The sequence below is a fragment of the Aethalodelphis obliquidens genome, unplaced genomic scaffold (genome assembly GCF_003676395.1).
Source record: "Aethalodelphis obliquidens isolate GAN/ISIS:26980383/991018 unplaced genomic scaffold, ASM367639v1 scaffold11, whole genome shotgun sequence".
NCBI classification, from domain to species: Eukaryota; Metazoa; Chordata; class Mammalia; order Artiodactyla; family Delphinidae; genus Aethalodelphis; species Aethalodelphis obliquidens.
This window is the reverse complement of record NW_020837955.1, coordinates 16318324-16461470: the sequence shown is the minus strand read 5'-3', so window position 1 is coordinate 16461470 and position 143147 is coordinate 16318324. Positions and strand designations below refer to the sequence as shown.

Sequence of the window (143147 nt, the reverse complement as noted above, 5' to 3'; positions counted from 1 at the left end):
TTAGCCTCGGTTTAGCAAACCTGACTTGGCCTCTTATCCTACTGACCTCACTTCTTGATGTTTTACCACCAACCCTGACCTTTCCCTTTCTTCCCCCTCTCTGATAACCAGGTCCATCTCTGCTTAATTCTGCCTTAATAGTTCAGTAGGAAGGACATTAATATTCGCTGTTCACATCAGAAGCACTCTCTCTTTCTAGGATCACCTCAAAGTTTCCTACCAGAACTGCTTCTTTAGCAGTTTTGTTTGGGTTCTCTACTAACCCAAAATAAAGCAATAAAGAAATAGTTATGTCTGAAATGATTTTCCTTTTCATAAACTGAAAATATCCTTTCATTCTGCCTTGGCTCTGATTCTCATTGTGCCTCTTCTTGTGTAACAAATGGGACTTTTCTGTTGTCCATTTCAGCTGAGACCCCAAAGCTGAGGTCAGTGGGTATAACGTGCCACACATCTTAAAGAGAGATTAGAGTTATTTAGACCATCCATGTAGGACCTCCTACAGGATAGCCCCAAATGAGTTCTGGACCCAAACCAAGAGGGATCCATTGTCCATATCCTGTCTACATGTAAGAAGAGGCTAGGAGATTGATGAGAGAGAAGATTATTTCTGTGTATGAAGAGAGTTTTATCAGCTCAGAAGTAGGGACAGGAAGAAGGTTCTTCCTCTCTACCCCAAGCCAAGTGAGAGGGCTCTTCGGCCCCAGATGTGTCCTAGAAGAACTGAAAGGAGAATTCTTAGGAGGACTTGACATGTGTTCTCTGAAGTTTGGCAGGCACAGAGTCCAGAGCCTCGTCCTCCCCTGGAAAGGTCTAATGAAGAGGCTGGCTGGAGATGTCCTTGACAATTGAATGAGGTGAGAGAGCTTGGACTACAGTGGACACCACAGAAAGCAACCAAGCTTCAGCTGTCTTTAAAGAATCACACCCCAGCAGAAAGCGGTTGTGAGAGATATATCATCAGGGTAGAAGCTTAGAGGAGTTTTAAGGAGTTAGTCGTAAAGCCTATTGCCTGTATAAGAAAACAGTATAATGTGGAGGGTCCCAGCAGGAAAGCATTGGAAGAACCCACAAAAATGTCCCAAAAGAGAAGGATCTTGGGCATCTCCCTCCAAGAGAGCACCAAAGCCAGATTACTATAACACTAGTCAATAAAGCATTTTGGCTCCCATTTTACCTTTCTTCTTTACCTCTGCTCCTTCAGGAATTACTGGAGAAGAGGATTAAATAAACAAACAAACAGACAAACAAAAACATGTATCCCCTTCCTCCACTACAGTTTCTGATTTATGTTAAGCCTACACTGGTCAAGATATGAATCAAATTAGATGAAAAACTAAAGTTTTGATATAAGATTAGGCTGGTATTTTTAATACCTGAAAAATGAAATTATTTATTAATATCCAAAAGCTAAGAAATAAGCTTTGAGATGAGATTCAGGATTAGGAAACTGGCTTTGAAAGGCAGTGGTTAAAAAAAAGCATAGGGGCTTCCCTGGTGGCACAGTGGTTCAGAATCTGCCTGCCAATGCAGGGGACACGGGTTCGAGCCCTGGTCTGGGAAGATCCCACATGCCGCGGAGCAACTGGGCCCGTGCGCCACAACTACTGAGCCTGTGCATCTGGAGTCTGTGCTCCGCAACAAGAGAGGCCGTGATAGTGAGAGGTCCGCGCACCGCAATGAAGAGTGGCCTCAGCTCGCCGCAACTAGAGAAGGCCCTCGCACAGAAACGAAGACCCAACACAGCCAAAAATTAATTAATTAATTATTTTTTTTAAAAAAAGCATGAAGGTCTTTGCTGTGGGTATTCCACCAAGTTGAGCCCTTTCAATAAACCATTACGCTTGTACTCTTAACGTCTCATAGGGCGGGAAAAGGGGCATATGAGGTAAGCTTAGTAGATAGTATGCTAACTTTTTACCAAACATGCCAGAACTAATATACCCAAATGGAGTTCTCTTAAAAAGGAATCACTTCAGAAGGCTCTGCAGTTCTTTTACTGATATTGCCGTTGCTCAAAGTATCTCTGAAACATCTCTTTACGAATTGCTTCCTGGGTTTATAGCACATTCTTTTGTATCTATCCATGGATAATCTTTACCCTGTAGTGGTGGGCTGGATTTTTTGAAATAGCTAAATGTTATCTGGAGCCAAGACTAATGACTAGAGTGGATAATTTAGCTGAGAAATTCCACTTGTGGTGAAAAACTTCGCAGGTTATGATTATGAAGTGGATTTCTTCCATGACTTTTACTGGCTGAAAAGAATTTAAGTATCCAAATGGTTGTGAGTCATGGCAGTGTTATTTGAAGCACCAAGTGACCAAGTTGGTGTCCAACTTTAAGAATCAGGTTGTTCCCAATCTCTTGGTAGGACAAAACAGGTGGTAGTTTTCAGATCTTCAGAGCAGATGCCACCAATCCCTCAGTATGATGGTTTTTGTCAGTTCTTCTCATTGTGATGTCCTGGAATTTAAAGCTTTATGTCTGACCCTTATTTCTGTTACTTTTTAAACTATAAATTTCTTCTTGTCCTGAAAAGCTAAGTCATCTCACAGCCTCCTTTTCTTTAGACAAAACAACAAGCACAGTTGTTGGACACCAACGAAAAGTCTGGTTAATTGCTCTCTGAGGACTGAGTAAAACTGTTTCACATCATTAGAAAAAAATGAAAATGGTCATTTTGAAATTCAGAATGACTATTAATGACCAACAAAATCAGTATGTTCTCCAGCTGCAGTTAAAGTCCCCATGAAAGGGTTCACACATTGGCTTTCATTGTTCTGTCCAATTTTGAAATTTCCAGAACCTACCAAGTCTGCTGGACAGCTTTGTAACTCCCTCCATTCCTCAGAGTGAGCAATAGTCACTGAGCTATCCCAGACCTTCATGCTTTGCTTCAGGAGGTACCTTTGCAATTCCTTCGCTGACCCTGTTGCTGGAGTGATCTGAGGAGTTCTCCCTATCTTGAATACCAATCAGAACCACCACTGAAAAATCAGACCCTAACTTCATCAAAGAGTTAACTGGTGCTTGGAACCATTCAGGTCTATTCAATTTTAAAAACATATGTTTAAAATTGACATCTGGACCAATTTTTGCATTCATTAGATCCCAGATTTAGAAGAATTGCATGTGATTAACATTACAAAACATAAACACTGTGTTCCAGTGATTCAAAAGAAAGCCAGGATATTTTGTATTACGGTGTTTTTATATCTTCAGAATGTCCCATTGTGACTCCCATAAATATCTCCCCAAATCTACCTTATTCTATAAAATTCTACTTTACACTGTTTGAGCTGCAAGTTATAGTGATGCTTCTTGACATCACAGCAGCTCCATTTGCAGTCTAGCCCATTGGCTGAAATCTTTGTTGCCCACTCTGCCTTTGAACTCATCCAGCTTTGTGGCAGCCACAGCCAAATACCCACTGGAAAAGGGTACCAGCTGAGATGTGCAGACTCATAAAACACTGAAATTAGAAGTGTTTAGAGATCATCCAGTCCCTACTGCTGAGAATACTGAGGCTCCAAGAAGGGGCATATCTGGCCCTATGTCTTCAGTGAACATCAAGATACCAAGGGATCAGAGTAAGTTCAGAGCGTCTGAAAAAATGGAAACAGACTCAGACCCATGAAGAGAAAGAACCAGATTAGCCCTTGTCCCAGAGAATCAATAAGGTCAGAAGCAATAAGTGTCAAAATAGACAAACAAAGGGAAACTTTTCCAGGGTCTGCAGTCTGTTCTCTAAATACCAGAGAGAGAGAAGGCTATATTGTTCCACTCTCTGAAAGGTAAGATGATAGGCTAAAATCAGCTGATTAGACTTGGGAAGAATCTTTTGAAATCATCCTTTCCTGATCCTTTATTTTATCTTTATTTTATTTTTTTAAAAAATGAAACTAAGGCCCCAGGAGGTTGCCTAATATCATAAAGATTATTAGTGGCACACCTGGACTAAAAATCTGTTACTTCAACTTCCAGTATAATCTTTCCATTATGCTACAAGACCTAATACTATTGAGTGCTTGTTATGTGCCAAGCTTTACCTAAAATATGTTATTTTGGTAATATAAAATCTTCCTGACAACCTCTTGAGGGTAGGTACATGTATCAACTCTATCTTTTCAGCTAAGTAAAGTTGGGCAAGGAGAGGTTAAGGTACATGTCCAGGATCACAAAGCAGAGGCAGGATCCAGACACACGCTGACTCAAGACTCAGTAAACTTGCCATTCCATACTCCCTTTGGAGAAAGAGGCAACTCAAGACTTCTGTGCTCATCATTGTGTTGTAAATTGTCCCTTAGGACCTGATGTACCTTCTCTGTTTTTCTAACTTTGTACCTCATAAAAAGTTTAGGAGAAGTATTAAAGATATACTAGAGGGCTTCCCTGGTGGCGCAGTGGTTGAGAGTCCGCCTGCCGATGCAGGGGATGCGGGTTCGTGCACCGGTCCGGGAAGATCCCACATGCCGCGGAGCGGCTGGGCCCGTGAGCCATGGCCACTGAGCCTGCGCGTCCGGAGCCTGTGCTCCGCAGCGGGAGAGGCCGCAGCAGTGAGAGGCCCACGTACCGCAAAAAAAAAAAAAAGAATACTAGAGACTATACATATCAGAAAGAGGAGAGTTTTCTTCCCCCAAGCTCTAAATATCTGAAGAACGGTTCAGCCACAGAACTTAATTAGGTGCCTTCCATGTTGAAAAGGCAAACATTGCACATAGCATGTCAAGGAAGGGCCCTTATGAAATCCAGATAGCGTTCTGAATTAAAGATATGGAAAACAAAAAAGTGGAAATTGGCCCTAGAAGGGCCAATTCACCTAAAAATACATTTGCTTGGCTCAAGTGTAAATAGAAAAAGAAAAGAAAAACAACTAATAGTTATTGAGTGCTTACACTTACTAATTCATTTAATTCTTACAACATCCCTATGAGTGTAGGTATTATTATGATATCCATTTATGGATGAGGAAACTTGAGGCACAGAGAGATAAGGCAACTTACTAAGGATTACGTAATTGGGAATTAGATAATAGAGTGGAAGTTCAAAGTCACTAGAAGGCTTTCTGTGTTGCATTTTCAATTAAATATTCAGAAAAATAACTACTCCACTTCCTATGTCACTGGGTCTAAAGAAAGCCCACATGTCTAGTAAGGCCATGTCTGAAATGTAGGTACATATTTGCAAATGAGATGTATAAGACTGATCTTGCTGTTCTACATTTGGAAAACTGGGCATCTTTCCCTAGGAAGACCCCCTTTGAGGTTTTAAACTATGAATATTAATCACGGGCTCCCCACCCATTTTTAGCCTACATATGCTCTAAAGTTGCTAGGTCCAGAGTAAAACAGATCTCGGGGCAGCTACAAACTTAGGAAGCTTACAAATACCCCTGGAGGGCAGAGCTACAGTTGGAAAGATCTGATGCTTTTGTTGGCACCAAGTAAAAGCTTGGAACTACACTGTTTCCCATCTCCTGTTCCCCAAAGCAGACTCCTTGCTCTTCCCATACTCCTCCTGTGGCCAGCTGAAATGGCAACCTCTTTCTGAAGTCTTACTTATTTCTCCAATTAGAAGCAATTGTTCCTACTTCCTCCTCCTTGTTCTGCCACAGATTTGCATTTTAGCACTTGCTGCTTTTGATCTTCCGTGGTAACGACTTAGATGTCTGTTCCCTCCACTGGGGTATAAACTGTTTGAGGGTGGGGACCAGAACAGCAGCACCACCTGGGAGCTTATTGGAAATGCAATTTCTTGGGCCCACCCCAGTCCAGTGAATCAGAATCTCTGGGGATGGGGCTCAGGAATCTGGGTTTTAGCAAGCCCTCCAGGTGATTCTTTATGCACCCTAAAATTTGAGAACCACTAGAGGATTTAAAGCCCTCCAAGTGGGGGATGGAACACACAAGTGAACCGAAGTAAGCTGGCTGGGCTTCGTACCTTTGAGTGGAAGAGACCACATACCTCACCCTGCCCCATCCCCACCTACATACACCCCTCCATTATGTCTGTCTATAAATACAAATGAAGCAGCCAGAAGGAAACCGATAGAAGCCAGTGTGCAGTAATGTGGCCTGCAAGTTTTCAAATCAGACAAAGCCCTGGCAATTGGGGAGGATCGTGAAAATCTGTGCCAGAGACATCAGGGATGATTCTAATCATCTAAGCAATTTACAACTAAAGGCAACTCCGTGTTATTACTGTTAGCAGAGGAGCAACGGGAGTGTTACCTGGTTTGTGGTTTTTAAATCATAAAATGTTATAAAGAGGTTAAATTTGCTCTGGTATAGTAGCCTTCCTGGCTGCCCAGATTGAACTTTTTAAAGCTCAAAGTCTTCTGTGATCCCCTAGTTCCCATCCAGTTAAGTGCAGACCACTTGCTCTGCATACAGGGTCCTCCCTGATCTGGTTACAAATCCACCTTTTCTAACTGTTACATAGAACACAGTTATTTGTAGCCACCTCAAGTTAATTTTTTGGAATAAGGCAGAGCAGGTCTCCATGAATGAAAATGATTTCTTACACCTGTGTCCTTTACCCCAGTAGCTTCTAGCAAATGGGGACTAGTACCCCTTGGAGCAGGAACACAATACATGGCTAAGTTTTTGTTAATTAATATATGTTTATATTTTAATTTTAAGAAATTTTTCAAAATATAAAAGTAACACATAATTATGGTAGGAGATTCAAGTTGTATGTGAGGACATAAATGATTCCTTAAACAAACAGAAGTATCAACTGTTAACAGTTTCTCATGGAGCACAGGCTCCGGACGCGCAGGCTCAGTGGCCATGGCTCACGGGCCCAGCCGCTCCGCGGCATGTGGGATCTTCCCAGACCGGGGCACGAACCCATGTCCCCTGCATCGGCAGGCAGACTCTCAACCACTGTGCCACCAGGCAAGCCCTTTGCGCCACCAGGGAAGCCCTGCTTTTTTCACTTACTTTATCTTGGACAGCTTTCTACCTCTGCAAATAGTTCCACCTCTTAGTATTATAAAGATATGCCATCATTTATATAACTTTTCACTTTTTAAGAGACACTTAAGTTGTTTACATTTTTGCTGTTATCACAATGCTATAACTAACATTCTTGTATTCATTAATTCATTTACTCAAATATTCATCAATAGTTATTGGTCTCTTTATGTGTAACATACTGTGGGAAGGACTAGGTATACATATCTGAATAATATTCCTTGCCTTATGGAGCTTACAATCTAGCAGCAGAAATATATAGACTAAGTGAAGATATAAATATATAATTACAAATGATGAGAAGTGCTATGAGAGAAATGAAGTGTGCTAATGTAGAGTGAGCTAGGAACACTTACCTGAACACAGAACCAGGGAAGGACTTTTTGAGAACTTGACATTTAAATTGAGACCCAAAGATGGTAGAGCATTCCAGGCATAATGAACACCATTTGCAAAGCCCTAGACGGAAAGAAACTTAGCATTTTCAAGGAATTGAAAACAGGCCAATGTGGCTAAAAGATGATGGATGAGAGAGAGTGGCATGAAATAACATTGGAAAGGTAGGGAGAGACCAATCGTAAAATACCTTGTAAGCCATGGTAAGAAGTTTGTGTTCTATCTGAAGAGTTAAGGGAAGCCAATGGAGAATTTTATTCAGGGGAGTAGTGTGATCAGATGTAGATACAGATATAAGTATAGATATAGGTGTATAAAAAACTACTCAGATACTCTGTGGAGAACAGATTGTAATGGGACAAGGGTGAAGCCAGGAAGGAACCTGTGTTAGCAGTATAGGCAAGATGGTGATGGATGGTTTGGGCCAGGCTAGTGGCAATAGAGATAGACATATTCAAAATATTTTTAAAAGGCAGAATTGACATGAATAACAGGAATGGATGTGGGGATTGAAGAAGAGAAACCTGGACAATTCACTGCATGGGGAAGATAAGGGGAGAATTAGTTTGGGGGGAAGGCTGAATTGAGGGTCTATTTTGAGCATGTTAAGTCTGAGATGCTTGGGAGACATCCAAATGTAGCATTGAGTATGCAGATTAATCACAAGTCTGGAGCTCGAAGGAGATGTTTGGACTGAAGATATAAATTTGTCAGTGTATTTATAAAGCCATGTGGAAGTATGAGGATTGACGACACACAAGAGAAAGAACAAGAGAGATAGAGACTAACCTTCTTTAGGAAAAGCAGCACTTCTGACTTGTACAGGAAGAGTAGGGTACAGAGACAACCGTGCATAAATTGGGTGATGGGAAGAAAGGAACTCCCAAATCATGATTTCTTATATTGCTTAAAGCGTAACGCAAGGTCATGGACTGAGAGGAAGGGAAGTGAGTAGAGAAGAGGATTTGAACAGAGAGGAAATGTACAAAATAGTCATCTCAGAGATTAGAAAAGCAAGCTTGATAAAGAAACTAGAGAAACCTCATAGGATTACTGGTAGCACAAAACACATCTGAGGCATGGAATCATATTTAAAGTGAAACCTGTCTGCCTGATTGTATGCTTTTCTCCAGCTACATTCAGCTGCTTGGGTACAAAAATGAAGAAGACAGGTGGGTAAGGATGTCTCTTTGTATTGCTGTAGGTCTGTAGTAAAAATACCTGGAAATAAAGTTACTTAATAAGGGTAGGTGTATTTTGAATGTTGATAGATATCACTATCAATCGATATATTTTCAGATTTAACTGGAATTTTTAAATTTTTATTTATTTTTGGCTGCATTGGGTCTTCATTGCTGTGCACAGGTTTTCTCTAGTTGTGGCGAGCGGGGGCTACGCTTAGTTGTGGTGCGCAGGCCTCTCATTGTGGTGGCTTCTCTTGTTGCAGAGCATGGGCTCTAGGTGCACAGGTTTCAGCAGTTGTGGCTAGTGGGCTCTAGAGCACAGGTTCAGTAGTTGTAGCGCATGGGCTTAGTTGCTCCACGGCATGTGGGATCTTCCGGGACCAGGGCTCGAACCTGTGTCCCCTGAATTGGCAGGCGGATTCTTAACCACTGTGCCACCAGGGAAGCCTGGAATTTTAAAAAACAAAACAAAAACACTGTTTTCATCTCTGTCTCTTTCAACACAACAAAAACAAAAACACTAACTGGATAATAGTGTTATGAAGACCAATAACTCAGAAGTTTCAAAACAGAAAAGTTTAATATAATTTCAGGAGAAAAACAATTTACTTGCATAATTTATCTTGTGTGTATGAGTTTTTTGCTGCATGTTTGTTGGTTGAGTAAGGGTTTGGGGTATGTGTGTGTGTGTGTGTGTGTGTTTGAAAATTGAAGGTGACCTACCTTGCCCTGAACAGACCCAAAGACATCATGATTGAGCCCAGAGTGCACTGTAAGTGGTTTGTGGTTACTACCACTGATTTTTCACAGTGCCTTCCCACTGTGCATGTCTATGTCAGGAAAATAGAGTGGTTTGGCTAGATATCATTGGGATTTGCTGTGAGTGGGGTGGAGCTGTCAGATTTATATGGCTTTTTCTCTTAAAAATATATGGCCTTCCTTTTTCATTCCCAGTAACTGTAAAGCTCATTTGGAACTGTTGCTTCCCAATCACGTGGCTCCCCATGTTCTAATGAATGCACAGCACAGTTCTCAGAGGGACTGCACTTCCGGCTGACACATCAGACCGGAAACTCAGAGTGGTTTGATCCCAAAATTCTTTCTGGGTATCCACAATTTCATAGGTCTCTCCTTTCACCTACCAGTCAGAGGTTATTGTAACTAATTGGGTGTCTGTCCTCCACTGGCTCTCAGGGTTTGATTTGCACACACTTAGCTCCACTGATGGAATCACCACGTGGCCTAGGGAGTGAGCATTGATCAAAGTACCATCCATCCTCTTGCTCTCCAACTTTTTTTTTTTTAATTCCAGCTCTGCCTCTGGAAATGCCCTCTAAAACTCTCATCACGTGCTTTTTTGATAAAATGACATGACTCAGAGAATGTAAGCGTCTAGAATTATACCTCATAAAGCTCAGCTTTCAAAACTTAAGTATGGGGCTTCCCTGGTGGCGCAGTGGTTGAGAATCTGCCTGCTAATGCAGGGGACACGGGTTCAAGCCCTGGTCTGGGAAGATCCCACATGCCGCGGAGCAACTAGGCCTGTGAGCCACAACTACTGAGCCTGCGCGTCTGGAGCCTGTGCTCCGCAACAAGAGAGACTGCGATAGTGAGAGGCGTGCACTGCGATGAAGAGTGGCCCCCACTTGCCAGAACTAGAGAAAGCCCTCGCACAGAAATGAAGACCCAACACAGCCAAAAATAAATACATAAATATTTTTTTAAAACTTAAGTGTGTTGAATTGAAGCCAGTCAAGTGAACTAAAAGCTGGCTGGGGGAAGACAAACACAGGAGAGTGAGGAGTGACTCTGGGCTGAACAGAGGGATGCCTGCTGTGAGGCTGTCAGGGATGAGCAACCATTTAATTGTTCTCTCTCTCATCATCATTCACAATCTAGAAGGCAGATATTAAAGTCACCTTAATGAGAATGTAGGTGACACTAAATTTAGAGGCATTCTCCAAGGCATAGAAAATGTTGGTGGAAAGTACACAAAAGAAAAAAATGTTTTCTCCAAAGCTGCCAGTACTGTAATAGAAGGTTCAGAGGTTCAGAGATCATCCAACCATGCGTGATACCTACCTGTCCCACACATGAAGGGCCTCAGATACGCAACTTGGGAGCTTGAAAATATGGTTAATTTTACTGTCCAAGTACGTTCATCCACTCTGTGGCTGTAGACCGTAGGATTCAGAGGTCCATTTTTACAATATGCTGGGCACTGCACTGGCCATGTGATAGGAGATGAGTTTAGTTATTCAACACATACTTATTGAGTACCAACCAGCCTTGTGCTAACACTGTGCTAGTTTCTAGGAGTATAGCTCTGAAGGAAACAGACAGGATCTCTTGCTCTCAAGAAGCTCAGAGTCTATCTAGGGAAGAGACATAATAAATAAGTAACCAGATAAAGAAAATAATTACTACAGATTGTGAGAAATGCAATAAAGGTTTGGAGAAATCTGGTGAAGGGGCTATTCTGGATAAAGTGATAAAGATAGGTCCCTTAAGAGGGACACTTAAGCAGAGACCTAAAGGATGGGCATGAGGTGATTTCAAGAAGAGCTAGAGGGATCGCTTTTCCACTGGGGCCATAGAAGGGAGCGGGGTCCAGAGGATTCACAGAGCAGAAAAGGAAGCTACATGTAGTGAGGCAGGAGAAGAGTGACAGGACGAGGGGCTGGAGAGCTAAGCAGGAGCCAGCTGGTAGAGAGCATGAAGATCACCACGAAGAGCTTGGATTTTAGTTTAAGAGCAATGAGCGGCCACTGACAGGGTTTAACAAGGAGCTGATATGATCTGATTTAAGTTTGAGGAGGACGACTTTAGCTGATCTGTGGAGAATGGATTGTCTAGAGCGGAAGCAGAGAAGTCTAGATAGAAGGCGTTTGCAGACCAGATGGAAACTGAGATGACTCAGACTAGGGTAATAGCAATGAAGAGGGCAGAAGGGGACAGATGAGAGATGGAGTAGGAGGTAGAAATGAAAGGACATGTGGATGGACTGGCTGGGAAGTAGTAAGGATAAGAAAAAAACCATTTTTACATTCTACCTCCTTTTATGCAAACCCCCGGATAGTATTATCCTAAATCACAACAATGCTGTACAAACCCCAACATGGGTTTGAACTCTCCTGAAAACATGTTTCCACCCCTCCCCAAGCAAGGGTGGACTGGCTGAAAATCTTTGCAAGGGACTTGAATTGATATTAGCACAGTTGGACACTGGTCCCTGTTCCAGAGTAGTAGGCCCCAGAAATTGATACCAGCTTCATCTCCCCCAACCCCAGTGAGCCCTGATCCTAATCTAGTCATGATCACACAAAGGCAGTCCTCCACCATCATTCACTTTTATGGTTGAGGTTTTCTCTCCAGACCTCTACCCTGCATTTATTAGTACTTGAATTCCTAACCCACCCTTCTTCCCATTAGTGTCATCTGTAAACTTAATGATGACCATGTTCTGTATTTTCGCCTCCAGGTCCTTTAGAAACAATGTTCTCTGTATTTATTTTTGAAGTCATGAGCAGATGCCCATGCTGGGTGAACACAGACACTGAAATCTGAACCAAGGAAATGTGATTTTGGAATGAGACTGGTTCCCCATGACTCGTGCTAAACTTTATACTATGGAGTTTAATTTAATATCGGAGTTAGTGTTGTAACCAAAATAAAACTTACATCAGAGTTGATCTGATACATCTAATAATGTGATTGTTGTTATGCTACGAGAAATGATGTTTGTGTAAATGACTTACATACGTTTCTATTTCACGGTCACACCAAAGCTATAAAGCTGTAGTTTTCTTGTAAGAATTGTCAGTTACTACCTCTATCACCCATGTGAACACAAACTCATAGTAAAAGACAATTTCCTTACTTCTAATCATTGTACTCACAGGACTGAGGTTTCCCTTGCTGCACCCAGTCCTATCCTATACCTTCCCCCTACACTCCGGTCCTTAAGTAGCACACATAACTCATTCTACTCTAACCATACTACAAGGATAGACATAGCAGAAACTCTAGCTTCTGCGGCTGTGGACTTTTTGCCTGAGGCAATTATAATATCCCAGTTCTGTGGCATGACTAAGGGGTATGTAATGTTGGAAAATTACATTTTAGACAATGCATTTTTAGACAACTCTTCATGTAATTTTGCCTTACCATCATGGGAGCATCTAACCTACAGGATAGTTATTCTTACAGGAGAGTTACATCAAAAATTTTAAGTTGAAACATTCATAATGGATGTCAAAAGCTGCTGCCAAATTCCCAAACCCTTTTATGGAAGTAAAATATTGAAGGATTTTTCTACCAGTCTTGCCCTTCTGAGCTCACATGCTACCCAGCCCACCCTACTCCTAATGTTTCATTTCCTGTTCTTCTGAGATCTGGAGGCCACAGAGGTAGGTATAGGTCACTACAGCAGCCCAAAGGCCTGCTTTGCTTTCTCTGAAACTTGTGGGCTTCACCCGTCAAACCCAGTTTTCACCAGAGGAAGATCCTTCTATCTCCCTTAATTAGCAGCTGCTATCTTTTCTTTTCCTTCTATGGCTTTTCCTTTTAGAGTCAAAAAGCCACTTTGGATCTCTCTTAGGCCTGTCTTCCCAGAAAGTAGTCCGTCATTCTCTCTTGTGTTTTTGGACTCCCACCCTATTTTATAGTATCTGCCTGTGAAATATACAAGAAGAAGGAGATCTTACAATGCTGTAGCGTTGTTAAGAAAAGTGAGGGCTTGCGGCGAGCCGCCTCCGACCAGCAGAATAACGAGTCGCCACACGCAAGATTCTTCTCGTATCACACTTTATTGGAGCACAGCTTGGTTAAAGAAAAGATGGAAGGAAGACACCGCAATCCTATAGCAGTCTGCTTATATAGGGATTAAGAACATGTGTCGCTCTGTGATTGGCTTTCGCCGATGGTGCGACTTGTGAGCCAGCATCGGATAGGTCGCTACTTTAAAACCTCATTAGTATACTTAGCGCAAGCGCAGTGGCCACAGGAAGGATGATTCAGCTTACTTCAGCTTCCTGCCGCGTAGCAGTTAGCTGACCGCGCCCTACAAGGGCTGATCATTCCTCCTACGTAATACGCGGGACCCCATGCAAAATGAAAATGTGGGACCTCAAATTTTAAAAAGTGCTATTAAAGGTACTAGAATGCAAAGCTTTTTTCCTTTCTGCCAGTCTCTCTCTTGACTATGGTATTTTTTATTTGCCATTTAATGTTGTTCTAAGTAAAGAAATAAAGTTTTAAATAATTAGCATGAATTTTGCCTTTCATCTTTGTATTGTGCACATGAGACTTAAAAGCTAATATAAGAGCATTTAGGTTGTGTGTGAATTATCAAAATTATACAATTTGTACTTCATAGGTTGTACATACATATGTATTTTGTTCTTACCAGAACAATGGAAACACTGCACAAAATTAACTCAACTGTTTTTTATTTCACTTCTTGATGTGTGGATATTCTACCAATATTCCCTACCTCTTATTGATAAATAAGAAAGGACTGAAAGAAAAAGAACTGTGAGTTGCCCTATCTTTCCCTTTACTTCTGCTTTCATTTTCAGCAAAAGTGATTGGCTGATACAGAGAAGTAATATGAGTAAGAAAGGATATGATAGGATTCTTTTCTGTTTCATAGAACGCTATTGCCTTCTCCCTGTGTTTCAAATGAGTTCTGGTGTGAACAGAAAGTGTGGCTTCTTGAGGCTGTCAGCCCCTCTGCTCCCCACTTACACACGCTCACTTTGCACTCCCACGTGTCATGGATACACCAGAATTCTGTGCTGTGGTACATCACAAACACTGTGTATTAACTGGATAGCAAAGAACTATAGACACACGTATTGGGTATATCTCCTCTGCTCACATGCATGCTCCCTTGTCTCATTAGACTTCATTTACCAAACAGGAGTTGAAAGACAAAATTATTAAGAATTTCAAGACAGCCACAGTAGAGCATTAAGCCAAATGCAGGGCTTTTTTGAGCACAGGGCCCTTCTGAGAATGGGGACAGACAGAGGGTTATAGGATTGGGTAGTTGGGAGAGCAGGTGGAACAGAACCTTGACTTTGCCAAAGGAAATGTCTTATTATGAAAATCCCCTAACCTATTGGACTTTATGCTCCAGTTTCTGTCAGGAACATCTGAAAATTTTGTTTATATCTTTGGCTGAGAAAGTAGAGAAGATAGGAGGGAACTCTGCCAATTTTTTCATTCCAGTTGACAAGGAAACTTCACTGAGGTAAAAGTGAGAGACCAGGTATTGAACCTATATGACACAGACTTTAATTCCTAATTATAAGGGAAATTTTAAATGCATTTTCAGTGTCCCACTTATACTTTTAAAACACCTGTTGTCACTTAAAACTAAGAAATGGTGATCAGAGCAAAATTAGAATAAAATTTTCCACCCGGCTTCTTTTGTGTGGAGAATTTGCTTTTGTGCAATTCAAGACTATGTCAGTGTGCTTTTGCAAATGTCAGAATTATCAGATTATGTAGTGAGATTTATAATAATGTCTTCATTCAGGGTTCAATAAGCTGTTTTCCAGCTGGCAGTTTCCTGGAATTGGACTTTCTTTTGAACTTTGAAATTTTTGCACATTTCTAAGGGTCCATATTCTATTTCATACTGGGTTTCTGCGCCAAGGTACTGTTGTTTCCAGCTTCTCCATCAACTAATATTTCTTTGTGCAAAGTCTGTAAAACCCTGTAAATGAAGCTCTTTGGGTTTGTAATGATTGCTTTCCAACATGTGAGGAAATATCAAAAGTAATTACTGAGTTGGTACTGTGGCTTCCCATTTGCACTTACTAAGAATGATAATATATATTGGCAAAGTACCTACTCCAAAGTGTTCCTGTCACTAACCCTCAATCACTCCCTGAATAGTAAGGATGAGGTAATGGCTGGAAATAAAAACCTCTTCCAATGGTTCTGTGCTGTGTCCAACCAGGAGGACGGCTTGTTGTCCCTGGTCAGAGGGCAGCACCCATGAAAAAAAAAAAGTTAAGCCCCAATCCAGAAAAATTTTGCCATACGAATGACTACTTTGGTTAATTTTGTTTCTAGTGTATTTTCTGTTGGGAATGATCCAGGTTGGCAATATGGGTTTGCTAGTTAATTACCAGATCTTCTCTTCACTTGATGTTGACAAGAATGGTCACCATAATGAGAGCTAGACTCAAGGCACGGGATAGATGCAGGTGTTCTGCCTTTTCTCTCTATTGCCTCTGTCTCCTCCTCTCGAGATTCCCTGATGGAGGTGGGCTCTTTTCCACAAGACCTACTTACTCCCATCCCAGAACTGCCTCAAAACCTCACACACTTCTTTGCTTTTCATAAAAAGGGAGCAAAGTACCTACCAGCTTCTGTTACAGGAAATGAAGGGGAACCAAGATTCTCTGTCCCTCCCCAGCTTGATTCTTTATCTTTTTCACATGCCCTGGCTTTGGGGTAGTAAATATACTTTGGTGATTGCAAAGTTAACTATTCTTTTAAAATCACATAAAGTTTGATATCAATGAAAATATCCTAAAAGCCATTAGATATATAGTTTCACCTTAAAGGATGGATCTTACCTTGCACCTTGAAGTCCACTTTACTGGGAGGCCTGGATCCACTTGAGATGGGCCTTGTAGAGCAGGATCTGGACTCTAGATAACCTTAATGGACCCCATACAAACACAGACAGCATATTCTACACTTAAAACAGTAAAATGTGAGGTTATTTGGGACAATTTCCTGAAAATCAGTTTTTAAGTCTCTCTGTAGGTGATCCTAGGGTCTATAAGTTGTGGTGTTCATAGTAATTTAACTTCTGCCCAAGAGCAAGGGGAGAGGTAGAGAGACTAATCTAGTTATCTGCAACCAGCATTTCTTTTCCTCAGGAAAGATCTTGACCTTAGAAATTCCTGAAGCGTAGAAAACCCTTCTCCAGTGTTCAGAAAAAGTAAAGGGAACTAGTCCCTTCTGCTAACCCAGGCTGAGTGTGGGGTGTATTTGTCCTGCAGAGGGTGGATTGATAGACAGAACTGCGTTGGTCATGCTTTCCCACCAGTTCCACATTGTAGCCATTTCAGGTTCAGCCATGTGTGCCAGATTGAATTAAAGGCTTTTTTAAAAGTCTCCAAAGCAGGAAAACATCTTTCTCCGACTGGTATTTTTTTACATATTTGCTAATGAGTGTCTGCACAATAAAGACATGGTCTGTAGCTTGTTTTGCCAAAAGGAGAAATCCAATTTGGCTCTGGTGGATGTTGCTGCTAGTCAGATATAGTTTAATTCTTTAATTGAAGCGGCTTCAAAATAGCTTGTGGACAATGCAGTGTTCCACAGGCTTTCCTAGACCTGTCTGGGTGGAGACCACCTTCACTTTGTGGTTCTGAATCCCCTGAGCTTGTCAGAGTGTCTGTCAAGAAAATGTCTCCTCTGCAGTTGGTTGACCCTGCCGTTGGCCTATTGGAGCTGTGGTTAAGTCTGTGGCTGACTTCACGGACTTTAATTCCCTCCTTGTTAGCCAGAAAGGTGCTAGCATTCTGCCACCCTGGACAAAAGAGTGAGCCAGCTCCTTTCCAAAGGCTTCCAGGAATCTCTCCACTGGCTCAGCTTCAGTAGCCTGCCTAGAAGGCAGCCTGTTATTATGAAGCCTCTATGCTCTAAGTACCTTACATGCACTTAACTTTCCTGGTTTGTACAAATACTTCGGGGACAGAAAAGTTTGGTGTAAAAGGGGACAAGTTTGGGGAAAGAAAAGATCTGCTCCAGGTCACAGGTGCTTGTGCCCCTCTGACCACCAACACCCAAAGGATGAGTCAGTTAAGGAGAGAGAGATGGGACCTCAGAGTTTGCTCAAAATCTACTTAGAGACCTTACTGGCTTTGGCCAAGTAAGCGCTAAGCTCTTCAAGGTGTGAAACTGTGTCTTAGTTATTTCTACTTGTCCAGTATATCACAGGTGCTCAGCAAATGTAGACTGATGATAATAATGATGATGATGATATCTAGACAAAAAACACATATCTACTACCTATTCATTCATTTCTAGTGAAGGCAGGACCTTGTCCCTGGCCTGATTCTCTAAGACTTTGGTGCACGCAAGTAATTGTCCCCAGCTTTTTCATAAAAGTGCCACTGTTCACTTGTAACCTTTATCTTTTTTGCCCACTTTTTCTTTCTATCTTGTTCCTGAGTTTTTCTCCGTATATACTTTATCCTCTGCTTGTTCTCTTTTGATTGGCTAGTTGTTCGAGTTATGTCTCATCTACCTTGGGCCATGCTTTCCCCATCATTCATCCTTTCTAGAATATATTCAGATACCATACATACAAGCACAGGCATTTATATAGAAGATGATTATTAATAGTAATATCAGCTGATATTTCTCTGTGTCTGTTACTCACCAGGCACTGGGCCTTTGCATTCATTATGTTAATCCTCACAACATCCTCAGAGGTAGGCACAAGTGTTATCCTGTTTTACAGGTGACAATCCTGAGGCTTAGAGGGAGAGTAACTTGCCCCAGGTGGTAGTCATACCCAGGAAGTGCTGAAGTTGAACTAGAGCCCAAGTCTGACTTCAGTTACTGCCACCCACGTTATAGGTCACAAAAATGATATCAATGAGGTCTCCTGAGTGAAACAAAACCTCTGTACCAGTAGCCCCCTCACTCTGTGAGGACATTCTCCTTGACAAAGCCCTAGCCACTCAAGCCCAGTCTTCACTCACTGCCTCTCAACTTCTGACCAACTCCAGGTGAAAGCTGTAAGTCATACTCGAGAGCCTTCCTTGATTACCCCAGCATGACTTTGCCACCTGCCCTCATTGTGTTTGGAGAAGAGCTGAAGGAATATTCTGGGATACTAGACACTGGCATGGAAGCTTTCCCTCACTCTACTTCCTGAGTGATAAGCACCAAAAGAAAGAAAACATTCATGGGTAAGAACTGGTTCTACCTTCCAGGACTGAGCCAGGCACTTTCCCAGACCCCGTCTCATTTAAAGTTCATCATGATCAAGCAAGAAAGGTTTTCGTGGTTGAGGAACTTGTGGCTTAAAGCAGTTGACTGACTTGCAATGAACACAGATAAATGAAATTTAACTGGAATTCCAATCCAGGGTGCCTGACTCCAAAGCTCATGCTTTTCTGCCTCTGCTAGGATCATACACAAGTGTCTGGAAACCCAAAGTAGTCCAGGGAGCCAACACCATTGCAAAAGCAAAGAGCATAATATAAGTTTTTCCATGCTTGGAAATAGTTGACTGGGGTGAATGGAAGGAAAGTTCTTAAATGATTCTTAACAAGGTCTTAGACATTCTTACATGTCACCATCGAACATAAAGTGTTAGGTTTAATGGGATATTATTTACTTCCACTCCACATAAATAAACAAGTATGGGTGTGTCCACATGTATATTTATGAGATACCCTATGAAGTGTGGGAGGGAGATGCACCAATATTTTCTACTTTCCACACTCTAGGTCAGTGCTTTGCCAAACGAGGAGCCCCAGGGGAGATTTGGCAATGTCTGAACAAATTTTTGGTTATCACAACTCGAGGAAGGCTGTGGTACTGGCATCTAGTAATTGTAGGCTGGGGATGTTGCTAAATATCCTACAACGTGCAGGACAACCTGCCGCAACAGAGAATCATCAAGCCGAAGCTACCAGGAGTGCTGAGGCTGAAATGCCCTGCTCTGCATTTTCAGATGAGGGAAATGGTACACTTCTCCCAGGTTCCTGGCATTACAGAGAAGGGCTTATTCCTAGCATATCCCTCCTGCATCCTGGGTAAAAAAATAACTGTGCCTGGAACCAGGAATCTGTTTAGGAAAAACTCACTGTTTTTTCCTTTACTCTCATACTACTGCCATACTCACAGCAATCCTGACACTGGATGTGTGGATTTTTTCCTAATACCAACCAATTATTGGACACCAGCTGGGTGTCCTACAATTCAATGTAGTTCTGACACTGTCTACCTGGAGTTAGCGTTAGATCCCACAACTTAATGGCTCAGTCTCACAAGACTGCCCCCACTTCAGATGCCAATTACAAGGCTCAGGTTGTCCCTGGTACTTTTGACACAACCTGGTATAAATCAGCATTTATACCAGGTTGTCAGTCAAAAGTGACTTCCTCCTCAGGTTTGATAATTTGCTAGATCAGCTCACAAAACTCAGGGAAACACTTACTTAAGTTTATCAGTTTATTATATGATAAAGATACAGATGAACAAGCAGTTGAAGAGATACATAGGATGAAGTCCAGAAGAGTTTTGTGCATAGGAGCTTCTGTTCCTATGGAGTTGGGGTGCACCACCCTGCAGCACATGGGTGTGATTACCAACCCAGAAGCTCTCCAAACCTCATATTTTGGGGATTTTATGAAGGCTGCGTCATATAGATGTTATCAATTATTAACTCAATGTCTAGTTCCTCTACCCTCTCCAGAGAATGGGGGAGTGGGGCTGAATGTTCCAAACTTCTAAATACGCTTGGTCTTTCTGGTGACCAGCCTCCATCCAGGAGCCCAATAAGAGTAGCTGAATTAGAGCAAAAGATGCTCCAATCACCCAGGAAATTCAAGGGGTTTAGGAACTCTGTGTCAGGAGCCAGGGTCAAAGAACTGAGGAGCTGAGGGTAGATAATAATAATGTATAACATTACTTCAGAGACTCTCTCAATCAGGGAGAACCCAATGAATTGAGGAAGTTTGACAATCCTAGTGAAATCAGATTTCTCATCACTTACTTTTCTGTTTGCTGAATCCCAACTTAAATTGAGACTCTGGCAGCCTGATCCTTTTCTCTTCCCTGCAGTGCTCAATTGATTATCACATTTGTCCCAGGCCTATTCTGGGCCTGCTCGGGCTCTGCTCAGGTCTTCAAAGTGCAGCAAAGAGGGGTACAGGGCAGCTTAGGGGCTAGTTCAGCAAGGAGGAGTGTGTTTACCTGTACCTAATTCAGCCAGTGACGTGTGGCCTCTATTTTACTAATTCAGAGCATTCAGAGGAGGAGAGAGGATGGGGCTGATTTTTATCTCCAGGCAGCACTAGCTCTGAATTTTTAAGGGAGCTTCAGACTGAATTCACTTATCAGTAAAATAAGATGTTTGGCTGCGTACTGACATCTTACCCATTTGATCAGGCCAGTACTTTTAATTCTAGCAATACTTTTGCATCATAGATTCAGAGGCCTGCAGTAGTGAAAGTTATCTACATAATTTTAGTATTTTCATTCATTAATTCAACAAACATTTATTAAGCACTGGTGCTGGGGCTATAATTCTGTCACCTCTGTACATTGCTTTTATCTATGTCTAAGCCTCAGTATCCTCACCTGTAAAAAGAAAGATAACAGTGCTTCGTCATAGGATTTATTGGTGAATTCAGTGAGATAATACATGTTAAGCACTCAAGAAATGTTTGTTGACATTGTTGGAAGAAACATGGACCCTGATCTCACTGACGGGTCTAGGGGAGAATACACTAGTAAACAGGCAATTAACAAACACTGTGAAAACTGTTGAGGGGGTTACCTCAGTGTTCACAGGATCACATACAAGAGAAACCCTAACCTGGACATGGGGCTTCAGAGAGGTTTCTAAGAGGAAATTTCTCTTAGGTCGAAACCCAAAGAATGAGAAGGAGTTGGCTAGGCAGGGCATGGGCAGAAAAAATGCCCTAGACAAAGGGAACGGTATTTCTAAAGGCCCAGAGGTGTGGGAGAATAGACCTTCCAAGGAACTGGAAGAAGGAAAGGAGTAGTAGTCAGAGATAACTACTGTTTTCATTGAGGTGTATATCCTTCAAGTTTAATTGCACAGAGATACTTATTTCTCCTCAAAAATAAGATCACCCTATTTTAGAGTCTGTTCTTTTTCTACACACAATAATGAACATCTTTTGACATCATTAACTATGCTTCTAAAATAGAATTTCTAGTGACTGAAAACTCTCCATAGTTGGATCCACCACAATTTGCTTATCTAGTAATTTATTTATTGAACATTTAATTGTTTTGAAGCTTTTTGCCCAGTAAAAATAAAGCTGTGATGATCATGGAACCAATTAAGATTCTTTGGTCATAAGAAAAAAAGGGAGAGAAGGAATCTAGGGAACTTAAGCAGAGAAGAAATGGAGTTGTTGAAAAGCTGAAGCACCCAGCTTGGAAGGGATAAGATTCAGGGCAATGAAGAATCCAGGTGGCAGCACCAATGAACATTCAGTCCCCTCAAGTTGCCACTCCACAGAGTAAATCCAGTCCAGCCACTCTTAATATGCTTGGCCATCCTGTTCAGTTTCCAGATTCCCTGGAAAGAAAGTCCAACTGGCCTAATATGATCAGTTACTCTCCTCAAGGGAGATCAGGGAAACTTGATAAACAGGATACAATCATGGCTGAACCATATCCCCAAAGAAAATCCAGATGCTGTGATCAAAAGGAGGAAGAATTGATATTAAGGCACAAAACCAACGACTACTACAACCATCTTACTGATAAATCTTTGCACATATCTATGATTATTTCTTTGGAATAAATTATGAGAAGTGGAGTTGTTAGGTCAAAGGGTATAGAGCAATTTGAGGCTTTTGATGCATATTACCAGGTTATTCTCAAGAAGGATTACTTCTGGCAATTCATCCTTTTTTTTTCTCTTTTTTTATTGTGGTAAAATATATATAACATAAAATTTGCTGATTTAACCATTTTGAAGTATACAATTCAGTCGCATTAAGTACAGTCACAATGTCATGCAACCATCTCCCATGTCTATTCCAAAAATTTTTCATCACTCTGAACCCGTTAAGCAATAACTCTCCATTCTCACCTTCCCCCCAGATTCTGGTAGCCTCTATTCTGCTTTCCGTATCATGAATTTACCTATTCTAGATATTTTGTATAAGTGGAACCATACAATATTTGTCCTTTTATGTCTGGCTTCCTTCACTTAGCGTGTTTTCAAGGTTCATCCATGTTGTAGCATGTATCAGAACTTCATTCCTTTCTATGACTAAATAATATTCCATTATATGGATATACCACATTTTGTTTACCCATTCTTCTGTTGATGAACACTTGGGTTGTTTCCACCTTTTGGCTTTTGTGAATAATGTTGTAATGAACATTCACATACAAGTTTCTGTTTGAGTACCTGTTTTAAATTCTTTGGGGCATATACCCGTATACCTAGGAGTGGAATTGCTGTGTTAGGGTAATTCTATGTTTAACTCTTTGAGGAACTGTTTAACTCTTTGAGGAACTGTCAAACTGTTTTCCACAGTGGCTATACCATTTGGCAAATCATTCTTGATACTAAGCTCTGGGAAATGTTTCACAGATATGTTAAACTTCATGACTGGAGTATTCAAGATAAGCAAGAATAGTTCAATTGCATTTTTTGCCAAAAGTAACTCTCATTAAAAGCATGTAGCTTGGCATTTTTATAGCGAACTTATCAGTTTTTCCCCTGCCATTTTGAACCCAGACAACATCACCTATCTTGTCTCGATGCGCAGGTGAAGGCAGGCCTGTATAATTCTTTGTGCGAGCTTGTGATTTCCTTCACTTGCAGCATGCCTAGAATTCTGATTTCATATTCAGTGCTTCCAGTGCCCCTTGTATGATGACCTTCTGGGCTGCATTTCTAGGTTGGAGGCTTCCTGATTCTCCATTCCACTCAGTTCTCTGGTTTGGGCATCATCCCCACTGGACTGGGCTAGAAATTCCTCACTACTACTACTGTGCACCACAGAACCCCAGCTGAGCCAGTGCTTCCTTCCACCTTTACTCAGGTCTGGGATTGATGGGGCTGAGTACAGAAAAACTCTGTAATTTGTTTCAGAACACATGACCTGAAGTCCAGTTGTAGATAAGACTGGCTAAGAGAAGCAAGGAGCAGGGCATCAGACTGGGGGATGTGGGTACCTTCAGGCCCTTCTAGTTCCAACTGTTTATTGAACACAGGTTCTAGGTGCTCAGGTTCTAGGTGCTGTATTAGGCAGCTGTGAGAAAACACAGTCCTATCATCATTGAATTCATAGTCTAGAAAATAAGACACACATGAATCAGAAAATCCTACTAATAAATGTGTAAATATAAACTGAATCAAATGTCCTAAGGGAAAGAAATTGTTTTCTGAGGACACATAACAGAAATGTGGTCCAGGAAAACTTCCCTGGAAAAGTGACCCTAGAGTTGACATCTGAGCTAAGAGTTAACAAATTTTGTGTGTGTGTGCACCCACACATGTTGGGGAGGGGTGTGCGGGATAGGAATGGGAGATAATTAGAGAAATAAGAAGGCCCTGTCCATGGTGGAAGGGATAAAAAAAAATCAATGTCCTTGAGGATAAAAGGCCAAGTAGAGAAAGGTGGGAAGGGACTAATTCATAGTAGAACCACTGGTTTTAGCCACTGTCTCTAGCCTGCAAGCAGTGTGGAGCCATTTGGCAGTTTTAAGTAAGGTGGTCAAAAAATGGATTGGAGGGGATTTCATTCCCTCTAGAGAGGGCAGCAGGGAAAACTGTAGCTTTTAGTATTATTTCCAAAGATGCTTCCGTCACATGGAAACTTTCTAGATCTGCCCTGCAGCTCTCCCTCCGTGGAGGAAGTTGGAGCAGCAGCGTTCTTTCCTTTACACGTGAGCTCTGGCCCACCGCCACATCTAGAGCAAAACTCCATGGGGATGTTCCACTTCACTTGTTCTTGGCTTTCTAAGGTCAGCTATCTAGAGAAAGAGTGGCTACCGGGGTAGCCTCGTGCCTACTAGAGCTATGTTTTTGTGACTTTGGAAGTCAGGCAAGAGGCTCCACGATGGAAAAATATTTGTCATTTGGCTGTCACACTTCAGTGCGTGTACACTTCCCAGAAACAGAAAATATTGAGATTAAACAAGTTTAGGCACCTGCAGCAACGCCTATCAGTGCTCAGGAAAACCATAACCTTTGAACCTTGCGAAGTTATCATTTCACTACCATTCAGCCCTGAAAAACCTCCCATCAGTTTCAGGAGGTGAATCTTGATTCGATCATTCATTCAATCAAATATTTACTGAGTACCAATATCTATGTTCACAGGCACCAGATATGCAAAAGTAAGCCCTGATCTCAAGGAGTTTCCTTCCAACCTTCCCAACACGTGCACACGTGCACACACACGTACACACACGAGTTATATTTATGTTTTCAGGGCAACTTAGAGCATAATTGTGTACATACTAGAATACAACTATTTTCATGAGGCTAAAAAACATCTTTCAAGGAATAAAGAGAAGAAGAAGCAACGTTTATTAAATATTTCGATATATCAGGCACTAATAGATATTTCCAGGTATATTATCTCATTAAATTCCTATGAGGAAACTGAGTTTTATTTTATTTTATTTTAAACATTTTTTATTTCTTTAATGTTGTATCTATTTTATTTATTTATTTTTGGCTGCATTGGGTCTTCGTTGCTGCGCGCAGGCTTTCTCTAGTTGTGGTGAGCGGGGGCACCCCGTTTTTTTTTTAACATCTTTATTGGAGTATAATTGCTTTACAATGGTGTGTTAGTTTATGCTTTATAACAAAGTGAATCAGCTATACATATACACACATCCCCATATCTCTTCCCTCTTGCGTCTCCCTCTCTCCCACCCTCTCTATCCCACCCCTCTAGGTGGTCACAAAGCACCGATCTGATCTCCCTGTGCTATGCGGCTGCTTCCCACTAGCTATCGGTTTTACATTTGGTAGCGTATATAGTCATGTACCACAATGCTCATTGCAGCTCTATTTACAATAGCCAGGACATGGAAGCAACCTCAGTGTCCATTGACAGATGAATGGATAAAGAAAGTGTGGCACATATATACAATGGAATATTACTCAGCCATAAAAAGAAACGAAATTGAGTTATTTGTAGCAGGGGCTACTCTTCGTTGCAGTGTTCTCATTGCGGTGGCTTCTCAGCGCAGGCTTCTCTCGTTGTGGAGCACAGGCTCTAGGTGCGCGGGCTTCAGTAGTTGTGGCACACGGGCTCAGTAGCTGTGGCTCACGGGCTCTAGAGCGCAGGCTCAGTAGCTGTGGCACAGGGGCTTAGTTGCTCTGCGTCACGTGGGATCTTCCCAGACCAGGGCTCGAACCCGTGCCCCTTGCATTGGCAGGCGGATTCTCAACCGCTGCACCACCAGGGAAGCCCCGGAAACTGAGATTTAGAGATAATAAATAACTTTCCAGGATTTGAATATATATCTTTCAACTCTAAGCAAATTAATTGTCCACTTTTGTTTCTCTGAGAAGCCTTCCTGGAATGCCCTGGTCATAAATAGTTGTTTTGGCGTCTGAATTCCCTAAGTTCTACGAGTGGTTCCCGCTTCTGTGGTGTTTACTTTAGTCAGCCTCATTTTACAGAGAATTGCTTACATGTATCTTGACCCCTAGGTTCCTTGAGGACAGGAAGATGTCCTGTTCATCTTAGTATCACTTGGACTGAGCAGAATATCTGCATGCCACTAATATGTGCTCAGAAAGTGCTTGTAGAATGGAAGATGTATTCGCAGGCCTCACATGGGTGGTCAGAGCCTAAGGCCACAGCCCAGCACCCCTTTCCCACTCCTAGTTCTGTAGTGTATCACCAAGGGTCTCATGGTCATGCAGTGTGGACCACCCAGGCTGCAAGCCCAAGCCCTGATCACATTTCCATCAGCAGCTGCCCCTTGCCACCTTTCCAGCCTAGTGGTGCACACTCCAAAGCTACAGTCCACTCCCAGGAAGCCAGACTCCAGGTTGAGGTCCACACAGGTTCTGGCAACAAGACTCCTTCGCTGACCATACACCCCGCCCAGACTGGGTCACATGTATGATACTATACGGTCTCATAGATTTCTCCATTACCATTTGTTCTATTGAAATTAATTGCATAACTCATTGGCTTAAGGACTGTTTTTCTTGATAAGATTTATAAACTTCATGATGGCAAGAACTGTATTTGTCTTATTCACCACTATGTTCCTAATGCCTAGCATGGAGCCTTGAACATAGTACACATTCCATAATCGAATTCTAGCACCTCCTATAAGCCAGGCACTCTACTAGGCATGGGCTTTAGGAATGAGTAAGTAGTCTTAGACCTTGAGGAACACATCGTTCAGTGATTAATCCAGTAAATTCTGCAACCCTCTGTCAATTTCTTTTTTTTTTTCCCATTTATTTTGGTTGAACTTACTCTATATACTGCGTTTTCCAGCTTTCAGACCACAATTGACTTTCTGACAAATACTAAAGAAAAAGAAAAGATTTAAAACCTCTGTCTTTTTAGTGTCATCTGTTATTAATTTTCCCTCTCCAACTAATAAATGGACTCTATTTTTCTTCAACTTCTTCTCATGTCTGACACACTTAAAGAATGTTTGTTTGGGGCTCTCTTTGTCCCTTGAAAATTGCAATACATTCCTTGCTTTGGATTTTTTTATTGTTGACATGAAAAGCTATTATATTTGCCTTCCTTTTTTATGACTGTTATTGTTTGAAAAGTTCTCTTTCTATTGCATCTTTCATGCACTGTCCTTTTGTTGTTGTTGCTGTTGTTAGATATATATGTGCATTCTTTATTTTTTTCCTATCTCATCTATGCATAAAGATAATTTTTTCTGCATTTTCATGTCATTGCCTTAAGAGATATTCAGGAATTATTCCATTTGTTTAATTTTATTTGTGATTATATAAATGGCACATATCATAGCAAAATAAAAGAAAGGAGAAAGGGAGGGAGGGAGGAAGGAAATATAATTTGGTTCTGCTGCTTTACATGAGGGAGAGATAAGGACAGTGAGAGAGGGAAAGTGGAGTTTTTTAAAAAGAGGCAGGCTAAATAGGGAACTGAGAAAAGAATAAGGGTGAGAGAGGCGTCTGAAGGTGGTGCAGGGAGCTAAGTAAAGGTGCAAATTTCACATTCACTTTGGCTTTAACCTACCGTCAGCTGACTTACCAACCCAAATCCTAGATTCCCCTGAGGGGAATCTACATTCTACTTTGATTAAAGACTTAACTATGAAAGAAAAACTCTAAAAGTTTTAAAAGAAAACATAAAATATGAAATAGACATGAGGAAGGACTTCTTAACACAAAAGTAAATAGATATTTTATGCCCACTAGACTGGCAAAAATTAAGAAGTCTGAAAATAACAGGTGTTAGCAAGGATGTGGATCACAGGGAACACATACAGACACTGCTGGAGGAAGTGTAAGTTGGAATAATTGGAATCACTTTGGAAAACAGTTTGGCATTATCCTGTAAACCTGAATATTTTTATACCTGCGTGTTACCCAGCAATTCCAGTACTACAGTTTGTACTATAGAACCGTGCTTCTCTTAACTTTGACAAGCAACCGAATCACCTAGAGAGCCACACAAGTTGGGGGCCTCACCCCTGGAGATTCTGATCTAGGATACATCCATCTAGGATGGATCTAGGATAAAGTACATCTAGGATAAAGTACATCTAGGATAAAGTCCATGTATGTGCATTCCTAAGAAGCACCCAAGTGATGAGGCACTGCTGGTTTCCAATCACAATTGGAGTAATGCTTCTCCAGATTTCTTCACCTGGGTCTTAGGAAACAGGAACAAGAATGTTCAAAGACACGTTGTTCATAATAGCAAAAATCTGGACACAACTCAAATATCTATCAGCGAATAATGGATAAATAAATTGTAGTATTTTTACACAATGGAGTATCATACAATATTGAAAATGAATAAACTGTAAGTACACGTAACTACCTGGATGAATCGTTGAAGCATAATGTTAAGTGAAAAAAGTAAGTCAAAGAAAACTACATACAGCGTGATACCACTTTTATAAAGCTAACAAATTAAATAATATATTGCTTAGGAGCAAATATGTATATATATATGGATAAAACTAAACTATGAAGGAAGGGAATGAAAAACATACAAACGAGAAAAGGAAGACTCACATAACTAAATGCAACAGTGTGGGTATTATGGTAGCTTTTAAAATGGATGGTGGGTTCTCATGCTTCAGAACTGTCATTAAGTTACATATATTCTCCTGTATATGGAAAACATATACATAAGAACTTGAAGCTATATTTAAAGAAAATTCTCACAGGTTGAAGAAAAGGCTTAGTCTTTCTGATTAAAAGTAGTCCCCAATGGTGCTTTGTGACCGCCTGGAGGGGTGGGATAGGGAGGGTGGGAGGGAGGGAGACGCAAGAGGGAAGAGATATGGGAACATATGTATATATATAACTGATTCACTTTGTTATAAAGCAGAAACTAACACACCATTGTAAAGCAATTATACCCCAATAAAGATGTTAAAAAAAAAAGTCCCCAAATACAGGCAAATTAATGCAGAAACTCACATTGACACATTCCTGATAAAAATTCAAATATCAAGGATAAAACATGACTCCTATAAGCATCCTGGCAGGACACAAAAGATAGAAAACAAACAGGCTAACCAAACATAGAAAGAAATTCATGCTAGCTTCAAACTTCTCTGCAACAACTGCTGCAAAAAAATAATTTCAGAATTTATTTGGAAAAATAAATGAATATTACTAATTAAGGAACATTTGAACAAAGAAAGGAAAATTATAATGAAATGAACTTGAATCTCTAGATATTAAATGCTAACTATAATAATGAAAATGATGTGAAACTGATTTTTTTAAAATAGAGAGTTCAGGGCTTCCCTGGTGGCGCAGTGGTTGAGAGTCTGCCTGCCGATGCAGGGGACGCGGGTTCGTGCCCTGGTCCGGGAAGATCCCACATGCCATGGAGTGGCTAGGCCCGTGAGCCATGGCCTCTGGGCCTGCGCATCCGGAGCCTGTGCTCCGCAATGGGAGAGGCCACAACAGTGAGAGGCCCACGTACTGCAAAAAAAAAAAAAAATAGAGTTCAGTAGAAGAGAATAGAAAATCCAGACACGGAATTATATATAACATTTCTTATCAGTATATGTATCATGATATACATATCATAAACTATTATATATGACTTATGCATATATTTATATGTTTTTATGTGTTATATATAACATGATTTTAAATATGTTATATAATACACATTATTATATATAATTATATATCATTTATATTATATATCATAATGTATATTATATTGTACATATGTGTGTATGTATATATATGTATATATAGTATATATGTATTATAATATATATGCACATTATACCATATCATATATTGTAAAATATATACAATATACATTATAATACAATATAGTATATACAGCATATTATATATTAGATAATAACAGACATGATAATGTATAATATTATATAATATAAACATTTATATTTCATATGTATAAATTTTAGTTTGTGATAAAGGTGGGTTTAGGGATAGGTTATTCACTATATGATGCTACAACAACTAGTAGATAATTTAGACAATAGTAAAGTTAGTACCATACCCCCAAATATTTTTCAGTGAATTAAAAGTTTAAATTTTTAAATGATAGTATAAAAAGAACTAGAAAAAATATCAATGAAGATTGATCTTACCCTTGTGTGTGGAAGGACTTTCTAAGGATAAAAGAAAAAGAAGAAATTAAAAGAAAAAGATTGATATATTTTTCTATAAAAATTTTTGAAATTCTTCATGTCAAAAAAATCATAAAAAGTGATAAAAAGCAAACTACAAATTTGGACAGAATATTTGTTTCATAAATATTCCAAAGGATTCTTACCACTAATATTAAAAGATATGTTACAAATCAATGAGAAAAAGGTGGACATCCCATTGGAAATACTGTGAATGTGATCATCTCTTCACAAAGATTACTTCAAATCAAAGACACAGAAATTGTAGTCAAGTAAGAGCAATGAATTTTTTTATCTATATGATTGACAATAATGAAATATTTGCTATTTTGAATATAAGGAAACCATATTTAGCAGCCATCCTAAGTCCACTTAAAGTTAATTAAGGTAAATGGGCAAGGCTTAGTGCTCAGGGCAGATTTGGAGCTATTCTGGAGACAAACAAGCTCTGGGACTTTGTTCTGATTTATTCAATTCACCAGACATTTTTAAGCAGCTGATGTTATAGATGATCACAAGAGGGAAAAAAAAAAAAAAGATTACTGAAAGATGAAGGCTGAGAAGACATGATTGATGTCTTTAAGATCTTGAATAGAATGCCTGCACTGAAGAGTATGTTCACTGAATTCCAGAAATGGGGGGAGGGGGGAAGCTCCTAAACAAATTAGGAGGCCCTATTTACATGGTGAGTTATAAACACTGAAGTCATTACCCCATAATAGGGTTTAAGAGCAAATACAAAACAAATACAAAGTATGTTTTGTATCCAATATAAAAATAAAACATGATAATAGCAAATACAGTAGAAATTAAGGTGGCGGTAAATAGGCATTTGTAAGTTCAAACTCCTGTGTGGATTACAGATTGAGTATTTATTTATTTATTTATTTATTTATTTATTTATTTATTGGCGGTACGTGGGCCTCTCACTGTTGTGGCCTCTCCCGCTGCGGAGCACAGGCTCCGGACCCGCAGGCTCAGCAGCCATGGCTCACGGGCCCAGCCGCTTCGCGGCATGTGGGATCCTCCCGGACCAGGGCACGAACCCGTGTCCCCTGCATCAGCAGGCGGACTCCCAACCACTGCGCCACCAGGGAAACCCCTGAGTATTTATTAATCAGCTACAAATGGATCCTGGAATGTTTAAAAGCACCACATTGTTTTTAGTTTAGAATTATTGAGGATGACCAAGAATTAGCACCATGGTTTGCAGACATTCTTCTGTTTGTATTTTCACCTCTGGAATCAGGATTCTGGTCTCCTGTCTGGAGGAACGTCATCCTCCTCCCACCACATTAAGAGTGACAATATTTGGAGGATGATATGTTGGATTCTCACATTGGTGACAATCCCGAAGATTGGAAATCTTCCATTCTATAATTAAACAGAAGTCATAAACCAGTATGAAAGTAAAGTCATAGGGAAAGAAAGTTGAAAATTCGAGGCCCAGCTGGTTGGTCTTTATATGTGAAAAACTGACTCATTTGCTTTGTATGCCGCTCGGGGCTCGCCCCGCTGACATTTCATTTGGCCAGCTGCAAAGGCCACTTTAGGTAATGCCCACTTCATTATGAACCGAAAATGAGCACTTCATCGGGGTGATCATGCTTACAGGGGTAGGGTCTCGCTGGTCCTGATTCACCATATTCCTGGTAAGAAGTGGATTCTGGCCTGCGTGTTTGTATGTTTACTCAGAACACCCGAATGTGTGTCTGTCTCTGACTCTCTGCCTCTCTGTTCTCCTCAGGACTACTGGCTCTCTCTCCTTTACAAGCGCCTGATTGGCCCCAAAGTCTTGGCTGTGCATGTGGCTGGGCTCCAGCGGAAGCCACGGCCAGGCCGAGTGATCCGGGACAAACTAAGGATTTATGCTCACTGCACAAACCACCACAAGTAAGTCTGCAGAGAGATGGCACAGAAAGCCACCCCTGGGGAGCTTCAGGCCCCTTTGAGAATTTCATACATGGGACCCCTTCAAGACTTATTGAAAACCACTTCTGGATTCACTTTACCTGCTCTTTGCAGGTTTCAAATGGTTTCTGATAAACAGCTTTTTCTCCAAGTAAACCCCCTCTCTCACACTTACAGGATTTATTCATAAAATGTTCATAAAAATACATGCCATTTGTTCATTTACTTCTTCATCCAACAAATTTTTACTGAGCATTTTCTCTCAGCCAGTTGATGTAATGTCCAGGAGGCTTATTTATATGCCTATGCCTGAACCAAGGGTAGAGATATAAAATCTGTTCCTAAGATACACCAGGCGAGCTTGAGGAAATAAGTCTACATCTCTAAGATGCATTTTGGAGAGCTATACCACTAGAAACCTAACCATATACCAGTGCATCCCAAACTGAGAGTGCCCAAAAGTAGTCAGGCCAGCTTTAGAGCTATTTCAGTATTTGGAAAACCTTTTCAGCTATTTTAAAGGTTAAATAAAATCTAGGCTTCCTTTTTTAGGGGGCCGGACTTTGAACAATCACCACGGTAACAGGTATGATTATGCTCTTTTTCATCTGAAGCTCTGGTTGTCAGAGTTGTCTTTTAAAAAATAGGAAAAATAATTAGTAAATAAATAAAGTTTGGCAGATAAAATATTTTAAAACGTGAGGTTCATAAGGTAAAAACTTAAAACTGAGCCTAAAGCAAAACCCATCAGACCAAATATGGCTTTCTTACATCACTTTCTATTTAAGGAACAGAGTAGGCAGCTCTGGAAGTAAGAACTTTTCTCTTCCTGCAGAGAAACCTTGTGTGGAGTGGGAGTGAGGGAGGAGGAGGCACATGCCCCCAGCCAGATCTTCACTCCAGTGAGCCTGTCAGGAGCTGATCACGGGTAGTGGAGGCACAAAGAGCTCCAGTGGTCAGGTTACAACAGATGCTCCTTCCCCTTCCTTGATGACAGAGGAGCCAAGCCAGTTAATTTATCAGGATAAGATTTTTCAAAGACTCACTCTGAGCATAGCGGGGTCAGGGGCCAGTTGTCTTGTCTGTAGATACAAGTGCCTATTGTGGATGAGTGGAGGCTGGTTTGGGCAGAGGCCAGAGGCTTTCAACGTCCCTTTTGCTCAACAGGAAGCTCAATCCAATACCTGACAGAGAGTGACTGCTTTATGGCCTTGGCTGGAGTTATCTGATCACCACACAAGGAAACATTGTATTCCTTGTCTCCACCCTGGCCTTGAGGTAACCACCCAAAAGGTGGACCCCCAGCTTCAAGAGAGAAAAATTACTCTTGGCACCTTTTGTCTCTTTTGGGAAGCACATCAGTATGTGCCCTTTATACTACAGGTCTGAGGACACAGGGGAAAATGTCAGTAGTCAAGCCACGGGCTTAGCAGAATTTGAGGGTCTTCACAGAGGTCTCTTCACATTGTTTCATCCCAGTGTTCATCCTGACGTTCTTTGACATTCTTGTGGGAAGTTGTCACTAATATTCTGAATATACTGTGCCCTCAGGGCCAGTGCCTCATGCATTTTTGTATTCTTGGTGTCCAGTAGAGTGACTGGCCTGAGGAAGGTCTCAGTGAATGTTTGATGAATGGGCGAGTGAATGAATGCAGAAATAGGGCATCAAGACATCACTGATGATTTACAGTTACAGCTCTCTTTCCCTTTGCTGTTACCACACTGGCCAGAAGGAAGGGGTGTGGTGGAATGGTTAAGAATTCTGCCATTCACTAGCATCAAATCATGCATTGCATTCAATATTCTCTCTCCATCACCAGGTCTCCTCTGCTTTCTATGGAAAGTCACTCCAGAACCTCTCTGGGGAAACAGTGCCACTGTGCTTCTGTCAGTTCCATCCCTCTTTCTCCCTGTTACATAAAAGAAAGAAATGACTTTACTAATCTATTCCACAGATGACCTTAGTGATTACTGGGGTGAAGGTCTTTTTGTTCCTATTAGAGAAGAAAGCCCACAGTGGATACACTGAGCTGGCTGAGTTTGCAGATCTTCTCCACGTTAGTGGGTGTCCAGTGCCTTAGATAGGTGGGCGCAAAGATAGAAGTGTCTCTGCTCGTTCTCTGTGGGAAGCCACGTGCCCTGTCTGTGCCCCCTCATCCTCCATAGCAGTCACGAGGAAGCACTCCTGGTTCACTTAGTTTATTTGTGGCCAAAGAAGCCAAGGTCACAGAAATGTCCCAGAGTGGGCATGTTAGCTTCACGCTGTCCAGTCTTGACCAATACTCTGAAAATATATATCGTTGCTCAAAATAGGGAATTGGGTGGAAAAGTATAAGTTTACCAGTAGAATAAACCAAAGAAGGGGTCTTTTAAAATAACTCCTGCACTCCAGTCTGTATTGAACACTTGCTGTGTGCCAAGCATCTTGCCAGATACTCGCATTTGTATTATTGTATTAAATTCCAGAGGTTCTATGGTATCACACGTATAGGCAAGTAGCAACATTAATAATGTAAAGATTTTTACATTTGGAAAGAACCCTTAGAGATCTTTGGCCTGGTGTCCTATATAACACAGAAATGCCCTTTACAATCTCCCTGACAGTCATGAACCTCTACTTGAATACCTCACTCCCTCTCATGGCATCTCTTACACTGTGGGTCGTTTCTGACCTAGTAGACGATTGTCTTTTATGACTGATTTAGGATAAAGAGTTAGATACTCATACCAACACTAGCAGGTGATTTTCTGCTTTCTGTTCTAGAGCCAACAAATTAGGACACTGGCAGCATAGCAGTTCTCACCCTAAGTCTTCTTATTCAGAGAACGAATAAGTTTTGACTAGGAAACCTTCTTTTTCTAAACCATTCTGCTAACACAATGTATGTTTCTGGGAGGAGCTGAGGTCCTTAGCCAAGTTCAGAACCAGTTGAAGCCTGGTGGATACTGAAGCAAAATTGAGCCTTTTGGGGTTCAAGTTCGTTTATTATTGGCAAAGCACAACTTCCTGTTTTTCAGAAGAAGTTTTTTTAAAGACTCATAAAAAGGTTCCTGAGGCTTCTTGGACATCAAATGGCTCTTACAAAACAATATTTTGATGAGTTAAGTGTAAATGAATCAGAAACATGTGGATTAAATTTCCCTTAAAATACACAATGCTTTGAAATTAGGGGAAAAGATGTTTGGCAAAATATGGCCTGACTTCTACCGAACCTAAGAACTTTGAATTAGATTTGGAGACAATGGACTAACACAGTTTTCAAACACATAGACTTTCACTGGAAATGGCCACGGATTTCAAAGCATCACCCTCCCTTCCCTTTCCTAGTCTCCCAGCTTCACTAGAGACATTTCTAGAACAGGGACTGTTTTTCATCTGTAAGTCAAGATGTACCTCCCCATATGACACCCCTCGCCTCTTCTATCCATGATATTCCAGGCCCAGTCCCCACCCCTGACTCACTTCCTCCCCCTCCCACATGGCAACATAGGGATGTCAGGCAGCAAAAGAACAGCCAGAAAGATGAACTCCAGATACACGCATTCTCTGCTGGTGACAAAGTCTTACCATGAGTGAGACATGGAACAAGACAGATGTTCTACCAGACAGCAGGGGCATTAACTAAGAGAACAAAAAGCCCCCTGGACTTGACAACATCAGAAGGTCAGCAGTTGCCTCCAGTCCACACCTTCAGTAAGACCCCATTTCCTTAGGGAACAGATAGTCCTCCAAGATTATTTTTCTGTCGGCAGAGAATGTACATTCTTCAGGAATCTGGTTTCTCAACATAGTACTTTCAGGTTGGTGCTGCGTTCCCCAGCCAAGAATGTGTCTTCACAGCCAAAGGCCTCTGCTTAGTGTCCTTGCCCATCAGCCAAGCAGGGAAAGCGATGACCGAGGGGGTCTTCAATGCCAGTTCCTACCTGAGGAGGCTCCGTGAGCTCTGTGAGAGCCTCGGCAGGTTGGTGTCTGGGCTGGCTTTCCGTACTGGCTTGTCTCCCCCAGTGGAACTGTGTAAATGGAAATCAGACCACTGCCGAGCAGCTTGAAAAGATAGCTTTCCCTGAAGCAGTGGTGTGATTTCAGGTCTCCCTCCCACCCACCACTTCCCCACATCCCTCCCTTCTCCTCTGCCATCTCCAAGGGCTCATTCTGCCCCAGCTCTGCAGAGGAGAAACTCCTAAATGCAAACACGCAGCTCTGTCCGCCTCTGCTGCTAGCCTTTGAGAAGGTTGTTTGATGGGAGTTAGCAGAAGGCTTCACCACAGTCTGTGAAAATTGGTACTCATGCACGCCTGCTTTTGCTCACACGCTGAAGCCCACAGTGCCTGTAGTTAATGTAGTTTTGCACACAGCTAAGCTAAGCTTAAAGCCCACCAATGGAATTTAGTTGGTGTTCTTTAATGTTGCTAAATGCTAACATCGGCTAGCAGCATCTTTCTTCAGATCTCTGATGACACAAGTCTGCACAAATAAATTGGCATTCTCTCCTGACCTAACTCATGGGCTCCAAAAGCTAGTTCACATGCTTCAGGGGACTGAGAAGAAGGACCAGAGGAGGAGGGACCAAATAGAAGAGTCATTTAATGATTTATCAGAATATCAATTCAGGTATCCAAAACACCTTGAATGCAATAATGTACCCTCCTACAGATGCAAGGAAAATCATCGGACACACGGCCAAAAGGGTATGCTCTGGGGATTCTTCTCATAACCTTAATGGATTGCTCTAGGCAAGTGGTTCCCAGACCAAACTCATCTGCCAAATATCTTGGAAAGATTTTTTTTAATATCGATTCCCAGACCCCAATCACAAATGGATTAAATAAAGGGATGAGACCTGGAAACTGTATTCTGTATTTTTTTTTAGTCCAAGTTATCACAATGACTGGCCCTTGGTCACTCAACTCTTAATTAGCACATTTAGAGGCATAGATGAGTGACCCAGAGGCTGAGGTGTGCTGTTTCTGCAGGGAATGATATTTTCCTGTGGGCACAGTTGACTTAGAGTTGCTCTGAATTTCTCCTTTGAAAGCAGGATGGGGCCATTTTTTAAACCTGTGCTGGTTTAAAAGGATTCCAAAAAGTGAATAGTTATATAATCATAGGGTAGGTAAAGTAGAAATCAAAAAGGTCAATAAATTTGACTGCCTAGAAGTTTTGAACTTTTATACATCAGAATACAACGCAAACAAACTGAATCAGTCAAAGAAAACTGGGAAAAATTTTGCAATATACATGCAAACAAAGGATCACTATCTTTAATAAATAAATAGTTTTTATATATCAATAGAAAAATGGGCAAAGGCCATGAACAGTCAGTTTACAGAAGAAGAAATGGCAAAGAGACAAATGAAAAAAAAATACTGTGCCTCAGTGTGAATTTTTTAAAAATACAAATTAATACAACATTGAAATCCCATTATCACCTCTCAGGTTGAGAAAGATATTTTAAAAGGTTAATATCCAGTGTTCTTAGGGGTATGAGGATATGGGTGCTCTCATACGTAGGTGATCAGAGCAAACTGATACAAGCTTTCTAGATAATATCAATATTATCAGAATGTGTATATTAGTCAGGATAGATGAGGTTATGCTCTGATAACGAAGGACCTCCAAATCTCCATGGCTTTCAATAAGAAAATGTATTTCTCTTTCACACTACTTGTCTGTCATGGCTCAGCTGTGTATCTCTCCACATCATCCTCATTCCAGGATGCAGATCAATAGAGCAGCCTCTCTCAAGAACATTGTCAGTCTTCTGGCAGAGGGAAAAGAGACATGGCAAAATATGGGCTGCTTACTAAAGCCTCTGCCCCAGAGGTTTTAACATGTCCACCCACATTGCATTGACCAAAGCCAATCATGTGATCACTCTAGTGTTCAACAGAGCAGGGACAAAATAATCTTCCCTCAGAGAGGGGCACCAACTGGGTAGGAATCAGATTTGGTGAGGAATCATACACTGCATTCCCTTTGACCTAGTGTTTCCAACTTCCAGCACTTTATCCATCAGAAATAATCATGAAGTGCAAAAAGTTTATATAAATGAAGTCCTGCATCACATAATTTATAATGGCAAAAAATTACAAACAACATAAGTCCCCAAAGGAGGAGCCTAGTTAAATAAATTTCTATGATTGAAGAACTTAATATTCTTTCATAAGTGAAGAATATATAGGGCTTCCCTGGTGGCGCAGTGGTCGGGAGTCCGCCTGCCAATGCAGGCGACGTGGGTTTGTGCCGTGGTCTGGGAAGATCCCACGTGCCACGGAGCGGCTAGGCCCGTGGGCCATGGCCACTGAGCCTGCGCGTCCGGAGCCTGTGCTCCGCAACAGGAGAGGCCACAACAGTGAGAGGCCCACGTACTGCAAAAAAGAAAAAAAAAAAGAATATATAATAACAATAACATGGCAGCATGTTTAAGATGTTCACGAACTAAAAAAACTGGTGAACAATGTGATCCCAATTATGTAAAAACTGAGAAATATATATATGTATGTGTCAAAGAACTCAGTAAATATTTGTTGAATTAATAAACTAAAAAATACTGGAAGGGTATCTACCAAAATGTTATCATATCTTAAGACACTTGGATTATGGGGGATTTTTCTTTTTCTTCTTTGTGTTTCTCTATATTTTTCCTTTTTTTTTTCCAATCAGCATATTTTACTTCCATATTCAGGAAAAGATATTTTGTTTTCTAAAATTATTGCAATACATTTAAACAAAAACAAAAGGGGTGTGGTGGGAAGTGGGTATCTTCTTTGCAGGACACCACAGTAACAAGGCCTTCCTGTCTTTGAAGGGCTAGGATGGCCAAGAACCATAAAATAATTGCCCTTTCCTGGGGTAGTCCTGTTTCATGCAGCCTGTAAATGATCTAGAAGCATCTAACAGACCACTGTGTTTCCATCTTTCCCTCTGTCTCTCTCTCTCTCTCTCTCTCTCTCTCTCTGGATATCAGCCACAACTATGTTCGAGGGTCCATTACACTTTTTATCATCAACTTGCACCGATCAAGAAAGAAAATTAAACTGGCCGGGACTCTCAGGGACAAGCTTGTGCACCAGTACCTACTGCAGCCCTATGGACAGGAGGGCCTGAAGTCCAAGTAAGTGCCGACCCGGAAGTAGCTTAGGAGCGAGCGCAGCAGGAGCTGGGTGTGCGGGGAGTTGGAGTGCCGCTTTGCTGAGGGCACCAAGGCTGCTGCTAATTCACTCAGGGACTGCTTACTCCCTTTAGGACCCTGGTCAAGCCCCTCCCTGTCTCTAGGCTTAGAGTCCCCAACCATAAAGTCAAACGATGGACAAAATATATCTCAATAAGGACACTCTTGGATTCTGGACCACAGGATTCTTCATTATGCAGGGATGATCACATTTTAAGCCATTTAGCATCCTTGGTCCCTACCCACTAAATGCTAATAGCACCCCCAGTCATGTGACAACCAAAAACAGCTGTAGTTAAGAACCACATCCATTCCAGCTGTAACATTCTGTAATGCTGTAACTCCCTGTTTGTCTCCATCTACAAACCTTGTGGGGCTTAAAGGAAGGAGCACTGGACAAAGGATCAGAAGTTCAGAGATCAGGAGTCAGTGCTAATGAATTAAAGATTTGGATTTAATTAAAAGATTTAATTTGGGGTTAATTTGGATTAATTTTTAATTTAATAAAAAATAAATGTAAATAAAACCCTGGAGAAATAAATAAAATAAAATCACTGTAAGAATAAAAAAAGGAGTCAGTTCTGCCCCTAACTTTATAGTTCTGGGCACATCACCTCTCTGGAACGCAGTTTCCTTATCTGAACATTAAGAGAGAAATTATATTCTGGGGGCCCTGTAGTCTCTTCAAACTCTGTAAGTGTGATTCTGTGATACTCTACCTCCCTCAGTCTCTTCTAGAGACTTTGGCAACACAGAAAGCAGCTCTAGGCCACCCCATCCTGGAGGAAGGCCTCCCAGGAAGGGTATGGGATACTGTACAAACTGGGAGCGCTCCTATTCCTTTTTTAATGTTTACCAAGTTTAACAAAGCTATAAACTTGGAGCAGGTGGCTTGTGTTCCCATAGCTGCCCACAACTATTTGCGCTATAATTGTTTGCTGTTTCACAGCAACCCTGGTGGCTTGCATTTGGTTTCCAACTGTATGCAATGGGAACAAAACACAATCTGGGAAGTCACTTACTGAGCCTCTTTAGCCCACGCTAGATCTGTATTCAGTCTTGGTTCACATACTGGCTCTTTTTTCTGGCTATAAGTACATTGCTCCCACTTTTCTTTCCCCTCAATCCTATCTATCCCAGCAGAACTCCCGTGAGCATTTTATCCCCTCTCTCCATTTCCCAGTAGTTCATGACTGGTGTGCTGAGTTCCTGGTCTTCATTCTAGGCAGGAGACTCGGTTCTGGTTCACTAAATAACCTGGGCACATCCTTTAATCCTAACCCCTAGGCCTCAGTTTCCTCATCTGCAAAATTCAAGAGTTGCTATATATTTGGTAAGGTCCCTTCCGGCTCTAAAATTCTCATCCTGGTCTGATCTTCTGAGGCCCGTACGTTTAAGTCTCCCACTGCCATTCAGTAATGACTCACAAAGTCACGTCTGGCAGAGGGACTGACTCCTCAGCAGTGATTGTGACAGTTCAGGGTCCTCTAGAACCCAAGATATTAGGAGCTGAGCCTGCCCAATGTCAGGAAGACCACGTGTACCACGTGGAAGGAACCGACCAAATGCCTTAGTCTAACAGGCTGAGGTGTCAAATCCCAGCTCTACCACTTGCTGGCTGTGTCCTGAGGCAAGTTACATCATCTCTATGAGCCTCAGTTTCTTCAACTGTAAAACTTCTCCTGTGAAGAGAAGTAAATGAAGTCATCTATGTAAAGTTCCTGATGCCTAGTAAACGCTCAGTAAATGCCCATTGCCTTCCTCTTCCTCAACTCAGAACTCTAGCCAGTTGGGGACGAAGAGGGGAACAACTGCTCTAAGAATGTTCTTCAGAAGTAGCATCTTCTCAGACTTTTAAGATAATGTGTGGATAAGACATCTGTTAAGATTATGATAAAAAGACATAAGAACCGCATAAATGCAAAACCATGAAACATGAGGAAATGATGGTCCAGGGTGGCACCATTTTATGAGCTTGTTTCTCCATCAGCCAAGGGCACAGGCCTCTAACCCTGTTTACCCAACTCTGTGTCCCTGCCTCCAGGATCACAGCTCTGATGTTTGAACCTGGCCACACCTTGGCCCCTGTCCTGCTTATACGTTCTCTTTAGAGTGACTGAAGTGACTCTCACTGGCTTACCGATATGCTGCATTTCCAATTATGCTCTCATGCATCTAACCTTGTCACCATCTTGGTGAGGAGCTATGTTCTGGCTTTGTTGACAACGTCAGAGAAGGACAGGGAAAAAGAGAATTTCATTCCACAGGGGTCCTGAAGAGGAATTTGGTAACACCCACTGAAATCAAATAGCAATGTTATGCAATTAGAAGAAGGAGCTGGAACCCGAAAGCCTGGATATGAATCCAGGCTACCATTACCTGTGTGACCTCAGCTCCCTTACCTGTCAAGTGGGGTTATTGTGAGAATCAAATTAGAGCATATGGGTGAAATGAAGCCTTCTACAAATGATAATTTCACACATCCATGCATGCACATACATATAGAAGTATAAATACAGACACACACATATGATTTTACATATATTGTATTAAAGAGAGTTTTGGATTAGAAGTCAACAGAACTGGATTCCAGCCCTATTCCTGCCAGTACTTCACTGTGGAACTCTGGGCCTTTCACTCACTTCTCCAAGCCTGTTCCTATTCCTGTGAACTCCTACTAATTTAACACCTCTCTCATTCTAGAGAGAACGTGCTGAGCCATCTCTGGCTGTAAGCTGCCGGACAGGGACTGCCGTGCACACGTTCAGGTGGTACATCCCACTGTCCTGCTCAGTAACTGCTCAGAAGAGCAGGAGCCCTCCGTGGTTCTGGGATGGGGGTCTCACAGGAAGAGTGGGGTTTTGGTGCAGCAGACTCTGCAGGGAAGGATGAAAGGAAATGCTCGGAAGTGATTTCAGCCTTTGGTGTCTCCTTCTCTCTCTTATAAACCTCTGGGGCCAGATTCTGTGTTCTGTGCCTGCTAATTCCTTGCTGTAGCCTGAAGCCATGTCAGTTCAGAAGAGGATGGAAAGCTTTGGGAACCTGTAACTGCTTCTGTCTTTAGGGACCAGGAAGAGGCTATAAAGCAGATCAGTGTGCCACCAGCTGGGCCTTTTGGCCTGGGGTTTTAAGATTAGGGAGATACCGGCAAACTTTTTTGATGGGTAGAGAACATGGGGTAATTCTCCTTCTCTTAGAATTGCCATCAGGGTTGGAAATAGTTCAGATCTCTGAAAGGGTAGCTGCATGTGAACTTGGGCTCAGGGATATTAGGTATTGTACAGGAAGCACCTTTGAGGCCACTCATCAGGCATAGTCCAGACATCCAGGTCCACAGTGAAGGTTTCTGTTTCTGATATCAGTGAGTGAACCAGTTGTAAGACCCGCCACTCAAGTCTCAACTCTTTATGTAAGAGATGGTTCTCACTCTGGGAACCGGACAAAAGGTGGGTGCCCTATACCCTATGGGACAGAAGAAGGGAAACTTTTAGAAAACTGCAGTGTGTACCAGAGAAGGGTATTCTGTGTCTGGAATATAGATTCTTCAAAGATGGCTGAAGAAAATAGGGAGATTTAATTTAGACAAGAAAAATAAGGTAAGTTGTGAGGACTTTCTTCAGATATTCAAAGGGCTGCTAAGTGAAAGAAAACAGATTTGGCCCAGGATCCTCTAACATGACAGAAAACCAGGGACTACAACTTAAAAGAGAAAGATTTCACCACAAAACGAGCTCATTTTCCAAAGGCATGCCTGGCTTAACTGAGGACAGGACAGGCTTTCTCAGGAGGTAGACTATTAATCAAGGAATGAGTGGCCATGGCCACCTCAGAGGTGCTCTGAGATTCCTTACTCAGTGGGAGGTTGAGGTGAAAGATTACTGCTTCCCATGAAACTCTAAAATTCTATTAGTCTCTTCCATTTCCCTCCCCCCACACCCACTTCACTTTTGGAGCCTATTGTCTCTATGGTCACCAGAAAAGTAGCTTCTTCAAGCCACCAAAAAGACACACAAAGAAACTGGTGCTACAAGAGAAAGTGGTAGTTATACCAGGCTAGTTCTCTTCCAAAAAACCTCCAGCTGTAGGTCCCTCCCCTGTCATTTTCACTGCTTCCTCACCTTTCTGGGGGAAACACTAACCGTTCACACCTAAGACAGTAATATTTCCCCTTCTAGGTAAGGCTAAGAGCACCTTTGGGGCAGCTCTACCATCTGCGAGAGAATCTGCCCAATGCCTCATGTGATCACAAATCAACGAACATTGTCCTTTAGGGAATCATCTCTACCCAAGACATAAATATCTCCAATGTCTTTCAGCAAACAGAAAAGCAACATAAAGTTGGGTCAAGCAAGGCAATTTACATCAAAAAACAGGAAGACTCACTTTGTAGGGGAAAGTCAAACCAGGAGCAGGTGTCTCACCAGATCCCAGCATTCTGCCCTATGTGTCATATTCAATTCCATTTGGAGAGAAAATGATCCAAAAATTGGAAAAGAAGGAAACAACTTTCATCACACTGGTTCTTCTATTCTGATGCACTGATGCTAAGAGCCCTGGGGTGGAATAATGCTTTGAGGTAGTCTGGTTCACTCCCCTGCCCTCAGACAGTCTGTAGCTAGGACATCTGGACCAGAAGATGCTCTATATCTAAAGACCTCTAGGGAAGGAATGCCCACAGTTTCAATCCTGTCTGAACATTTAATTTTATAGGAACACTGGGGCAGACCGTGCCTGTGGCTGGGACTTTATATATAATAAACAGCACCATGAAGCATTTTAGAGTTGAAGAAACTGAATTTTAGGGCACTAAGTGACTCATTCAAGAGTCACACAACTTGGGCTTCCCTGGTGGCGCAGTGGTTGAGAGTCCGCCTGCCGATGCAGGGGACACGGGTTCGTGCTCTGGTCCGGGAGGATCCCACATGCCGCGGAGCAGCTAGGCCCGTGAGCCATGGCCGCTGAGCCTGCGCATCCAGAGCCTGTGCTCCGCAACGGGAGAGGCCACAACAGTGAGAGGCCCACATACCGCAAAAAAAAAAAAAAAAAAAAGTCACACAACTATTAAGTGACAGATCTAGAAAGTACCTATCATCCAGTTCTCCTGACCCCGAGTCCACTGCACTTTCTTCAACACTGTGCTACCCTAAGAGTCCAGTAATGTAAAATTATAATGATATTGAAAAATATACATTATATATAGCCGAGCTCTGTCATGATACTGTCTGAGTTCATTTCATCTTAGGCTTAAGAATACAATGTATTATGTATTCATGATACATTATGAATATATTTGAAACGTATTAGGTGACCCACCAGTTTTCTCTCCTTTAGGCTAACTCATCCCTTTTCCATTAACTTTTCTTCACGAGTCCTAATTTCAGATCCTCTGTGAAAGTTCTTCTTTGAGCTGCTTCTAAGATTCCATTTCCCAATCACAGAATTTTAGGGAAAACCATTTTTTTTCCCAGCAAAACCAGGGAATTCCCTTCTGTTTCTTCTATGCTCTTCTCAAACCAAATGATTATTAAATACCAGGAGTGCCTGTAAGTTGGTTTAACTTGAGGTCTCTAAAAATCCATCTCAGCATTTTATATTCTGACCCCATGCACACAGACACTGCCAGATCCCCTGAACCTCATGGAGCGCACCCTCAGAGGGAAAGATGCTGTCAGGGGAGGACTCCCAGGGAAACTGGGGAGTATGTATCTTTATCCATTCATCAACTTTGATTAAGATCCTGCTTTGTGCCAGACATAACTCTTCCTCTTCATCACTCTGACTTTCAGTGGCAATTAATCTGGCTAAATTCTTAATGAATTGTGGTCCCATAATTAATAAGAACTCGGGAAACACGAGTAGACAAATTAGGAAAAAACTCTGAACATAAAGTTCAATGTGATGTTTCAGATCAGAATGTCTCTTGATTGCCAGGCCACGTCATCAGCTGACCTTCAAGAGCTATTTAATAGGGATGTTTGGAGGGGAAAGGGATTCTGAGGTCTCTGCCCTCAAAAAGTTCATCTCTATTATTAGAAGCAAAAAAACAAACAGGAAGCAGACTGTGGGTGGTGCCATGAGAGAGGTGCAGAATATTTCTGCTTTGGGGCTAATAGGTTTCATATTAAACGTTTAAATTTCATATCTGTATGAGCCTCTCCTTCAGCTGCCATGTTTTAGCTGAAAGAATTTCAAGCCTCCTATGAACCAAGAATCTTATTGCCTGTTCTGTGAAGAAATGAACATCTTTTTCTCCTTTTTTCTACGTACTGCTTATTTTTTCCATCTCTCTGGGATATAACTTTTGCTTTGATTTCAGCCTCATTAAATCCTATATCAAAGGAAAACATTGGCATCTAACTGCATGCCTTTAGAGAGGTGTCATTTGATGTTAGCCAAACAGAGAGGTTCTGAAAATACTGAAGTAACTCCCAGGTGCTAAGACTTTAAAAATATCTTCATGTCCCTGTTGGAACAGACCACATTATGATACTTCATCTCCAGATTCAGAGCTTGGCTAGTATGAAAAGTTCTGAGGGCTGAACTGGCCACCACCTGACCCACCACAGATATCGGGAAGCATCACATTTATTTTGGGACATGGACAGATCTGGTAAAAGGAGCTTTAGGAAAAACCTTAACCTTAAGAATTCTAGGGCTTCCCTGGTGGCACAGCGGTTGGGAGTCTGCCTGCCAGTGCAGGGGACGCGGGTTTGGGCCCTGGTCGGGGAGGATCCCACGTGCCGTGGAGCAACTAAGCCCGTAAGGCCACAACTAAAGAAAGCCCACGCGCAGCAATGAAGACCCAACGCAGCCATAAATAAATAAATAAATTTATAAAAAAAAAAAGAATTCTATACCAAGAATTCTCACTCAGAAACAAAACCTGAAGACCTGTCTTCTGGGACTGAAGGGGCCATTACTCCATATATCTCAGCAGATTCAAGACATCTAAGTGTTCAAGTTCTATACTGCTTATATTAGTTGGTACTTGGAGTTTTTGAACTCTGGTCGACCAGATGTATTCCCTGCAGGTTTCCATTATCCTCACTTGTCTGGGATCATTTAAATTAGTTTCTTCTTAAAATAAACCACTCTATAAAAGTTCTGAAATTATTAAAAGATGACTTTATAGAGGAAAATTTTGGAAGTACTCTTAGAGATCAAGAAGTTTCTTCTATAACATCCCTGACAAAAAGCCCATCAGCTTCTGTTTGATAAGACTCTTCATCTCATGAGTTGGCCCACTTTAGGACTAGACAGGTCTTATTGCAGGAAAGATCCTCCTTACTTGTGGCCAAAGGGTGTTTTCTTCCCATTTCTATCCTTGCTTTAGAAAAATTAAGCAGAGTAAATCTATACCATCCTTGTAACAATTTTCCAATATGTGTTCCCTTAGAGTTCTAGCCTCCAATCTAAACACTCTCAGCTTCTTCAGCCATTCCTCAAATAGCAGGTTCCCTGATCACTCCCTGTCTGTTCACCTTGGAATCCATTGAGTTATATAAACTTATCTCATATGATTAACTGTTCAATTTTCTTACCTCAGACAAGCTTAGTTGTGGAGGTCTGAGAAGGAGTAGGAAATGTGAACATTTTGTTATTACAATTTACCTCACCAACACAGAACAGTAATATTTTAAAATCTTTTCCAACTTCATAATGAATAACAGTATTATTATGTTAAGTTGTATTCTTTAAGTATTAGTGCGGTTGAAATTTTTGCATCTATTAGCATTTTATTGCTTTTGTGAATTTTCTACATCCCCTTTGTTTATTTTTCTGTTGGGCTGTTATCCACTTTATTAATGATTTGTAAGTTTTTTCTAATATAAGGCAATTTCCCCTTTGCTACCTATCATATGTGTTGAAATATTTTCCTCAGCATTTTATTTGCTATTTTTCCAACTATTTCATTTTTAGGGTGTTATCTTGACATACAGAAGTGTTCCCTTTTTATACAGTTAAATCTACCTTTTGCTTTGTGGTTCCTTCTTTCCATTTATATGGTTATCTACTTATATTCCTGAAATCAGATAAATATATATCTTTATTTTCTTCTAGTTTCTTTTTTGTTTCATTTGTTATATTCATTACTTTAATGCGTCTGGAATTCGCTTTGATGTTCTGTAAGAGCTAAGGAACATCAATAGTGCTTTTTAAGCTGAGAGTGTGTGAGGCAGAGTGTTAACCTCTGCAGGGCTTCAGGTGCCAGTTTTAAAATGTCAGAAAAAAAGATGGTGGAGACCTCTTTTTCCTGGAGGTAAAGGCCCTGCTGTTGCACATGTAACCACATCACCTGCAGGCCTTTTGAAAGGCCACTCAGAGCCCCTCAGAGGGACAGAGGAGCCGCAGAGGCTGGGAGCAAGGAGAGGCAAGAGAGATGCCTGGGATTGGGGAGATGTACGAAATGGTTGAAGGTGAACAGGAAGGTGGTACTTCTAACCAGCAAAGTTCAAGTTAGTGTTCCAGTTCAGGAAGTCTGAAATAGATGCTGTGAAAGTATAAATATAAATATATATGACTATATGTATTTATAAGAATTCTTATACTTAAGGCTCAGAGTCAGTCTGTAGAAAAAATAAGGAGAAGTAAAAGTGTAGAGAAATAAGCCTTCCAGTTTTTACTCAATGTACGCTTACTCAGCAAGACCTAGAGGAGTCTGGATTCTTTTCACCCTTGTGCTCATTTGAGGGTTTTTGGTGGCTCCTAAAGAGAGAGTAGCTACAAGCAATGCACACAGCGTTATCTAAGTAACTAATTATGTACATATCTGGGAAATATAGCGAGGGTACTGAACGATGTATTTAACCCCCTTAGTGCCTTCTGCCTGAAGAGAGCTTGAACTGCTCTTTGTCTGTGGGGAGCTCTCTGTGACACAGCCCAAGACCTGAGAGGAATCTAAATGACTTTAGCGACCTTGCTTTTCAAGAAAAGCACACTTTTCCTTCTCAGTGCTAAAGAAATACAGAGTTTTTTATCTGTGCAGATGCTCCATTGGATTTGGTTCTGAATTCCTGCTGTGAAGTGCCACGCACACCCCTCCCTGGTGCATGTTGAGGAGCTCATCCATCGCACCAGAGCGCTCACTACAGGGAAAACGTTAGATGCAGCAGTTCTGCAGAAATAGCAGAAGTGCTCACTCTACACTATTCAACAAAAAATTTGCCTTTGAAAAGTTCACATGTTATTTTTAGTTTAAAAAACGTGGCCTCTTACATGGTACTCCAAAAGAGTAAGAAAAGACCTGTTTATTCAAAAGAAATTTAGAACGTCATGGTTAGAAAACTATTTGATCCCCGACCCCTGCCCCAGCTACCAACATACTCCCACTCTTTCGTCATCAGCTCGTGCTGATCAACCGTGGCTGCACTTTGAATTACCTGGGGGCCTTTAAAAGCCCCAGTGCCCAAGCCGCACCCCAGACCAATTAAATCAGGCTCTGGACTGGGACCCAGAAACCAGTATTTTTTAAAGCTCCCCAGGTGATTCAAATATGTGGCCAAAGTTGAGAACTATTGTCCCTCTAGAAAATGCTGGAACAAGATTCCAGCTGATTTGCATCTCTGATTTCACCCAGATTGTATTCCTCATTCAGGCACTAAGCCATTTTGCCAAAGGTGCGAACATGCCAGGAGCCCCTGGGAGTTCTCTATGACTAAGTGGAAAGATGTGTACGGTTCCCAAAGGTTTTACTGTTTGTTTTGTTTTAACTCCCAGATTAGTAATGTACAGATCTCTGTGAAGATTAGAGGATTACAAAATGCTTTTATATTTTACAGTGACTTGACATCTTAAACCAAGATGTTTAGGAATCCAGCATTTTCACTGTTACTTTCTGAGAGATTTCATTTGCTCTCAGCTCTAGAATACATTTTCTTCCAGATCACTCCCAGCAGCTGGAATCTCTCTGCATAGCTGTCCATCAATACTGTGGTGTCCCCACCCCAGCTCCACTCACTTGGGGACCCTCGTTGCAAGCAGAGATTTCCATTCTGTTCCAGGTGACCCAGATGAAATCCTGGTAAATGAGCACTTTAGAGTAAAGCTAACACGTTTCTGGGCAGTTGATTCTAAACTGAGGGGCAGGGAAGCAGAATACATAGGCAGTTCTGGTGGGCAGAGAAGAAATTATCCTGTCTTCTCCTTTCTCCACATCCTCCAGAGGCTGTGGTTTAGGTGATGGACAAACATAAGCCTCAGGGAACTGAAAACTCCTGATCCACCTCATCCCTATAGCAGGTCCAGGGCCTTGAGTCAGTATGTCTTTGGCTGCCAAGCATCGGGAACCCACAACAGGATGTGGTTGATTCAGACAAGGGGTTGGAGCTCCAAGCTGTGGACCAGCTGCCAAACACCAGCAGTCACTTGACAGCCTATCCTCCTCCCCACTCACCTTCTCTAGAACAACTCAGAGTCACCACACTCCTTGTACTCTGACATCTGTGGACCCTGGAGCAGAAACTGTGCCACTGGGACATCTTATTTTTCCCTTTTGAGGGTACACCAGTGCACCTGATGCTATAGGAACACTGTCAAAATCTGATCAAACTGAGCTATTTATCCCTTTGGTTTAACATATTTGAATAGGTTTCCAGGAAGCTGTGACCTTACAGTAATGGAACTCATTTTGGGCATGACTAATGGACTCTATTTCATACCCTCACATATGGAAAACCTGTCTGTGCACACACACGCCTGCCCTTTTACCTAACTCTCTTGATCTCACCTGCAGACTGCCTGTAATAAAGAGAATGCTTCTGATCCTCTACTGCCCCTTCCAGCTCCACACAATTAGGACTGGGGAAACCTGGTCCCTCCCCACACAGGATACTTTAAGGCAAGACCGACCACAGAGGGTAAATATAGGAGGATGCATGCGTAAGGAAGGGAGAGTTGAATTCTAACCTGGGAATCTGGGAAATCCTCAGGGCTGAGGACCATTGAGCAGGAGCTGTAAGGATGAGCCATACATCTAGGAAATGCTGGAGGCATTTCCAGGCAATGCCTGGAGGCTATTCCAGGCAATGGAATGAGCTTACTAAAGGTTTAGAAGTACGCAAGTTCAAGGGCCATTTTGTTTGGGGCCATAGCATATCGTCTCACGTGACTGGAATAGAGGATGCTTTATGAGGTGAGGGGAGAGGCCATAAAAATACATTAGTGCCAGAATGCAGAAGGCCTTGAAATCCAGGCCATGAGGTCTGATTTTCTTTCTCTCTCTCCCCTTGTGTAATGTGTTAATTATAGTGCCTCTGACCACACATTTGCATATTTCTGTGTTTTCTGTCATAGTGGGTAAGGATTACGTCTGTTATAATTGAACTTGTACAACACAAAGAACAGTAGGACTATGAATAATGCCCCTTTCATACCATTTGTGAATGTCGGTGATCATGGCACCAAGTCTTTACAATGGGAGGGAACAGGGTTAACCACATGGTAAAGTCTCCATGATTTTAATAGCTGGTTCCTATTGTGGTTTGAGTGTGATATGCCTATGACATGGAGCTTTGAGATGGTCACAGAATCAAACTGTCTTCCCAGAGTGCCCCCAGATGACTGCCTCCTCTGTTGGAAGTTAACAATATCAGTGTAAATCCAGGTTCCTTAGCTGGGCTCTCACCTTGTTTGCCAAGTATGCTGTTATTTTAAACCACTAGAAGCAGATGGTAGGATCCCATGATGGCATAAACCATTATTACACAGACTTGGATAGAACACAGATGAAATCATGACCCCCAAACCTAACTGCAAACAGGAAAAGCTTACATCCCTAACAACTTGCCTAAAAATCCCCAGCTCTGCTTGCATAAAGGAGTCCTAGTTCAGTGATACAGAAGCTAGATTGAAACTCCTCATTATTTCAATATGCTCTCAAAGAACAGGACATAGGGCAAATGATCTTATCAGCCTCAAATTGTCTAAGTGGCCAGGAACTTCATATATAATGCAGGCTTTTCAAGGGGTAAGGGGAAAAGGAAGCGTTCACCTGCATTTTTCACTTTGTCTCCTCTCTTTAACAACAGCAGAGTAAGGGACTGGAGTGTCCAACCAACCACATGAGAACTCTTGGAGAGGCTGACTGAGTGCAACCCGACAAGCATTAATGTGAACTACTATCATGCGCGAGCAGGCACTGAACCACGTGCCACTGAAAATTTAGAAATGAGAACAATTAGCCTAGCAGGAGGACAATCCCCTAACACATAGGAGAAAGCTTCAGGACACGCTTGGGAGGAAGGAATCCTCCCAATGACCCCTCAGGAGTAGGAGCTCCCCTGAGAGGGTCATGAGCATCCTACAGCTTTTGCTTCAGCTGGGCAAGTGGGGACTAGCCCGCTGCGGCCACCTCCGAGCGGCCCTCCTCAGCGGGTAGCATCACTCACGGCCATTTCAAAGGAACCTCCTCTCTAAGCTACTCCAGATGCACAGCCTCTCCCGGAGCAGGGAAATTGAGCGAGGCCCCTCCGTCCTCCAACCCGGCCGGCCTCCCTCCCGGCTCTAACCTGCCCCTGAGCTGGAGAAGGGCAGGGCAGCTGCACACACCAGCTTCCTAACTCAGCGAGGGGGCCTCCACGGGCAACTGGGCCTCGGGGGCCTGTAAAGCGCACACAGGTGCGGCTGGCGGGAGGGCGGGGCGCCGGGACCCAGGCAGGAGAGCCAGGCGCTGAGTCGCGCGTTGCCGCCGGCCCCGCACCTGCGCCCCCCTTCCCTGCACGCCAGCCGGGAAGCCGCACCCCCGGCAGGAATCGCAGCCCGGCCTCCGACGGTTCCTTAATATTAGCCACATTGCGGGGGCGCCGAGTGCACCGCAACGAAGTTTTTGTCGGGACTGGAGTGATCCTGCGGTTTGTTGCTCCAGGAGGCCAAGGGCCGCGCACGTCTCCGGGCCTTGCCGGGACCGGAGAGCAGGCTGGAGGGGCAGAGGCAGGGGCTCCGCTTCGGGGGAGCCGGCGCGCGGGCTCTCAGCACCGTTGTGAAGAGCAAGGGGGACCTCTAGTGGCGCGCGGGGAAGCACGCTGGCACCAGAGTCGAAGCCAGGAGGTTGTGCGGGTTATTGAGCAGCAAAGGGAGCTGATACCCTCCCCGCCCCACACTCCTCAGATTATTATACCTTCTCCCTTCTCTCCTCCTTCCTCCCTCCCTTCTGCTCCCCACTCCTGCTTTCCCTCCCTCCCTCCCTCTCTCTCATTTAACAATCCAGAAACCCAGACCAGAGCCAACTGTGACATTTCTAGGCCTGCACACGCCATGCTCAGATGTGGACTCTAACTCAAGTCTCTGTCCTCCCACCACAGTGTCTTTTCCTTCCAGATTGTAGTTCGTCTACCCATGTATTTATATCCCATCCTTCTTGTACTGAGCACCTGCTATATGTGGGTTAGAGGACAGGAGAGCACGAGATGAGCAGGGCGGACACATGGTCTTCCTGACTAGGGGAGGGACTGACAAGCAGTCAGCGATCCCAGTGCTGTGACGAGTGCAGAGACAGGAGAAGTACTGGGTGATAGGGAGTGCTTTGCGGGCACCTGACCTGAAGGACAGGTAGGAGTTAGCAGGGAGCAGGGATGGAATACGGAGAAGTTTCCAGGAAGAGTGACAACATGTACAAAAACGCTGAGAGTAGAGAGATTGTGACTGGAACACAGAACGCAAGGAGGTGGGAGGTGGTGGGGAGCTGCAATGGGCAGCAGCTACAGGGGCCTCTACGGGCTGCAGACGGAGGTGAATGGCCTCGCTCATGGGGTCTTGTAAGGACTTTGGAGAGTGTTCTAAGATCAGCAGGAAGCTACTGAGCATTTAGACGGGTGAATGTCATGATCAGATTTCTACCTGTGCAGGATCACTCTGAATTTGGCATTAAACTCTGCTTCAGGCTAGCCATTAGGCTGTGGGCAGCCAACCTGAAAGGTGTGGGAGCCAGAAAGAATCTTAGGGTTCATCTAGTCTGTCATACAAATGGAGAAACCCCAGCTCACAGAAGGCAAATCACTTTCTCAAAATGGCTGAGGTGGAACTAGTTATCTCTAAGTCCCATTCAAGGCCCTAAATATGCCAGCAGAAACCAGCCACTAGCTCCCCAGGCTGCTCCCGATAATACGCAGGCTTCCCTTGCCTCTTCTCCCACAAAAGTCCAGCCAGAGTCAGGCCAGAGACCAGCAAAGTATCTTCAAGACTGGCAAAGAACATGCTCACTAGACTTGCTTCCCTGAGACCTCAGAACAGCTGAAAGCTTGCTTCAGTATCCATGGCTAGCAAGAACCATAAAGTAAGCCATGAAGACCAGAGATTGTAGACAGGTGGTGGGGGAAGGAGGGTGACCCAGCCAACGGGATCCCACAGAGACCTGGGAAGCAGAGGGCTTGACTCCAAGTTGAGACACTGAATCCCGTTTCAAATAGCATGCAAAGAAAACAAGTTCAGGAACAAAGCAATTCAGACTTTGAAAAAACAGATGGTGATAAAAACTCAGTTGTCCTAATATTTGGATAATTTAAAAGCCCTCAGCAGCTAGGGAATTAAGAGAAATAGCTCAACATAGACTGGATCATTTAGCATTTGGTTTGAAATGTCACAGGCCAGGAAGGAGGTCCCAGAATGTGATGAAAATATGATAAGAAAGGTTTTCAAAGAAAGAAACATGATCCTAGTGAGTGCCATCTGGAATTGGGGAACAACACGAAATAGTAGAAACAGGTATCAGGAGGCCTGAATCCAAGACAGAGCTTAGCCACCTATTAGCTATGTGACCTTGCCCAGGCCACCTAACCTCTCTGACCTCATCTCAATAGTGAAGTTACAAAAATAATAATAATAATACTTGCCTGTGTACCTCACAGGGCTCTTTTAGCAGTCACAAGGGAGGCCAAATAGGACTATGGTGAAGGGCTGCAGGGCAAAGCTCAGCTCTACCGCTTACCAGCTATGTGACTTAGGTGGATCTTAGACCCCTCTAAACTTTGATGTCTTCATCTGTAGGGATGCTAACACCTGCCTCAGCTGGTAGTTGTGAGGACTAAATGTGATAGAATAAATCACAGCATCCTGCCTTTTGCGTAGACAGTGCTCAGTAATCAGTGATTTTTTATCATTAACATATGTTTGTAAACTTACAAGTTGTTCAGTGCGTAAGAGTGGAAGATAATTGTAATATTTAGTGTGATATGACTTAACTGGGTAATAGGATAAATATTAAAATAAAAATGTAAGCAGGAAAATTAGAATGGAGGTGGTAAAGCACACTGTCCATCGTTACAGTGACGGAACTTTGTAAATAAGGTTGTATGAGGACTTAAGTTCTCACAGAATTAACTCGAGTTGGCTTAGCTAAGAGGTGGTCATATAGATCTTTTTTAAGGATGAAAAAACGCTATCAATGATCAACGGCCACGTGTCCAGTTGGGATAAGCTATCTAGTGAGTGACTGTGAGAATCAGCGATAACTCAGGTCTTATCTAACATCTCCAGGGCCACTGAGAGCAAGAGTAATTGGTACATTAATGAAATCTGTAAAGACGCTCAGCAAACCTCCAGGGAGCCTCTTTAGAGCTGGAGAAACTCAGTCCAGGAATACCAGAAATAATGTGAAAGAGCCTCAAAAGTCCATTCACTTGTTCAGAAAATATTCCATCCCAATTCTACGCCACTTGGTTAGGCACCGAGTATTTAGGGATGAAAGGCACTGGACCTTTCCTCATCCAGCTCACAGCCCAGTGAGGGGCAGAGTGGGTAAGTCCCTACAATTCAGTGAGGTGGTTATAAGCTTTGGGTACACGAGCGTGCAGAGTTGGGGCTCCTAACCCAAGGGTCAAAGAAGGTTCCCCAGAGGGGGCAACACGAGAGCAGGCTCGGCAGGGCCCCAGGGCAGTTAGTCCCGCAGAGGAGGAGGAGGGAGCACCACACACAGCAACCCAAAGTGGAACTACAAGTCATTTAATCTGGTCACGCTGGGCCAAAGGTACGCTCAGGTTCCTTTGTAATGGCAACAAATGTCGTAGCCCTCCCGCACTAGCACTTGTCCCTTTAAAAACCTCTTGCTTGAAAAAAGCACCTGATGCCCCCTTCCTCCCAAAAACATCTATTAGGAATTTTATAGCAGTTTTAAATGAACTTGTGTCTTATTAATCCCAAGTGTCTACAGGCATTCACATTTGAAAAATATTTACTTTTTTTTTTTAATGAACTGGTATATTTTATTCCCACCAGGATCTACTGACATTCATTTGAGAAAGATCTACCTCATTTATGGGCAAAATTTAACTGTTTTTCCTTGGGAACAACCTGTTCATGCATATACTGATGATGTCCTTACAATGACTGCCTACTCAGCCCAAGCCCACCCCCAGAGGTCTGGGATCCACAGGTAGCACCGCAGTAAGGGGCACTGGCAGCATCTGAGACTGGGGAGGTGGCCGGAGCTTGGTTTCATCGTCCGGATTAAGGTGGAAGGGATGGCGTTGTTGGAGAGTTTGAAGCAGGGACAGCAGCAGATGGCTCTGTCAGCAATGTGGCCAGCACAGGAGAGGTAGGCAAGGCCAGGGGCAAGGTCACAGGGAAAACTCTGAACTAAAATAATAGCAGTGAAGGGAGAGAAAGAAGCAGATCTGAAAAATATTTAAAGGTAGAATTGGTTGGATTTAGTGACTCCATACCTGGGACCTGAGGGAGAAGACCCAGATGACCACAGCTTTCTGGCTTAGGTAATCTTATAGAGGGTGGTACCAGCCCAAAGATAAGAAGGCAGAGAAAAGGACAGAGTTTGAGGAGAAGATCTTGACTTTGGACACGTGACGATAAAGTTCCTGTGGAACAGCCAAGTGAAGATATAAGTTAGAAGAAGGATTCAGCCTTGAGATACAGGTTTGGGAAGCATCGACATGCAGATAGTAGTTAAAGTCCTGGGTGTTGGTAACAGCACCCAGCTGGAGTACGTAGTGTGGGAAGCAAAGAGGTCCCAGGACCAAGCAACCCCAGCATCTGAGAGGCAGCTATAAGGGAACAGTCCCCCCAAAAGGAAACAACATGCAGAAATGAAGGAGGAAAATGGAGGGAAAGAGAGAGAGAGAGAGAAAAAGAGAGAGCGAGAACGCTACCACGGGAGCCAAGGGAAGAGAGGGCTTTAGGAAAGGAGTCATGAAACTCGTCAGTGCCGCAGTACAAGGACCAAGAAGTTTACCTACCCAGAATGACAATGAAAAGAGTAACAAAAAACCACCATCTCCCACTTACATGGCTCACTATGCTTTCAAAGCACTTTCACATTTTTTATTTCATTTCATTCGTACTACATCCTATATAGCCTATATTCTCACAGATGCAAAACTGAGGGAAGTGAGGTAAAGAGACTTGCCAGAGCCGTCTAGGAAGTTAGTGGCCGGCTCCTGGAATTAGAGACCAGTCCACAATCTTGATCATGCTCCCTGGTTCCAACCATACCTGAGTCAGCTTTTTAACCAACCAATAAGGAAATCAGAATGGAGCCTGTTGCAGAATAACTACTCGTTATTAGTATGGAAATGAAAAGGCTTGCTTCTCACACTTTGTTTTGACTTCCTAGAACCCAGAGATGGCAATACTCTGGGATCATCTGAATCTAAGGGGGTGTTGCCTAACTCCTCAGGGGGAGGGCTTGCACCTAACTCCATATATAGGAGGGACCACTGAAGGTTTTCAAGTGATAGCAATTTGAGTATGCTTTGGAAAGATTAATTAGTATTATTGAACTAGTATTTGATAGTGCATATGTCTGGTTGTTGGATATTCACACAACCTAGAACCAAATAATAAAATACACTGTGAAGACCTGTCCTGGCTTTTTTTGCACCTGAACCCCCTCTCCTCACCCTGCCCTCCACTCCAATGAGTGCGCTGTATTCACCAGAGAGGGTCACAGAAGGTTCTTGCATGTTTGGTGAGGTCAACGTTGACCTTTAGATCTCAATTCTCACACCTCCACATCTTCCAGAGGCAGGCCTGGCTCTCCACCCAGGAGCCCTCTGCTTGTTCATTCATTCCTCAGTCATACCAACAAGAGAGGGGGGCTGCCCCCTGGCCTGTCAGATCTGGACTGGGCCCAAACTAGTCCACGTCGGGCCGGGCCTGGAGCTGTCTCTCTGCCCAGCTCTCCCCTGGGAGCAATTTACATTGCACTTATCTCTGGGGGTTCATGGCTCTACTGAGCAAGGGGTCTGATGATCTCTCTCTAAACCTATCATCCAGAGCACAGAAGGAACATTAAACCAAGACCTCTTTATCAATTTCTAACAGTTTATTCTCTTCACAGCTCAGATGATACCACTACAATGTTATCACACTGGAGGCTGGGCAAGGCCCAGAAATAATCATCACTGTAATGCTGATTTTCCAAAGTGACTTACAGCCTTATTTCCAGCTAGTAGCCTGGTTCTGGCCTTTTCTACTGACCCATAAAACTGAGCTTCAGTGGGTACTTGGCTGTCCGAGTCACTCCCCCGTCAGAAACAGCTGGGAGACTGTCTGGATTCTGTACCACAGGCCTAGGATGGGTGATGAGCCGTTCCCCTTTGCTCTCTAAGTCCTTCTCAGGGCTGAAAATGACTGATACACAGGAAGGATAAAAGCAAGCAACGCAGGTGAACTGAGATCACAAATGCCTGCTTTATCACCTACTTCTTTGTGTCTCTAAAATGTAAACATTCATTAAATATTAGATATGGAAACTCATGCTCAGATTAGAGAAAGGAAGATTGTTACATAAGTCTCTGTCCTCCTCCAGAACCGCCCTAGACAAGTGACACAATGTCAGTTCTCTCATCTCTCAAATAAACTAATGAAAGATGCCAGTTAAATAGGAATTTCTGAAGTCACCTTAAGCCTATGCATCATTCCACACTTTAGGTAGAAGAAAATTCTTTAGGTGGAAGAGTCAAACTGAACTGCTATTATGATTTAAAGACAAAAAAAATAAGACATGAGACACTTTTCAGCTTCTGCCTCAGAGACATTTAACTTGTCAAAATAAATGATGTGTCTCTGGAACTAGACTACCTGTGTTCAAATCCTGGCTCCCAGGACTACAAGCTGTGTAGCCTTGGGCAAGTCATCTAAGTACTCTAGGTAGAATGGGGCAAGGACAGTTTCTTCCTCAGAGCATTGCTGGGATGTTCGAGTGTGTTATCAAAGCACCCAGCTGAGAGCCTGGGCAGAGTAAGTATCAGTCAGTGATAGCCAGCCAGGCACGGTCAGCAGACGGGGGCAATCTGAGGCTGCCCAGGCTTTGCTGCAATGGCTTCCTTTCAAGGCAATAACGAGTCCCATGCTGTTTTTCCTCACTGTAGGTCAGTGCAGCTGAACGGCCAGCCCTTAGTGATGGTGGACGATGGGACCCTCCCAGAACTGAAGCCCCGCCCCCTGCGGGCCGGCCGGACATTGGTCATCCCTCCAGTCACCATGGGCTTTTATGTGGTCAAGAATGTCAACGCTTTGGCCTGCCGCTACCGATAAACCCCCTCACACCCACAAGTCGCCAGCAGGCCTGCTGGACTGCTTTCCACTCTTCTGCCCTAATGGTATCAGTATTTTTCAGGCATCTTCTGAGCAACAAACCAGTCTCTGCCGCCCCATGCTGCTGGAATCAACACTAACTTGCTCTCCAAAGAGACAAATACCCTAGCATGAGCTTAGCCTAGGTAGGTCACTTCTACCCCAAAGGAAAATGTAGACCTCTTAAGCACGAAGGTATGTGTGTAGAGCTGTACGCGCCCTTGTACATGCACCATGAGAACAAGCTGACAGTGCACTTCCAGGACAAATGAAATAACTCCCCACAATCCTGGTCACATAGCAAAATAACTACAGACCTTAGCCTGTGGCTGCTGCCCTCGGCAGAAGATGAGGAAGGAAAAAAACCCGGTGGACATTTGAGAGCCCAGTCCCCCCTAACTCCTTTCCTTTGTTTGTTCCCTGCTGTTGCCCTGGGTTTCGTATCACCTCTCCTCCCATAGGGGAGCAAGTGGGTGAGTCAGTGCTGGCCTGCTGGGCGAGCTGTTAATGTAATTTCCTGGCTCATGTATGAGTGTGTGCATCTGGGTTTCTGACAGTGGCATCAATCACTAGCTATTCCTCTGGGAAGCGGGTACTTCAAAAGTAAAATTGCAATCATACTCCAGATTTTGTAAGAAGGTTCTATTCCTCTGTGAATCCAGATTCCCCCAGGGTTGGAATGGAAGTCAGGTAACAGTATTCACTGAGTGGACAGCAATGTATCAGGCAGCACAAAAAGCAGTCATCATCTGTCACGTGGCTGCGAGGGAGAGAGTTTCAGTACAAAGAGAAAGCGCACCCAACCACCAAACACAGACACGCACACAAACACACACACACGTGTCCCTCGGCTGAACAAAGCAAATAATTAGACCTACCTCAATTTTGAGAGAATATTAAGGGCTTGATAGGGTAAGTCCTTAATGTTTTGGTTGACCAAAACCATTTTAAAACAAGGGATAAATCAAAGGTCATCACAACTGTAAGACACAACTGAATCTAACCTTTCTGCTTCTTCCCAAGTATCTGAGTGCTCTCAATGTCTTGTACTAGGCAGAAATCTAATGTGCTCATGAAAGATGACCAGGTCCATGCTCTCCCAGACCAGCTTATCTGAGCATAGAACTAAGCTTTCAGTTCACCACGTTGGGGAAGGGGGATCTGGAGACTGAGGTCTGATGGGGAAACTGTGGAATGGGAGGTGGGAGGCCCCCGAGTTGGGCAGGGGGGAGTGGAGTGGTGTAAAGTTCACGATGGGGACCTTCTGTATGATTCAAGAGGTTTGTGTGGGTCTTTGCAAAAAAGCTGCAACTGAAATGACTTTCTTTTCTGTGGATATGATTTTCTTTTGCAGGATGAATGACACAAAGGATGTTTTTTTTTAAGGAGGAGATATTAGACAATGTCACAGGGTTCCAGTAGAGAGAGATACAACTTCTGCTGATGTGAAAGGATAGAAATGGAAGAGAGGGGCAAGGTGGCTGAGGCCAGAGGCCAGGGAGACTGCCTAAGGAGGAGTTAGGAGCAGGGCCAGGTCTGCAGAGTGAGTGATAAGGAAGACTAGATGGGAGCAGGAAGGGACTCAGCATGGAGAACTGGGAATCTGGGAGAGGGAAACCAGCAGGCTCAGTTTACACGACGGGAAGAGAGTGGAGTCAGTTTTGACCTAAACTTATTATCGGGTAGAGGAGGAACAGCACCAGGAGGTGTGAAGTGGGAAAGGGGGAGACTGAGGACTGGCTGGCCTCGGTCAGTGGAGGCTCAGCCTGGAAGCAGCTGCAGAGAGAGGACCAGACCCTGGCACATCCCCGCAAGGCTGCCCAGAGGGGCCCCTCGTCTCACCGGAAGCAGGCCTCTCCACTGACGCTTCAGATCTGGGAGGGAGGGAAGTGCCAAGACTGGGGGTAGAAAGGCAGGGAAGAAGCAGCAGAGGAAAGTGAAGAAGAGAAGGGAAAAGAGATAGTACAGATAGCAGATAGCAAAGTCTCGTCTACATACTGGTACAGCTGCAGGCCCCTCATAATAACGGGGGTGACCAGAGGTCCCTGCAGCCTGGCCCTGGGCTAGTTTGCTTTACATACACAGCCTCGCGCGGGGAGTTACTATTCTTAGCTCCATTTTTCCTATGAGGCCTGGAGAGGGTCTGTAACTTGCTCAGGGTCACCCAGGGGAATGGGTCGCTGAGATCAGAACAGTCCGGAGCCTGTTCATTTGACCGCCCAGCTCAGCGGCTGCCCAGTTCACAGACTCACCTCTTTACCTCTTCATAGGTTCTGCTAATTCAGTACCGCCAGGGCCTCCGGAGCTCCATTCAGACACACTTTCTCTAAATAAGTGTTGACTCTTCACTAAGCCTCTAGACTTGCAGAATACAGGCAGTCCCTGCTTCTTTTGTCTTTATATCTTAAATACTGCTCCTAAGAGGTTTAAGTTTTGGGTTTGGGTTTTTTTTCTTTTTTAATTAATAAAAAGGGAAGGGAATCAATGAAATTTATCTTTGGAGTCCTGCAATTCTAACTTTGCAGCCGCCTCATGGAAGAAGTATTTGCATTGTACAAAGGATACCGAGACACTCACTATAACATCACATTCTGTAAGGATTTTAGTACAGGGCATCTGTCCTGGCTTTCTCATTTAGGGGTGAGGGGTAATTACTAAATCAGTAGGGATCCCCCCTTATAAGGGATTGTCCTACCACACTCCCCCCAAAAGACAGCTTGTGGCAAAACTCAGCATCCCGCTGCACCTCAGGGGAGCAGCTTGCCAGGCTGGGCCCCAGGACAAAAGAGCTCATCAACCAGCTTCCCCCCATCAGATTTTTCCTCCCAAAACAAGACACGGCCGAGATAGTCTTAAGACTTAAGAGCCACTTTATTTTAAACAAAAGAATGTGCTTGCACAAATGCTTCTTTGAAAGCATAATAATGTATAATGAGAAGTTTGTGCCTTTTGTTGAGATGGTTTTCTGCTCCCCCTGCCTCTAAGAATGATTTTCTTTCTCCTTTCTTATCACAAAGGCTCAGAACAAATGCTCATTGTTATTTGAAGAGAAAGTCTCAATCTTCCAGTGCCCTGAAAAAGCTGCAAGTGTGGGATATTAGCATTATCTCTAGCTGGAGACAAGCTTGAAAACACCAGACCTGGGCTACATTGAGCCTAAGGCTGGGGACTCCCAGAACCACAATTCCCAAAGGCCCACTGGCCCTCCGTAGTCCCTGCCCCTCCCCAGCTGTTGGGCAGTCCCTGGGCAGATGAGTCCCAGCCCTGTACCCTCCAACAGGGCAGAGGTTGTGGGCAGATTCTGCCTGAGAGGCCTCCCCCACCACAGCTCTCAGCACCAGGGACCCTCAACGGTGGGGAGGACCCAGCAGGACTGAACTGCTGAGCAGCCGTGTGGTCCAGGCCAGGCCCAGCATCTGCAGGTGGGCCCTGCTGCCTGCACTCAAGGCCCCTGTGTTTGGGATGGATGCAGCTGCAGGATTCACTGTGGAAATGCAGTGAGAGCTTTACTTCTGAAAACAAAACAGGAAGTGTTTCATCTCTGCAAAAGCCAAGGCAAACCAGGTGGGTCCCTCGGACAATAAAAACACTGGGACAAAGAAGGACTTTAAACTTTTGAAATATCAATAGAGCAAACAAAAGTAATAAAGATATGGCTTGGAGAAGGCAAGGGAAGGGGGCCATAAACACTTCCCCCTCTCCCCAACCACAACGCCACGGCCCCAGCCTGAACACTGCCCATTGCTCTTTTCCACACCTTCTCTCCAGTTCCACAGCCTCACCTCTGCCAGCCACTCTATTCCCCAACCCAGAGCCCAGGGAAATCCGCCGTACTGAAAGGGAATTAAGTTCTGATTGTAGAATAGTTCACAATCTTTTTCTTAAGATGTACCAGAATTGCAAATAAGATAGTAAGGAGTACTCAAAGAGAAATAGTTATCATAAAGCCCAAGAGCATTAGAATCCCCACCTCTGGGTTCTGCTAACAGTTTCTGTAACTGCCTTCCCGTGCCCAGTCCTGGTGGTGGTGACTAGCTGGGGCGTTCAGAAGAACCAGAGTGGCATAACTAGAACTTGAACCCAGATCTGTCAGAGTCCAAATTCTGCTCTCATTGCATGGGGCTCACTCTCGCTGGACTGGCTATGGCCAACTTCCTGTCACCTCTGCTGCCCACAGCTAGCTTTCGTGAGGTCCTGGGTGTGTCTACACAGAACCCTAGCAGTGCCTTCGCCCAGGAGAGTTGATCTCAGGGTTTGGAGGGACTGACCAGTAGCTCTGACGAGTAGTGAGTCGAGCTGTGACCAGCCTTAGCTGTAGAATTTTGAATCCAGGCTCACCTTGGCCTACCAGGGGCCCTCCGGGTCTGCTCCTCTCCTACGTTTGTCTGGGGCCAGTCCTACCGCTACCACCCACCATAGGTGATGACTCTTGGTATTTCAAAGTCCCAGAGGTAAGTGGCAGAGCCAGTCAGCACCCACACAGGCACTGCCTCTGAGCACTGCTCCTCCCCCACCACCACCCAGAGCTTTGGAAGTTTCTCTTCACCTTCCCAGACTAAGTAACAAATCCATTAACTACTGCCCTAGGGGTAGTATTTGCAAGTATCACTGTAAAGCAAGAAAGCCACAATACAGCAAACCAACTGCTTCACATCCATTTCCTTCTAAACAGCAGAGCAACCCCAGGGGCCCTGGGAGCATCTGGGGGAGCACACCAAGCTCCACATGACTGGTTCGAGAGTAAACCCCACTGTCCCGTGCGCCCAGCAGAGAAAAGGGGGGCCCTTCTTTGTAGCCCAGGTCAGGCACATTACTCTTCTAATTATTATTCATGAAAATAGTCTCGGATTCTTTTTCAAGTTGTAAATGTTACATAATAAATTATATTTTGGGAAGAAGCAAAAAGAAACCTTAGTTTTATTCATCTTGAAATTGGCGAAATGAGTGCAGGAACACCTCCCAGGGAAATGTTCTCTGTGCAGGGGATTTTAACAGGTGTTAATATTTTCTTCCACGGAACGGATTATGTTAAGGTTTATATGAGCCTGGTGATTGGCAGAGAGTTTGGGTCCCTGAGGTAGTTCATATTTTGAGGTAATGTTCTGTAAGTAATAAAATGTGGATACTCTAACATTCTGTTCTCAGGGTGTTCTGTGGGGAGAGGAAGGCTGCTATTGTCCACACGACACCTCGACCTGAAGACTGATTGCCTGATGAACTAATAGGGATCTTTGATCTCATGCTGTGCTATGCTCTCCCTCTACTCTCTTCCCCACAGTGTTGCTTCAAGTACTCCAAATGGAAATTCAATTTTATTATTCAAATTAGATGTCACTATGTTAAAGTAACCGTTAGCTGCAATACCAGGTAAACACTAGTATCTCAATGGCTTAACACAATCCAAGTTTATTTCTTGCTAATACATCATGTAAAGTTCAGTTGGTGATAATGGATAAGGTAGGCAGTGCTTCTCTTCTATGTAGTCCTTTAGGGATCCAGACTGATGTAGGCTCTCTGCCACCTTCAGCACTTGGCCTCCAAGGCTGCTATGGCATCAACATGCAGTTGGCAGACAAGGAAAGAGAGTATGCAGATCATATGGGAGTATTTTAGGGGCCTAACCTGGCATAAATTCCTTCCCTTCAATTCCTTAGGCCCTAAGTCAGTCACATGGTCCCATCAAATGCTGGGGATCTAGGAAATGAAGTCCTCGGCTGGGCAGCCACTTTCCAACAATAATTGTATTTCCTTCCTATAGATTGAATGTCTGTGTCCCCCCAAAAGTCACATGCTGAAACTTAATCCCCAACATGAAAGTAGTTGGAGGCGGGGCCTCTGGGAAGTGATTAGGTCATGAAGGGGGAGCCCTCATGAATGGGATTATAAAAGAGACCCCAGAGGGCTCCCCTGCCCCTTCCACCATGTGAGGACTTTTCCAAAAGGACATATCCTATGATCCAGAAGGCATGTTCTCATCAGACACTGAATCTGCCCGAGCCTTGATCTTGGACTTCCCAGCCTCCAGAACTGCGAGGAATAAATTTCTGTTGTTTATAAGCCACCCAGTCTATGGTATTTTTGTTATAGCAGCCTGAATGGACTAAGACATTCATGAAAAAGGAGCACAAAACTTCGATGGACAGCTAGGAGACCAGAGAATGAGCCAACGCTCTTGGGTCCCTCCAGTCGATTTGCCGTCAAGTGAGTGTTACACACTATGTGTGGAGATACCTAAATTCGAAGGATTTGTTTAGCATATGCTTCACGATGGCCTAAAGGAGCTTTCTTCTCCATGTCTCCCATTCCTTAGGTCCCACCTCTCCTAGTACTTGGCTGATTTTTAGCAGAAAATAATTTCTGTGTTGTTCCACTGCTATCCAGTTAGGCTTTACCTAGCACTAGACACTGTGCCTCTACTAGACACAGCAAAAATATCATTTAAAGCCTCAAATAGCAAAGTGGGTTAATGGTTCACTGCAGAATCATAGAGGCCTCAGCTACGGACCAAATGGGTGAGTTCCCATACCTGCAGATCACAAAAACACTATCCCACTGATTGAATCCATTTGAGGAGAGCAGGTAATTGAAGGCGACTGCTCTGACCAAGGGACCTTGATTCCAGTCCCAGCCCTCCATCAACTAACGGTGAGATGTCAGACAAGTCACTCAGCCTCTCTGGACTTAAGCGTCCCCATCTGTAAAATGAGGACTTTGGATTAAGTGAACTCTAGGGTCACCTAAAACTACCCATTGTCCATCTATGTTAGATGGTCCCTGTTCCAGGTGCTATTGCTATTGTCTTCCTATTTCCTCCTCATATATAACATGTTATATATATATATATATATATATATATGTATATATATATATATAATCAACTCAGATATATCTTTTTGAGAGGTTTCAGAGTTAGCCTTAAAGTTTTTGGCGCTATTTCTACATGAACGCAATGTGCTTTTCAGGATGCATGCAAGTGAAATTCAACACAAACAACACATTTGATGGTAGTTTCTTTTTTTCTAGAGATAATGTCAATGTCATGATTTTTCTTTGAGTTAATGACATGACTCCTTCCATCCAAGTTCTTCCAAGCAGTGATTTAGTGCAAATTTAATGTAGATGAAGCATGCCCCAAGGTACACTCACCTTGTTATTAGTTTTTGAAAGAAACAGATTGACCTCACTTTTGAGAAATTAGTTAAATCAAACCTTAAGACACATACATGGGATTACTACAAAAGCATCTGATGTAGCATAGTAGAATTTTATCAAGTGTGTACCTAATATCCTGGAATTCAACTAATTACAGGTGGAGGCAGGCAGTAGGAGATGGGAAATTGGAGGGACAATGAAAAGAAAGATGGGGGGAGCAAAAGAATGCATAATCACAAAAATGCTAAGGGAGATGCAGGAAAGAACAAAGAGCAACATAAAGGGTAAACATGTAGGAAAGTCTAAATAAATATAAAACAATAATAGTAATGTCTCATGAGATTTAATATATAGAGAGAATTTAAAATGCATTGCAGCAGTAGCATACATATTGAAAGCAGGTAAATGGAAAGTATTCTAACGTCCTTCCATTTCTGAGGAAGAGGTAAAAGTAGCAATTTATATTAAACTTCGATAAGTCAAGGATGCATGTTTTAACCTCTAGGGTAACCACTAAAAGGATATTAAAAGAGTGCATTACTTCTAACTGAATGGTGGGGGGTGGGTGGAATCATAAAAAATAGTTGATCTAAAAGAAAGCAAGAAAGAAGAGAAAGACAACAAAGAATAGGTGGGACTAATAGAAAAGCAAATAGTAAGATGATGAATTTAAACACACATTTATTTGTAGTGTTATTGTCAATAGAACAAATGCTCCCATTAAAAGAAAAAGATTTTCAGATGAAATACAAAGAAACAAAGTCCAGCTAAATGCTGTTTCAAAAGAACATCTAAAATATAAGGTAAAAAGGATTAAGGAAAAGCTGTGTCATGCAACAAAAGCTAATTAGCTACACTGATATGAAACAGCAGATGCTTTTGTAAAACGAAAAGCAGTGTAAATAATAGAAAGGGATATTTCATAAAGAAGGAAATTTAACAGTAAAAATTCTCAATTTGCATGCCCCTTATGAAGTACCCTATATGTAAAGCAAAACCTCACAGAAATAAAAGGAGAAATAGGCAAATTCACAATTAAAATAGGAGATTTTTAACATACTTCTCTCAGAAAATACAATAAACAAATTTCACCTAAGTAATATATATATAGAACAGCAGAGCCAACAAATGAATACAGAGCATTTTTTTCAAGGGCACGTGGAAATACTTACAAAACTTGACTATATGCTGTGACATAAAAAAGTTTCAAAAAACTTCAAAGAATGATAACATATAAAGTATTTCTCTGACAATAGTGAAATACAGGTGGAAATATTTTTAAAAAGACAACTGGAATATCTACCTGTGTTTGGAAATTAAGAAACAGACCTGTAAGTAATCCATGGATCAAAAAAAAAAATCAGAAGTCACAATAAAAAGTAGAAAATATTTCAAATTCAATGAAAAATACTACATATCAAAATCTGCAAGAACTCCCAACTTCTGGTAATTAACATTATTTTGTCAGACTGACCCTTGTGCCAACAGCAATTCTAAACTGCTGACAAGATACAAAAAAACAAAAAAACACCCCCCCCCCACACACACAACTCTTTGAAGGCAATAGCAAACAGCTGAACAGCTAAAAGCAGGCAGAAACTACAGGAGAGGAGACCCTTGAATGACGAATCAAACAGGATAAGAACCACATTTATCTGGCTTTTCCCCTGAAGGAATTCCCCCAGTTCACAACAAAAAGGGGATTGAGGTCAAGCAGAAAGCAGCTGTGTATTGGACTGTGGAGTAAGAGACTGGTTTTCAGGAATGACAGAGCAACTGAAAATGAAAGGGGGTAGAAAAAGGAGAAATAATGGGAGAAGCCAACAAAGCCAGTACGAAGTACCCTCAAATATTTGGCTGACCTCTGAATTATGTATGCACAGAGTGAGACTCCAAAAACCCTGGTAGAAAGAAAGAGCCGGAAGGCTGAGAGAGCAGCAGAGATATAAATTGCTGCCTAGTGGGAGGGAGTTTGAGTTCAGGTCCTACCAAGTTAGAGGAGTTTGGTAAACACTTCAGACTTCCCACTGAAACCCCCGAAAGGCCACACCTTAACACTAAGGATCACACCCTCTTAGGATTAAGGAAGAAAACGAAATACATCCACTCTAACAAAGCCAAAAATCAAGCCTCCACAATCAAAATGAACTGCCGTTATCAACTGCCACCTAGAACAAAACTCCGCACTTTGGTGGAAGACAACAGAATCCAGAGTCTTCAATGCATCCCTTACAATGTCCAGTATAAAATATAAAAATTAATAGACACACAAAGAAGCAGGAATATGTGACTCACTGTCAGTAATAGTGTCATGTTGAGCTACACTGAAACCTGAGGCAAAAGGAAAAATCAGAAATAATGATCATGTTTATATTTAAAATTTTGATATTTTATTTATCATGGATTTTTACAGTAATTTTGATTTTAAAAACATTAATTCATATAGTATTTATCTTGATTACTAAGTTTTTTGACATCCCTTTAAATTTTGCATTCAAGGTAAATATCTCATTCTCACCCCAGTCCTAGTCCTGAAGCCAACAAAGGATAGAAAACAGAATCATAAAAATACTCAATACGTTTCTTGAAAAGGCATTAAAAAGATGAAAGAAGGAACAAAGACAGGACAAATAGAAAACAAATAGCAAGATAACAGACTGATAAACTTAAACCAAACCATATTAATAATCACATTATATGTAAGTTGTCTTAACATACAATCTGACAATTTAGTCTGGCAGAGATTGTCAGTCCGCATAAAAAATTAGATCCAACTACATGCTGCCTACCAAAAAATGCACTATAAATATGAAGACAGAAGTAGGTTAAATATAAGAGAATGGAAAATTACATATGTAGGGGAGGTAAAATTTCTCCTCAACCCTCTTAGGATTTCTGGCTAGGACTGACATAAAACAGATTAATAGGAGAAAAGCATACAAGTTTTATTTAGTAATTTTTCACATGTGCATGGGAGCTCCCACGAGAAAAATGAAGACCCAGACAAATGGCAGGGCCTAAGTGCGTATATACTAGGTTCAACAAATTGCGGCAATTGTGGAAAAGTAAACTGTTTGGGGAGACTAAAGAAAGATAAGAATTATTTTAACGAAGTCTATTTGTACATATTTCTCTCTGCCTGGCCTCCTCATCTCTGGTAATAAGAATGTTTCTTTCTCCTGGCATAAGGAGGGTATTTTTCATGTGAGAGTTTCACGCCTGCTTTCAGGAAGAAAAGGGAAGGTCGGAGCACCCTTCTTGCATGCACCTGCTGTTTTTTCAAGTGCCTTTAGCTCAAAATAATCAATATACCAAAGTAGCATGTTTTGGGGTGGCATGTCCTGAACTCCTTCACGCGCCATGTTAACACTGATCAGAAGAAAGCTGTAGTAGCTATACTATTCTCAGACAAAGTAGATTTAGTGCAATAAATATTACCAAAGATTAAAAGATAATTTCATAATGGTATGGGGTTAATACACTGAGAGAACATAACAATCATAAATGTTTATGCATCAATATAAAATGAGCTTCAAAATAATATGAAGTAAAAGATGACAACTACAAGGAGAAACAGACAAACCCACAATTATGATTAGAGAGTTCAATACCACTCTCTCGATATTTGATATAATAACTTCACAGAAAACCACTAAGGATATAGAAAACTTGAATGCTGCTATCAACCAACTTAACCTAATTGACAATTATAGATCCCTCAACTCAACAAAAGAAGAATCCATATTCTTTTCAAGTACATATGGAACATTCGCCAAGATAGAACATACCCTAGACCATCAATAAATGTAAAAGTATTCAAATCACACAAAGCATATTCTCTGACCAAATGGAATTGAAATAGAAACCAATAACAGAAAGATACATGGAAATCCTCCAAATGTCTGGAAATTAACAACACACTTCTAAATAAGTCACCGGTCAAAAAAATCAAAACAGAAGTTAGAAAGCATTTTGAACTAACTAAAAATGAAAAGACAACACATCAAAAGTTGTGGGTGCTGAGAAGCAGTACCTTGGGGGAAATTTACAGCAGTAAACTCCTTTGTTAGAAAAGACAAGAAGTCTCAAATCAATGGGTCAGTTTCGGCCTTAAGAAACTATTAAAAAAAAGAGCAAATTAAAACCAAAGTAAACAGAAGAAAAGAAAGAGTAAATATCAGTGTAGAAATTGGTGAAATAAAAACCAGGCAACCAATGAAAACTGATGAAACCAACAGCTGTTTCTTTGAGAAAATCAGTAAAATCCTTGGTGTGACCTGAATCCCTCTAAGTTTATTGAACAGAATAGAGTCCAGAAATATATCCACACATATATGGGCAATTGATTTGAGACAAATGTGTCAAAGTAATTCAGTGATGAAAAGATATTTTTTCAGCAAATGATGTTAGAAAAACTGCACATCTATATGCAAAAAAAAAAAAAAAAAAAAAAATCTGAACCCTTCTCTCACACCACCTACAAAAATCAACTCAAAGTGGATCACCAACCTAAACGCAAATCCTAAAACTATAAAACTTCTGGAAGAAAACACAAGATAAAATCTTTGTGACCCTGGCTTAGGTGAAGACTTTTTATCAATAGACAGTACACAAAGAAGCACAAAGATTTCTGTTCTTCAAAAGTCAGCATAAAGAGAATGAAAAGACAAAGCCACAGACTGGCAAAAATAATAATAATAATGCAAAACAGATATCTGATAAAGAATTTGTATCTAAATACATAAAGAAACCATATAAATAATAATAAGAAAAATGATCCAATTTAAAAACGGGCAAATGATTTGAATGCTTTACCAGAGAAGAGATACAGATGGCATATAAGCACATGAAAAGAAGTTCAACATCATTAGTTCATTTTCCATTTTCCAGGAAAATGGAAATTAAAACCACAATGAGATGCCACCATATACCTACTTGAATGGCTAAAGTTAGAAAAGGATAATATCAAGCGCTAAGGAGGCTACAGAGCAGCTAAAACTCTTAGTATTGCTAGAGGGAATGTAAAATCGTTCATGCACTTTAGAAAACAGTTCAGCAGTATAATATAAACTTAAACATACACTTACCATACAGCCCAGCCACCCCAGTCCTAGGTGTTTACCCAAGTGAAATAAAAATTTATGTTGACATCAAAACCTGGACATAATTACAAACAGATAAACTGAATTACATCAAAACTGAAAACTTTCGTGCTACAAGTGATACCATTAAGAGAGTGAAAAGAAACCACATAACGGGAGGACATTTTTGCAAATCTTATATCTAAAAAGGGACTTGTATGCATAATATATAACAAACACGACTCGATAATAAAAAGACAATTTTAAAACAGGCAAAGAATCTGCATAAACATTTCCCCAAGAAAATGGTCAAAAATCACATGAAAAGATGTTGAACATCATTAGTCTCAGTATCAAATCAAAATCACAATGAGCTATCACTTCACACCCACTAGGATGGCTAAATTATAATAGACAATAAAAGTGTTGGTGGGGCTTCCCTGGTGGCGCAGTGGTTGAGAGTCCACCTGCCGATGCAGGGGACACGGGCTCGTGCCCCGGTCCGGGAGGATCCCACATGCTGCGGAGTGGCTGGGCCCGAGAGCCATGGCCGCTGAGCCTGCACGTCCAGAGCCTGTGCTCCGCAACGGAAGAGGCCACAACAGTGAGAGGCCTGCATACTGCCAAAAAAAAAAAAGTGTTGGTGAAGATGTGGGGAAACTAGGACGTTGATGTTGCTGGCAGGAATGAAAACTACTAGTAACAGAAGTGAGTACGTAAACAGCAGCATATCTATTTGGTGGAATTTATTCAACCACTGAAATTCATGCTCAGGAAATGTTTGACACAGAGAAACATGGTGAGTGAAAATAGCAGGGTAAAGAGTGCGCAGCCAGAATGATGTCAACTGTGGGCTGCAGAGATGCCTGCAGAGGGGCTGTGTGCTGTAGATGGGGGGCTGGAAGGTCTGGGGCTTAAGGTGGGCTGGGAGGGGTGGGCGGTGAAGGGGGGCGTGGAGAGTGATAACTCGCTTTGTCTGCAGGTGGTGGAGGCATTAATTATTGGCCCCTGCCTTGCCCCAGGTGGCGCTCAAACTGCTGTACCTCAGCCAGTCCTCGAAAGTCATCCCCTGCTGGGCTGTGCTCAAAGCTCGCAGGTGGCACCAGGGCACTAAGGGGTGGCTTGGGTGGGAATTTCATCCCTTCCATTATCTTCATCAGCTCCCCCCACCTTCAGCCACTACACATACAATTTAAGAGACTAGCAAACACAGGTTCAAAACAAAGACCCTGATGTGCACCCCTATCCCCAAAATGGATTGAGAACCCTTATAAAGAAAGTCCAGCGGTGGTACTCTGGGGGTAACTGCGTCCTTCTGCAGGTTGCCTCTCCTCTCAAGGAGCTGAGGGAAACCGGTGACAGAAGGGCAGCTCCCACCCAGAACTGCAGCTCAGCAAGAAAAGCCAGAGGGTGGGGAAGAGCCCAGCGGGGCGCCGGGAAACCTGCGTTCTGATCCTAACTCGGCCCCTCAGCAAGTTATTTCTTCTCTCTGGGCGTCAGTTTCCTCTTCTGTAAATGGAGACTTCCCTAGTACCTCGGTGGGGAGTGGCTTGAGCTAAGGCAGGTTGCAGGGCCGGAAGCAGCAGGTGCCTCTGACGGCTGCCTGCAAAGTTCCCCACAGTGCCCTCCTTGTTGACGGGAGGAATGTGGCCACCGCCCGGCAGGAGTCAAAGCGCAGGAGTCAGGGTTCGCTGGGCCCGGCCTCCGAGCGGAAGCAAAGCGAACAACAGGCAGAGGCGTAAGCCAAGCAGAGGCGGGGCGGGCTTCCAGTCCCTCCCCGGGCGTCACGTGGGCGGTCACGTGGCCACACCCGGAAGCGCGCCCGGGAGCTCCTGGCAGGCTGGCGGGTGTCTGGGTACTACGCGGTATGTGGGCCTCCGGCACTGTCGGAGGGCCTCGGTAGTCGGTGGGGCTTACTCCGGGACGCCGGCGCTTCCCTCCCGGAAGTGGGGGCGTCCAGCCTCACCCACCCGGCGTGGGGCTGTGGGCCCGTCGCCTCACCTCTCGGAGCCAGAGTTACTGCAGCTACGAAGTGGGGCAGTAGTCACAAGCCGGGCCTTCTTCCCAGGGTATCTGTGAGGTTCGGGGTACTTGGGGGTGAAACTGCTGCATAAACTGTAAAGTGCAGGGCAAACTGGAAGGCCTGCCATTCGGCGGGCGCGCTCTGCAGGTCTTCCCTCCTGCGTCCTCCAGCCCATCAGGGGCAAGGACGAGGCTGTGAGGGTGTGGGCTGCTGGCAGGCAGGGGCGGCGGCCATAGGGGCAGTTTGCTGGGAGGATGGCGAATATGGGCGTGGGGGCGTTTCCCCAGGTTGCCCCGGCGCCATCTGGGGCTCCGGTGAGTCCTGTGTTCCCTCAGAGCATAAATAATCAGAAAATAACATAATCAGATAATAATAATCAGAAAATAACACCGGTGAGGTTCTCTTTCCAGCAACCTTGTGGAATAAAAGTAGAACCTAACGTCCCCTAAAGAGCATTTCCATTCTTCTGGGAATATGGCGTTAAGGTCAGTCATGCTGGTGATGTAGTGAGTCTCACGTTGCACAAGATGCTGAGCCCCTAATAGCCCTTTCTTGTGTCTTGTTTGTTTACAGTATTTGGTTTCCTAATTAAGCTAAAGCTTTATATTGTTCCTGCTTTTTATCATCAAAATATGAGTGGTTCTGAAACCAGTTTAGTTCTCCTGTTATTTGAGGAGGGGAAGCTGGGAAGTAAGAATAACGAGCCCCCACCCCACCTCTGTGTAAGAAAGTTTGCTAGGGGTGTGTCTGCCTGGTTACTCCCAGGCTCTCACTAGAACCCTGGAGGGAGGTGGAGCCAGAGGTTGAGGCTCAGAGAGGTTTAAGTGTCTTGGCAAAGACAAAACTAGAACCGGGTCTCCCCTGGCGGTTGTATTGCTTTACTGCCATTCATTGCATTACCCTAGGATGCCTCCTCTCTTCCCCAGGACTGCTTTTCTGTCTCCCTGGGATGTGCTATGCTGTTTCCCAATAGTCACTCATAGCAGGCTTCCCGGGGCTGCTCAGGGTGGGTTTGCTGACCACACCATGGCTCAGAGTGACCCATGGGGAAGTGAGAATGCTCAGAAGGAAACAGTAGGTGAGAATTAATGTTTGTGGACACGTGCTATGGCCAAAGGACTGTGCGTGCCGGGTTCGTGTTCTCCATTGTGGGAGGGCAGGGTGGGCAGAATGTGGGGCACTTGGACACCTCCTGGCCAAGGGGAGTATGTTCTGAGCAGAAGGCCTTAGAGCCAGAGAGAGACCTTTGACCACTCTGTCCTTCACCAGCTTGTCCACTCCTGGGAACAGGCAGCAGCTGGAACTAGAGCCTCTGCTTGCCCTCATGACCTCCCTGTTTTAAGCAGGACCTGGGATGCTATGCTGCTCTCCATGAACTGGTCACTGAGTCTGTCTACCGCAGCCCTTTCTGAATCTTTGGCTGTCTGGAAGCTCCGCTGTGCTCCTTGCCAAGGTAGATGATCCTGCCTGAGATGGAGGCAGGCAGCACCCACCCTGGGGCTACTCGGGCTCTGGGAGGTGGACAGGGTGAGGTAGGTAGTAGACTGAGCTCTCGCCGGCTGTGCAGAGTCATCTCATCTCCATCCCCTGTCCCAGCTCTGCATCCTGATGTCAACTTTGCCTGTTCTGTCCTTCCTCCCTTGCATCCAGGAGGTCATCATGGCCTACCAAGTCTCTAAGCTACACCTCTTGAATCAGCCCCTTCCTCCCCTGGCCTCCACCAAGGAGTGGACCCACATTACCCCGCACCAGGACAATAGCCTCCGTAACCTTGACCCCACCCATCCAAGATCCACACCCTTACCAGCCTACGGGGGCTCTCTGCTGTTCATAGCCTCCATTCTCCAGCCCACTGTTCTCCAGCCCATGCACTCCCTTCCCGTCAAGCCCACCTGCCCTCGTCCAGCAACCTTTCCTTCACACTCCATTGCTCTCCCAGTCTCTGCCTAGTGTTTAGCAATTCCATGGGACTAGGATACATTCTTTGTTTTTCACTGTGCTGGAAACACCATCAAGCTAGGTTCTCCGAGTTAAAGTTGATAAACCAACTAGAGATTTGGGAGGAATTCGGTAAGTACCACTAAGCTGGTCACGTAGGGGATCCTGAAGAATGTTACTGAGTCGGAGGCCTCGAGATGCTATGATCCTGTTGAGGAAGCTGGACATCCACCATGGAAGGGTTAGAACAGAGCTTCCTCATCATTACCACGTCCTAGCACGTGGGTGATGCGTGCATATCTGTGTGACATGCTGAGGTATAGGAGAAGGTTTGAAGCCCTTGACTGGAGCAAGCAGCTGGCCTGACAGCTCTGGCTTCACCAGGCATGGTCAGGCTTCCCTAAGCGCTGAGAAGATCAATGTCTTGCTGCACCTCACAGGGCCAAGGCCCAGCATGGGAAGCTCTGGATTAAGAATCTACCAGTTGGTGAATGTGAAAACACATTGTATATAGTCAAGCATTATAATGTGTGGCACAGAGGGTACATGTGTGGGTGCTGGGGAAGGAGGTCCGGAAGGGCAGGAGATACTGGTGGAGGTGGCTGAGGAAGCAGCAGCTAAGCAGGAGTGAGAATGAGCCGTGGCCAAGGTCACATTGCCTTTGTGTCCACCAGAGCAGGAGGAACTTGTGAATCAAACTCCTGTAATACTGAACCCCCTGCCTGTGGGCTTTGAAGCTCGTCCTCTGGAGCTACCTGTGACTTGAGGAGAAGCACATTTTTTCTGGACTTCCTGGAGGGAGGCGCACCAGCCGCCCTCCATTCCAGACCAGGCCCTGACTGCCTGTCCCCCTTGTACAGTTGACGCCGTGCTCAGATCAAGAGCTGGGTCCTTCCTTGCCTTTGGTCCCAGTAGGCTGGTGGTGGGTCTGATGCTGTGTTCAGAGAGGCCAGATAACACAGGAAAGAGCCCCAGCCTTGGCATTAGACAGGCCTGGGTTTGGATCCCACTTCTGTCACTTAAAAATAGGAGTAACTGAAGATTCCTGCTTAGTCCAGTTGCTGTGAGGGTGGCGCAGAGTAACGCCAGGAAGGCCCTCGTGGTGCCTGGCGCACAGTAAAGGCCAGTAGGTGTTTGCGGGATTATGATCCTGTTCATTACTCAGGCCAAGCCTATGGATGTGGGGCTGGGAGGTGACCTTGACCTTGCTTCTCCCTGGCAGATGAAGTGCGTCTTGGTGGCCACAGAGGGCGCAGACGTCCTCTTCTACTGGATGGACGAGGAGTTTGAAGAGAGTCTGCGGCTGAAGTTTGGGCAATCGGAGAATGAGGGAGAAGGGGTGAGTGCAGGGTAGGAGGGACGGATGGGAGGGAACAACCCAGAACTACCAGGAGGCAGGAGAGCCTGTCCACCTGTCCTGGCCCAGCCAGAGGGATGAACACGGCATTGTGTGTGGTCCAGCGCCCCTCACTCCTGCGCACCCTTAGGGGTCAGCCCTTGATGCTCTCCAGTGACCCACCCCCACCCTATGAAGAAATTTTCATTTCCTTCATGACTAATGATTTTGAGCATCTTCTCATGTGCTTATTTGCCATCTTTATGTCTTCTTTAATGAAATGTCTGTTCAAATCTTTTTGCCTAGTTTTCATTGGGTTGATTGTTTCTTATTATTCCTACTGAGTTTTGAGAGTTTCCTAGATATGGATATGTCCTTTTGTAGATCTATGTTGTGCAAATATTTTCTTTCAGTCTGTGTCTTGTCTTCGCATCTACTTCACAGTACCTTTCAAATAGCAGAAGTTTTTAATTTTGATAACTCCATGTTTTCCATTTTTTGCTTTTATGGATCACACTTTTGGTGTCATATCTAAGAAATCTTTGCCCAACCCAAGTCACAAAGAGTTTTCCCCACATATTCTTCTGGAAGTTTTATAGTTTTAGGTTTTATATTCAGTCTAATGATCCATTTTGAATTTTGGTATGTGGTGTAAAGTATAAAGTTTATTTTTTTGCATATGGATATCCATTTTAACGCTTTAATATCACAACTCAGACAGTTGTCATTTTCACTTAGATAATTTCTGCTCTACATTCTAAAGGAGTAATTTATTTTGAAATTTTTTCCAGATTAATTTTGGATTAAAAACTTTTGTATTGGGGATGCAGTAGACAGTCCTTGCATTTCTGCAGCCACACAGACTGGTTGCCTCTCAGTGCCCTTCCTGCTCCAGTGAGCCTGGTCATCAGCCGGACCAACTCCACATCAGCAAGCTCACCTCGACATCGCTGATACTCTTTAGGAATGATACGACATGTCAGAGATCATAGACATTTAAGCGGTCTTATTTAAGCTAAAAAACAGGTCTATCTGTTAGGCTCTTTTATTTTTTAGCAGTCAATATGTATAATTTTTTAATTTAAGAATTTTAAAGTATTTTAGTTCTTAAACCACTATACCAACTTGGTCAATTTAAGAGGCAAACTATTTGATAGTGTTTCTCTTCCTCTTTATTAAAAACCTCATAAAGGAACAAACTCCTGACTTTTCAGTTCCTAAATGACTAAGGTAAAGAAAAAAAGTCTTCAAAGTTTTATTTTTCAAGTATCCAACACTTTTCTTTCCTGATCCTATGGATAATGTGAACTAATTGTAGAAAATTTGGGAAATAACAGAGAAATAGTTTTTAAATGACCCATAATTCTACTACCCTGAGCTATTAGCTCTTCAGTATATTTTCTTTGGCTCTTTATCGTTTATAAATAGTTGGGATCATACCACACTTACAATTTTATTTCCTGGTTTTTTTTTTTCACTTGCCATTATAGGAAAAGCATTATTCCATTTTGTTAAATATTCTCAAAAGCATAAATCTTAATGGAAACATTATATTCAGTATATGAATAAATGTAGCATCATTTATTTAACCATTTCCCCAGTACTGGACATGTATATTGCTTTTAGTTTGCTGTAGCTATTGCTGTAGGGAACATTTGTGCTTGAATTTTATCCCACATCTCATTATTTCCTTAGGATAAATTCCTAAAAGTAGAATCATCGATTCAAAAGCCATTCAAAGATACTGTACCACTTTATAATCGCACCAAGTAATATAGGAGAATTCTCTTTACACTCTAGCTACACAAAGATTATAATTTCCCCCCAACCAAAAGAATTCTTGCTACACCTATATCCCTACAGAAAAAGCTACTACTTTTAAAGTGAGTTGCTATACACCATCTAGGTTTTTAAGTGACATTTCTATTAACATAATTGGTTCGTGATGGTTCAAGAATATTGTCGTACATGAATAATTCAACCAACGTTTGCCTATGTGAAGGGATATTCATTCAACGAATACTAATCGAGAATGGACTGTTTACAGTGAACATAGCAACGTGACCCTGCACTTGTGGAATTCAGAGTCTAAAGAAAATGAGCCAGGTGGCAAATAAACACCACGGGTTTATTTCACAGGTGTGCGGTGGGCAGGCTGGGGCCTGGGTGTGGCCTGGGGTGGTCAGGAGAGGAGCTGCCTGCCTGAGTGGAGACCTGTCGCAGGTGACTGACAGCCTCCGCAGCAGTGGACACGGCGCTGGGCTCCTAAACGTTGAGTCTGTGGGAGGAAACGACACCCCTCGTGACGCGGACCCCCTTGTATTTTAAGTGCCGCACAGTACCCCTGGCTGCTTGCCTGTTCTTCTGAAGGCAAGGTCTTACTCAGCTCCTTGTGTACAAGTTAAAATTAGGACTCCGCTTTCTCCCTGTTTCAGTCAAGGCTCCTGAGATCAGCATGGGGAAGGTCAGCTGTCTCCTCCTATCTTTTCATTCCAGTGTTGAGAACTTGAGTTATTACCATTCCCTTGGCTTTATCCCATCTTTATTCCCAGACCTTCAGCAAATTTGTCCAGTTTCTTTTTGGTTTTGTCTGTTTGTTCTGTTTCTTATTTGGAGGTCAGAGAGAATGGATGAGTGAAGAGATTATAAAAGTAAAAGCATACTTGTTACTGAAATAGGGAAAGTACAGAAAGATGTAAAAACTGGGGGGAAGATCATTCCTGATCCTTCTCTTCAGAAGCAGTAACTTTAATAGTGTGAATTTCTCATTGGTTTTTCAATACCTTGTTTTTTTTATCATTTGAAAATACAGAGCATTCACAACCATTTTTTTAAACATTACATTGTATCATAGGAATTTTCCGTGTCACTGAAACACTCTGATACTTTAAGCGCTGTGTGTATATATATATGTTCTCCCATCATTCAGAGGTGCTGTTGTTTATTTAACTCTTTCCCTGGTACTGGACATTTACATTCTTCCCAGTTGCTTCTACCATAAATTACGCTGTAGGGAACATTTTTGCACATGTATCTCTGCCTCATTTCTGATTATTTTCCTTAGGATACATTCCCCAAAGGGAACTTAACTGCAACAAAGGGCATGGACTTTGGTACACATACTGAACTTTCTTAGAGTTGGCCAGCTCTCTATTAAATGCCCCAAACATTCCTCTATGGAAATGTGGCCTAATTCCTTAATGTTTCCTTCTAGAATCACAGCCTGAGCAGCACAATTAGCTGCCTGACCCTTCCCAGCCTTCCTAACTACTACCCAAGTGTCTCCCTGTCAGGACAGTGATAGCCTCCCAGGTGGGTCTAGAACTATGGAGCCCTTGATGGCAAGGCCTGGGTCTTGTCCATTCCTTTGTCCCAGGGTCTGGCACACTAAGCAGTATTATTCTCTATCCCCTCTTGCAGCTTCCCGCCCTGGAGGACCAGCTCAGCACCCTCCTGGCCCCAGTCATTATCTCCTCTATGACGATGCTGGAGAAGCTCTCAGACACATACACCTGCTTCTCGACGGAAAATGGCAACTATCTGTACGTCCTTCACCTGGTGAGCGTGCGGCCCTGGGGCCCGTGTTCCTCTTCCCTCGGCTCCTTGGGCAGTCCACACGCCTCCTCCTCATCTTGAACCTCAGACTCTTTTAGAAGGCAGAAGCTGCATCTTAACAAAATCCCCTGGGAGCTGAGCCCCCCTCACTGTCCCCAGCGATCAGGGGAGGTGAGGGGGTCCCCTGGGGCTGGCTGACACCCACTGACCGCTGTGCCTGCAGTTTGGAGAGTGCCTGTTCATTGCCATCAATGGAGACCACACCGAGGGCGAGGGGGACCTGCGGCAGAAGCTGTGCGTGCTCAAGTACCTTTTCGAGGTGCACTTCGGGCTGGTTACCATGGACGGCCAGCTCATCCGAAAGGAGTGAGTCCCCTGGGTGCTGTGCTGAGCCCCTCTCAAGGCCAGGCGGTGTGCACCCAGCCTCAGTGAAGCTGCCTGTCACACTCTGCCCCTGGCCTCTTCCTGGGTCTCTCTAGCTGGCTGTTGTCATGTGTGTGTGTGTGAGAGAGGTTGAGAAGTGAGGCGATCTGCTCAGGCGCCCACCTCTTGCTTCTGTGCCCATCCCACTTGGCTCTACAGAGAGGGCAGAGCCCGACACGCCCCCTCTGTGCTGTGTGGGCTCCCGCAGGGGTCTGGTCATGTCACATGAGCTTGCCTGGCGCTGGCAGTGATGTCAGGCCGCTCCTTTGGCTGAAGCTGGGGACAGCCGGCTTTCTTATGGGTCTCCCCTGCTCTGCCCCCAGGCTGCGGCCCCCGGACCTGGGGCAGCGTGTGCAGGTGTGGGAGCACTTCCAGAGCCTGCTGTGGACCTACGGCCGCCTGCGGCAGCAGGAGCAGTGTTTCGCTGTGGAGGTGACTGCTGGGTGCGGGAGTCCTCGGGCCACAGAGATGTCAGGTCAGAGGGGCTGAGCAGCATTAAGACCATGTTTTGACACCACCCTCCCCTCCATGAGTGAGGACACAGGCAGTGCCTCAAGCCCATGCATTTCTGAGGGTTGCTCTTTCTGGCCACATGCTGGGCTGGGCACACTGATGGGCCTCCCTATCTTAACACAGCTAGATTTTGGATAAAATGGACGTTTTAATGCAGTTTTTGGGCTCTCAGTAAATTATGGAAATCTCTGAAGATAGCCCCCTCCACTCTGATCACCCCCCAAATTATATTGAGCTGAAACTAGAGTGGAAAGTAGTGAAAAATAAGCAGCACTAAAGGCAAGATTGCCTGAGTACAGATGACGGTACCAACACTACAACCAGAAAACTAAACCTTAGGCCAACAGCGACAGGAGAGCTGAGCCTGCAACTCCTACTTAAGCCCAGACCTGAAGAGTAAGGTGGCCGTCAGCAGCACCCGCTTGCTCCTTGTACAGACAAACACAGATTCTCTCTAAGTCGGTGATTCTCACACTCCGTGTGCATCAGAATCGTCTGGAGGACTTGTTAGATATAGGTTTCTGGGCCTCACTTTTCTCATTGACTGTGGGGGCCAAGGGTGGGAGGCTCTACAATGTGCATTTCTAACTAGCTCCCAGGTGATGCTGGTTATGCTGGTCTGGGAGCTACATGTTGAAAGCTGTTGATTTTGAGGACAGGTTAAGCGCAGACAAATACGAGCTCACAGTTTAACAGTCAGATGCACAAGAGAATAAGCCACCATGAGTAGGAGTCAGGGAAATCAATCACCAGCAGATGTAGATCCCAAGGAGCTTGATACACTAGAATTTTTAGGTACAGGACATAAAACAACCAGGAAATATTTGCAGACATAAAAGCTAGGGAGAAACCCCATATAGATGTTTTAGAAGTGAAAACATAATTGTTAAAATGAAAACCTTAAGAGATGGGTTAAATAATAGATGAGACGTAGCTGGAAAGAGAATTAGTAAACAGGAAAATAGATCTGAAGGAATTCATTTTCACACCCCACTCATTCAGTCTTCCAGTAAACATATAGTACCTCGCATATGCTAAGAGGTGTGCCAGGCCCTGGGAATACAGAGATGAATAAAGTCTCTGCCCTTGAGGGGAAATCAGCCATTCATATGTACTAAAAACAATAAAGTATACTGGGTGCTGCCAGGTTGGGTTTCTCAAAATCCATGATGGCACAGAGGTTGGCGTGGTCAACTCCTTCTGAGGCATCAGCAAAAGGCTTCTTGTAGGAGGTGACCTAATGCAGTTAAGATAAAATCCACAGTCCTTACCAAGCCTATCAGGCCCTGTATGATCCACCACTGCCTGTCTTGCCCCAGCCTCATCTCATGCCTCTCTTGTCCTTACTCACCATGCACTGCCCACCCGGGACTTCTTCCCATTTCCGGGGCACTCTGTGTTCAACTCTGTCCAGTGTGGTAGTCATTAGCTACATGTCTTTGTTGAATATTTGAAGTATAGTTAGTCCAAATTGAGTTATGCTATACCTGTAAAATATACACTGGATATTGATGACTTAGGACAAAAAAGGAATGTCAAATGCAAAAAAAAAAAATAGAATGTCAAATAGGATTATTAACTATCCCATTAATAATGCTTTTATTCCTTATGTTGAAATGATAATATTTTAGATGTATTAGGTTAAATCAATTATTAAAATTAATTTCACTTTTTACTTTTTAATGTAGTTACTAGAAAATTTTAAATTACGTGTAGGGGTTGCCTTTGTAATCAGTTAGGCAGCACTGCTCCAAACTCTGTCTCCACCTCAAGGCCTTTGCATGTGCTCTTTCCTCAGCTTGCGGCATTCGCCCCTCCCTCCTTCTCTGACGGGGGTTTCTTGTTCTCTAGATATCAGTTTAAAGGTCACCTCCTCAGGGACATTTTCTTTGAACACCCTACACACTTAGGTCTCTGCTCTTCTTCTCTAGTCCAATACTGTAACAGCAGTTGTTAGCACTTATTTTATCTCTTTCTCTGCATATTGTCTGTCTCATCCACTAGAGTCTAGTGACCACACTAAGGCCCAGAAGGGCAGACTCTGTGCTGGTCCGAGCCTCCCTGTTCCCAAGCATCTGGCACGTGGTGTGTGCTCACTGTGGCCTGAGTGAATGTATTGCCATCCTGGGGCTGGAGCGGGAGGTGTGGGGGTGATGTGACTTCCTCTCCCTGCCCGCATGCCCAGGCTGTGGAGCGGCTGATCCACCCTCAGCTATGTGAGCTGTGCATCGAGGTGCTGGAGCGGCACGTCGTCCAGGCCATCAACTCCAGCCCTGGGCGGGCTGGCGAGGAGGCCCTGCATGCCTTCCTGCTCGTGCACTCCAAGTTGCTGGCTTTCTACTCCAGGTGAGTCCAAGGGCCCCAGCATGGGGTGGCCCGGAGGCCCTGGGTCCCCTCACCTTCACCCTTTCTTATCCCCCCTACCTGAAAAGCACCACCTCCTGGGCCAGGGAAACCTTCCAGACCCATCTCTTCCAGGAAGCCTTCTTAGATTCTTCAGTTCTTCTCCCCCTCTCAGCTCACTTCCTTCTCTGAATTATTTCTTCCTGGAACACTGTCTCAGAATCTTAATTTAGGGTTTCCTGATATGCTGTTACTCGTCCCTGGTGGTTTTCCACTGGTAACTTTTTTTTTTCAACACAACCAAGTTTTATTTTTTAAATGGATGAGTTACTTTCTCCAGAAAGGATGAGGTCAGCGGGCACATTTGTAAACTCCTTGAGGGCAGGGATCATGCTCCAGACTCCCTTAACTTACTTGCCCCTGTCCACTGCCACCTGTGGGCTGGGGGCAGCGGGCACATGCTGACCTGCTGCCTGTTCTCTCCGCAGCCACAGCGCCGGCTCCCTGCGCCCACCCGACCTCCTTGCCCTCATCCTTCTGGTGCAGGACCTCTACCCCAGCGAGAGCATGGCGGAGGACAGCGACACCCAGGTCTCGGGGCAGCTCTCTGGGCAGCAGGAGGCCTTCAGGAAGGCGACTTGGAAAACCAGTCAGGAGAGTGCTGGGCAGGCTGCTGGGGAGGCTGTGGTTTCCAAGTCACAGTCCTGGGCATGTGGCTGGGCATGACTTTTTTCCAGCTGCTTTCAGATGTGAGGGGAATTCTAGAATGCATGTAGTTTAGTGGGTTAAAAGTGCAGATTTTTGGAGTCCCAAAAATAGTCCCAACATAGTCCCAACTTTACCACTCAGCTGTTTGCTGTGCAAGTACTTACCCCATCTGAACCTTGATTCCCTTATCTGTGCAATGGGACAACGATGGCATCTACCTCTCAGGGTTGTCATGAGGAATAAAGGAAACAGTTTACCTAGAGCTCAGCAGTGCCTGGGGTGTAGTGAACACTCTCAGTAAGTGCTGGCAGTGGTTTGGGTGCCAATGTGTTGGACTTTCTGGAATTTCTAAAATTGAAACATCCCTGGAAAGTGAGGGTGCACACCCAGGGCTGCACAGTGGAGTGTGCGCAGGGACTAGCGGCCCCCGCCCCCCAGGGCTGCGCTGTGAAGTGCAGGAGGCAGAGGAGCCAGGCAGGCAGCTCTAACTAGCATCCCCGGATCTGTTGCAGCCTTCCCCACAGAGGCCCCTCCGCAGCCAGAGCATCCCCGTGCAGCAGGCCTGGAGCTCTTGTTCTGCAGACCCAACCAGGAGTTCTGCAGGGACTGTATGTGCTATGTTATGGGGAGGGGTGGGAGGGAGGGGGGAGGGGTGGGAGGGAGGGGGATGGGTGAGAGGGAGGGGGATGGGTGAGAGGGAGGGGGATGGGTGAGAGGGAGGGGGAGGGGAGGGGAGGCTCAGCCTCTCCCCAGAGAGCAGGGACCAGGGTCGAGCCCCCTGGGAGAGCCTCTCTGAGACCTCAACCCAGCTGCCCCTTCTCCCTCCCAGGAGACAGACAGCCTCTCCCTCCCTGAGGAGTATTTCACACCAGCTCCTTCTCCCGGGGAGCAGAGTTCAGGTGAGACCTGGAGAGGAGGAGGGGCACAGGACAGGGACCTGGAGAAGGCAAGGCGGATAGGCAGCCCTGGGAGAATCTGTCTTAGGGTTCAGTGGATCCCAACGCCCTGTAAGGGTCCAGGCACAGACACCCAAATTCCTAGAGCCCAGGACACTGTGTGCAGCAAACCCTCTGTCTACCCTTCCGGCTCCAGCTTGAATTCAAGGACTGTTAAGGCCACTCAAAGGATCCCTAAAATTTTTTATGACAAGTTGATATCATTTAAAAATTCATCTCTCATATATGTGCTCTTTGCCTTCTCTTTCTTTTTTATAATTAATAAGTAATCAAATAAGTAATAATCATTTTATTTCTAGTACAGTGATTTAAAATATAAATATTCAGTCTATATGGTTTATAGCTTACCTGCTTTTCCAAAGTATGTGGGTAAACAATAAAAAGAAACGAAAAATATTGGAAATATTATTAACAAAACAAAAAAGGAGCCTGGGACCCCTGAGACCATGTGCCAATTCTTCCCTGCTTGTCCATTTCTCTGTGGCTGGGATCATAACTGTCCTGGGTTCTCTAAGCTCTCCACGAGCCCAAAACGTCAAAAAGCACTACTTTGGGGTAATGGCTGAAGTTCCATTTTCTTCTCACTGCTCCCTTCCCTCATTCCTCCTCCTGGCCCCTTTCTCTCAGTAGTTTTTTCATGCCTCAAAGCTGTAAATAATGCCTGTTCCACAGTGCACGGAACTCACAGCTTACAAATGGGTGGAGTTGCATTCATCCATTCGTAAGTCAGGTGTTTGAAACACAGACACAGGCTTCCCCAGAAAAACATGATTATAAATGATAGTTATTTGCAATGAAATACACGAGAGAGCACTATTATTACAAGCCTACAATATTTCAAATATGCGGTTGGTTCAGCTGGTTTTTGTGAGCTGACCTAGGAAAGGAAATCTAGTTCAGTTCCCAGCACATAGTAGATACTCAGTTAAAGTTTGCTGATTGATTAAATAAATGGGGAACTGTAGACAGTGTGTGCTGCCTCCCAGTGAAGAGGCACTGTTATAGCCAGGGAGGGGCCTGAAGGGTTAGGGAGGGCAGAAACAAGGGGGGGATTGGGGGCCGAGGAGGGGGTTGAGGGACACCCCCCCGCACCGCCAGGTACACGTGCAGGAGCTCCTCCCCACAGCCCACTGGGGCATCAGGGAGCCTCTCTTCCCCAGCCCAGGCTGCTCTAGCTCTGGTACCTCTGAGCTTGCCCTGCACTCACCAGTTTGGGATAGGATGAGAAGGGGAAGTCTCCCCACCTCACACTAATGTGCGTGAGCTGCTGATGGCATGGGGCCATCTCTGCTCCATCCTCCCCTGCTGACAGGCTGTTGGGCCAGTATTTACATTTTGCCATTATTTATGTTGTTATGTTAATACCTATGGCCTGCAGGTAGCACAGTCTGGCTGGATGGGGGTACCCCTCCCACTGATGATCCCCATGTCCAGGTGAGTTTCTCCTGGGGGGCTTGGGGGTGGGGGGGTTTGGCCGGGGCACCAGCTGATCTGATGCTGCAGTGAGCACTGGAGACTCTGAGGGCTTCTCTTGGGGTGACTCTCCAGCCACGCTGGCCTTCCTGTGCCCTCTCACGGCTGGCCAGCCAGTGCAGGGGCGGGGGGAGTGGTGGATGAGGGTGACCGCCTCCCTCCCCTCCCCCTCCCCCAGACATCTGGCCTCCACTCCTGAGAAATCCCCACCCTCACTGTTCTTGGGAGGAAAGTCCAGCTTAATTTTTAATGGTTTCTAAATGAGAAAGTAAATACGTTCATTGTAGAAAAATTGGGATAAACAGAAGTAAAATACGGAAAAGGAAAAAGATCACTCTCAGATCCCAGCCCCAGATGTTAACTACTATTAAGATTTTGGAGTGTTTCCTTCTAGTCTTTCTATGACTTTATATGTGCATTGACACATACACACACGACATAGATATTTTTTCTTTTACTAAATTTGAATCCTGATGTGCTTCGTTATTCTTTCTGTTTCTGAGCGTTTTCCCATTAACTAGGCGCTCCTCAGCAGGGTGCTTCTTAACAAGGCTGTTCAGGGTGCATTGCGTGCGCACGTTATTGTTTACTTAGCAAATTCCTGGACAGCCAGTGTGTTGTACGGAGTCCTCTGCTGTTATCGGAAGACTTCCTTATAGAGAAGTTTCTGTGGCATCCCTAACGATTTCCTTAATTCTTTGCTTTTGCCCGTAAAGACTTTGTTACTCAGAGCCCTCGTAAGGCTGGTTGTCTTGCTTGTTTAGCCCTGTTATGCCCCACTTGCCCCCCTTGAATGACTGTCGGGATGTCCTGAAGGTGGTGAAATGACAGGTGTTAATCAGCTTTAAATGCTTCGTGTACAGAAAGCTGTAGAGGAGCCTCCTCCCCTTCATGCCACCCCACGCCGGCTGCTTTTCCCACCTTTCTTGTCCTTTCTTACCACCCGCTACCCCCGTGTGGTATCCAGTCCTGACTCCCGGCAGAAGGGCCCCGAGGATGTTGAGAGAGAGAGGGGCAGCAGGACAGGAGCTGCCAGGGCAGCCGCAGCAGAGCGCAGGGATTTAGGAACTGGGATTTCTTGGGGCTAGAAAAGTTTATGCCTCGTGGTTCACAGGGAGGACGGCAAGTGGGCAGCTGGGGGTGGACCCAATGTGGGGAGGAGGCCAGACGCCTGCCCACCCCTTCCTGCTGACAGCTCCTCTTCCTCCGCAGATGGCTGAGGACACCCTCCAGATGCTGGTCCCTCGCTCCCCAGGACCCTCCAGCCCCAGAAGGATTTTCCTGGATGCCACCGTGAAAGAGAGCTACTGCCCCATGGTGCCCCACACCATGTACTGCCTGCCGCTGTGGCCAGGCATCAACATGGTGCTCCTGACCAAGGTACGAGCACTCCCGCCTGCCCTGGCAACGCCCTAGCCTAGATGCCCGCCCCACGGCTGCCCCTGTCTGCCCTGCCCTGCTCTCCTAACCCTAGAGCCCCAGTACGGCCCTGGCCCTGGCCCTGTACCAGCTGCTGGATGGGTTTTCTCTACTGGAGAAGAAGCTGAAGGAGGGGCAGGAGGCCGGGAGTGCCCTGCGGTCCCACCCCCTCATGGGGGACCTACGCCAGAGGATGGACAAGTTTGTCAAGAATCGAGGTGGGCAAGAGCTTCAGGTGAGACGCAAGCCCTGGACACCCCACCTTGGGGAGAGGGCGCAGGGCCCATTCTGTCCACACTAGGTGAGGGGCCCAGGCTCTGGGCCCTGCCCCACCCCACCGTGGGCTTGTGATCCTTGTTTCCCCCATTAGGAAACAGAAACAGAAACTTCCAGCAGTGGCACTTGACATTTCCAAAACGTTTTTGTGTGACAAGTTATAGCTCCCATTTTTCAGATGAGGAAACCCAGGCTCAGATAGATGGTGATTTGGCCAAAGTTACTGGACTGGTGAGCAGTGGAGCCAGAGCCCAACTCGAGGGCTCAGCGACGGCCAGCGGTCTGCCCGCCACACCCCTCACCACCTGGCTGGTCTCAGACGTGCAGGACACAGGGAGGCCGCTGCACCCACAGGGGGCGTAGAACCCAGGTTGGGAGATGAGGCCAAGACCCTGGGACAGTGCGCAAGCAGAGCAGGAAACGGGGCACAGCCCAGGCCGGAGCCTGGGGGGGAGCTCTCAAGGGTAGAACACTGGGCTGAGATCTGAGGCCACTCGTGTAGCTGGCAGGGCTCAAGGAACTGAGATTTGTTGTGCACGGAATTTGCACTGGTCTGAAAACGAGCAGAGGGGTTAGAAGAGGCAGAGCAGCCAACTGAAGCCCAGACGCAAATTAACAGTCAGCCCGCAGCGCTCAGCATCTCTCCGTGCCCAGCGCACTCCAGTGAGCACGTGTTAGGATGCAAAGCTCCCCTGAGGGGGGTCAGCACCCCAGCTCTTGCCTGCGTCCGCCTCTCCCTTGAGGCGCCTACCTGTCACGCTGGCATCATTGGTTTATGGTATCTGCCAGCGAGGCAGTGAGCCTGGTACTTGGCACACAGAAACTGCTCTTTAAATACCTGCCTGCTCAGTGAGTAGCCTGGTGTACAGTGGGGTGCAGGGTGCTGGGGGACCTGCCAGAGACCTAGCTTGGCTGTGGATGGCAGGTGTGTGCTGGGCCTAAATAAGCCATGGAGGCAGGGCACTTTTTGGAGCCTTTCAGAGCACAAGGTAGGGTGTCCCCTGGACCTCGCTGTGGGAATGTTGTCAGGAAGCTGCCTGTCACCTGTCCTCCTTACAGAGCACCTGGCTGGAGTTCAAGACCAAGGCCTTCTCCAGAAGTGAGCCCGGATCATCCTGGCAGTGAGTGGTGGGCTCTGAGGTCAAGGGGGGAGTCGTTTGGACAGAGGAGCAAGTTTCCTCCAGGCCCAGAGGGAGAGGATGCTCAGGAAGGCGCTTCTGAGGGCAGAGGGGGTCCTGGGAGGGCGGGTCCAGCCCACGGATGCTGAGGGGAGGCTGGGAGCAGAGAGGACAGAGATTGAGGAGCAGGGCCTGAGGGCCCGACACGGCCAGCAGAGGCCCGGCTCCAGCACGGACTCAGTGTGTGACCTCGGGCGAGTGACTACCCCTTGTTTCTCCATAAAATAAACCATGAGGTTGGATGAGGTTCTAAGTGCTCAGAGCACACACTGGGGGAAAACTGGGAAGCTGCCTCCTGGCTCAGTGAGGGCCAGGGTGTGGGGCATCAGCTGTGCTGTACGTCAGTCCAGGAGGAGGGTGATCACAGGGGATGGGGTACCATCCTGGGCGTGCCCTTCTAGGGCCCTTCCGGCTGTGACATCTCACCTCTCTGTGCCCAGGCTGCTCCAGGCATGCGGGAGGCTGAAGAAGCAGCTTTGCGCCATCTACCGGCTCAGCTTCCTGACCACGGCTCCGGGCCGGGGAGGCCCCTCCCTGCCCCAGCACCTGCAGGACCAGGTCCAGACGCTCATGCAGTAAGTGTCGGTGTGGCCCCTTGGCGGCCAGGGCAGGAGCTGGGGCGCACCTGACCCCAGCCCTGTTCCCCCTGCTTCCTCGGCAGAGAAAAGCTGGCAGACTGGAAGGACTTCCTGTTGGTGAAGAGCAGGAGGAATGTCACCATGGTGTCATATCCTGATGGCTGGCCCTGAGGAGGCCTTTCGGGACTACCTGCCTCCTCCACCCACTCACTTGAAGGGCTGCGGCTTTGGGAAGAAAGAGCATATATTTCACCACCTCAGCTTCCTTTCTCTGAAGAAAAATGGTAGGAGGTAGTGTCCCAGGGGCCTTGTCTGTAGGAACACTCCACAGCTGGAATTTCAGAAATTCCTGCTCTCCCACGGTTACTTGTGAGAGCCCTGGGGATCGTTTATGTCGGTGTTGTCCAGCCAGCTAGGTGGCAGTGGGTCTCCCACGAGGGACAGGGGCCTGGGGTTGGGTAGGTTTGAGTGTCCACGTCCTTCTTAGAGGTCACAGTACACAGTGGCACGTGAAGGCTCTGAGAAGGCCTGCAGTAAATGTGTTTATTTGTCCCCATTTGAAAAGCCACCTCCAAGACTTACCCTTTTATTACAGAACTAATTTTACCAAATACTGATTTTCCCTGGAACTTTATATGAAACAGCTTTTTCTGTATTAAAATCTCTAAAGGGTGTGGCCTCCTGTCTCTGGAGACTTCGGTCTTCAATGCACAGGTGAGAAGGCCTTGCTAGCCATCAGCCACTGCCCTTCCTCTCAGATGGGAACGTTCCAGCCTCTGGAGATGAAGTGTAGAGGTGAACAGGATCACGGTGAGGCGGGTGGGTGGGCGGCCAGCTAGCCTCACTCTTCAGCTCTATAGCTCTGCTCTCATACCAGCCGCAGCATGTGTATCATTTAAACCCATCCCGCATGAAAATGGTAAAACATGAACATAACATGTTCCTGTGGGACCAGAACTCCCTGCATTAAATGTGCCAGAGCCAAGGATCCGTTGTATTTGCATCTTAGACCTTCTCAGGGGTGGAGGTTCGATGGTAAAGAGAGACCTGGGAAAGGGGGGGGATCCTGGGGGCGGGTGGCGGGCCTCACTGGAAGCCTAGGTCGAGGACAGAGGAGCTCCCTCCCTGGTTCTGGCTTAACAAGCACCTTAACTCAGACCCTCACCTACCTGGAAGACTTCCCCGGCCTGGTGCATTTCATCTACGTGGACCGCACCACCGGCCAGATGGTGGCCCCTTCCCTCAGCAGCACTGAAAGGACTTCATCGGAGCTGGGCAGGGGGCCCCTGGCCACCTTCGTCAGAACCAAGGTAACCTGGCCTGGCCTGGGCCCTCTCCTCACGCATCAGATGGGTGTGCTGACCCCTGCCCAGAGGACTAGCCCCCACCCTCGGGCTCCCGGGAGGCTCTGAGCACCCCCGCCAGAACCCTTCATGGCACTCTTCCTGGTGTCTGCACCCAGCTCTTCAGGGTCCTAAGAATAGTTGCCCATCTTCGTCACCCCAGGATGCCGGTCGGCACTCAGGGCCACCTTCCCAGGTGTGTCAGTGTGCCTGGAGCAGCAGAGTCTGGGCAGCGAGTTCAGGGGAGGAAATGGCCAGGGCCTAACTCAGTGCCTGGCATAAATAAGTGCCCGATAAGTGTTGGCTGAGTTCATTAAAACAGAAAGAAGACACATGGGTTAATCAACTTGAGTATCAGAATGTAAAACTAGGTGGTTTCTATGAAGGAAACAGTCTCCAGGGGTCCTTTTCTTTGATTCATCTTCATAGCAAACTAGTATTTTTGGTGGGGAGAACAGAGGACCTCTGCCACTTTCTAAAAAACTATATATTTTCATATACATTGTGTATACAAATAAGGTGTATCATAATGGTTAAAACAAGATCCTGACAAAAGGCCCGTTGGAGACCCAGCTCTGCCACTCACTAGCTGTGTAGCTGGGGTATTATGAAGTCTAAGTTTCAGTTTTCTTATATGTAAAAGAGGATAGTAACTCTAGTGACATCATAGAATTGCTGCGGAGATTATAAGTGTATGAGATGATGCATGTAATATTCTTAACACAGCATGTGGCACAGACCGCAGCTGGAGTTGGTTGAGCATTTCCTGGTACCATCCTTCCCGGCATCTTCGTCTCCTTCTGGAGCTAGTTGGGGTTATCTTGGTACATTTCTTTTCGTTGTTTTTCTGTGCGGTTTGTTATAGTTGAGATCATTCTGTGTAAGCAGTGTGTTTACCACATTTTCACTTCACTTTATATCTGGTGCATTTCCTCATGTCATTAATTCTTTATCAACGTGGTTATCATCAGCTCCACAATAGTCCATCATGTGAACGTAACGTCATGTACTTAGTTGAACGTTTAGATTGTTCCCAGGCTCTTTCGGTTGTAAGTAATTCTGCGGCACATGCCTCTGGGCATACATCCTTGTCCTCGTCTCTGATTATTTTCTCAATATGGAATCCCAGAAATGGAATTACAAAGGCAAATGGAAGGAGTGTTTTTAAGGTTATCGATACATGTTGTCGAATTGCTTTCCTGAAAAACAGAGCAAACCCGTGTATTTGTTTGCAGGTTTCATTAGACATTGTGTTGTGGGCAAGTTTGGAGTAGCTCCTGTATGCCTGCCGCTAAGCTTTTTCTAAGCTCTTTGGTGAGAGCGCAGCAGGCCTTTCCAGGCCCTGGGAGGTGGGGGAGCAGAGCTGCCCCTGCTGCCAGCTTCCCTAGGGCAGTTCACAGGCAGCGTCAGAATGCCTTGAATTAGGCAGGAGAATCTCGCGGAGGGAATCTGAGGCACGTTGTCCCTCGGTCACTGTGTTCCCGTCGGTGCCCTTGGTGAGCCCTCGTTCAGACTTCGCCCTGGAGCAGAGGACGTTCCCGGACCAGGGCACTCTGTGCGTTCAAACACTTTTCCAGCAACTTTATGGCATAGAGCCTGTGCCAGAGATCCTCAGTCCTGAGGGGCCCAGGTGAGTGGCTGGCCCTCGACAGCAGGAGGGTTCCAGGGGGCCACCCCCTCATCTTCTCTTAAGTCCCTGGCTCTGTTCTGGCCTGAAAGATGAATCTACTCTTTATGGCTTGTGTGTATAGTAAAGGTACATAAAGTGTTTATACGTATATTTTGTCGTCACAGTAACTGGAGGGGTGGCTAGTCCATCCATGCATCCATCCATCACCCATTTATTATTAAGCTCCTGCTTTGAGCCACGGCTGGGCCCGGACACTAAGGAAGAAGATGAGCAGGAGAGGCCCCTGGCCTTCCAGGAGCTCCTTCTCTGAGTGCTTTCCTCCCCTCGGGATCTGAGAGCCTGAACCCAGCCCCTGCCGTGGATAGAGGGCCGCCCCACAGGCTGCAGAGATGAGCACTGTCTCCTCTCCCCAGGTCTGGTCTCTGATCCAGCTGGCACGCAGATACCTGCAGAAGGGCTACACCACGCTGCTGTCCCGCGAGGGGGACTTCTACTGCTCCTATTTCCTGTGGTTCGAGAACGAGATGGTGGGTGTGGCCAGCCCGGGGCAGGGCAGTCCCGAAATGCTTGCTTTCCCTGTGACTCTTGGATCCTTTTCTCCTGGATTCTGTTCAGTCTGTGTCTCCAGCTCTTCTTGTCCCTGGTGGAGCTGACAGCTAAGCCCAGCTGGTTGGCACCCAGAACTCAGGTCCCGTTTGCGCTCAGGCCCCTCCACCCCATTCTCTGAAAATCTCATGCCATTGATCAAGGCAGCATCCGGTGACATGTGAACAGATGTGCGCCCGCGTGAGCAAGGCCGCCCAGCCCGCGCTTCCTCGGTGGTGCTTCAGTGTCGTCAGCTGCACTCACAGAGCCCGGCTCCCTGTTCCCATTGTAGAGACTGATAAACCGAAGCTCAGAGCAGTTAACCAACCTGCCCAGGGCAAGGCTAGCAGGAAGGCTCAGATCTCTTGCGTCGGCCATGTTGGCCAAACCTCACCGTTGCTGCAGTATGAGCACAGGTCACGGGAGTTTATTATCTGTGTCCTCCCACCCCCTCGCGCTGTAGCTCTCCCTCACTGTCTCGCTCTGTGTCTCCCCTCTTTCCTCTGCTTTCGTTTCCTTTTTCTCTTCTTGTTTCCTCCTCACTTGTCACCCTTGGCCATCATTCCAGCTCTCTGAGGGCCATTGCTTCTCCCCCCCACATTCCCTTGGCCCCTCGTCCTGTCCTCTCCCCTGCTCGTGCCCTGCCCTCTCTCTGCCCCTGTCAGCGAGCCCTCCTTCCCCACTTCCTGCATGGCGCAGTGCAGCCGTCGGGGTCTGTCACTCTGTTCTCACGGCCTCACATCCGCACAGCCCGTGTGATGGTCAGAGCAGGTGTCACTGACCCCATTTTGCAGATGGAGACGCTGACGCCCTGAGATCAGACACCATGGCCAGGGCCACCGAGGTCCTAGGTGATGATGTCAGAACCCAGGCTCGGCTCTCCTGACCTGCAGGCTCCCATCTTTGCTCTGTGCCCGCCTCAGAAGCGCCCAGGATGTGGGTGTGACCATCACCTTAGCTTCTAGGGAGGGACAGGGCTGTGTGTGTGTGTGTGTGTGTGTGTGTGTGTGCGTGCGTGCGTGCGTGCGTGCGTGTGTGTGGTTAGCCCCACAGGGCAGTAGGCTGTGGTGCGGGGAGACCCAGGTGTGAAGTCTGGCTGCAACTGGGCCGCCACCAAGTCCTCCCCGGTGAGCACAGCGCCGCAGGAGCCCCGTGAGGGCGCCTGGCACACAGTGGGAGCCCAACAGAGCTTGAGTCCCTTCCCCGCCATGTCCTGCCCTGGGAATACCTGTTGCTTTCAGAGAGAGACTTGGCCTTTGGTAACGCTTTGTTCTTCGTGACACGTCCCCGGGTCGTCCTCCCTCACGTGTGCCTGTCGTGACCCAGGTCCACTGGTTGATGGGAATGAGAGCTACCAGGTGCCGGGCACGACACTCGGAACTTTACATCCATGTCTAATGTTCTTTGGGAGTTTATTCTTATTCCTGCTTCACAGGTGAGAAGACAAGGTAAAAAGAGGCCAGTGCATTTTCCCAGCACCAGGCACACGCCAAGCAGGGCTGAGCCCAGCCTCAGACCGAGTGTCTGGCTCAAGCCCGTGCTCTTCCCCCCACACCCACCGCCTCCCCACTCAAGACGCCCTGCTTCCTTCCCCAGGGGTACAAACTCCAGATCATCGAGGTGCCTGTCCTGTCCGATGACTCGGCTCCTGTCGGCATGCTGGGAGGAGACTACTACAGGTGATGCTGATCCAGAGGGCCCTGGGCACAGAGGGGAACAGACGATGGGCGGTCAGTGCCAGTCCCCACAGAGCGTGCAGCCCGTCCTTCAGGCATGTCCCCCTGAGCCTGTCTCCCCTTGTTAGAAGCTCCTCACAGCCAGGCATTCAGTGAGAGGAAGAGAGTGGGGCGCTTGCTGGGGTTCTTGCCCTTCTTCCTGCTGGCACATCGAGGCAGCATTTGCCGGCGTCCCTGCTGGGCTCCTGAAGACCTTCTCTGATGGCTCTGTGTGCCCCATAGATGGGGCCCTGCCATCTAGTGGACCCCATTCCAGGATCAGGAGCCCAGAGGGTTGGGCCGTGGCAGCCTGGGGCTGAACCTTGTAAGGTTGGGTCAGCGAGGGGCAGGGAAGGCCTCTGGCCCAGTGCCGGGGCCTGGTGAGGTGACTTTGTACCTGTGCAGTGCCAGGAAGGCCCCTTGGCCTGGCTCCCTCCTCAATCCTGTCCTCCTTCCCCCTCCCTCCCCCAGGAAGCTCCTGCGCTACTACAGCAAGGGCCACCCGGCGGAGGCTGTCAGGTGCCGGGAGCTGCTGACCCTCCACCTGTCGGTCATCCCCACGGACGTGCTGGTGCAGCAGGCCGGCGAGCTGGCCCGGCGCCTGGGCGAGGCCTCCCGTGTCCCCCTGCTCTAGGCCAGGGTGGGCTGCCCCCGTGCATCTGCCCGTGCACCCATTCTCCAGGCCCACCTGGCTTGCAGACATCCCCATAGTGAGAGCCTCCTCCTGTGCACGGCAGCCTCCTGAGGGTAGCACAGTCCCCAGGGCGGCCCCAGAGTTTCTTAAAGAAGCTCCACTTAGACCAGTCTCCACTCCGGGTGATGAGCAAACCCCCAAGTCCTTCCCTCTGAAGGGAGAGGAGGGCCAGAGGGTTTCTTTGGTCTCTTGATGCCGGGAGCCACATAGGAAGTGCCTTTGAGTCTCAGCATGGACGAGACCCATAGTGCCAAGCAAAGCTGGTGCTGTCAGGTGTAAATATGGAAAAGCAAAGTTCTCGTTTGCAAAGCTTCCTGCCTCCTGGTGGCTGGTGCCGTGTAATTGGTCTCTCTTGCCCAGTGCTGTAAGCTGGGCCCTCTCTGGAGGAGAAACCTGGGTTCCCGAAGACATGTGATCAGAGCCGGGGCCCCGCCAGTTGGCGAAGGAATCCCAGGGCAGGTGCTGGGCGTGGAGGCCACGGGGGCATAGGCTACCAAGGTGACAGAGAACTGACCTTCTCTGGGGGCGCTGCACCTCGCTCACTCGCACACCTCACATCTCCCTGCTTGGCCCCGGAGGATGGCTGGTTAGCCAGAGACGGGTAAGATTCCTCAGGGAAGGAACAACCTAAGACAGGCACAGTCGCAGAGGGGCCATCAGGAGAGAACTTGGGGGCCAACAGAGGTGGGGCATAGACCCTCACCCCCCCCAACTTTGCAGGAGCCTGAACCCTCACCCCTTTTGAGAGAGGTCTCTTGTCCCCATGGCTGCTTCGCTTCCCACGCCCAGCTCAGATGGGAACCCAGGTAGCAGACCAGAGACCTGGCCAATGGCAACTGCTCTTCCACCGCAACAGGGCTTTGTTTCCCATTTCCTCCGTGAACCACAGCTTTTCTCTGTGTGGAAGCAAAGCTTTCCTCTGTGTGGCTCCCCTTGTCTTCCCCTGCCTTTGCCTAAGGTGATTTTTATAGGATTGTTATTAGTGTTGGGAAACATTCCCAGTTCCAATGGAGGGTTTAGGGAAAGACCCCGACTTAGGGTAAAACCAAAAAAAAAGATTGTAATTACCCCGGCTTCCCCAATGACTACACCTGAAATCCCCACTCCCAGGCCAGGGCATTGGGTACAGGGAAACACAACAGGAGCATTTGTATGGCAAGAGCTTACTTTACAAGGTAAATTGGATGAGTTATGGCCCCCCTGGGGAGTTAAAGATATGTTAAAAAACACTTGGATATGGTGGCGGGAAGGTTTTATGCTGAAGTGGGTTTATATGGAACTAGATAGAGTAGGCTTTTTGACAGCTTTACATAAGTTTCAGTGCTCTCCAAATAAGAATAGATATAAAGCACAAATTATATTTTATAAGTATTTTGCAAAGGAACTTGGTGGCAAATTTAAGGTACAATGCCCTCCCCCAAGACCCCCTAGGGTTATTGATTATTCTGTGTCTTGCTTTGATTATAGAGATAGATTGAAACAGCCTGTAAATATTTACTGGTGCTAAAGAATAATGTGCTTGAGTTTATGTTTTGAAGATCTGGCTGATTAAACAGAACAAACAGGTACAAAAACATCTAATTCTTCTAAGAACAATGATGAAACTGCAGACAGAGTTCCTGACTTAGGCGTGACCAAGATGTACCTGACCACAGGGGATGAAAGAAACTACAAGCGATAAGAAGATTACTTAACCTGTTTAACCTGCTGATGTAATCTGCTTATGTAAATTACTTTTGTTTTATGGCTCTTGTAAGGGATTTTTTGGCATGGGAACTGGATTGTTAAGATTGAAAATAAGATTGCCTCACAGTATAAAAGCTTCGAAATTGTAAAAATAAATTTGTCAGATCCTTGCATCCAAGAAGAGGTGTACTGAGTTCTGTCCACGCCGACTCCGTCTTCTCCTTTGGGTGAATCCTGTTCAGCTGGGGCTGGTCCCCGGCATCTTGAGAACAGCAGTGGCTGTGAGGTTAGACCCAGGACAGCCCCTCTTTCGGATCTGCCTCTCCGTTTACCCCTAGGAGACAAAGGAAGTCCCCACAGCCTGTGGGTGTCTGCTGTTCTCAGAATAGAGAAAGCTTCCCAGGAAGCTGTTTCCCTCCCCAGGTGAAAGGAGCTCTCCTGGCTGGGTTGAACTACAGCTCTGCCACGCCCCCTCTGCGGCTCTGGGCAAGTTTCCCCACCTCTCAGCCTGTCTCCCCACATTCAGAGTGACGGCACCCGTCTCTCAGGATGGTCATGGGGCTGCCGGCTGTGGCAGCCACTCAATAAATGCTGGTTATGGTTATTGTTACTGTTCAAGCCCCTGGCCCTTCTCGGTGGCCTCTTTGTGCCCTTCTTGGTTCTTGCCTCTTGCCCCAGCCTCGCCGCAGAGATTCGTGTCACTCGGTCCAATGGATCCCAGGCTTTAAGGTTTTCCAAAGCTTCTCTAGGGGTCCTGGTGTGCCCTGGGTTGAGAGCACTGCCCCAGGGGGACAGCCCTTCCTCTAACCTGAAAGTCCCCCCCAAACGGACACAAGGACAAGAGGCCGTCAGAGCCCTGGGACTTGGGAGCATCCACTGCTCTGGGGCCGAGAGGCCACAGCTGGGACAGAGGGAAGTGAGGAGGCAGAAGTACACAGCGCAGCGAGGCGGTGGGTTTGCGTGTGACACCAGACAGCGGCCAGGCCTTCCGTGCCTTCAGTCTTGAGCTAAAATTCATAAGAGCACACTGATCTTTCCTGTTAAGTGAACAGCTTACTGAGACAGAGATACTGAAGGAGCTAGACCAACACCGCGGGCTGAAGTCCTCAGAAGGTGGCAGTGAGGGACAGAGTCCCGAGGTGACTGGGACTGCCTTTCTCCTTAATATCGTGACTTTATGGACAGGAATTATGACATGATCGGGAAAGTACAGAGGAGCAGAAGGGGAAGACTAAGTGTAGAAGCCCACTGCTGTTTAGGATCCTCACTCCTGTCACCTAGTATTTTCCCTTCACTTTCAGCAGCTGCATGCTGTGACACGTCTAGTTTAACCAGTCCCCCTAGTTTTTCAATATTATAAATAACACTGGAGGGAAGATGCTGACTCGGATTTTAGCAGAGACACACGTGGTGTAAACTTTACGTGGCATGTGGAGGGGTGTCTGATTCGAGGGTAGAAGTGTCCCCAGAAGTCCCTCTTACCCAGAAGCGACTTTCCACATACTCTTCTAATTTTGAGATGCACTTCTAATAACAGGTTTCTAGATGTCAGAGCAGTACAGAAACTCCCAGCCCCTAGGGTGCTTTTTCCTATACGGGGAATGTCCTAACCAATGGGCAGGGAGCGAAAGAGGCTCCTAATTCAGGACAGGCCAGAGGATAGTAAGCATTAAGCCAAAGATATTTACGATGCGGTCTTTAATCCTTGAGGATTCTTGGAAAATGGGAAACGTTCCAAAACACAGAAGAGAAATGTTCAGGCCTTCAAAAGAAAAAGGCAAACCCCCAAAATCACGAGGACTGAACTGGCCCCCAGACCTTTCCAGCTGTGCGGCAGCCTGAGAAGTGGATGGCGTTTAAGCATTTGGATGGCGTTTAAGCAAGGACGTGTGGCTCTCTGGGGGCCCCAGGGGCAGGTGCCCACCCCCACCCCCACCCCCCCGCCGCAGTGTTGCTGAGGCCCTGGTGTCGGCAGTGCGGAGGGCCTGCCCCAGAGGCCTTCAGGCAGCGGGTCCCTGAGCCTGCTGTGGGCATAGAGCAGTTACCCCCCTACAAGCCGGAGGGACGGGAAGCTGGAGCAGAGTCTGACCCAAGTCCCTCTCTTTACTTGGATTCCCACCCCCAACTCATCCGGGACCTTTAATTCCTTAACCAGAAGCAGGACAGCACAGGGGAGGAGACGGACCTTTGGAACACTCATTAGCACGCTCACACACACACGCACATTCTCCGAGCCTCAGTGCCCCTCCTCTGGGGCTTACACGAGGGGCTGCACGACCGTGGTCAGCACAGGGCCTGGCACACAGGAGCCCTAGAGAATTAGCAGCACGGTGGTTACTCTCTGGGGGCCTGGAGGTGCAGGACTTCTGCCTGGCTAACAGGCGACCTCCCGCGACTCGGCCGGGTGTGGACGGGGTCAGGCTGGGCTGTGGGCAGCTCAGCCTCCCCTGTTTAGTCGTGACCCAGGGCCAAGTACGGCAGCTGGGCTGCAGCTCCTTCTCTCTTCCTGCTTTCTCCCTGCTCCTCCCCCTGCCTGGAGAGGCACGAAAAGCTGCTTGCAAGCAAATTCTTGGCCTAGCCTGGGCAGAAATGGCTGCATGTGGCCGAGGGCTCCGCAGGGCCGTGGCTGCCTCTCCCCACCCCGCTTTAAGACGAGCTCACTCCGACGCCAGGGGACGTCTGAAGCCGGAGTACGATGCAGTGGTAATAGGAGCAGGTAAAGTGGGCTGGGCCAGAGCTGAGGGGCTGAAGGGCAGCCCTGCTCAGAAGGCCCTCGCGTCCCTCTACTCTGGCACGAGCTGGCCAGGAGTTGGGATGAGAGCAGGTGCTGGTGTGGAAAGCCCACCTGTCTGCAAGCAGATGCCGGGGTTCTGGGGTTGGCTTTGCTGTTGACTCACTGTGTGGCCTGGGGCAGATTCTTGCCCTCTCTGGGCTTGAGTCTTCCCATCTAGAATGACCAGGGAGGACTAGGTGAATTCAGGGGTTTCCACGTATCTCCTGTGAAATTAGCTAGTTGCCACCATACTCTTGGAAAGCATATGGTACGTAAGGTTTGGAAGGAAAGAGCCCTGGGACAAGAAGTGTGAAATCCAGCCACCCCAAGTGCCCTGAGTTCTGGTCACCACCCCCTGACCACTGAGACACCCCACCCCCAAGGACACTGCAGTTGCTCCATAAAGGGGAGTTAGGAAAAAGTAGAAATGAGTCCCAGAGATTCTCCTGCCTACGCACAGAGGGTGACAGCCCCTGTTGCCTTGCCTGCCTGGGCACGTGGGAGACCTGCTGCAGTGACCCTGCTATGCTTTGCTGAGCCCCAGGCTGCAGGGCACCTGATTCCACTGCGAGTGTGTGAGGCTGCGGGCCAGGACCAGGCTGCCTTTCCTCCGGGCCTTCCACTCACACTCACACAGAGCCCCAATTTCAGCTTCTGACATTATTTCCAACCAGGTCTATACAGAGCGACCAAGACAGGCCTGGAAGGACATGCTCATCACACAGCTTTAAAGCTGTGTCCCTGTTTGGGCATTTCTTCATTTTTACCCCTACAAAGAGCAGTCGTGTGCTGGCCAATGTTTACTAGTCACCTCTCCAGGGAAAATGTGCGCATGTATATCCATACGTAAGTTTATTATAAATACGGAAGTAAAAGAAGTGTAGCACACAGTTTTGCAGATAAAAAAAAAAATACTGGGCTTCTCTGGTGGTGCAGTGGTTGAGAGTCTGCCTGCCGATGCAGGGGACACGGGTTCGTGCCCCGGTCCGGGAAGATCCCACATGCCGCGGAGCGGCTGGGCCCATGCGCCATGGCCGCTGAGCCTGCGCATCCGGAGCCTGTGCTCCGCAACAGGAGAGGCCACAGCAGTGAGAGGCCCGCGTACCGAAAAAAAAAAAATATATATATATATATATACACACAATACTGTAAATTCCAGGTAGCCAATCTGTTCTTACCAAGTACCTGTGACTTCTGCCAAACTCAGTAACCAACCTGTGGTTGCAATTTGACAAATGAAAATAGTTCTGAAAAGAATGTAGTTTGATATTTTTATTTAAACAGCAGAAAGAAAGTGAAACAAAGATTTATGTCTGAACTTCACGCCTTCCTCAACGACAGGAATGACTTTGCTCAATCAGATAATGTTTTTCGAACACTGGAAGAACAGCTCCTCAATTTTTTGCACATTTCACAGTGTAACAGCTACAGACACAAGTTTAATCTACTTTATTAGCAGGTTCTCCATCACTTTCTTAAGTCTAACAACCAAAAACAATAACTCAAGCCCTGGTGTGTAATGTTTGCAGATTTCCATAGTGTGAATACTCCTACTGTGGCCTTTTTCAAAGTTACCAATGTGATGTCACCAAAGGTGGACTTGGGAGAGAGATGTAGCCAAGGATCATCATGTAGCGCGGCCCCTCTGTGGGTCTCTAGAGGTAAATAACCGTGAAAGCAGAGCCAACCGTTAAAGCAAAGTAAAACAGGAAGTGACAAGCTTTGAATATTTATTACCTTGGTTTTTAATATAATTATTTCATTGTAAGTTGATGTAATTTAATTTTTTACCAGGGGCTGCGTTTGACAACTATCTCACCGACTTCCGGAGCTGGGGGACTCCTGCCCCAGCCCCCACTGACTGGGCTCAGGAAGTGGAAGTGCCTCCCACCTTTCTTGCCCTTGGTGACAGCCCAGCCCTGCTGCCTCTTGGCAGAGAGGTTGATCGTAGGTCCCCAGATAGACACCTGGGTGAATTGCCACAAGTGTGTGAGTCTCAGGCCTGAGTTTTTCTTTGACGTTGCTTCTCTAATTGCTGGTTTGAAGGCATTTCCAGCCTGAGTGAGGAACACAGTGGCATCTTCTAAGATAAAGATTATCTCTGCTCCCTGAAGCCACACTGGGAGTCACCTTAAAAGAGGACCCTGATTTAGTCATTTGACTAACTTTGCCTAAGAATGACCCAAGGAACTAGTTAAAATGCAGTTCCTGGGCCCCCTACCTGGTGATTAGGATTCTGAGGAAGTCAGCACATCTAACCAACACTTGGAATTGGATCTCATGGGGGCATCTGCAGCCCACACATTCAAGAACCCACGTTCAGGGCAGCTTCTCTCCAGAGCTCCCCCGTGCCTGCTGCATAAGGAACCCTGCAGTCTGGCCTGGAGATGAGCTGAGCCCGAGCCCACAGCTTAAGACTCCTTCAAGGGGAAAGGAGAGGTCACCAGAAGCTGCAGGAAGGCTCAGCCAGGACTGGGGGTAGGGGAGTGGGGGAGGACAGAGGAGCTTGGGCTGTTGGATCCTCGACCTTTGTCCTTTGAGGTCTGTTTGTGCATTTGTGGGCTTACATGTGTTGACTGAACTGGACCTTGCTGCCTGGAAGCTTTTATTAGTTTTCCAAGATTTATAATCAGCACTGATTAAAAGGCAGCTACCTTTTATTGTCTGCTAAGGGACAGGTGCTTTACGTGCATTACCGGTTATCCTCCCTTCAACACTGCAGGTCCGGCAGGCCCTCTGTTTTTACGCGTGAGGAAGACAGCAGAAGCCAGGATGAGCCCAGGACAGTCTGCCTTTAATTTGTCATATGTATTTGAGAGCAGGGCTTTCCAAATTTCAGCTTGCAATCCATCCATTCATGATTCCCTTCCATCATATTTTTGAAACTTTCTTAAGAAAATTATCAAAAACATATTAAAAATAGTACTATATCAATCAGCATTTTTAAATGAAATATAATCAAGTAGATCATCACATGCTTATCACATGATGATTTAATATTAGTTCCTGAAACTTTCGTTTCTGTGAAATACATTTATGTGTGTGTGGGGGTGTCAGGTCACAGAGTAAAATGCGTTTCTTCCTCAGATCACGGCCAAAGAGTTTAAAAAACTCCGTTTCAGAGATTCCTTTAATGGATGATAAATTGGCTCAATGACCTAGAAAATTCTGGCAGGTCTCTATGTGGAAAATGTAAAACAAAACCAACTCAGCCGTGAGAAATCCATCATGTGGGTCATTGCTGCCTCCTGTTTGTGGATGTTTGTCAGTTTAATGGCCGAGCCTTTTATTAGAGTCAACGCTGGGTTCAGGTTGGCGCTCAGAGAACACAGTTACCTTCTGGCATCTTTGAAGACTCAGAGTGACTTCCCACCACCAAAGAGAAGCATGTGCCGTGTGTCCCAGGGGAGGCCTGGCCCCCCTCCCTGAAAGCAACCAGGGCCTGTTCTCCACCCATCGAGGACTTCTCCAGCTGCTGCATTTTATTCTGAGACTAAGGAAAGGGGAGGCCCCAACCCCAGGGCCCCATGTGCTCGGCCTGTGGGTCTGACACCACCTGCATCAGAATGACCAGGGAGCTTCTGTGAAGTACATCCTGGTCCACGGCCCCAACCTGCTGAGTAGATTCTGGGGAGGGGTTGGGGAATCGGTGTTTACTCGAGTTCTCACGTGATCCTGGAGCTTCTCAGGGCTGGAGCGGCACTTGCTAGCTTGGAGGCACTTGCACTTGGGCTTGGTGTGGAACATCGGATCCCAAGCCAACTTTCAGGGCTCCTATCCCAGGGGCAGCCTGCCTAAAATTTTTGGAAAGAAACTCTATAGTAGACCAATCTGCCCAGTCAGCTGGCACCCCTGAAGCACGCTGAGCTACTCTAGCGCACGTCAAAGCCGTGTGTGTTTCATTCATTTTGAGCTGTTCCTGTTTTATTTGGGGAACACTGGGAATTGACAAAGACGCCCCTTCTGGGGCACTGTTGTGAGCCACGCTTGGGCACAACAAGCCATGCCTGGCAGCAACTGTCCACAGGACCAGCGCTCACCCGGACGGCTGGTGATTCCATGCCAGGCAGGGACGTCTGGCATCATCGTACAGCCTCGCCTCCCTCTCTTCCCTGCTAAGTCAACTATCACACTCCCTCTGACAGTCACCCACTCGTCCCTAAGTGCCAGAAGCCCAGCAATGCGAGGCTTCGTGGGATAATTTTCAACTAATGACTGTGGATTTCTCCTTGTCCCCACTCCAGCATGAGCCACTGGCCAAGCCAGGGTGACAGGACTTTTTTCAGTTCAGGGCAAGAACCGGGGTTTTCTGACTCCCCAAAGACTGGTGTCTTACAGCATTGAGCTAGATGCTGTTCCAACATCGAGGTACAGGTGAGGGGGTCCCCCAAGTTCTGCTACCTCTCCAGGATCTTCATGGGCATGGGGACAGGGGTGGGTGGCCACACTCCTCAAGGAATGTGTCTGTCTGCCCACTGACCACTGTCGCTTTCCTCCCCCCTCCTCCTTCTCGTTGCAGGACACAACGGGCTGGTGGCTGTGAGTCCCTCCCACTCTGCCCCTCTTCATTGGTCCCTGGGTGTGTGGCCCTCAGCAGGAGTGTAAGGAAGCCAGAGGATGAATGCCGAGGGGGAGAAGGAAAGGCCGGCTAGTCCTCGCGCCCTGGTGCTGACCAGCGGCTGGCTCGAATGGACATCTGCAGTTGCTAAGGAGGATATCAGGGGCTCCCTTGTTCTCCTCTCCTTAATGCTCATAGGTTTCCCCCATGACCTTTCAAAAGCAAGGTGATAAATAGCTGGGAAAGTGTGTAATGGGCATAGCCTGGGAGGCAGGTTGGAGCTTGCAGGGTCAGGTAACTGGGGCTGGGGGGCCTTTGACTCCAGATAGTGGGCTGTCCTTGTGTACAGACCCCATGTTCCCCAGCTAGGTTTAGGCCAGGTACCAACCCGGGGAACACAGCAGCTATACACAGTCCAAAGTGCACCCTGGAGACAGCGAGGAAGCCGACCTAGCAGAGGAAGCGGGGTCCTGCCCCAGCACAGGTGGCTTCTGGGTCCCAAGCTGAGGCAGGCCAGGGTTACCCTAAGGCTGTGCTTCTCAGACCAGAGTCCATGTACCCCTAGGAGACCACAGTGTGTGCTACTGGGCTTCAGGCCACAAGCCTAACATGCTCTAGAATATCAATGCAGCGGCTCAGCAACATGGAGAGCCAGGAGACCTGTGTTCAATCTTAAGACTTTTCCTGACACAGAAGTTTTACTTGAACATTTCACAGGGGACATTATTTAACTCAACCGATCAGTAATTTAAAACATTGATTTTGTATTAATACCAACGTGGGTTTGTCCCCAGCTCTGCCACTTTCCATTTGCAAAGGTTAAGGCGAGTCAGTTTGTCTCTCTGAGCCATGGTAAAATGAGAATTAAAATGCCCACCCTCACCGAATTGAGGTGAAGGGAATAGATGATGTGCCCCAAGGACCCAGCTCATAAAGCCTTACACAAATGGTGAGCATGGGGACAGCATGGGGCGTCCCAGGATAAGAGGTATAGGAGGAACTTAACTCTAGGACACGCACTTCGGTTGACTGATTTGGGGAGAGCCTAAGGAAGTAGGGGTCGGCTCTAGACTGGACACTGTCAGAGTGGGGGCAGCCCTGTGAGCGGGCATCTCAGTAACCGTGTGCAGGGAGGGGAGACTAGGGTGAGGAGAGCGGTCATTGTGCACACGTAGCATCACTCGTCTTGGCCGAGAGAGATGGTATTGTGGTAGCCCAGTAGACCCTGTCTCGTTTGTGCTTAGACACAATTGTGAAGTGGGCTTGCTCTGTCCCATTTTGTCGTGGTCTAGATTATCCCTGTCTGCGGTCATCGTTATGAGATTGTTCACGTCTAGTGGGAGAAACAGGGCTTACCTCTGAGGGCCAGGCCACCTTCTGAATGTCATGTTGGGCTGCTCTTTTCTCCTTTCTCGTTAGGATGTGTCAGGAGTGTAGATTCTGGGTCCAGACCGCCCGGGTTCAGTTCCTGACACCTCTACTCATCTGTTCTGTGATCCTGAGCTATTAGCCTCACTGAGCCTCGGTTTCCTTCTCCGTGAAATGGGGAGAATCACGGTGCCTACCTCTAGGGTGGATTATACGAGATGATGCTCGCACGGTGTCTGGCACATTGTAGTAGCCAAGCGAACTTTTTAAAAAGTCTGCCTTCAGAGCTACACCATCCCTGTTGTCACCTTGGGGGTGGTAGCTGCAGTGGTGTGAGGACCAGCATTTTAGGTCTGTAGACTCAGGACTAATTCGGTTCAACAAATATTTATTGATTTTCCACTAAGTGCTAGAGAAAAGTTAATCCCCCCCCCCCGCATCATTTGTTCCCCAAAATAAGGCTGTGCTATAATCATGGCTTCATTGATTGAACACGTCCCATGTGACAGGGACCCTGTGTAAGCCCCTTCTAGGGACCAGCTCAGAGAATTCTCACAGTGACCCCGTGAAGCAGTCAAAGTGGGTGTTATTATCATCAGCCCCATTTTTGCACATGAGGAAACTGAGGCCGCCCCAGCAGAAAGTACTTAAGTACTGAGGATTAAGTACTGAGGCCGCCCCAGCAGAAAAGAGAAAGAGGAGTGGAACCTGGGCGGTCTGGCTCAGCACTCACAAGGCAAGCTCACCGTGCTGCCTGCCTGCGGCCAGTGAGGAGAGCGAGGCTTGCCACCCCACCTCCCCAGGAGATGAAGAGTTCACAGAGGCACTGGACCCTGCAGGAGGGAAGGTCACCTCGGGCTGGGAAGTGGAGGGGCAGGACCAATCATGTCAGGTCTTAGAGAACATCTCGGGGCGGGGTGAACATTTACGGGTGGCAGGGGGAAGGGCATCTCAGAGGCAGGGACAGCTTGAGCCAGCCCTGTGGTGAGGACCCTGAGGGTGCGGGTCAGCCCCCAGGGGTAAAGGGAGGGCCCTTTGTGCCCCGCCCCAGGCGGCATACCTGCAGAGACTGGGGGTGAACACGGCAGTCTTCGAGAGACGCCACGTGATCGGGGGTGCAGCTGTCACAGAGGAAATAATCCCAGGTGAGCCAAAGAGGTGGGTGAGGGGCATGGGGGGTGACTACTGGTGACCCCTGGTTACTGTCTTCATCCGATTCATTTTCAGGGTTTAAGTTCTCCCGAGCATCCTACCTCCTCAGCCTGCTCCGACCGCAGATTTACACCGACCTGGAGCTGAAGGTAGAGCGTGTGTGTGTGTGTGTGTGTGTGTGTGTGTGTGTGTGTGTGTGTCCACCTGCTCCATGGCTTGGGGGCTGGGGAAGTGGGCAGTTGCTATTCTTCCCTCCGAGGGTGTGTCTATCTCCCATGGTCTCCGTAGTGCCTGCCCACAAATGGGCTTTGTCTGGCCCACCCAGTGTCTTAAAGATCAGGAAATTTCATACACAATCAAACCTCTCGAAGAACAGGCTTTGTCAACATCAGGCCCATGTTCCTCCGTGCTGTACCGGCTGGCCCTTTACGTGGATTCGGTCCCAGCTCTGCTTTGTCACATCACTTCCTGGGGTCTGTCCAGCCCCCATAGGAAACCTGCTAGGACCCTTGGGCATCTGAGTTTGCAAAGCTGCCTTAGGACCTGAGCTGATTTCTGCCCTCATTACACATGAGAGCCTGTCACCGTCCTCGGCAGCTTGAGCAGGAAGTTGGACTCGGGGACTTTCACCTCTCTGGGCTCCTGGGCCATTTTGAGGGCATCCTGAGAACTCACAGTCTGCCTCTGTCGACTCCTCGTAGCCTCACCTTGGTCCACAGTCTTGTCCCCCGCCCCTTCAGATTCCTTCACCCCCTCACTGCCTCTTTGACAAACTTGGTCATGCATTCCAGGAGCCTAGTTAGCTTACCTGCTTGGCGCCTCTGTCGCCCATCCCTTGGAGAGAGGTCCCCTGCGCCGTCTGTATACGACGCTGACGGCACTTCAGCACCAGCTTTGCCCTAAATCTTAAATTAATAAGACATTAATCCGCTGACACCCATTAAATAAATTATTCTTTGTACCCCTAAGAGAGACACAGAGAGAGAGCACACACCTGTCACCAGCCAGGACTGGATGAAACCCTGCCAAGGCCTGGGAATGGGTCTGTGGACTTCAGTCCAAACCAGACTCTAGGTGAAGGCAATTTTCTGACACACCAATTATGCAGAGTGGCAAGTGTGAGGGGAGGGGTGGGGGTAGACCCTCCTTTTAAAAATCTAACTTATGAAAGCTGAGGATCACAGAACAGAAATTTTCACATAATTATTCTCTTTATTTATTTTTTCTTTTTAAAATAATTTCCTGGGATTTCTTTTAATTTATTTTTTTGGCTGCATTGGGTTTTCGTTGCTGCGCGCGGGCTTTCTCTGGTTGAGGCGAGCGGGGGCTACTCTTGGTTGCGGTGCGCAGGCTTCTCACTGCAGTGGCTTCTCTTGTTGCGGAGCACGGGCTCTAGGCACGCAGGCTTCAGTAGTTGTGGCTCGCGGGCTCTAGAGCACAGGCTCAATAGTTGTGGCACATGGGCTTAGTTGCCCTGCGGCATGTGGGATCTTCCCGGACCAGGGCTCAAACCCATGTCGCCTGCATTGGCAGGCAGATTCTTAACCACCGCGCCAGCAGGGAAGTCCGTTCTCTTTATTTTTTAAAAAAAGTTACTCATTTGAAAGTGGTATTCTCATAGGGTTCCTTTAACTAGCAGCTCCCAAGTGAATTGAGTATATCCTTTGATCTCTGATCTTGGGCTGCATTAATAGGAGAATGGTGCTCAGATCAAGGTGGGAAGCAGTCCTGCTGCGTGATGCACGGAACTAATCCCATCCGGAGTGCGCGGTACCTTATTTTAACAGGACGTTGACAACTCAGAAGATACCTATAGGAGGGCAACTGCTCCTCTTTCTAGGAATATTCTGTTTCCAAAACAATAATAAAGAGCATTTATTTTACCAGTGTCACATCGTGGGCTACGAGCTTTCATGCTCTGTCAATTTGTCCTCGTCTGTGAGACGAGAGCATGTAGTGTCCCCATTTTATGATGAGGGAACCGAGATTCAGGGGGGTTAAGTTCGCACACTAGGAAGTGACCAAGAACTTGAGCCAGGTCTGACTGACTCCTCCTCGTTCTGTGCGGTGCCGCCGCCATGGGCACCTTGATAGCCACCCAGCTCAGCCTCGTGCACCTCCAGGCACTTTGCCGATGACAGTGGGCCAGGTCACAGACATAAGCTCTTCCAGCAGCTCCGGCCTCGGTAGAGCACGGGACTGAGATTGCAGACTTTGGAACCTAACTGGTCAGTTTTGAATCCCTGCTCTGCTGTTACCAGCTGTATGACTTGGGCTGGTGGTGCCTCATCTTCCTCATCTGTAAGATGGAGATGTAATAGTACTTGCCTCATAAGGCTATCGTAGTGGTTGGTGTTTGCTAATCATTAGTACAGTGCCTGGGGCATGGTCAGTGCTCGACAACTGTCAGCTAGTATTACTGGGTTGGCCAAAAAGTTCATTCGATTTTTCCATGTTACAGAAAAATCCGAGCGGACTTTTTGGCCAACCCAATATTATGCCCATTCGTCAGTTGAGAAAACTGAGGCTCCAGAAGGACCTGTGGCCTGCTACTTCCTCTCAGACCTTCCCACTGTGGGCCTGTACCCGATTAGACTGAGCTCTACTTGAGCCAGAGGATGACTCCGCCAACCTGCTTGAGGCCTCACTGGGCCTGTTTTCCAAGTCTCAGTTTCCCCAGCTGTCGATGAGATCATCTCGCAGTTCTATCCACCTGGATAGTAAGCTTGCTTTTACAGTGGCCCCACAGTGAGTCGTGGGATCCAGACAAGGAGGGCAGAGCTTTTGCCCTGGGTGTGTGTGGCAGAGGGGAGGTGGTGTCTTTCATCCTGTATCAGCCAGCAGCTGCCTTCCCCAGCTCTCCCTGGACCAGCCTTGACCTCATTCAAGTGGCACCCCCTTGTCCTCCCTCCCACCTGCACTCACCTTCTGGCTCCCAACCCCATCCCTTTGCTCCTGCTTTCCTCGGAAATCTCTCTAAGGCAGGGCTCTCAAACTCTCAGGTCCCTGAGAACAATCTGGGTACCTGGTGGGGAAGTGGTTCTTGCTCAGAGGAACGAAGGGTGATCCTGTGGGACTGTGGTGGGCCCAGGAGCCAATGATTCTGAAGCAGGAGGACCCCAGAGCACAACTCTGAGAACCACACCCCTTAACTCTCCCATTTCTCTGCTCCCTAATGCACGGCTTGTCCCTTCCCAGCAATTTCCAGCCAGGACGGCTGTACGTGCTGAGAAATCCCATGGGTAAATCAGAAGCGTTTTGTTTTTTACAAGAGGGAAACTGCGTGATCTGAGCAAATCTAATGGGGATAATATAACGGTGGTTTAACAGCCCCTTCTTATTCTGACACCACATCATCAAAACCATCAAGAATAACAACGGCTCCCTTTATGAGAGAAAGTCCTGGAATCAGATAAATACATTAATCCTGTTCAATTATTGAGACTTGAAACAACCCTTGGGATCCTCTTGGGTCCCTTTTTCAGTGAGGGGAGGTTATTGATTCATTCATTCAGCAAATGCTTCTGAGCACTTGCCCTGTGCCAGGCCCTGGGAGAGGCATGTGGGGAGACAGCGGCGAGGGAAGGGGGCAAGGCTTCTGCTCTTAGTGAGAGGACCTCAGGGAGAGGTAAGTGCCACCTAAAGAAAGGAAAATAAAGTAATGTGACAGGAACTGGAGGCCCAGCCTGGACTGGTGACCAGGAAAACCTCCTGAAGGGGTGACGTTTGAGCTAGCATTCAAATGCCAAGAAGTCACCAGCCCTGTGAACATCTGAGCAGAAAGCGTTGCAGTCAGAGGGAAGTGAAGGTGGACAGGCCCAAGGGGAGGGAAGGTCATGTGGCCGGAGCAGACAGTGCCCGGCCGAGAGGCAGCAGATGGTGTGAGAGAGGGCCAGGGGCCAGAGGAGACAGGCCTCGCGCGCTGTACGCGAGGGCCTGTGCTTTATCCTGAGCTCCAGGGGCAGCAGAGGTGTTAAATCGGCAAGTGGAGTGATGGGATTTATGACCTTATGAAAGGTCACACCACCTGCTGGATGGTGCGGATTGTGGTGGAAGCAGCCGTGGCCGCAGGGTGGTGGCTCAGGCTGAGTCAGGGCGGGGACACGTGGACCAGGTCTGGAGGCTGAGCTGTGAGACTTGGTGATGGATGTGATGCCAAGGGTGAGAGACACAGAGGAACTAGGGACGCCACCTGGGTGGGAAAGAGTTCACTGTATCAGGAGGAACCAAGCTGGAAGTTCCTCCAGTTTGGAATCAAAGGCATTCCCCATCTTAGTGTTAGAAAGGATCCTGCGGGTCTCCCAGCCTGCCCCTACCAACGCTCAGACTCACCTCCACAGAACCCTCAACCGTGGAGACCCTGCCATCTGGAACACCCGTGGTTTGGGGAAACTTCTGCTGTAATTATTGGAAAAATCTCTTTTGGTTTCCTCATGTTTTCCTAAAACTTCTGCTCACAGATCTCATTTCGGGGGCAGGGGATGGGGGTGGGGAGCTTGCTACTCAGGTGACATTTGAGCAAAGACCTCAGAGAGGTGAGGGGGCAGACCAAGTATCTGGGGGAGGAAGTCTCTAAACGCCAAGTTCGTCAAGTTGCACATTAAATACGTACAGCTCTTTGTACGTCGATTATACTTCAATAAAGTGGTTTAAGAAGAAAGAAGTCTCCAGCGGGAGCAGTAAGTCTTATTGGTGGAGGCAGCACAGGCCCTTTTTGTTTCATCTCCACCTTCTTTGAAGAAGTAAATGCACTCTTGGAAAGTTCTGTGTGCTAGTGAAATATCTGTAAGTCAAATCACATTCTCAGTGCATCAAGGGAGCTTCCATTTAAAGTGACCCTGGAGTAGATGAGCCTGCAAAGTGAATAAGTTGTTTCTGATGGGAACGATTTATCCACCTTGTAAATATGGATGTTCACATGACCGTGGCTTTATTGCGTCTTTCTCAGTTTTAGTTATTATTTCTGAGATGGGGGCATTTAAAGACTAACACTGAGAGCCAGGGCTTTGGAGTCACAGGGGTGTGGTTTCGAAACCAGGATCCACCTCCCCATGTGACCTTGGACAAGTTATTTCACTTCTCTGAGCCTCTGCTGTGGCATTTGTACAATGAGGATGATATACTTACAGAGCTGTTGTGATGTAACCATTGTAAACCCTAGTACAGTCCCTGGCACTGGGTAGCGTGGCGTGGTATGGTATGGCCTGCCATAGGGTGCCTGGGCAAGAGGGCTTTTTATACACTTGTATCAAAATTAGGAACCAGGACCACAGGCCTTGGGAACCTGCATGCAGGTACCTAAGTGGTCACACAAACACAATCAGAGAAGGGTCATGGGCAGATCCCCTCAAATGTTACCTGTGCTGTCTGTGTTCTGCAGAAACACGGGCTGAGGCTTCATCTTCGAAACCCCCACTCATTCACACCTATGCTGGAAGAGGGCACAGCCGGCAAGGTGCCCAGGTCCCTTCTGCTGGGCACAGACATGGCAGAAAACCAGAAGCAGATCGCCCAGTTCTCACGGAAGGATGCCCAGGTAGGGAAGGTGACCAGAGACTGATCTCCTCCATCTCAGCCTGGTGGCCACTCTTGAAAAAAAATGCACTTGGTTGGAGTTGTCCTACAGCAGGTTGTCAAAGGCCACAAGGGTGTGGACAGGCCACTTCATCCGCCCTAGGAAGGCTCCAGTCTGTGCCAGCCTTTGATCTTGGGCACTGCAAAGAGAAGGGGTGGAGGACAGTTGGTTAAGACCAGTGAACACTGGAGACCCTCAAACCTGTGTGTGTTCAGCATGAGGCCACTGTTCAGGCGGCCTCCGCCTGAATTTCAAAAGGGAGTCCACTGATATGTCCTTATGCTCTAAGTGCTTTCTAGCTCTCCTGCTTTCAGACAGAATTCCAGGTGGTCATCAATATTAAAGCACATGAAGGCCAGAAAGAAGAAGGGGAGATCAGAGACAGTTAAGGATAGAACACACTGGATCAGGAATTTAGGACGAGAGCATCGTAATAAATATTCATTTACTTTGGCATCGTCCCCTGGCAGCCCAAGGCAAGAATGTGTCCATGATGGCGAGCAGGTCTGGTGAAGGGGAGTACACACATCTGACGGAGAAGGCACATTTCTTTTCCTAGGATTGCACTGTGAGGAATTTGCTGGGTAGCTTTGTCTAGATGAGCCGTTGAATGTAACGGGCCCGGTGTGATTGGTTTTACAGACATAAAAAGATTCTTTGAATGGCCGTTTTTTGTACCAAGCCTAGATACAAGCTGAAGGCACAGCATCAGCTCATATCTTGGTGGAAACATTTTTATAAGAAGAACCTGGGTTAACCAATCCGTGTGTGTTGCTTTTTGTTGTGTTAATCTAGTATTGGGTAAAACCAAGAAAACCACAGGCACAGCATCTCTCTTCAGCCAGTGGTTTCCAAACACTGGCTGATGATCAAGTCAACCAAAAAAAAGTGCTTTCCAAGTGATTCTTCTGCGCAGTGAGTTGGGGTCCGCTGCCTACACCCTCTGCTCCAAGCCCTGCTCGTCTCAGATGCACTAGAGAGGATTCAGGAGAAGGCCAGTTCCCTGGGCCTAGAGAGCAGTGGCCTTGGCCGTGTGTGGCCGGGGCCCTGTGAGCTGGTGACCACAGGAGCGGGAGGCAGAGGCCACATCCCACTGTGGAAAGTAAGGAGCTGAATTCTGGTTTTGTCTTTGCACGTTGTCACATTAAAGACCTGCTGCAGAGAAAGCCGTTTCCCTTCATTTTAATCAAGATTCTCCAGTGTACTTCAACACAGAGCTTTTCTTTATGTAAGAGTCGTTAAAGTTCCATGGGTATATCCATGAGTCTAGATGAACCAAAAATTAAAAGCTCTCGGCTGAGAATTAAGATAGGGCCTCGGGTACCACGGGTGCCCATCCTTGCTCCTGTCGCCCATCCAGGGAAGGGGGTGTGGGGGTCATAACCAGGCTGTCGAAGTGGATTCTGTTGTGGGAAGTTGTGGGGTGAAGGGATGCAAGCTTCTGTCCCTGCTGATGACAAGAGGATGCGGGAGATTTGCAGCCCAGGAAGGAACAGTCAGCATGCTGGAATACAGGCAGAGAGATCTTACTTTTATCAGTAAGATGTAGAAAGACAGGACAGAGAGGAGAAACTTTTCAGTGGTTTTTGGTTTATCACAGAGACCACTTCCTAGGATACTTGAGGATTCCGTGGCTGACGACTGGTCTTGGCCTACATCAACCCCCTTGTCCCTGCCACTACATGGTGACCCTCCTACTACCCAGGCTCTCTCTGACCTCACCTAGTGTTGACATCAGCACACAGACCTAGAACTGGGGGTAACTCAGCACAGCCAGGCTGAGCCACACTGGGCGTGAGGCTTGAGGAATTGAGCCTCAGCTGGGGGGCAGCAGGCCACATGGGGCAGCTGGAGGGCCAAGCATGGGGACAGCGTCTTTTTGGGGTTCTAGGCAATGGGACCTTGACTCGGAGCTCTGTTCCAGGCCTTTCCCAAATATGAGGCCTTCATGAATCGCTTGGCGTTAGCCATTGACCCTCTGCTGGACGCAGCCCCGGTGGACATGGAGGCCTTCCAGCGGGGCTCCCTGCTGCAGAGGCTCAAGTCGCTCTCCACCCTCAAGCCCCTGTTGCAGGCGGGTAAGTCCAAGGGCAGGCATCTGGGCATGACGAGCACCTTCATGTGATTGAGCCCATCTTCTCCACAATTGGACATGAGCCTGAACCTCCAAGGCAGCCTGCCAACTGCCATCGACTAATAGGGGCCACCTGGAGCACTTGAAGTGGCAAAGGTTTAGGATGGCGTGCTCAAAATAGAGCCCGAGCCAAAGGCTTATGTGCAAGTAGTTCATTTTGAAGGGGGATCCCAAGGAAAGGAGGAGAAACGGGAAAGAGGGAGAGTCGATACCAGGGTGCATTACTGAGCTGGCCACCACTGTGGCTGGTGAGGTCCTTCCCTCTGAGAAGCCTTAGGAAATGCACATGAGGACATGCCCAGGAGGAGAAAGGGGACACATTTGCTCATTGGGTTCTGTCCTCCAGTGGTCAGAGGCTGCCCCCTGGGGTATTAACTCCCACATGAGGCATTAACTTCTGGGTTGTGCCCCCATGGGTGCCAAGTGGGTTCCCGTAGGTGTCCTGTCGTGGTGCCAGAGAAGTCCCAGGGAAGAAATGAAGAGGCACATCTTCAGGTCTGAGGTGGGATGCTGTCAGTTTGCCCTGTGTGAAGCTGACCAGAGCCTGCACAGAGCTCGTCACCATAGGCATGGCTGGAATAAGAGATGGGGCCCAAGAGAGTTTGAAAAGATGCCCCCGTACAAGAAGGATGCTAGATTATTGGGCTCAGCAAGAAAAAAGTCTGTGATGAATTAGTGATGTCTGCTGTGGGTATGAGAATGGAAGATTCACCAAGCCTGCTATTATTTCCTACCACTCCTCTAGGGGACAAAAATCAGTTTAGCGTCTATATTCTAGAAAAATACTGCAACAGTTAGCTGTGGTCACAAAATTGCTGCATAACAGACTACAAAATTCCAGTGGCATATAAAAATAAACATCTATTTCTCAAGTGTCTGCATGGTTCAGCTGATCCCAGCTGGGCCGAGCTGATCTGGTCTGGTCTCACGCATGTGGCTGTGGCTGGGGCAGCTCTGCTCCAGGTGTCTCTAATCCTCTTCTTGGAAGCCACAGGTTAGTCCAGGAGTGGCCTTCTTATGTCAATGACAGAAGCACAGAGGGCAAGCCCCAATGTGCAGGCCAGTTTCAAGCCTCTGACTGCATCCCATCAGTAAACATTCCACTGGCCAAGCAAATCATTTGAGTCCAGAATCAAGGGGCAGGACGGTCAACTCAGCTAGGGAGGGAAGCAGTGCAGAGCTACATGGCAAAGTGTGTGGACACGGGGAGGGGTGAAGGGTCAGAGCCAGTAGAATCTACCACAGATGCCAGAAGTAGACATCGCCTCCCAGATTACCAGTCCAAGGAGAGTCATACAATAAACATTCATGTAGTAAATATTTATTGAGCATGTGCTATGTGCCAGGCACCAAGCTGGGCACTGGGGCTGCAATGCCTAGGGCTCATGACCTCTGCCTTCAAGGTCCTAGTGCCCAGTTACTCTCGGAGATCGTTTGAATCAGTATCAGAGGAATGGATTAGCCATGCTGCTGCCTCCCAGGGCACGGCCTTACAGAACTCAAAGTGGGGGAATAAGATACAAATTAAAAATTGCCCCAAAATAATTCTAACAGGTAAAATGTATTAAGTGCCTATGGAAATGCTTTAGAAATGCTCTACATACCTCGTTTAATCCTCACAATAGCTCTTAGGGGTGCAGAATATTTTGTACTCCCATTTTACAGGTAAAGAAACAGGTGCAGAGACATTATGGATCAGAGTGTTCCCTTCTTGCCTGTCTCAGTTCACATTTTATGGATCTCCTCCTTTAGGTCGCATCCTGGGAGCCCAGCTGCCCCAGTATTACCAGGTCCTCACAGCTCCAGCTGTCAAGGTGAGGGGCTCCCCAGCCTCAGGCTGGACCTTGCAGTGAGGGGGGCCTCTGCTCCCGAGGTAAGCCCTTCTCCTGGCTGTCTTGCTGTCCCAGGTGCTGGATCAGTGGTTTGAGTCTGAGCCTCTAAAGGCTACTCTAGCAACGGATTCTGTGATTGGAGCCATGACAAGTCCCTACATTCCGGGGAGTGGGTGAGTGTGGCAGGTGAGGTGGGGCAGCAGCAGTGGAGCCGATCCCCCCTCGAGAGCGTTAACTACCGTTCCCTGAGCTCACCCAGTGAGCCAGGCAGGAGGAAGCACTTCACACAGGATTCATTTAAGCCTCAAAGCAACACCTGAGAGCCGTGGTTCAGAGAAGGGAAGTATCCCTCCCAAAGTCACACAGCTAGTAAGTGGCAGAGCTGATTTCTAGCCCAAGTTGTCTGACCTGCCCCCAACCCCACCCTGGGTCTTCCTTCTTAGCCACTACTCCCTACTGCTTCAGTAGAAACACCTCTGTCCTGCTTCCTGTGATATCTCAACATGAGCATCTTCTTCCCTATCATCTATCTATCTATCTACCTGTCTACCTACCTATCTACCTGTCTACCTACCTATCTACCTGTCTACCTACCTATCTATCTACCTATCTACCTATCTATCATCTCTTCCCTTCCCACAAATCCCCGTTGCCTGTCCCTCTCCCGCAGATCCTTTCCCTGGCTTCCAGGACTCGCACACACACAGATACCTTCACATGGATGGGAAGCTGCCTTTCCCCTTGTGAGCGGGAGGTGTGCTGACAGCCTCATCCGAGAGGGGGCAGTCAGACACAGTGAAGTGTGTAGCTGTGGTATGATTTAATGAGCCCCTGTAGGAGCAGGAATGGAGGGGTGCGTGTGTGTGTTGTGTGTGTGTTGTTTGTGTGTGTTGTGTGTGTGTTGTGTGTTTTTTGTGTGTATGTGTTGTGTGTGTGTGTGTTGATTGTGTGCGGTGTGTGTGTGTTGTGTGTGCGTGTTGTGTGTGCGTGTGTTGTTTGTGTGTGTGTGTTGTTTGTGTGTGTTGTGTGTTTTGTGTGTGTGTGTGTTGTGTGTGTGTGTTGTGTGTGTGTGTGTTGTGTGTGTGCGTTGTGTGTTGTGTGTGTGTGTGTGTTGGGATAGAGGATGCTGCCAAGTCTTGGGCCATTTCCAGCACACCAGAAGATGCAGCTGGAAGCTGTGTCTCAAGGGATAAGAGCACTTGGTAGTGCTTTTCCGGCACACACTGAGCCAGCCCTGAATCCCCAGGAGAAGTGGGAGCTGGCAGCAGTTGCAACATCTTGGCCAAGATCAACCAGCCAATTTGGATTTGCCAGCTGGGGCCTCTGGTCCTTTTCTCTGTGGGTGTTCAGGAGGCTTAGCTACTGCCCAGTTTGTGAAATGGGCCTTTAAGTCATTTGTTTTTTCATTAATTCTTTCAATAAATATCGATGGAGCACTTGCCTGGGGACTAGGTCTGGGGACACGGTAGTGAATGGGGTTGAAATCCTAATGGGGGAGGTAGACACAGAGCAAGGAGTGGAATGGAGAGCTGTGGGCACTGTGATGGTGGGGCAACGTGGTCCAGGCTCAGAGAAGCCCCCCACGAGACAGAGATGTTTCATCTGAGACTCTAAGGACAGGAGGAATTAGCCAAATAAAAGAAGAGGGAGGAAGGGGCTTCTAGACTCTGGAACAGCACGTGCAAATGTAGGAGCTGCACGTGGCTCATATGATCTATTCAAGGCACTGAGAGTTGGCTTAACAGGAGTGGGGGGGGGGGGAAGTGTAGGGAGGGACGAGGCTGACGAGCAGGCAGGAGCCCTGAAGGCCAGTTTTGGAGACTGGCCATCGTCCTCAGAGCACCGACAAGCCAGTGAAGGCTTGAAAAGAGCTGAGTGACAGGAGCAGAGCTGAGTTTTGAGACTGGGCTCCAGGTTCTACGTGGAGAAAGGTCTACAGGGAAGAACGAGTGGGAGAAGTGGGTCCGATTAGGAGGACGTTACTGCAGCAACTTAAGAAAGAGAAGAGAATGGCCTGGACCAGGGAGGAAGCAGCAGGGAGTGGGGCCTTGGAAAGTTCTTTGGGAGGCACTCGACGATGTAGGTGGTGAGGGCCTAGTAGGAGGCAAGACTGACACCCAGTTTTCTGTTGGAAATTGAAGGTGCCATTCACTGGGATGGAGAAGCAGGCTGGGGAGTGGGGACAAGGGGATGGGTTTAAGATGCCTGCCCAAAGCCATGCCAGTGGAGATATCTGTGGGTAGCTGGGCATACAGGCTGGCACTCAGGAGAGAGCTGGAGAGGCAGGTTTGGGCATCGCTGCCACATTGTTGGAACCAAAGGTCTGCCCGCAGATGTCTACAGGGGGAGAGGATGCAGAATGGGAAGCGAAGGGCTCTTGCAAGAGTCTTGAGCTCATTTAAAGGATAGTCGGACAGGGCTGGATGGGGGCAGGGAGGGGCTGAAGATACAGGACGGGAAGGACTCTCTGCATCTAGAACTCTGAGATTAAACCCCACCTCCAGCCACTGATTCTGATGATCTGTCCTCAGGTATGTGTTACTCCATCACATGATGGGGGGTCTGGAGGGGATGCGGGGGGCCTGGGGCTACGTCCAGGGTGGCATGGGTGCCCTCTCCGACGCCATCGCAAGCTCAGCCACCGCACACGGAGCAAGTATCTTCACTGAAAAGGTGAACAGCCCCTCTACCCCACCCCAATTTTTGGCAAGGATCTTAGAATAGAACAAAGTATCGGATTTGGAGAGTCCCTCATTTTACTGATGGACAAGGCCTGGCTCAGGATCGAGGAGCTCGGGCTCTGCAGCCTGTACTGCTGTGAACCAGGTCCCAGTTCTTCTGCCTACCCCATTTGAATTCACAGCCACTAGCCCACATTTGGGCTGAGCCTTTGCATTGGAGGGGTGGGCTAACGCCTCACCAGGAGCTGCAGAGAATCGGGGCCAGGGCTGATGAGGCTGCGAGTGCCTAGGGGCAGCATGGACAGCGGAAATCCCCCAAGACTCACCTGCATTTCCCTGCCCGGGGACCCTGGGGGCTCTTTCCCGTGGCTTTAGACAGTGGCTAAGGTGCAGGTGAGCAGTGGAGGGCGCGTTCAAGGAGTCGTGCTGCAAGACGGCTTGGAGGTAAGGAGCAAAGTGGTGCTGTCCAGCGCGTCACCGCAGATCACCTTCCTGAAGCTGACGCCACAGGTGAGGCTGGGGGTGGAGGTGAGATGTCTGCCTGGGGTTGGAATGTGGAGGGATCAAGGGGACCAGGGCTGCATCAGGGTGGGAGATGTGAGTGCCAAGTCTCTCCGGGGAAATCTGTCTTCTCTCCTTACCTAACGGGCAGGGAGCAAACAGCAAAGAAGCCTCACAGGTGAGGGGAAAGGTCCGGGGACATGAGGTGACCGAGGCCAGGCAGTTAGCAATTGGCAGAGCCAGAGCTAGAACTCAGGTCTGACTTTCAACCCAGGGTTACTTCTACAGCTTTCCTGCTGTCCTGATTTCTCCCCTCTAACCAGCTCTAATTCCACTGTTTGTGTCAATGATCTGTTGCCACATGAATGCTGCGTAACAACCACACAGCTTCTGGGCATATCAAGAAATATGGATTTAGCACACAGAGCGGTAGAAATCAGTTGATCTTGGCTGAGTTCAAGTGATCTGGGCTCACTCATGCACTCCTCCAGCAGCTGCGGGTCACTAGTGGGCCCTGCTGATGGCTGTGGCTAATCGAGAGGTCTCTGTCAGAGTGTCCAGGATGACTCAGCTCTGCTCCATGTGTCTCTCATCCCCAGGCACGTAGTCCAGATCTGGCAAAAGGCAAAATTGAGCAAACTCAGTCACGCAAGTGCTTCTGTTTGCATCCTATTTGCTAACATTAGCTTTGTCTCATGGCCAAGCTCAGTCACAGTGGGAGGGCAATAAAAAGGGGTGTGCATACAAGGAGGGTTGGGGACTTGGGGCAGTTTTTGCAATTGATCACACCTTCCCTGTCCCCCAAAGATATGATAATATGTGTATGAGCATGGAGCTCCCAGCGATTGGGGGATTATTCTTGGGGACAAGGCACCACTTTTTCTGAGTGATTCCACTAATCAAATTCAGCAAACATCAGTTCAAAAGCATCTTGAGACAATTTTGAGATCATCAAGACTTCCAAGAGCTTACAGACCAGAGGTGAAAGACGCTGCAGCCCACGGGCCATATCCGTAGCAGGAGCTGGTGTGGGCCATTTACAGCCAGGACGCTGGCAGACTGCAAAGGAAGAAGTGGTTAGCGCAGAGCTGGAGGGGTCCAGGAGGGCTTCACAGAGGAAGTGGTTTGGCCGAGCTCTGAGGGAGGGAGAGGGTCTCCAGCAGTACAGGTTGAGGGACCAGTCTGAGCAAAGGAGTAAAGCAGCCCCCTTGGGGCCTTGGCCACCCCCAGGGTAGAACCTTCTGCTTTCAGGAGTGGCTTCCTGAGGAGTTCGTGGAGAGAATCTCCCAGCTGGACACCCAGTCGCCTGTTACCAAGATCAATGGTAAGAGGCACACCAGATTGTAGAGCTGTTTCTTCTGAGGTTATCTGAGTGAGAAATCTCCATGTCTGGGAAAGACTGACCTTCATCATCATCTCTATCCCCTGCCCCACAGCCTGCCCCCGAGTTTGAAGGTGAAACACTTTTTCATACTTTTTCTTTCCAGTCCACCATGTGGGTGAGCAGGTGATGGGTAGAGATAGAGGACCCTGGGGGGCTGAGGACACAGGCCTTTGGGCCCTGACCCTCCTCTTTGGTCCCTCAGCGGCTGTCGACAGGCTGCCTGACTTCCTGGCGGCCCCCAATGCTCCCAGGGGCCAACCGCTGCCCCATCACCAATGCTCAATCCACCTGAACTGTGAGGACACCCTCCTTCTCCATCAGGCTTTTGAAGACGCCATGGATGGCCTGCCTTCCCACAGGTGGGGACCCTGGAGACACTTGAGCCCCTGGTTAGAGACAGGAGGTGTGGTGGGACGACAGGGACCGTGCTCATTCACCACCCTGGCCTGGGAGGGACCAGGGAGCCCCGAGCCTGCCGGTCTGGCCGGGGACAGGGGCCTGGAGATGAGGGAGCTCCCCGTTGGTGGTCTGGACTGTCCTGGTGGTCACCGAGCCCGTGCAGGCAAACACCACCATGACCTTGCAGAGATCATCGGCCTGGCCCCAGCATCCTCCCATCTCAGGCCTTCATTTTGTCCCGTCATCTCAGAGTGGCTCCCCAGCCCCTTCCCTCTCTCCTCCCCGTGTCGCACGCAGACCTATGATTGAGCTCTGCATCCCTTCCTCGCTGGACCCCACGCTGGCTCCCCCTGGCTGCCATGTCATCTCCCTCTTCACTCAGTACACGCCCTACACACTGGCTGCAGGCAAGGTCTGGGACGAGCAGGAGAGAAACGCTCACGCAGACAGAGGTAAGGAGGGCTAAACCGCCCTGGCTTCACAGTGACAGCTGGCAGAGCATCCCATATGGCCTCCTCTCCTCCTGACTGCCCCATTCAGGATTAACACCTGCAAGTTCTGTGCCAGGGAGAGAGGAGTACCCAGGGAAACCTACATCAACACAGTGAGTAACTGCTGGGGTCAGGCCCTGAGCGAAGAAAGCCAAAAAGACATCGTTCCTGCCCTCAGGTTGCTCACGGTCCTGCGGGGGAGACTAACAAACCAGTCTTACAGTACTACGGACTGGGGGAACCAAAGGAGGAAGCTGTGAGCCAAAGAGACAGGAGAGCTTTCCAAAGGAAGGGACATTTGAGCTGGGTTTTAAAGGATGAATAGGAGTCGACCAGGCAGCAAAGTGCATTCCAAGCAAAAGAAATAACTTGAGCAGAGCAATGAGGTGAAGAAATTTTTGCATGTCCAAGGGGAGACAAGTGTTTAGGGTTGGAGTAAAAAGGTGGGAAAGAGTGGGAGGCTCTACTAGCCTGACACACATAGGTCTCTGTAATGAATTGTTTATTTGCCTGTGGACTGTTTTTGTTTTATTCCTTATTGAGGTATAATTTGCTTATGAAAAAATATCCATTTTAGGTGTAGAGTTTAATGAATTTAGTAAATATGCCGAGCTGTACAATCGTAATGCCTCTTTCTCCTAACACCATCTCTTTTCCTTGTGTTCGACACCTAGTGTGTGATTGCATTGAGGCCTATGCCCCCGGCTTCAAGGGCTCCGTGGTGGGCAGAGACATCCTCACACCCCCTGACTTGGAGAGAGTCTTTGGGCTTCCTGGGGGGGTGAGTACAGGACTGGGGTCTCTCGTCACACTCTCCCTGTACCCCGACTCCCTGGCAGGCCCACGCGGCTTTATCTTGTCCCTCCACACCCAGCCTTCAGCAGGAAGAGAGGACAGAGGCAGAGACCACAGCAGAGAGGGGACAGAGACACCGTCAGATTTAGGCAGTGAAGGAGGAGTGAGGAGAGGCAGCATCTGCTGAGCAGGTCACCAGGACTGCGGCCCTTCTGCCTGGATGTCCATGTCAGCCCCTCCCATCTGCCTTTCTTCAGAGGGACCTGCCCTCCCCCAGGCAGCATGTGCTCACACTTCTCTTATCAAAAACTCACTGAGCCTGGAGGCAGGGGGATGGGTCAGGAGGCAGGTCAAATACAGCAGTGACTAGCTTCGTGTGGCTGTTGAGCCCTTACATGTGGCCAGGCCAAAATGAGATGTGCTTCGAGTATAAAGTGCACCCTAGATTGCAAAGACCAAGTACAGAAAAATGTAGCATGTCTCATCAATAATTTTAATACCAACCACATGTTGAAATGATAATACTTTGGATCTATTGGCTTAAATTAAATACATCATTTAATTGGGTTAAATTAAATATATTATTAACATTAATTTCACCAGTTTCCTTTTAAGTGTTAATGTGGCTACTGGAAAATCTAAAATTACATGTGCGACTCCCGTTATATTTTTACTGGACAGCGCTGGGCCTGATAGTGAGAGAGGCCAGGCAGTGGGAAGGGAAGGGAAAGGGTGGAGGCGGAAGGCTTGGGCAGGTGGATTGAGAAGTCTTGATACTTGTGCGTGCAGAGGGCGGGTGGAGGGGATGTAAAGGGTCCACCTGAAGGCCAAGGAGGGGGAGGTGATGCCATCCACAGAGGCAGGGAAGACGGGACAGGAGCTGACTCGACTCGAGGGAAGAAGACAAGCTCAGTTTGGGACACATTGATGGGGCAGGTGAAGGTCATCCCCACGGGGACGTCCAGCAGATGTTGGTCTTTTTGTCCAGACCTGCCCCGCAGGTGTGCCCTTCCCCCTCCCCCACACCTCCTCCCTCCTCGGCTGGTCTGACCCAGGCCAGTGGAGCAGAAACGCGCTCTCAGTATCCATCTGCCATTTACTGTGACCTTGGAACCCCAGGGCACAAGCTCAGCTGGGTGTCTTGGCCAAAGAAACATGTACCAGAGTCAAAATAAATCAACTTCCTCTATTTTTCAAACAGAGTGAGGGGGATTCAGAGTCCACAGCAACATCCTTAAAATCTCCCTTTTCTTTCCCATTCAGTTTCCTTACCCTCTGAAGATGCTCCCTACCCTTTTTCCTTCTTGAAAAATGCCTCTAGGAAACTTCACCCCCAGCCCTAGGACTTGTGCCTATTCTCTCTCTTCCCCTCCTCATTCTGCATCACAAGAGCCCGAGAAAACATCCTGGAAGGAGACGAACCTTCCTTGGAGAACAGGGGAAGGGAGCGGAGTGGAGAATGTAACCCTCCTATGTTAACGACTGTGGCCCTGCCTCCTGCAGAATATATTCCACTGCGCCATGGCCCTGGACCAGCTGTACTTTGCCCGCCCTGTGCCCCTGCACTCCAGCTACCGCTGCCCTCTCCGGGGCCTGTATCTCTGCGGAAGTGGGGCCCATCCTGGTGAGTGACCCTCAGTCCCACTACCCTGTGCGGGCATCGAGGGCTGGCAGAGGCTTGCAGACGGGAGCAGGGTAAACAAGGGGGGAAGCGAGAGGGGGGGAACTCCCGGGAGATCAAGCCATCACCCATGTTGAGAATTCTCCGGCCACAACCCTCAGGTTAGCTCACCTCCTCCCCACGAGACCTGGGGATACGTCCCAGTGGAGGCATCTCTCCAAGTTCCCATGGTGGGTTGTGTAAGACCCATGCCTCTAAATTCCCATGCGTATTTGAGACCAGTAAGAATTGGCAAAGTTCAGTTTCTCAATTTTAAAATTCTTCCCTGCTCCCCTCCCAGGCTTACTGACCCCACGGAAGCTCATCTCATACAGATGCTTCCTCTGAGCTATGTGGGCCCCGGCCCCCCAGACGGGGTCCATACTTCCATGACTTCCTCTCAAATCCTTAATCCCTCATTCTAGTTTCACGTGCTGGGAGTCTCGCCATCTGGCCCATTGGCTCTCAGGCTGGGGGGGCAGAGGGAGGGGGCCACTTGCTTGCACCAGGCACCTGGCCCTTCCTGCACTGATGCAGGGGAGTCCAGGATCTGTCTTAAGAATCATCCCAGGTGGTTCTGATACCCACAGCCCCAGCATCACCCTTGAGGCGTCCCTGCTCTGCTTTGTGGCTGGTGCCTCAGCAAGTCCCATGGGGGGACAGAGGGGTGGGAGGGGGGTGAGCACGGCTTTGGTTCATGGGAGACTCCCTTCCAGGAGGAGGTGTCATGGGAGCCGCTGGACGCAATGCAGCTCACGTGGTCTTTAGGGACCTCAGGAGCATGTGACCCCCAAACCAACTCTGACCCAGGAAGATGAATTCACCCTTGAGATGTTAAGTCTCCATTGGGTCAGCTTCCCAGGATATTGCTTGAGGCAGGCAAGTCCTCAAGGCTCAAGCCACTATTCTAGAAAAAACAGTACAAGTTACATTGGGTCCCAGTTAACCTCGCATCTATGGCTTCTTGAATGAACTGGTTTTGTTTTATATCGATAGTTTGCATCTTTCTGTGTATTAGTACAATAGGTAATATGTAATAACCGGATGGGGTAAACTTGTCTGGGGTACCCAGTAATCTCACAGCATCAGCTCCAAACAGTCCGTCTGATCAACAAGCATCCTCTCCACACTGTCGGGCGCCCTCTACCAGCTGATTGAAGGACTACCCTGGGGAGGCCCAGTCTACTGCTGTCACATTTCCGGCAAACTGTATAAGAAAGGACCCAATTCCCCAGTGCCCCACAAAGTCACCCACAGGGGCCTTGGCCTGAGCAGTGCATGGCCTCTCAGGCCGTCAAAGCTGCCAGAGTCAGACAAACAGCAGTCAGGGTGAGTGCAAGGGGGGTGTAGCTGAGGGCCGTCTGGGGACCCACATTCCCAGTTCTGGAGATTCAACCGCTTACTTCCCATGAGCGAGCCATACCCGTCACATCACCAAAATCTTTCCACATAAACCTGTGTTGTTCTGAAGTGAGTTGGGTTGTCACTCTTGATCAGAAAGTGTCACACAAATGTCCCATGGTAATCCAGCTTCTTCCATCCCAGCAGCCAAGGCCGTGGTCCCGAGCCCCCATCAGCAGAGGAGGTGCAATGTTCCCTGGGGCATCACCTCCCTCCCTTTCCTGGGCAAATTTATAGATTAACAAATACCTGCCTTATTACTTAACCTCGATAAACCCAGATCTGTCATCTGTAAAGGAGTTGTTCTAAAGATCAAATAAGACAATAGATCATGGTTTAGTCCACCGTCTGGCACAAGATAAGCATTTGGTACACAGTGGTGGTCTTGCTGCTGGTATTGATGGTGGAGATATTATTGTCACTTCTGGATTCTGCAGAAAGCAGTCTTTTTGACATCCTTTTTTTTAACCAGCCCACTAGAAGCAGTGTGACCAGGGCAGAGCAGAGCAATCTTTGGGTCCACCAAGGTCTTCCCACAATAAGGACTGTCAATCTTGTCCCCTACCTCTGCTTCATGCAACATTGGTACAACTAAATTTTTGAGCTTGTTGAAAATTTGGTTTTGGTCTGGTTTCTAAGATTTGCTTTTCTCAAAAGATTTGCCAGGGCCCAAGAGGGGGCAAATGTAAGGAAGAAAGAAAGAAGGAAGGAAGGGTGGGAGGGAGGGAGGGAGGAAGGAAAGCCATGGGGTGAGGGCAAGCACATCCGTCCCTAACACTAGCTTAAGGAGAGCAGAGCTGATTAACAAATAGCGCTTGTGAAATCCCAGGGGCCTGGGGCAGATCACGTCAGGCTCGGTCTTTCAAAATATTATTTTCTTTTTGTAAATAAAAGTTACAAATGCTTAGTGTAGGAAAATTTTTAAATAAAATAATCAAGAACATAAAACTCAAACCTAATCTTACCTGCAGAGATCCTCAGTCACCATTTTACAATATTTCCAGCTAGTCTTACATAATTGGAATCATATTCTACAGGTGGGTTTTCACCTCTCTTTCCTTCATTTTACTTCATGTCATGAGCATTTTTCAGTCTCATAAAAATTCTTTGACAACGTTCTTTTTAATGGCTGCCTAATATTCTCTTGTAAGGGTTATACCATGACTTACTGGGCTGGCCAAAAAGTTCGTTCAGGATTTTGGTATGCTCTTACGGAAAAACCCGAACTTTTTGGCCAGCCCGATATTTGGGGACATTGAGTGCAGTCTTGGCTTTGATTGCTAAATAGCACCAGCCTCTCTTTTGTCATGTCCACTCCAACTCGAATGACTCACTCTCACACCTACCAGGGTGCAGCTGTCATCCTGGCAAACATTCCCTCTGAAGGAGGAGGAACTTGGCTCCAGGAGGCTGGGGGGTGTGAAAGAGCAGTGTTAGCAGTGAGGGGGAGACATTCCCGCTGTTTGGTGACTTCCTGTCTCTGTCTCGCATCTCTGGAAGGTAACATTTGGTTCCAACTGAGATACGATCGGGTCTGGCCCGGTGGGGTGCCTTGCCTCGTGCACGCCCCCTGCATGCCATCCAGCTGAGCAGGGGGATTGAGCTTTCCCAGAGTGATGACTGAAAATTGGCCCTGGATCAGGCGATGGGTCCCCTGCTGACTTCAGAATGTAAAACTCTTACAAGGATAAATAAGTCAGTGCCATATTGTTACCTGATTTACAGTTGCCTGTTTCCCCAGAGCAGTAGGGAACACTCCCTCTGAGGCACAGTCATGCACACGTGAACCTCACCTGGTTAAGTCATTAGGCACCGTGGCCAGCCCCTCCTGCTCTGACGGCCCCTGGGTGAAGGTCCAGAGTCTGGGTGAGATGTGAGGTTTACAGCTCTGGGAGGGATTCGGGGATCCTAATGGGAGGAATGACAGATGTGGCTGGCCAAGCCACCTGCGGGCCTTGTGAACGTGCATTTTTCTGACATATGTTCTGTTTGCAAAGCATTTGACCATGCCGAGTTCTATGGGACACTAATATCACTCCTGTGGTAAAGGCAGGGATGCAGCAGGGAAAGAGGCTTGCCCGAGCACAGGGTGGCATTCTGTGGAGGAGTGGGAAAACACATGGCATAAAAAGGAACACAAAACGCAAAATAAAGAGAAACGCAAATGGACAGCAAGTCTAAAAAAATATTTAACCTCACTAGGAGTCAATTAAAGTCAAACAATCGTGTTTTACCTATAAAATTGAGAAAAATTATTTATAATAGAAAATTACCAGGGTGGGCAGAAAAGACACTCTATATACTGTTGGCAGCAGCATAAATTTAAATTTAATAATGAGACTCAAAAGTCAACATCCAAAAGCCAACCCATTTGGTAGGTTATTCAGCATCTTGTCATTTAGCCTAAGGAAAATATCAGGGATGTCCCCAAGGATTTAGGTACAGACATATTCATGTAGTGTTATTAGCAATGGCAAAATATTAGAAACAGCTTAAACATCCCCAAATAGAGAATTAGTTAAATTAATCATGGTAACTGCATGTGATGGAATATCAAACAGCAATATTTTTTTATTTTTTTGTGGTACGCTGGCCTCTCACTGCTGTGGCCTCTCCTGTTGTGGAGCACAGGCTCCAGACACGCAGGCTCAGCGGCCATGGCTCACGGGCCCAGCCACTCCGCGGCATGTGGGATCTTCCTGGACCGGGGCACGAACCCGTGTCCCCTGCATCGGCAGGCAGACTCTCAACCACTGTGCCACCAGGGAAGCCCGAAACAGCAATATTTTTTAAATCATGTTTTTGAAATTACTTTTTTAATCGCATAGAAAAAAATGCTAATAAAAAAGTAAGATACCGTGGGATCCCAATTTTGTTGATATAGAGATATAAAGATAGACGTCTTTCTGTCTCTCTAATATATATGTAGATATTACATATGCGTATATACAGGAGATATATGTATATGAGAGAGATTTGTATGGTATATATGTCATACATACACATATAGAGAGAGACACACTGAGAGAGACAGAGAAAGAGAAACAGATGGAGAAGAACAGAAACAAAGGGGAAAGAACCCAGTACTCCCACATGTAAGCAATAGCCTGAGTCTTTCTGGCCACTTGGTGGCACTTTGGAAAGTGTTCCTTACTATCTTCTCATAACCTATCTTAGTTTAAGAATAAGCCCATAATAAATGGTTGGGGCTTTGAAAGTTTGTTTGAAACGATGATCTAGGTCTAGTCTGAATGAATTACTTATGCACTAATATATATTTATTGATCATAAATCAGAGGATTTCAGACAGGGTCTGGGTCTTAGATTTCCTTAGTGGAGGGGTGGGGATCTCCATCGCCTGGAGTTCCCTCACATCACAAGGGGAAGGACAGCAGACTGTCAGTGTTTCCACAGCCCTTTAGAAACCCTGTGTTCTTGTAAGGAGGCTACAGAGGTGAACCCAAACCAGGACTTCCTTTGTCTTTTTCTGAAATTATATCAGTTCTGTTATACATGTTGTTGGATCAGCCACACTGCAGCCGGTTAGATATGTCTCTGACTAATAAGAGAACTGGAAGATGAATTAAATGATAGTGAACAAACGACATTTGCTTGGTAGCTTGATGTGCAGAACTCTTCCAAAACGATGGGTCTCTTAAACAAAAGTAATAAAGAGGGTTGCCGATAGTGAAAAAGCATTAGAGCCAGACCTATACTTTCTCCACTGTGCCTTTCCTCCGGTCTAATCTTTCAGGAGCTCTGGAAGAAGTGTGGGTCTGGCTCAAATGTTGTCATGCATAAAGGGGATGATGATGACTTCCTCACAGAGGGGATGTGAGGATTCTATATAGAAACATAGCCCATGGAAATATGCACACCCTACGACCCAGCAATGCCACTCTCATGGAGATTTCCAACAGAAATGCTTACAGGTGTTCACCAAAAGGTACATAATACACTGCTCACAGCAGCACCATTTGTAACACCTCCAAACTGGCGACAACTCAGTGCCCATCAACAGTGGAACGGATAAGCAAATTGTGGTATATTCACACAAGGGAATCCTGTTCAGCCATGAGAACGAACAACCTGGAACCGCATGCCACAGCACTATGTTGAGTCAAGAAAGCCAGACATAAAATAACACAGGCTGTAGGACGCCATTTATAAAATGTACAGAAACAGGAAGAGATAACCTATGCTGTTACAGGTTTACCTTTGAGGGTGTAGGGACTGGAAGGGAGCTTGCAGAGGGCCTTGGGGTGCTGGTAATATCCTGCTGTTTGATCTGTGGGATGGTTACACGGGTATGTTCGGTCTCAAACAAATTCATCAAACTCTCCACTTTGGATGTTTCAGATTTCTGTGTGTCTATTATACTTTAAGAGAAAGTTAAAAAGAAAACTAGCTTGGTGCCTGGCACAAAGCCATATTACTTGTTAATGTCATTGCTGTAAAGCTCTTACTTACTGGCAAAGCCCTAGGTCTGAGTCTAGATGAGGATGATGGTGAAATGAAGAAAAAGAGAAAGAAAGAACAGGGAAAGGACAAGAGGGATGTGGTGGGCAGACCCCCAAGGTGCCCCCAGCCCATGATCTCTGCTTCCTTGTGTCCATGCCCTTGTGTGACTCTCTCCCCTTGAATGTGGGCAGGACCTGTGACTTGATTCTAACCAACAGACTATGACAAAGGTGATGGGATGTATGTGATTATGTCACACAAGATGGTAGCGCCATCTTGCAGGAAACTCTCTCTCCTGGGCTGGCTGTGAGGAAACAGGTGGCCACACTGGGAATCCCCACATGGAAAACAGCCTGTAGGACCTGAGAGCAGCCTCCAACCAAGAGCCAGCAAAAAACAAGCTCTCAGTCCTACAACCTCAAGGAACTGAATGCTGCCAACAGGCATGTGAGCAGGGAAATGGATCCATCCCCAGTCGAGCCTCCAGAGGAGAGTGCAGCCCTGGGCAGCATCTTGATGGCAGCATTATGAGACCCTAAGCAGAGGATTCAGCTAAACCTGCCTGGAGTCCTGACCGGCAGAAACTATGGGATAATAAATGGGTATTAAGCTGCTAAGTTTGTGGTAATTTGTTACACAGCAATAGATAGTACAAGGGAGGGCAAACAGCCATGCACATGGTGGGTATAAAATATGTCTGATAACATGAATGGAAATTGTGACCCTACATTTCAGAGTATTTCTATTTAAGGTGACCCTGTGATCTCGATGTCCCTCCTGTAATGGCTGGCCATTTGTCCCCCAGCAGGACTAAGCTTGGAGTCTGCCATCACTGAGGTCATCACTCAGACACACCTGGGCATGGATCAAGGCCATTTGACCTTGGGAAAGTTCCTTAACACCTCTGAGTCTCAGTTTTTTTTGACTGGTGGGGATAGTGATGTTTTGCCGGGCACAAGGCACACAACGAAGACTAGGTTTCTTCCTTCCTTGCAAAATGACACGTTACTGCACTCAGAAACAGAAGGTCAGACAGAGTGAGAGGAAGTCTGGAACATTCTGGGCCCACCTGAAGCAGATGAATGAAATTAAGCTACCACATGAAGAAATGGAGCAAGAGACCTTCTAGTTTCAGGCTTGGCGATCCCTCAGACAGAGGGCCCCCCAGCCAGGAGCTTCCATCCTGGGACAGTAGCACACACACACAGACCTCTACAATCAACTGCACCAACTCACACACACAGATCAATATATCAGAGCAAGAGGGAAGGAAGCAGGCAGGGCAGTTTGCCAAAGACAGATTCTGTGCATGGGCTGTTGAGCTGAATTTCTGGTCCAATAAATCAATCTGCCTTAAGAGAGCTCTTCCAAGTCCACGACTGTAATTGGAGCTACCTTCCTCACGGGCTGTTTGTTATGTTCAAGGTCAGGTGACAAGTACAGGTCTTCAGAGTCACACATAGTCACTCTTCACCTGCCTCTGGAAAAGCTCTGCAATATCTGGAGAATCGGCTAAGAGCTAGTCGGTCTGCAGGTGGTTGAAAAGTTGGGAGAAATAGGGTTGGCTTAACCCCTGATTTCTCTCCTTATTGGATCTCCAGGCCTCACTTCAACATTCTCACTAGGATGCCTCCCCTAAAACCAACATTAATTTGCTATTTGCTGAGTCTTGCTGTAGCAGATATACCTGGGCACCAGCCCAAAAAAGAATCAGATGATAATAACGGTTGCTGTTTATTGAGACCTGCTTCGGTGCCAGCCAATGCACCAACCATGCATTTCACGTGTTACTTCGTTTAAATCCACAACAAACCCGAGAGCCAATTCCACTGGGTGTCTGTTTTCACAGATGAAAAACAAGTCCAATGAAGTTAAATAGCTTTTGCCTAAGGTCATAAAGCTGGGAGTTGACACAGTCAAGATTAGAAGTGAGGTCTTTCTGACACCAAAAGCCGTTTCTAAGCAAGAAGCTACACTCTGGGTCTGACTAGTAGATAACTGGTTGTACCATCGTCAAGTCTCACTCATTGTCGGCCTACATATGTGAAGGGCTGCGCATGAATGTGAAGCAATAGTCCCTAGTCTCACAGTATCCACAGGGTACTGGGGGAAGGCAGAGAACACGCATGTAAGGATTATTGACATCTCCAGTGCCATATGAACCTGTACTGAGCACACGAGTGGAATTTGATGGAGAGAGAGCTGCCTGTGGACAGGTAGGGTCAGGGAGTATTTCTTCCAGCAGAGGGGACCTGAGCTAGAGTGAGGTCACTCCAGACTTGATGGTTGAAAAGGATGAGGAGGGCATTCTAGTCCTCCAGAGTGCCACGCGGCAAAGGCAAGGAGGTGGCAATGGGCAGAGAGCTCAGGAGCACGCTATTGGCTGGGAAGAGGATTTGTGAAAAGCAATGATGGGAAATAGGCAGGACAGAAGGCTCAAGCCTGGCTGAAGGCTGATTTCATTCTACAGCCAACACGAGGTTTATTTGAGAAGACACCTGCGACTGTACACAACTTGGAAGGTGACCAGTCCCTTCACTTGTTTAAGTGACCACATTCACATGTTGGCAGCGCCCCTCCAGGGCAAGCTTTGCGGCTGCCTTCTCTCGGCTTCTCCTAGGCACCCAAATGAGCTGTTCGGAGATGGAAGCGACTTAGGAGTGGAGCAGTGTCTCCAGAAGGCTAGAACCAGATCTTCAGACCATCATCCCCACTGTCTGCTCAGGCCAGGAGCTCAATATGGGGGTGTCCCCGGGGGGCCAGCATGGATCCTTCTGTTCTCAGTAGAAGGGCCCTGTCACCAGCAACCTCAGTGCCAACACTTCCTCGCTCACCCCTCCCACAAGAAAGGTGAAAGACCCTGGCCAGGGGACCTTTATTGTAGAAGCGTTACTGAGCAGACCCTGCTTTTTAGAGATGTTTGTAAAACCTGGTAAGTAACGGCCCCGGCAAGCTCTTTATTCTAAGAGCAGCCCGGACACCTTGGCCGTGAGCGCCTGCTTTGGGACTGTGCAGCTGACCTGCATTTCATCAAGGATGGAGACAGGTGAGAAACCCAGGGGCTGGGTTTGCGCTAGAGAAGGTGGAAAGTCATCTGCACACTGTATAAACTGGAGCAGCCCGCACTTGGAGTGGGGAAGAAGTTTAATAATAGTAAACAAACTTCCTTGGAAAGGGGTGACCTAAAGGGGAACCGGTTATTAGGGGCAAAAAAAACACCACCACTGCTTTTATAGTAACCCTCCTCAGTCTATAACAAGAAAACCTCTCTTCGGTGTAAACAACCTCCTAACAATGAGTCACCCCAAGACCAGCTCCCAACCCTCAGCGCAGGAAGCAGGGCACAGAGAAGCAGTCAGGTGTCAATTACAGGAGCCCTTCAGGGCAGGAAGCAAGGGGAGTTATAATAGTAAATCAATTGCACATAAGTGGGATTAGCAGGTAAATAAATAGCAGTGCCACTGCTTACCCTGCCTGGAATGCTGTGTCTGTCCCTTGCCAGGAGACAGAAAAACCTTAACGGCTGAGCAGGAGCCAGGTCACAGCACTGTCGCCTACCCGCGCTTAAGGACACCTCCTCTGGAAATATAAGGCAGAGAAATGTTTGTGTTTGAAAAGACATTACGAGTTGGGAAGAGATGTACGTGGGGGGAAAGCAGCCTCCCATCCATGGTTCGGCCACCTTTTATGGTGGCCATGATGCCCCATGAGCCAATGGAACCCTAAATGTAACCTAAACAGTGGCAGAGGGGTCGCCCAGGGCTTGGGGTGAATCGGGGGCAGTGCGTTCTAAGGACGGACCCATATTGAGCTTCCATTCCAGGCTCAGTATGTGTTGGTTTTATTTTTAAATTGTCAACCTCTTGTTTGTTTGTTTGAGCTTCTTAAGGCTTCTGCTCCTTTCACAGTTTGAGAGCGGCCTCTGCTCAGGCAGGTGGAGTGCTCGGTTCTCGGGGACCCTGGGGACTACGGGGCACAGGGTTTGAGGTATGTCAGGCCAGCTAGGTTCCTCATCTGCAAAGTCGGGTTAGTCAGACTTCACAGAGTTGCTGCGAGGACTAAAGTAAATTAAGTTAGAAGCAAAAAGCCCCTCTGCCATGCTGAAGGTGTACACGTCGATTAATAGCAGCTCCCTTCCCCCCACCTGTGCTTCCCACAAAACAGTGGACCCAAATACGAGGATCTGTACTGGACACTATCTAAGGAGTCTCTCAGTATCAAAATCTTCCTAAGGTGGTGAGAAGCACCCTCCCTTGAGGTAGTTCTCAGTCAGGACCTCCAGGGATACTTCACGAGGCTGTGGGCCTCACTCTGCCTTTGCCTAGAACCTTGAGCTAAATCAAGGTGATCTGCAACCCGAGGCCGCAGAGGGGAGGCGGCAGGGAGGAACGTTCTTCTGAGTCCTTTAACCAGGGGTTCCTAAACCTTTGCAAGTATACCCACTTGGGCAGCTCCAAAGAACACCAACGTCCCACCTATTGATTCCATGCCTCTCCTGAGTTTGGTAATTAGGGGAATGAGCTTAAAGGGAAGGAGGTGAGAATCGCAGAGGAACCCAATGAATTTGTTGCACTGAACTTGTTGAACATGTGACATCAGACTCACTACCCATTTGTATTAAAAGAGAAGAGCCTGACATACACTGGATTTTACATCGTGAGTGAACGGCCTCTGGTCTCAAAAACAACCCTACTTAGATGTATTACACTAAATTGTGAGATGCAAGTTAGAATAGAATAGCATAAATCCACAGGCAGGCAAGACACCAAGGAAGTGTGCCTACACTAGAGTGTGGCCAATGGTGCCAGGTTGCCCAGATTTTCCCAGTTTTAGCACTGAAAATTCCACATCCTGGCGAAACCCTCAGTCCTGACCAGACTGGGATGGCTGGCTGTTCACTCTACCATACAAGCAAACTGTGAGGGATTGTGCGTCTGTCTCCTTTAGCAACTGGAATCTATAAGGGATTATTTACTAAACTACAATTCATTTATATCCACGTCTGAATGGTGGACTATTTTATAGGACCAAAATACCCACTCTAGGGCAAACCAAAATCTCTCATCAGACTAAAATGGAAAATGAGGGCACAAAACCAATAGTGACTTATAAATAAAAAGTATGAATAGCAGCTATTGGAAACCACAACAACTCAAAATGAATGCCAGACAACTAACCAAAAAGCATCCTTCCAAAAACTGGAGAAATTCCACCTGTGTATAGCCTGGAATAACAAACTTGAGTCCTTGGTGAACCCTGCAAACACTAATTTTAGCTTATGAATACCAAATTCTTGAGGGTTGCTGTCAAGCAGCCTTTAATTGTACATGAGAAGGAAAGTGTATGAGTCGCCTGCAGGAACCAGGAGAAAGACTGGCGTTCCTGGGTCACTAACAGTCATCAAAACAACACTTAGTTCCCACCAGTGTCATGGCCAACGCCTTCACAGGCATTAACTCATTTCATAAATGAGAAAACTAAGACCCAGGGAAACTAAATGACTTTTCAAAGCTATGATTGTCATAGAGACCCCAAAAAGATTTTCTGAGTATTATAGAGGTGTGTTAGAGAGCAGAGTTGTAGGGTTTTCAGGTACTTAATCTGTCCTGTTTAATCACTCCCTCCAGATACATCTAAATACTGAAAGAGGATTGATTCAGTCGGTCCCCAAAAAGATATGTTGTGGTTCTAACCCCCAGTATCTGTGAATGTGACCTTGTTGGGAAATAGAGTCTGTGAAGATGTAATCCAGTTAAGACACAGTCATCAGCGTGTGTCCTAATCCAGTATGACAGGTGTCCTTATAGGAAGAGGTAGAATGAGACACACACACAGGAGAACACCATGTGAAGACACCGACACAGAGGGAAGACGGCCATGTGAAGACAGAGACCTGAGAGATGCTGCCACCAGCCAAGGAACACCTGGGGCTACGAGAAGCAAGAGGCAAGGGAGGATCCTCCCCTAGAAGCTTCAAAGGGGGTACAGCCCTGCCCACACTTTGATTTCCAACTTCTAGCCTCCAGGACTGTGAGGGAATACATTTCTGTTGTTTTAAGCCACTTGGTTTGTGGTACTTAGTCGGAGCTGCTCCAGGAAACTCATACAAGACCTCTAAGTGGCTCTCAGCCCTCAGGGGCTGGGTATCTGGGGAACAAAAGAGGGAGGGACAGTTCCTAATCCGTGTCTCCACTGTGTCTTCCCTGTCTCTGTGACAGCAACATCAGAGTGCTTTGGAGTCTCCCTCCCTGGGGGGGTGGGCACACAGCTCAGGCACGGAGAGGGTGGATGATGTCTGGGCAGCAGGAGGGTGGGGGGCCCTGGCAGGCACGCTCCCTTGCTCACTGAGGGTGCTGTTCTTGGTCGAGTGCTTCCAGGAGGACCCCTTGACATTTTCCTGTCCACACGCCATTTGGCAAGGGCGCTGGATTCGATGAGCCATCCTGCCCTTCTCTGTTTTTTTCTAGGACAAAAGCAAATTGCTCATCAGATTACTGGGGGAGGGGCTACCTCTGTGGAAACTAAGAAGATTGCACATTATTTTGATTTCAGGTTTAACATCTTACAAAGCAACATACAGACTTGGTTGGGTTACAAACTGCTCTGTGATCTGACTGCCCGTGAGCTTCCACCCAGAGGAAAGAGGAAGCTTCCCAGGGCCAGGATGGTATCAGCCAGTGCAAAGTCGATGGTTATAAACATTCACCAGACACAAGTATTATTCTAATTTTATAAAATAAATGTACTTACATATGTATCTGTATATGAAAATACCTGGAAAGGAAACACCAAATGCTATCTATCCAGGGTAGAATTACGAATGTTTTAATCTACTTTTATCACTTTTCTAATATTGCTACAATAAACTCTAATGGAAGGGAAGTTGTAATAAAACTAACAAAAGGAAAGCCACCCATAGCTACAGCTCTTGAGCACAAATGCCGTTATTATTTTATTGCCTGATGGACAGCTGAAAACATGCAGAGAGCGATAATGATGTAAGTACACATAATACGTAACGTTAACCCTTTCTTACTCTGTAAAGGAATAAAGAGAGCTTTTTCCAGTGAAGCACCTTTTTTCCTAGCTGGAAACACATTATCCCGTGTTTACAAAACTGTGGTTTCACTTGAAGTCATCACAAGCATCTCCCATGTTGTTCTAAACCCTTCATTCTTAGTAAGATTTAATAGGTGCATAACAGTCCCCTAAGTGTATAAACCTTCATTTACTTAGTCCCTATAATTGGACATTTTAATTTTAGGTTTGGAATTTTAAAATTAGGAATTTTGTGTTTCACTTCTAACATCAAAAATTCAGAGCGCCAGAGAATTTACAGGTTGTATTATGTCTTTTAATCCCTTTGGTTTATTTTTATTAATAAGCAGTAATTTACTCTGTAACTCTCTGTGGCTCATATGCATGTGTTTATTTATGTCTCATCAAAGTGTTATCCCCCTTTCTTTAAATTACAACTTTTTAAACGTCTCCAGCATTTTGTGTCCCAGGATACACTTTGATTTGCCCTCCCCTGTGGGATGGCAACTTCCCTTCTGCTGAAGCTGAAAGAGGGTTTGCAGAAGCTGCTTTAGAGCTGAGATTCTCCTAACATGCTGGTCCATGAAGTCGGCCGCACCTGGTCTGAGGGAGGTGGGGCTCTGCTGGTCAGCCACTGCCCTGTGCTCCCACCAACACTCACGATCTGGAAATCAGCCGAGTTGCAGCTTTGGTTGTTTGACGGAAGCTTGGGTTTGGGCCTGTTTTGCCCCATACCAGCCGGGTGGCATTCTTGCCACCATTTTGCACTTTGCTACTAGTCTTGTTGGAATGAAAGTGATTTTGAATATCAGTTGATATTGAGTAAAAGAATACTATTTCTGCCACCATGCCTCCACTTTCCTGAAACCCCAGGGCTATTTTCAACTTGAATCCTGCCCTTCCTTCACCCATATGACTCCCCTGCCTTTCTGCAAGGAGGCAGATATGTGACATGTGTCACTCTTCATCCCGTGCCTGTGACCAAATCACTGAGTGGTCACTACCTTCTTTCCAGCAAAGCCTGGACGCAGCGCTGGTTGGCAAGACACCTGAGGAAGAAAACTGTGTGATCCTTGGACTCAGCGATGTTTCGTGTCTCTTCCAATGATGATATTCTATGAACCTCTATCCACATCTTTCCACTTTCACCTTTTTAATTTAAAATCTGGATTGTGTAGGATTGCAATCAGAACACAAGAAGTCTCTGCAGTGACACAAGTCCTTGTGTGGGGAATCCTGGTGCAGGGAGCGGAGCCTCCCGGGACTGTGCAGTGTGAAGCAGGAACAGCCTGGAAGCTGGAGGAAGAGGATCTGTGAGTGGCACGCTGACAATAAACCCAAACCAGGTGAAACAGGGACATTTCCTTAACTGCACTTGGCTAAGGATTTTCACCAATCCTTGGTAAGGAGTGAGTGGAAATTAATATCAGAATCCCACTGTATATCTGTACTTCACAGTATGTAATTATGCTTGTTTACTTTACAGTAAGCCGTCTAAGATTCTCGTTCCAGAGTGAAGATTCAGACCGTCTCAAATAATTCTTTTGCTGTCTTTAGAAGTCCTACAGTAAAAACGTTATTGGATATCATTATAATTATAAATCTGTAATGGAGGGCCCCACAGGTGACTGACCCAACAAGATTGCAACTCCCAAATTGAGACAACGAGGTTAACAGAACCCTTTCCAGACTGCTGCTTTAATGATGCTTAGTTTAGAACCAGGGGTACCACATGTTACAGCAGCGTCAGAGGGCTTATCCGTGCAGGCATGGCCTGCATTTATTGAGCACTTACGATGGGGTGGGCGTGTGCTGGGTGTTAGGGATACAGACGAAAATAAAACAGAGTCCATAACCTCAGGAAGCCTCTGGGAAGTAAATAAGCAATAAAAATGTGAGTGGGAATAGGATTTTAAAGAAGAGAGGGTCCGGAATAGTCACTAAGGGACAAGGATATGGAAGACAATGAGAAATTAATAAAAAAACTGTGTTAGACCAAGCCCATCTTGTGACAGACCAGGTCCATGGAACCTGTATGAAACATTTAGAATAAAGAGATGAGAGGGCTGCTTTCTGTTTCATGCTCCGAGGGCATAAATAGCACAAGCAGTGAGATTCCAGAGGATCTGGATGGTTTTGAACATCAAGATGTCAGGTGGCAAGTGTCCTGTAGTGCGTGCAGATGGCTTAAAGTGGGGCATGTAAGCGAGGAGCGGAATTCACATCCCGCTGGAGTAGGGGGAGATGAAGCTATTAAGGAACGACGATTGAAATGTTCATCTTGGAGCACAGCTGCAGGAAACATGGCCAGCGAGATATAGGTAGGCGATGGAAGAGGGAGTGTTTTATCAGCTTCCATCCTTGCGTGATGCCAACCTGTGAGAGGCAAGGAAGGGAGTCTGGAGGCAACCCAGCTTTGTCAATGCTCAGCCTCAAGAAGCTTAATTGCCAGGAAGGCTTTCGCAGTTGGGGGTCTCAGTAAAGGAGACAGAGCTTAAAACAGAGCTGTTACATATATATGGAATTTAAGAAAAAAAAAATGTCATGAAGAACCTAGGGGTAAGACAGGAATAAAGACACAGACCTATGGGAGAACGGACTTGAGGTTATGGGGAGGGGGAAGGGTGAACTGTGACAGGGCGAGAGAGAGTCATGGACATATACACACTAACGTAGTAAGGTAGATAGCTAGTTGGAAGCAGCCGCATGGCACAGGGATATTGGCTCGGTGCTTTGTGACCGCCTGGAGGGGTGGGATAGGGAGGGTGGGAGGGAGGGAGATGCAAGAGGGAAGACATATGGGAACATGTGTACATGTATAACTGATTCACTTTGTTATAAAGCAGAAACTAACACACCATTGTAAAGCAATTATACCCCAATAAAGATGTTAAAAAAAAAACAGAGCTGTTAAAATTACTGGTGGAATTTATAACTCTACCCTCAGGCCATTTGACCTTGGGATGTGTGACAGCATCTAGTGGAGCCTCACCTATTCATAGCACTTGACCTTGAGAAGAATCGGAAAGCCTAGATGACTGCCCTCTAAGCTCCCATCCTCCACTCCTCAAACCTCCCCTCAGGTACTGTGGTTTCCAGCTGCATTTCCTGCCTCTGTCCACTTATTCAAGCAGCCTGGCCTCACTTGATAATAATGAAAATTATAGCATGCCTCTTTGTATCTGTATATAGCTCACAGCTTACAAACTCTGACAATTTTTATTTCATTTGATAGAACGACATGTAGACGGAGGCAGAGTACATGTTATTATCTCCCCATTTTACAGCAGAACAAACTGAGGCTCAGAGAGTACATAGGTGTTTTCTCAGAGGCTCATAACAGGTAAGTAGTGCTAGATGTCCAACTCAAGTCATTTGACCATAAAGACCACTGCATTATGAGTGGTCTTTATAAGACAGTGTGTCTACACAGTTGATTGTAAGTCGCTATTGGTCTACCACTTTATAGCTGGATCTTATGTTTTTGGATGAGGACTACTTCCTGAGAGAAGAAATGCTACCCCCCACCCCCAGCAGACAGGTTTGGAGAATGTAGGGGCCCAGCCCCCCTTTCCTAGATAGAAAGAGATGGTGGTAATGATGGCGGCCATCCCAATGTCATGAATAAGACTCAACCTGCAGGGCCCTGCCCCAGCCCTAATCCGGTTTGCGGTGGCCAGAATCTTCGTCCCCAACACCTAGAAAGTTTTGGCATAGTGGTCATTTGTCGTTTGGGCACTCAGCATCCATTTCTCCTTCATTTGCTAACAGCGTGTAGAGTTAGATGTCTCCCCTGCACTGTGTGTCATCTTGGGGCTCTTCTCTTTCCTGGCCTAAGGTACACAAGTAGTCCTAGTACAACCAATCAGGCTCTCTCCTGGGACTTCGACAATTGCTCCAAGTGAGACAGAAATTGTGGGAGCAAATTTGTTCCAGGGACAGAGCCCCAAGGCAGCTATTATTAATTAGTTTCTCCTGCCCAAACCCCAGTACGCTCTGGTTCCTGTCCTTTTCGAAGCCCTGTTCTTGGACCCGCCACTGGATTCTGAAAGCCACCTGGTGCCCCTCTAATAAAATCCTTTCCCATCTAAGCTAGATGTCAGTTTCTGTCACTTGCAACTAGAGACAAACACCACCCCCCGTCTGTTCCCTATTTCCTCCTTCTCCTCTGTCTCCCTCTTAGGGGAAGGAGAATAGCGTAAAGGGAAGAGCCATAGCATCAAAGTAAAAATCTGAGTTTGCATCTAATCTATGCCAAGGCCTCAACTTAACATCAAATTAACAGTGATTTCCATGCACACAGGACACTTTTAGTGGTGCTTTTATCAATAGATCATGAGGCACCGGGTCAATTAAAAATAGCTTCTAAGATAAGTAAGAATAAGGAAGGAATTCGTAAAGCTGAGGGTAAAGCTGTTTATCCTGGGGGGAGACACGGAACCAGAGCAGGTTCCACAGTCCTCCCTCCATCTGTAAGGGGAGCTTTGTCCTAGATAGTGTGGGAGAAAAGAGGACGGGCCCAGAAATATTCTCTACAAAGAAGAGTAAACATTCTGGGGACCCTGGGCACCAAATGAGACAACCGTCCCTTTTCACCTGGGATAAAGAGGACACTGAGCTGGTGAGCGCACTGAGGGCGAAGTTGGCAATTCCCGCGACATCAGCCGGTCCCGGCTCAGAAGCTGTGACAGCCCTTTCCTGTTATGCATCATCTCCCACTTCACACTGCACATGCAAAGAGGGGTCATGGGGCTGTGCGTGGGCCTCCCTGCGTTACCCAGAGGAATGTGTGTGTGTCCCCCCCCCCCCCCCCCGCCTCCCCAGGGGGCTGTAATTAGGCTTCAGGAAGTCAACAGGCGGCTAAAATATCATGGGTTGACTCAGGCTTTTGAAATGCGGAGGCAAAGCCCCCGGCTGCTTTGCTTCAGCCCCGCCCGTTTTGGTTGCTTGGAGCAGCTCCTGCTCTGTGCTCAGCGCTCTGAGTCCCCTTACGTCAAACTTGAAAGCAGCATTTTTGGGGTGTTTTTAAAAAAATGTTTTGGTCTTAGATGATGATTAAGCATTGACTTGGCTCCATCCACGCAGCTTCCACCAGACCTGGAGGCAGGAGCCTCTCCTGCGGGAACAGCAGAAGTTCCAGTGGGGTGCCCTGACCGGTCCCACCTTTGTTTGGAGCCAGAATTCAGCTCAGATCTCTCGTCCAGCAAGTGATTTGAGTGTCTGTTCAGATGCCTGTGCCCAAATGAGCTTTACAGGGTGGGCCACATCCGTAGGCCTCCTCGGATTTTCTATCAGGTGAGAGCTGTCTGAACTAGGCCCTCTGCGTGGCCTATCTAGAGTTGAGTTTATAGCCCGGAACTTTCAAAATTGTTAAAAACTTGTGTCTGAGGGTTTTGGTGACCAGTGATTCCTTAGAGGCAAGCCTGACATTAGACAGGGCAGGAAAGAAGAAGTCTCCTTCAGATCCCCTCACTGCAGGGGTGTCAGCTCTGGGACTCTGCTGCCAAAGGACACCTTGCTTCCCATCTCGCTCTTTTTTCTCATCACCTCCAGTAATGAGGGTTGGAGAATCCCGGGCACCCATGGAT

At 46.6% G+C, this 143147-nt stretch overlaps 3 protein-coding genes across 14 annotated transcripts in view; all 3 read left to right on the top strand.

The window, feature by feature from the left end:
* HPSE2 (heparanase 2 (inactive)) overlaps window positions 1-61245 on the top strand; it is a 583392-nt gene extending 522147 nt beyond the window's left edge. For 2 of the 3 annotated variants that reach the window (XM_027112269.1, XM_027112267.1), the window contains 3 exons: window positions 31895-32040; window positions 39027-39173; window positions 58547-61245. In XM_027112269.1, coding sequence (XP_026968070.1) covers window positions 31895-32040; window positions 39027-39173; window positions 58547-58712 — 459 coding nt within the window. In that variant the 3' untranslated portion in view covers window positions 58713-61245. The remainder of the gene's footprint in view (window positions 1-31894; window positions 32041-39026; window positions 39174-58546) is intronic. The other variant, XM_027112268.1, reaches the window with a different exon arrangement.
* Window positions 61246-72797: 11552 nt separating this feature from the next.
* On the top strand, window positions 72798-95804 carry HPS1 (HPS1 biogenesis of lysosomal organelles complex 3 subunit 1). 10 transcript variants are annotated; one of them, XM_027112257.1, is made up of 20 exons: window positions 72798-72849; window positions 74354-74460; window positions 76168-76284; window positions 79702-79839; window positions 80060-80202; window positions 80583-80691; window positions 82958-83118; window positions 83604-83706; window positions 84336-84431; window positions 84653-84722; window positions 86158-86213; window positions 87465-87632; window positions 87727-87906; window positions 89007-89068; window positions 89566-89700; window positions 89787-89852; window positions 90857-91013; window positions 93090-93203; window positions 94858-94940; window positions 95448-95804. In XM_027112257.1, exons 3-20 carry the CDS (start codon window positions 76168-76170, stop codon window positions 95608-95610), a joined length of 2121 nt encoding a protein of 706 aa, XP_026968058.1. In that variant the 5' UTR covers window positions 72798-72849; window positions 74354-74460; the 3' UTR covers window positions 95611-95804. The 10 variants fall into 10 exon arrangements, with proteins under 10 accessions (XP_026968058.1, XP_026968056.1, XP_026968057.1 ...); XM_027112255.1 differs by lacking the exon at window positions 72798-72849 and adding an exon at window positions 72856-73053; XM_027112256.1 differs by lacking the exon at window positions 72798-72849 and adding an exon at window positions 72856-73064.
* Window positions 95805-98307: 2503 nt separating this feature from the next.
* Window positions 98308-125646, top strand: PYROXD2 (pyridine nucleotide-disulphide oxidoreductase domain 2). The gene is made up of 16 exons (XM_027112266.1): window positions 98308-100072; window positions 104649-104668; window positions 107107-107200; window positions 107283-107356; window positions 112588-112743; window positions 114707-114860; window positions 116669-116730; window positions 116824-116921; window positions 119280-119421; window positions 119805-119939; window positions 121182-121254; window positions 121517-121673; window positions 122011-122165; window positions 122879-122985; window positions 124503-124623; window positions 125376-125646. Exons 1-16 carry the CDS (start codon window positions 99946-99948, stop codon window positions 125444-125446), a joined length of 1746 nt encoding a protein of 581 aa, XP_026968067.1. The 5' UTR covers window positions 98308-99945; the 3' UTR covers window positions 125447-125646.
* Window positions 125647-143147: the final 17501 nt, after the last annotated feature.

Excerpts from the sequence above, each read along its gene's own strand:
- HPS1 (XM_027112257.1), top strand. The coding sequence starts at position 76,168 with ATGAAGTGCGTCTTGGTGGCCACAGAGGGCGCAGACGTCCTCTTCTAC. Across the intron at positions 83,119-83,603 it reads TTGCTGGCTTTCTACTCCAG|CCACAGCGCCGGCTCCCTGC; the intron begins GTGAGTCCAAGG and ends TTCTCTCCGCAG. Across the intron at positions 89,853-90,856 it reads AGGAATGTCACCATGGTGTC|TCAGACCCTCACCTACCTGG; the intron begins ATATCCTGATGG and ends AAGCACCTTAAC.
- PYROXD2 (XM_027112266.1), top strand. The coding sequence starts at position 99,946 with ATGGCTGCATGTGGCCGAGGGCTCCGCAGGGCCGTGGCTGCCTCTCCC. Across the intron at positions 100,073-104,648 it reads TGCAGTGGTAATAGGAGCAG|GACACAACGGGCTGGTGGCT; the intron begins GTAAAGTGGGCT and ends TTCTCGTTGCAG. Across the intron at positions 124,624-125,375 it reads CGGAAGTGGGGCCCATCCTG|GAGGAGGTGTCATGGGAGCC; the intron begins GTGAGTGACCCT and ends ACTCCCTTCCAG.